Source organism: Haliotis asinina, chromosome 14 (assembly GCF_037392515.1).
Source record: "Haliotis asinina isolate JCU_RB_2024 chromosome 14, JCU_Hal_asi_v2, whole genome shotgun sequence".
Taxonomy (NCBI): domain Eukaryota; kingdom Metazoa; phylum Mollusca; class Gastropoda; order Lepetellida; family Haliotidae; genus Haliotis; species Haliotis asinina.
The window spans coordinates 29,609,171-29,725,057 of NC_090293.1; the positions used below are offsets into that span (position 1 = coordinate 29,609,171).

At 36.9% G+C, this 115,887-nt stretch overlaps 2 protein-coding genes and 1 pseudogene across 8 annotated transcripts; 2 read left to right on the forward strand and 1 right to left on the reverse strand.

Moving 5' to 3' along the window:
- Nucleotides 1-6,660: 6,660 nt before the first annotated feature.
- Nucleotides 6,661-97,115, forward strand: LOC137261452 (cytosolic carboxypeptidase 2-like). Of its 4 annotated transcripts, XM_067799200.1 has the most exons (39): nucleotides 6,661-7,208; nucleotides 7,759-7,995; nucleotides 11,950-12,004; nucleotides 24,473-24,598; nucleotides 41,995-42,062; nucleotides 43,163-43,236; nucleotides 44,238-44,320; nucleotides 44,819-44,901; nucleotides 45,499-45,632; nucleotides 46,195-46,327; nucleotides 47,620-47,741; nucleotides 48,293-48,413; nucleotides 48,708-48,845; nucleotides 49,259-49,369; nucleotides 49,466-49,635; nucleotides 50,307-50,466; nucleotides 50,890-50,991; nucleotides 51,703-51,828; nucleotides 56,194-56,318; nucleotides 58,233-58,299; nucleotides 59,134-59,157; nucleotides 62,143-62,229; nucleotides 63,330-63,383; nucleotides 65,407-65,529; nucleotides 66,404-66,451; nucleotides 70,588-70,654; nucleotides 75,073-75,099; nucleotides 77,382-77,513; nucleotides 79,417-79,521; nucleotides 83,022-83,075; nucleotides 84,056-84,186; nucleotides 84,838-84,907; nucleotides 86,227-86,313; nucleotides 87,318-87,392; nucleotides 88,342-88,549; nucleotides 89,157-89,235; nucleotides 89,813-90,094; nucleotides 90,456-90,501; nucleotides 96,383-96,593. In XM_067799200.1, the coding sequence occupies exons 2-39, from the start codon at nucleotides 7,954-7,956 to the stop codon at nucleotides 96,523-96,525; spliced, it is 3,882 nt and encodes a 1,293-aa protein (XP_067655301.1). In that variant the 5' UTR covers nucleotides 6,661-7,208; nucleotides 7,759-7,953; the 3' UTR covers nucleotides 96,526-96,593. The 4 variants fall into 4 exon arrangements, with proteins under 4 accessions (XP_067655301.1, XP_067655302.1, XP_067655303.1 ...); XM_067799201.1 differs by lacking the exon at nucleotides 83,022-83,075; XM_067799202.1 differs by lacking the exons at nucleotides 79,417-79,521; nucleotides 83,022-83,075.
- On the forward strand, nucleotides 94,488-95,416 carry LOC137261950 (uncharacterized; annotated as a pseudogene).
- Nucleotides 97,116-99,974: 2,859 nt separating the features above from the next.
- LOC137261079 (serine/arginine-rich splicing factor 3-like) lies at nucleotides 99,975-112,883 on the reverse strand. Of its 4 annotated transcripts, XR_010954837.1 has the most exons (7): nucleotides 112,771-112,880; nucleotides 107,080-107,309; nucleotides 106,491-106,622; nucleotides 103,936-104,531; nucleotides 103,469-103,555; nucleotides 102,467-102,511; nucleotides 99,975-101,295 (listed from the first exon to the last, which is right to left on the reverse strand). XR_010954837.1 is itself a non-coding variant. In XM_067798747.1 (6 exons), exons 2-5 carry the CDS (start codon nucleotides 107,292-107,294, stop codon nucleotides 102,508-102,510), a joined length of 438 nt encoding a protein of 145 aa, XP_067654848.1. In that variant the 5' UTR covers nucleotides 107,295-107,309; nucleotides 112,771-112,883; the 3' UTR covers nucleotides 99,975-101,295; nucleotides 102,467-102,507. The 4 variants fall into 4 exon arrangements, 3 of the variants coding, with proteins under 3 accessions (XP_067654848.1, XP_067654849.1, XP_067654850.1); XM_067798747.1 differs by lacking the exon at nucleotides 103,936-104,531 and having other exon boundaries at nucleotides 112,771-112,883; XM_067798748.1 differs by lacking the exon at nucleotides 103,936-104,531 and having other exon boundaries at nucleotides 101,233-101,291; nucleotides 102,463-102,511.
- Between the last annotated feature and the right edge of the window lie 3,004 nt (nucleotides 112,884-115,887).

Genomic DNA, 115,887 nt, shown 5'->3' on the forward strand with positions numbered 1-115,887 from the left:
CAACAACACGACAGCCAGTATCGTTTGTATTGAAGTCTCATTTCACATTGCACTCAGCAGTATTCCAGGTTTATGGCTGTGGTCTACATAATCAAGCCTGGCCTAGGCAATCCAGTGATCAACAGCATGAACATTATTCTATACAATTAGGATGGGATACAATGAAGTGTCAACAAAGTCAGCGAGCCTAACCACCCAGTCCCATTTGTCGCTTCTTACGAACTATTGGTGAGAATAGCTTAAGCAGAAAATTTAACTTTCTTTGAAACTGACTGACAAAAGAAAGAGAGCCCTCAAAAACATTTTTGACAGAAAAATGTTGATCATGTCTAACTCCCCAGGAAATGTTACCGAAAATCTAGTTTGGTTACAAAATATTGAGATTGTAAGAACCTTAGGAATGGATTGAGGATTTGTGAAAGTTTGCTGAAATGCATGCCCCGGAGATAATGACTCAAGGGTGTCAAACATTAATGGAGTGGATGTATTGATCTGACATGATGGATGGGTTCTAGGTTTAGATAAATCATTGATATTACAGTGGTTACTGGTTTGGGTTGTGTATTGGAGGTAATTATGTGATTTACACAATATGGTGCTGAGAAATATTTATTGATCGTGCTCATCTACTCGAACAGATATTTATGACTTATAAAGGGATGTACAGTTGTATTTACACTGAAGCTAGATAGATTAAGGTCAGATTTCACTTTCAGTCCATGAAACTTAAGCGGGAAATGAGGGTTCTTTCACAAATATGTGTAGGTGAAGGATTTTTGTGTGAAAACTATATTCCATAAATTGTGTTGGCTATAGCGTGTTGCATACTGTCTAAGTGAGGTACATGGAAGCTTATATTTGTGGAAGTGCATAAAAATAGACCATCCCATGAATGTTTGTGACCCGCAAAGGGTAATACATGTACTTCAACCATGGATGAACTATATATCTATTTGTAGATATGTGGTTTAACAAGTTTTTGGTTTTGTTTATTAAAGCAAAGGGAAAATACTTCAACTGAATTAGAGATTACTGGAAGCAGAGAGAAAAATTCTTGTTCTGGATTTGAGCATGAACTGAACCTGGCCATGACAAAACTAAACATTTGTAGGGCCTTATATGTTGATATACACAACTGTCAGCTATTGCTATGTAGTATTCCTGTATGAGGCAAGAGAACTGGTACATAAATAGTGGGTTCATGGGGACCTTAGACGTCGTTGGCAAATCTGGACCTGAAATGTTACTAATCTTTGAAAGAGTGACGAAACTACAAGAAACCCCTGATATGACCAGAAAATCTCGAATTTTATCATTTGCTATGACGCATAAGTTATAAAGGACCAATTTTATCACAGAATACCAGTGGTTCCGGGGAACCTGGGTTTTAAAGCATTTACCTTAAAGATTTTCTTCCAGGAAGTAACCTACACATGTCATTTTGTGTTTGTCGTGAAGGAGCAATAAATCCCTTTCCAAAACAGGTTATCTGTTCTGATGGCAACTTACTTGTGAAAAGGACAAATTTCACTTCCTGGCTTACGAATACATGTAGTTGCGACATTGCAATATTCCTGCTAAATGGCGGTGGTCTGAAAATATTCTGGACCAGACAAACCCGTGACCAACAGCAAGGGCATAAGTCTGTGCAATTGGGATATTTTGAAGTGTCAGCGAGCCTGACTACCTGAGCCCATTAGTCTCCTCTAACAACTTGCATGGGTTACTTAGGACCAATTCTCACCCAGATATTAATGAGGTGTAACTGATCTGAACCGCGTAACACACCGCTACCAAATAAACCATCGCCTTTCAGGACAAGGGTCAGTCACTGGGGACATACTTCTTACCAGAATACCAAGAGATTTACTCAATTTTACGGATTAAGGTCAGAGAAACTATTAAATTTATAAGCAGTTAAAATTCTTTATATTCAAATTTGGGATGTTTACTTGGGAAATCTGGAGATACTTTATTTAAATCTTCAGCTGGAAGTGTTTTATCAACACAGGTCCAACACACATTTTAGAGGGTTCAAGCAATGGTGATGGTGTTCGAAATTTGGGGGTCTGCTAATATTGAACCTTTGAAGTTGTGTTCACGAGTTATATTTCACTACAGGTAATTCACATGATGGTTTTCATGTATACTCAAACAGAAGTTTGATTATTTTTTACTGAACATTGCTTTATTGTGATTGATCCTCTTGTTTGTGAGAAACTGATTGTATTTAGCAATCGCATCAATTTGACATCAACTGATTCTCAGCTATATTGTTTATCAATGTAAAAAAGTAAAAAACATGGTCAAATTTTGAAGCAGCTTGAAGATATTCCTCCAACTGTGTTTCTACAAATGATCAATAAAGTGCTTTATTTATTGTATGTATTAGTTTGTCGTTCCTTGTCTAAAGAACCTTGTCCTCCCATAGGTTCATCACCAACAACCAACCAGTGTTTGTTCACATTACTGGTAACATACCAGCAATGACTGGACACTAAGTGTTGAATTTTGGACTCTGCAAAGAGCATTAATATACTGAGCATTTGTTTAAAAGGATTATTTTTTACTGTGTTCACATTAAAAACAAGACAAAATTGTGAACAGAGACATGTATAAGATACACACCTTTTGAGTCTCAATGAAACACATGATTAAGCTTAATAAATTCTGTTGAGCAGATTGTGGACAAGTGAATAGACTTAATCCACTATTTCACCATCAGTGAGAAATTCAACAAAATTTATCCAAGTTCAAATGTCTCTAAACGTGAAAAAACAAAAAACTAAAATGCAAAAACAAAATAAGAGATGCACACCATACGAGTCTCTATAAAAGATATGTAAGCTAAATGCTGTTTTTTCGAAGTGGATAAGTACATGGTTTGGGCATAAAGGGCATTATTTATTAATTGCTTTACCTAATCCATGACCAGTCATTAATTTGGAAATAATTCACCTTAACATGCATCTCATTCAAGATTTTTGTACTTATAGAACAATGTCAATTGCCAATTGTGCCTGTGTGTACTTGTCTTGTCTACTGTTGGTTTTACATTTTCCACCCCACTCAAATACACCGATATTCAACATCCAATAGAAGACAGTATAATGAACATACTCATCTTAGGCAGTTAATGATGAAGATATCCAATGAAAACCATCTTCTAATGTCTTTTGTAATAACATGGATATCCTAAAGATAGGTGTGGTCATTTTTTGCTGTGTCTCATTTGAAAGTAAAGCACCATTTGTTGCTTATCACCAATTGATAAGAGGTCATCATAAAATAACACACTGTATACTAGAAGCATTTTATTCACACAATCCAAAGTTGATGAAACCCGAATCCCTCAATACATGAATATCCATGATGATGCCAAAAGACTCCAGACAAGGGAAACAACTGGACATGTGAACAACTTCCAGCCCTTGACAACAACAGTCAATGTGTCACAAGTGACAGACATTTACATCTTCAGCTTGGTACGTCTCCAATGACGCCTCTTGGCATTGTACCTGAAATAAAGTAAATGCTTTGCTTTATGCTATATCTATACAGAAAAAAGAATATTGATGGACTGTAGCGATTCAATTAGACAGCAATGAATATGAACATTCTATCTTCATTCAGCAGCACATAGTATTTCACTGAAAATTCACTCAAAATATCTAGTTTTTCTTTGCTACAAATAGAAAAATATTTCAGTGGAGGACTGCAAGAAACATTTGGAGACAAGTGCTATGTTTCACAATCAGATTCAATTGATGGTTATGTCTTAATAGATCTTGTAACATCAGCTGTCCACGGCATCAAAACTGACATAAACGAACGCAAACATTATTTCTTACGGAACAAACGGATAGAGCTATATTGGTTATTACCTATTAGCTATAATTTATGAATATTAGTCTACCTGGATGATTTTCTCTTGAATACAAAAATCTTGCACCTCTTAAACTTGATATTTGAAATAAATGCCCAGATTTTAGAAATATTGTGGGTATGAAAAAGTATAGATGCCCACATGACACTGGCAATACGCACTTAGTTTTAAATGTATGGGTATCATACCCACATAGTCAAAAGCTTATCTGAAGCTGTGTTCAGATACTGTAGCCATGTGGGGAATGGAAGTCTGGTCTTTGGTATGACAAGAGAATGCTTCAACCACTAGGCTACACTACCACCCCTACTTTCTCAGAACTAAGAACTAATATCAGCCTGATATCCTAGATACATGAACAGGTTGCAGGTGTCAGTCGATACAAGTAGGACTTCGATTTACCTTATTGTGTTGCCAGTCTTCATTCTGACCCACTGGGGGATTGGTCTATTCTGTTTCATTTTCTTGGCCAGCTTCATCTTAATCCGGAAACTCTTGTGGGCTCCCTGTAAACATAACAAATAACATATGACAACTTTTGTAACCCCAAAACAAGGTAACTTGACAATGTCTTCAGTTCTAGATGCAAAATATACAATTTTAAAAGGCAATTATTTCAATAAATTCAGCATACAAAGAGATGAGATTACAACAAAGGGTTTTTTTCTTTGAAGGTTCAGGTGAAAATGAATTGCTCTGAATACTTAATTCAGTGGGTGCAACAGCATAAGAATGGGAACGCAGCTTACTTTAACTTTATGTAACATATCGTAAGTGCCACAAAACAAGTAGGTCCTTGAGTTGTACAGTTGTTATTAATCTGATATTTTATAAGATTATCAACGCTGTCTCCCTATATATGATCTCTTGACAAGAAATTAAATATGTATAGTGAGAGGGTGCTACTGCCTGCCTACCTGAATGTTTGGATTGCATAAATCATGTGTAAAGGAAGGTTTGCTGCCACAGAAAAAGCTTTGTGAATGATGATATTATAGAACTCATTGGAACAAAGCTTAAAGTTAGGTTTCCTATGTATGTGCATTCGCAGAGCGTGCAAAAATATCTACTGGCTTACTTCCGTTTTGGTCGTATGTTTACCAATAGTGCAAATACACTCCAAACAAAATGATTAAATATAATTACTTACGAGTGACAACTGTTCATAGCTGACTAAATATATCGATTTGCATATGCTTCTCAGTTATTCATGCCCTATGTGCAGTAAGAACGGTGGTGGTGAGATGTGTTGATACAAGTACTTGTTGACATAAATTAAGCTATTTATTTTGGTGCATACAAGTATAGACATAAATCTATGTAGTTGGTTTGATTTTTCGTTTTCTTTAGGGTGTGTTTACACTATTGACAAACGTACGACCAAAGCGGAAGTTAGCCAATAGATATTTTTACACAATCTGCGCATGCCAACAGCAAGTCTTAGATTAATGTGAAACCAACGTACTGTTGGCGTAGCGTCGAATTTCATATGTATGTGTATAAAGGCTATGTGGTGCTTTATGTCAACTCTTTTTTCCTAGTGTGTGCAACGACAATGGGAAAGCCCATTGGGAATATCTACTTCCGGTCTCCATATAGCTGTGTAATGCATATCTGTACACTTTTTGAGCGTCAGCAAACTCACACGAGGCATCTTCTAGGCATGGAAACCACTGCCGACTATTTCAGTATAATGTGTCATAGACTTATTTTACTTCACACACATGGAAACCCAACTGAAGTTTCTTGCCTTACATCATGTTTACAATTACATGACTTCTTTTAAGATACATAAAGAAATTGCACAAACCCGATGAACATCCTGGGCCACATCACAGCCAACTCATAGTCATGTTAAAAACGACAAACCATTCATGTGAATGGCTTATAATAAACTGTTAAATAGTTATATTGTTGGCGAGTCGATAGTTAACGTGCTGGTACAGACAAAAGTTGCAAAATATCAAACTTTGATTAAATGTCGCTAGTTGTTACAAGATCGTATGAGCTCCAGCCCACGAGTTCAGTTATTCGTTACTTATTAGCGCAGAGCTATTAACATCAAATATTCTAGATATATATGTCTACACTGTTCATCTGGATAATGTTTCTATGTAACTAGTTGCCAAACAGAGCCTGAAAGTCACTAATGCAAGTGTTGTTGTGATAGTGATCCAGTTTTCGTGTACACAACACGTTCACTAATAGAGCAATTCTTCATAAATATGAAGCATCAGACATAAATCTCTACGCAATCGCATTCAACTACAATTCACAATGTCAGAAAATGGCGGATTTATATTATTTGTTTCCAAAGACTCCATACATAAAGGAATAATTTCACACACCATTTTGAGCACCTTGCCAATATGGCCGATATGATGTAAAGAGATCGGGTGTAGTTACGCAGTGAATAATGTGATACACCAAATAGTTTCGACTGGAGTCCAAATTCAGATACCTATCGAATTATCAATCCAACATACAATTATTTATTTATTCAAGACGATATTTTGATTATTATTTTGAGTATTTTCTTAACGTGAGTGCGGCATTAGATGGCAACGCGCGTAGGGATTTTAGTTTCTTGGAAATTCACATGTTTTGTAAAAACAGATTATTTTCTGGAATGATCGTATTCAACACAAATAGATACTATTGTCATTGTCATTTCCAACCAGTTTATCAACTGTCTATATATAAATCACCATCATTACCTGCGAACTATTTTGTTATGCGAATGTCGCATGGCGTCGTTTGACGCTGTTCGGTTATGGAGTTGGATAATGGAAACTAGTGGTTGATCTGTCACGAAACTGACACGGGAATACCACGTTCGTGCAAGCATGCAATCAAAACACACAGTATAGCAAGTCTAACCGCTTTTGCCTCGAACACAATCATTGTCATTTCGATCAGTAGTTTTAGCATACGAAAAAATATTTAAACTTTCAGTGAAACCCCATGAAGACAATCTGCAGATCGACACACTACAAATAAGATCGTGTTTTTTTACCGTGCTATCATATGAGGAATAGATTACATTAATGGTGCAAAACTTGTGCGATGAATTACATCTGTGTTCCTTAAACCCAAACGAACTCATTTTTGTTTCTATCGTGTTGTCGGAATGATACATTTATGTTGTACGACCCTTGCAGTGGGCACCTGTTTGTTTTCGAATGTAGGGAATGATGCATTCTTAAATTGATAATCTTTGATCATAAATGCACAATGCTGATGATGTAATATGTGTAGCAAAGGACAACTAGCAATTGAAGTTTCATGCATCAAAGAACTGTCGTGACTAAAGCAATAGTCAGTAAGCAAACTTTCTTTCAGTGTTGTATGTAAGCTCAGATAATAGAATCCATCCATATGTAAGTAAAACATTTTGTGTCCAAGTTAAATCTATACCTACTACCAGTACAAGGAAAAGTCAAATAATCAGAGTATTTGCACATAAATTGTATTCTATGCCAAGAGAATGAATAGTGCCTTCAGCTTTTCGCAGTTATCTTAAAGTGTTCATAAGGGTGCACATCGTGTGTAAGCCTGAGTTCTGAGTAGGATATTGTAAACAATATCCATTTTTACTTTGAGGGAGGAACTATAGAACACATGAAATGTGAACCATAAATAAATTTCACTTTAGTCATCTATTATTCATAGAAGGTATCAAATGTCATGAATTTGTTACATCATGAGCAATACATGATGTCCTCAAAAGTTGAACAGTGTGATGTCTTTTAGGTTCATCTATCTTGTCAGTGCTGAAAACCGGTCAAATACAAGTGTGCTAATATATGTGTAAAAATATTATGAAGCCTTTCAAATGACATGTGACAATATTTCATATGTCACTTTTCTAGATTCCTGATACTGATGTTTGATGAAGATACACCTACAGGGACTATCCATCACAGTATTTTCCAAAACAATTCTTACTCAGCTGAGTCATAAGTATTAGTGCAAACTAGGTTTCACCTAATGGAGTGACATTGTCTCTTGTCTTGGAAGTTGTGAATCTGTATCAAGATTATCAATTACTGACCCCAGAACAGAAGATGTTTCCATCACGACAAGACACAGAATATGAATTTGATTTGGTAAGTATGATTTTTCTATGGATAATGATAATATATGTATATGCCATTTTAGAATTCATGTTTCTTGCCTCCCACAGGTATTATGGGTTATGAGTGGCTACAACAACTGGACCCATAAAGATCCATGTTAGAATTTGTCTTCAGTAACCCATGCTTGTTGACAGAGGCAACTAGGGGGATTGGGTGGTCAGGCTCACTGACTTGGTTGACATACTCCAAATGTGTAGACTGATGACCATGGTCTTTATTACTGGATTGTCTGATCCAGACTGGATTATTTACTGACGAGTGTCATATAGCTGGAATATTAATGAGTGCTGCGTTAAACAACATTAAACGATAATACAAGCAACTCATAAGCAGGTATTGGGAAAGGGAGGGACCATGGGCCATTTTGCACAATAGAATACAAAATGGTCCATTGTCAAAGTTCTCTATCCAAGTCCCTGCATAACAGTTGACTTGGTTGACTTGTATTCTATCTCACTGTATCTTTCTCATCTATAAGTCTCTGTATTGTCTGGTCCAGACTGTATTATTTATTTAAGAATGAAGATTTTTATGGATATCAACTTCTTTATGAGAGAACACAACGTTTCGGAGTTAATGCTTACTCCTTCATCAGGTGATTGAGAAAGGGATACAGAGGTGTATTTATATGTACAGGTAAAACAATAACAAAGTAACAAGTGGAATGAGTTAACGAAAGCTAGTATAAACAAGCACTGATAGGAAGCCGATAGTTAAGATAACAATGATGGAAGCCAATTGGTGGAGACCAGACATTGGCTTCCATCATTGTTATCTTAACTATCGGCTTCCTATCAGTGCTTGTTTATACTAGCTTTCGTTAACTCATTCCACTTGTTACTTTGTTATTGTTTTACCTGTACATATAAATACACCTCTGTATCCCTTTCTCAATCACCTGATGAAGGAGTAAGCATTAACTCCGAAACGTTGTGTTCTCTCATAAAGAAGTTGATATCCATAAAAATCTTCATTCTTATGTATTTTCACTTCTAAATGACATTCAAAGACCTGTATTATTTATTGTTACGATCATTTACTGGGACATTGCTGACTAAAGCATTATGCTGTACAGCGATTTTGATTGAGACAGTACAGCATCCTGTGGGGCTGGCTAAATACGAGGGGATGTCAATAAGTTTTGAGCCTTGAGCATTTTTCATACCCAGGTGTCACAGCCTATGGTACGACATTGTACCTTGGGGTGTAGCTGATGTGATATGTAAGTTTTGGTATCCTACTCTCAGAAGTTAATTTGAACAGCTCACATTGACAGAAAGAGACCCCCCTCACGGCAGTGAAAATGAATATAATTGAGTATAGAGCAGTAATTAAGTTTTTAGTTCTTGAAGGAAACTCGGCGAAGAACATAGCAGAAAGGCTTTCAACAGTTTATGGGGAGTCGTCCCCTTATCTGCTACCATCAAACGATGGGTCATGGTAGAGAGAGTCTTGAAGATGACCCCCGTCCAGGTCGCCCAACAACAAGCACTAGTCAGGAAAACATTGACAGAGTGCATAGACTTGTGCTGGAAAATCGTCGAATTACGCTCCACGAGTTAGAGGAGACCACAGGCATTTCACACAAATCCATCGAGACAATTCTTCATGAACATCTCGTCATGTCTAAGGTGTGCGCAAGATGGGTGCCATGAATGCTTACAGATGAAATGAAGCAAACAAGGGTCACCATAAGCAACTCCATGCTAACCAGATACAACAAGAATCCAGAAGATTTTCACTTTAGGCTAGTAACCTGTGATGAAACCTGGATCCACCACTATGACCTTGAGAGCAAACAAGAATCCATGGAATGGAAATATGTCACTTCTCCCAGGACCAAAAAGTTCAAAGCCTCCAGATCAGTGCAGAAGGTAATGTCAACAGTCTTCTGGGATAGCAAAGGCGTCATCCACATAGATTACTTACCAAAAGGAAGAACAATGAATGGGGAATATTACGCTAACTTGTTGAGGCAAGTGCCACAGTCAATCAAGGAGAAGCGCTGGGGCAAGATCAGACGTGGTATTCTTCTACATCAAGACAATGCTCCAATACACAACTCTCGCGTTGAAGCCGCTGCTGTCCAGGAATGCGGGTACGAAATCTTGCCGCATCCCCCCTACTCTTCAGACCTGGCACCAAGTGATTACCATCTGTTCCCAAATTTCAAGAAACACTTGCATGGTCATAGATTTCAGGATGATAATGAGCTTATTGCTGCTACTGAGGCTTGGTTTGAGGACCAAAATGGCGCCTTCTACAGAGATGGCATCGGCGACTGACAGAAAAGATGGAACAAGTGTCTTGACTTACAAGGGTACTATGTTGAAAAATAAATGTGGTTCATACCAATATTTTGTGTTTTTCTATGCAAGGCTCAAAACTTATTGACATCCCCTCGTAGATCAATACATGTAATCGGAAAAATTGTTAATAGGAAAAATTATGGCAGATTATCAGTGAGAAAATAGTGTCATCGATAGTATCATACCAAACTTTTTGTGATAGAACAAAATTTTTTTATTTACTCAAACGATACCCAAAGTTAAGTTTTTAATCCTGTGCTTCTTGTAAATGCTTCAGGACAATGTTTCGTTAGTATACTATGCATAGACTTTTCCCCATTCACCAGTTGTGTGAAATACATGTATATTCATTTCTTTCACACATTTATTGGCAATATTGCTCAAAATTGTGAAAGAAATCCAACATTTTCGCAACTCAATCAATCAATATCATGTTAAGAAACATCGAACTCTATGATCTGCTTTGACATTCTGCCCAAGCCTCCTTATCATGACAGGTCATGCTATATGTGAAAATTTATCATTGATACAGAAAACACATTTTCAATAAGTCATCACTAAAGGAGAAAAAATGAGCAGGTTACTGAATATATGATGACTGACACATATCAAAATATCTTAATCTGAGTATTGCCCCAAAATAGTGTCTTTCAATTTACCATGGTGTACATGGTTTCATACAATGAAGCGATTTTATCCAACTCTGTGTATTGTCAAAAACTGAAACAAAAGTAGGAAAATGTCATATGCTGAAGGTTTCAGTGTGAGCATAATGAAGTTCTGTTCTGTTCTGACTAGATTTGTAAATAAATACTAATTTCAGAAGGCCCCTAAACATTTGTTTCCATAAGGACTCATCTCACCTTATGCTTCTTCCCTTGATATGTTGGTCAGAGAAAGAAACAATTCCTTTTAAATGGAAAGGGAGATTCTTGAGGAAATGCAGACTTGCTTCATTAAGGGTTTTAGCATTGCAGAGAGTGCAGTGTTCATGTTGGTGTTTCAGAGTAGCAGGACATTGGGTCCTGTTAGTTTCAGATGTCATCTGACCCACTGAAAATTCACAGGACCCACAGAATTAAGTTAAACAAATATGTTAGATTTAACATTTCTTGTAATTGGCATTGAAATGATTAGCATTATATGATAACAAACATGAGATTTCTAAACAGCACACAAGTGTCACATGCCACAAATAACAACTTCATACAAAGACATTGTGAAATATTCAGTCAGACACTGGGACTGGTGGGTTGGTGATTTCTGTCTGACCTCTGGCGAATCTGCCAGATTTGTCAGAGGGTCAGACACTATTCATGAACACTGAGAGGGCTTGTGAGAAAGGAAAATAATGTGGTTCAAAGGCTGTGAAACAGGCTATAGTACTCATCAAATACCAAAATAGAAGGGAAGTTTCATCGTGGCTTCAAGACAGTTACCATTTTAACACAGAGACCTTAAAGAATCTGGCTAATAGACTCATGAAATAGACATCATTGTTCAATTGGTTTAAATATTTGATACCTATTTCCACAAACTAATTACAGATTGCTATAAGCTCGTCTTTGACCAAGGTGAGATGTAATTGACATCAGCTGCTATTGATCTGTTTCAGAACCCTTATGAAAGTTTCATGAAGAGGCACCTCCAGCACTATGGCTACTATACAGGTGAGTGTAATTACGATGTTAATTTCAAGAAATCAATCAAACTGGCATTGTGGGCACACCTGCCACAGAGCTTGAAGCAGAACATGTTGCATGAGGTTGATTTGTTACTTTATCTTGTGTACTTTGATAAATAGATGAGTGGCTGATTTTGCTAAAGCATAATTTAGGCATGAGTGTCATATCAAGTCTGTTTAAGTTGATTTGATTGAAATTAGTTCAACATTATCGTTTCTTATTGTTTCTGTTACGAAAACAACTATTAATATACAAAAGATGGTCGTAAATCTTGGCCTAGGGAATGAAAATGATATCAGCAATATTCTAACTATTTCATGTTGGGTAATGTCTTTGAAATAGATATCCAAAGTTGCTTGTGCTATAGCCAGGTAGCCTGAGGTTAAAGCATTGGTTTGTCACTCCAAAGATCTGGGTTCGATTCCCCTCATGGTTGCAATGTGTGAGGGCCATTTCTGATTTTCCCCGCCATGGTATTGCTAGAATATTACAGTGATGTAAAACCATGCTCACTCTCACCATGTGCTATATTTTATCTCACAAATGACCCTGTCTTTACCTCAATACGAGAATGGTGAGGTTTGATGCCCTTTCAATTTCCACCCTTTCCCTCTGCAAACCATGTCATGAGAGCGAAAAGTCCATGTTAAAGAATAGTTGTAAAATGCTTGTAACAAATTGTTGTATATCCTGTGATTCTGGGATTAGTAACAAGTTGACTGTGATAACATCATCACCTAACTTGACAGTGCAAGCATTCACACCTGCCTGGATCCTCATGCAAATTGATGACTGACGAAACATCTAATTAAACTAAGGCTGTTACGATACACTTGCATATTTGGTGATTCAAACTGTAGCCCTTCATGAATTCGGTTCATTATTCATGGTCATCAGAACCGAATATGAATAAATATTTACATTTTTCTAATGGAGCATGTTTTATTTTAGCCCTTATGTCCTTTTGCAAAGTGAAAATGGAATATGTACTAACCCTGCACTAGTGCATGTCATGTTAGTTTGCAATGGCTGAACATGGTACAGTAGACTATAACTATAAGTCTATTACACACCAAATTTGAGTGTCATGTCACGTCAGTGATTATTACTATGACAAATTAATAGTCAACAGTTACCATATTGTGCATCAATCACTTAAAGGTCATATGAACCAAAAAATCAAACATAATAAATACACAGTTATCACTTATACATGATACAGTGTTCCCAGAAATTATTGAGAAAATCTTTGTTTTTTTTCTAATGATGCTAAGATTGGAAAAAGGGCTTTCACTATGCACTAAGCATACTAAATAAGGGAGACAGCTCTTGAAGGCTTAGAAGGCAGCTCATTACGTCAAGAGTTATCTCCCTTGTCTGAGCAGACGGCTTCCTGTTTTGACATGGCAGAATTTACAGCAAGAGAGAAAAGAAAGCTCATTCTAGATAATTTTGAAAGGGGTGAGGCTGATGCTAAAGTGTTAGCTTGTAGACATGGTATTCCTCTGTCTACAGTATACATAACTTTGAAGAATATTCAAACAGGAACCGGAATAGAGCACAAAGCAGGGGCAGGTCGGCCTAGGAAATTCAGTGTTGTGGATCGCCGAAGAGTAGATTGTGAGTAGGGGCAAATTGAAAAGTGTTGAGAACATCAGAAATGAAATGATTAGCAGAGGAAGTCCTCAGGTATGCAGTGAAACAGTTAGGCAGGAATTACAGAGACTTAATTGGGTGAAAAAACGTGGAATTCCCTCGCCGTTGATGAAAGATGCACAAAAGGAAAAACGTTTAAACTGGTGTCGGGCTCATGAAAATCAAGATTGGGATAATGTTTTCTTTTCGGATGAAAGTTCTGTTTGGCTTTTCCCTAATTGTGTGAAAATTTGGACCAAAGATACTGTCAAACCTATCTACCAGCGACCAAAACATAGCCCGAAGTTTCACATGTGGGGTGGCATATCGGCTCGCGGAGTGACACCATTGTGTGTTTTCACGGGAAACTTGACAAAAGAAAGATACGTTGACATTCTAAATGGTCACCTTCTTCCGACAGCACAAACATTGTATGAAGATGATTGGATTTTCCAGCATGATAATGACCCAAAACACACTGCGCGCTACACAAAACAGTGGTTGTCGGGAGAAAATGTTCAAGTTTTAGACTGGCCCAGTTACAGCCCAGACCTAAACCCAATTGAGAATGTGTGGGGAGTCATGAAGGACAGAATAAACCAAAAGGGACTGAGAAATATTGAAGATATGAAGGCCGAGGTGGTCCAATATTGGGATACCCTGTCACACGATTACCTACAAACTTTGATGGGTAGTGTGCCTAGGCGTATTCAGGCATGCATTGCTGAGCGAGGAGGTCTAACAAAGTACTAAAACAAGACTGAGACTGTAAAAGGATGATGTTTTAACATGTTTATGTAAGTAAAACGCCAGAAGTTAATAAACGTAATGAGTTACATGACGCAACATGATTCTCAGTAATTTCTGGGAATACTATATAAAATGCACTGCTGATTAAGAAAAAACAAACAAAATTTTAAGTGTATAATCGCAAATCAAAAGTGCATTATTTTGTACTTGGGTTTACCTTCCTCAAAATGAGGCAACCACGATACTAAACCCAGTCAGACCTGGTGAGTGTGCACTCAAGTGCAACAGGGCTTTTTCACTGGCCACTGGTTCATTTGCCAACATATTTAGCCTGCTCTTTGTTTGTGGCTTATAAGCCCAATTGGAGTTAATTGCATGTGGTCAGTGATTGAAGTTGTGCGTTGCACATTGTCATTAGCAGACAGACAAGCAGACTTATAATTGTCAATAAATCAGACATTGAGTTTTCTCTGTGACTTGTCACAGTCAACATGTTTTTTCTCTTTTTTTATGTAATGAGTAGATTATTTGCTTGTTGTTGTGTACACAACCAAGATTAGAGTACTGCTCACAACCTCATACTCTGGGCAGGCATACTGTTTCAAACTCCGCAAACCTATTCACTGCTCATGCGTTATGAGGGCAGCACATCATAGCTGTTGAAACCACTTTTTCCCCCCGCACTAGGGGAAAAATAGTGAATCGTTTGAACTGACTGATTTCACAGGCTTTTTTCATCACAGTTTTTTTTTCAACTTTATAGGTTGAATTGGCATATTTCATGATTTGTTTGGGTAAGTGCACACCGAAAGGTATCAGGATCTGCAAACTTGTGTTTTACATTGCGTGTGACCTTTAAATACAATATTGTATTCATGAATAATTATTCATATTCATTACCCAGTGTTCATGATATATATCATATTTGTCACGTAGTGTATTCGTTGCAGCCCTACTGTAAACTATACTGTAAACTGTATAATCTTTTCTACAGAAGACAGATCACTTGCGGCCTGTAATAACACATGAATCAATACACTGAGTCTCGTGGAAAGTTCCATCGTGAAGGTATTAGAAATGGTTGTGGACTGTATACTATAATCTTAAAACAGATGACAAATCACTCATGGCTTGTACTAACTTGAACTACATGCATAAATCATTACTCTCTTGGAAAATTCCTTCAGAAGGAATTAGGAATGGCTGTTGGAATCACAAAGCCATCAGACATCATGCAGACATGAACACTGTTAAGCAATCACTAATCCATGATCAAGTACTAAATTACAGCAGAACAAGAAACAACAGCAAGCATGTTGAATGGAAGTAATGCAATATAAATAGCTTAGAATGTAGAGATAGAATTTAGCCATGATCTAAGCTTAAAACCTAGAACCTGGTTGAAATTAGAGTGAGAGCTGACTAGTGCGACTTGACCTAGGGTCCACAAAAGCTGTAAGGATAATCTTTGAAGTACATGTTAACCTTGATAAAACTACTTCTACAATTTTAAATCAATGCAAAAAAATTCAAAACACCATAAACCTATCGACAAGATCGCTGTATAACAAGAAGCGTGGTGGGGACGGTGGTTAAAGCATGTGCTCATCACACTAAAGACCCGAGTTTGATTCCCTACATGGGTACAGTATGTCAGCTCATTTCTGGTGTTCCCCGGTATGGTATTGGTGGAATATTGCTAAAAGCAGTGTAAGACCATATTCACTCACTCAGTCACTGTTAAGAGGGATGATCTTACCTTTCTAACAGCCAGCCGGTGTCATAATTACATTTTTTGACAAGAAAAAACGTTGAGTAACAGAGTTTATGCCTGATACAATTCCCCAGTTTGAATTGTGCCATAAGTTCCTTTTTGTTCATGTGAATGCTTGACTTGGATGTACTTGTATTTGGGTCATGTGTGACATGTTTGGCATGAAACTTCTTTTGTTAAAACCTTTTATCATCACCATTTTGTAGTTTTTGTTTCATTTGTTGCTTAGCGTCGCACTACGCAATATTCCAGCCATATATAATAGTTATCCACAAATAATCAAATCTTGATCAGACAATATAGACTGTCCCTGGTATCAATATCAGCATCAATCTGTGCATTTGGGATCCAATGACATGAATCAACCAAGTTAGGTAGTCTGATCACCCAGTCCTGTTAGCCACCTCTGACGACAAGCATGGGTTACTGAAGACCAATTCTAACCTGGATCTTCACGGGTTCAATCAAAAATGGGGATAACATTCGAGATTATTACACAAACATACATCACATGAGCACAGAAGTGAGGTAGCCTGGTCATCATGCCAAAGACCTGGGTTCATTTCTCCACATGGGTGTGAAGCCCATTCCTGGTGTCCATGCTGTGATCTTGCTGGAATATTGCTACAAGCTGTGTGTAACTCACTCACTCACTCACTCACTCACTCACTCACTCACTCACTCACTCACTCACTCACTCACTCACTCACTCACTCGAATTAGGAAACATTTATATTAGACATTTTTTAATCACAAGGATATTAATCTTTTCAATGAATAAGTTTATTTTGTTTTACATAGATGTGTATTTATTAATAGAATGACAAGGTTCTGTTTAATAACCAAAATATTAAATGCAATATATGAAAATATGTGTATTTGAGATGTTTAAAAAACCCAATCATAATACCCTTAATAAAAAGTCATGTTATAAACTTGAATAAACTGTTTATTACACTGATAATAATTATGAAAAATGTGAAAATGACTTACCATACTGTCTTGTCCATCCGAGATCGGAGGGACGTGTCATTACGTGGGTGTAATCCCCCTGCACTCGTTAGTAACTAACCACACTAACAATGCAACATGTACACATAAAACGCATGGCTACTTCACATATCAGTTCATCATAATAAAGGCACTCCCAGGGGGATAAGAGGAATTCAGGCAAGGGAATGACGGTATATCAGACTCTTAGTCAATCAAACTCACTGGAAATCATTGATAAGATTAGCAAAGGACTTTTTCAACATTGCATGTGGTCGACACTCGGTTGGAGGAGGGTCGCAGCCAGATTAGAGCTGATTAGGGACTTAGGTAGTACAGACTAAAGCGGCTACGAGTTACTGGAGTGTGAAATGCCACAATGGCTAGACCTTTGCTAAGTATCTTTGTATCACGGTGATTAGAGGTTTCGGGATTACGAGTGAGGAGCTAATGCATTGCTTATTGGCTTCAAGTCACCTGTGGAAATTGGTGGTGTTTGTTTGTGAAACGTTATATTTTTTATAACGTTGGATGTATATTTTCGGTATTCGATCATGGAGGATTACCAGGATGTGGACTTGTCGTTTAGACCAAATGCTACGGATAAATCTCCATGTAAGATTTACATTTTTGTTTTGTATTTCTGTAGGGTACATTTCAGAAGGATCTGCATTGTTGTCATTGATAATTGTTAAATCTGCATTTCTGAGTTGGATTTGTTTATATTTAAATTCCTCATTCAAATACGGTTTTATCTTCAATAATACTTTTTACAGAGACAATTATTGTCATTGTTTTAATACATACAAAACAGCTATATTTATATGTAATTTGACAATTTTACCCAAAGGTTAATGAATGAATCAGCTTATTTGAATTTGTTAATGACTGGAAACAAATATGTATGATCATATTGACAATATAACTTTTAATCTTGTTTAAATATTGTCATTGTACAAATAACAAACCTGGCTAGTTACTGCACTACTGCAGTTTGAAGCCATTCTAAACTAAAATTTAATAAAGGTCCAATACGAGTCACAACTCACACTTTTGTTCCTTGTTAAATAGCATTCCAATTAAATCAAATAATGGAAGATTGGTCACAGTGACCGAACGTCCAAGCAATCGATTGCTTTTTCTCATAATTGAACACATATTATTTTGGAGCTACTGTTTTAGTGTGTGAAACACTGGATGATGAAACATATCTCAGATGCGGAAAACGTGTTTAATTCTTAGAAAACTCATTTTGTCTACTGAAAAGATATTGAGGCCTCCAGAAAGAATATGTTCAATCATGATATATTAGTCATCACTTTTGAAGTAGTGAATTAAGCATCATTTTAAATTGGATGTGAAATTTGTCAGTGCAGTTAGCGCAGTTCCTAAATAAGACTAAAACGAACAGAGAACCATGCTATATTTATCTGCAATAACAACCTGAATAGGAAAATCTGAAACCAAATTTTTTCGATGATTCCCCATTGGTAATGAACCAAACATCGATTGTGAGACTTCAGCCAATTCCCAACACTACTATCAACATGATTCGACTGTTGTACTCTTAATGGAATGAAGATTCCTTTTTAGCTTGGGCTTTGTGATAGCAAATAAGTATAATTGAAGTATATTAGTGTTCGACATGTGAATGATGGTGATCCTATTTTCTAACATATGAAGATGCACAAATGTGTGGTTTGGTTCTGATTACAGCAGTCTTAAAAAAATACTGTATAGTTAGGGCTTCTTTCTCTCCTTTCTGTTCAAGTTATTGCATGTAAAATATCCTGTTTGAAATTAATTGCAAATTATTGCTGTTAGTTAAGTTTGGATATGTTGTGAATTAAAGTCTGTGTCAATTTTTCCATAGAGATAATCACAAAACATATCTTTTCTTACATACCTATGTGCTAGTAATTCTGTGCTGTCCTACATTTCACTATGAGTTGAGAGAACTGAAAAATTGCTTATTAATTGTACACTGGAATTTTTATTGAAAATAATTCAGGGACCATATTCATCGGACCACTAGTGAAATATAAATCTTCACAAAATGGGCTCACAGTTACTTTGGACTTTAAGTGTAAATCATTCTGAAGGTTTTTTCGGGTATGATGCTTAACCCATTGTTTCAAAGCCAGAGTTTTGTAAAGTTGTTTTTGCTCAAGTATGCTGAGAATATTAGCCTCACTGTAATTTTAGGTGACTTTATAGTTCAACAGTCTCCAAGATGTCTTATATCAGATTTCAAAACCATTCATTTCTACACTTTGAAGAAAATGAATATATGTAGAGTATCTATTAATTGAATTGATTCTTATGATTCCATTTAACATACTAAGATAAGAAAACCAATAGATATACAGAGTCAACTTCAAAGACTATCGATAGGGAGAGATAAGTTCTCTCTGTAAATGATCCGTCCCAGGTTGACTGAGGGCATTGTATCCATTCAGATTGCTGCATTATTAGAGGCTGGTATTCAATACCCATGGCCAATATACCCTGATACTCTGATACTGTAGGGAAACTAATTATTGTTTATACCAGTCCCAAGCTTAGTGCCAAGAGAGCTGATTCTGCAAGCTACGGCACTGTCTGGTATAGATGTACCACTTACACCAAGCTAAAGATAATGACATGATATCAGGCAATCTGTCAATTATAAGCTTAGGTCTGCATACAATTGTTGCAGCTTATAACGCTAGCAGTGTAATGACTGTTCGTTTTAGAAGATAGTTTATCTAAGCATTTTCATTATAAATATTGTTAGTTTCAGGTTTATATTACCCATGAAGATCTGGGTTAGAATTGATCTTTAGCAACTCATGCTTGTCGTAAGAGGCAGGTAAAAATGATGGGATCGGATGATCAGACGTGCTGACTTGCTTGACACATGTCACCGTATCCCACTTGTTTAAATCAGTGCTCACTGGACTTTCTGTTCCAGATTTAATTCTTTACTTTATGAGAAACTATGGTCATAAAGAATTGCGACTCTTGTTGGTAGATGACCAGATAGTGGCCACATGAATACATGTAAACACCTAGTTGTGGATACGGCAATGTCCAGTAAACTTGGACAAAGTAGTGTGACTATGTGTCCCAGTCCACTCAGCTGTGAATTCAGTACCTTGTTAGGATAAGAGTACCACAGTGATCTCGGTGCACCTAGTGGCAGTAATAGTTGTATACTTCCCAGTGAGTTGAGATAGCTAGCACAATATGATGTTTAGATTGCCATCCATTGACTGAGGGAAACAAATACCATCGCCTTGAGCAAAAAATGGTTGCATGGATATGTGTGCTATATAAATATCCTGTAATATAATCATATATAAAGTGCAAGGGATAATGCACTATCTGAACATTCATTCTTATCATATCAACATTGATTGACTACAATATATCTCCCAGTCCTTTTAACCATAAATTAAAAATGAAGTTCCCAAGAACCACAGGACTTTCCTTAGCTTCTAAAACTCTTTCAGAGTTTGTGTCCTTGCTATGTCCAGATGTGGAAGTATTGTAATTTCATATGACTTTGTAAAACATATTTTTAAATTGATTGTAAAAAACGTTAAGTAATTTCAAGAACATTTTAGAAAATAATGATAATTAGTCACTTTCTTGTTTTAACCCTTAACTATTTTGACTTACTTCCCAGTGATTGATAGATTTAGGTCACTGGTTATGATGACATTGTCAACACGTCTATTTCAAGTAATATGTTAAGCAAACATTACACACAACATTGCACTTCCATTCACCTCCTTATGGAAATATGTAACATACTAAGATCAATAAGCAGGTGTCAGTTAATAATTACTGTACTGATACCACACCTGTTTCAATAAGCATGAAATATGTGACATTTGAAACAGGAAGATGATTCGTCTCCAACAGGTAACTGACACAATAAATTGCAATGTCTGTCAGGTAATGATTGTTCTTGACACCAAATCAACTCCTTAGCTTATCAGGTGTTGTTAATAACGGCGACGTCATGACTACGCTGTGACAGGCAGTAACTTTTGTGTCATAGGCTTCATTAACTGTGTTAATAACAGGTGGGTGGTGAGTCATGATCATTTTTAATGGCCCTAGTTACCCATGAAGATCCGGGGTAGAACAGGCTTTCAACAACCCATGCTTGACACAAAAACAGCAATGCTTGTCATTAGAGTTGACTAATGGAATCGGGTGGTCAGGCTCGCTGACTCAGTGGAAACATGTCATCGATTCCCAGTTGCGCAGATTGATGCTCATGCTGTTGAGCACTAGATTGTCTGTTCAATACTTGATCATTTACAGACCGCCACCATTTAGTTGGAATATTGCAGAGTGCAGCATAGAACATTTGAACTGTCATAATTCAGTTATATTGGCATATGTGAGCTTACTGTGAGAGGATAAGCAAGTGTCAGATTTTTTCTGAAACCCAAGAGAATAGGTACAGTGTGTGTGGGGGTGGGGGGGTTTGTCCTGTGTGAAGAGTTCAAGTCACTAATCAGTTGAAGCTACGCAATGCTGCGCACGTCGTTGGATGGATGAATGTGTTTGGCAACTTGACTCTTGAGAGTTTCTATGACTTCAGTCTTGCCCTACAACGAAGCACATGTGATACATGTGGTCTCATTCTGGGCAAGTGAGTTTGTTCAATCTTGCCACTGTTCACTCAGCCCCAAATGGGTACCCGGTGGGAGACATAATGTGACTATTAACCATCTAGAACCTCAATGGCAGCTTGGGTTGTCATTGTAAAATCAATTATATTGTGTGTTAGCGCTCTGGGCATGTGCCTTGTTCATGGAAAAGGTTCATTATAAATTCATAATTATCATAGAACAAAGAACAGGGCAAACATGGAGTTACAGCCCTGTAGAGGACCATCACCTGTGTTTGAAATAACTGCTTGCCACGGTCCCAGCACTGGGACTTAGGTAGAATGTGTCTGACCTGTAGTCTGTTTAGGAGTAAAATTCAATGCCACACTCACTTTGACAATTTCAGAATTTAACCATTGATTTGTGGCTTGCTTATCTGAAAGCGAGAGGCACCTTTGTGATTATAAAGCTGTAAATGCTGAATTCAAAGAGTAAAGTAAATCAGAAAACATGATAATGATGTTCTACTGTAGCATGCATTACTGCAACTTTTAAGAGGGGCTAGTTACATGAGTAAGTCACCAACTCACATGGCTTGTTTGAACCTGTGAAGATCTGGGTTAGATTTTTCTTCAGTGACCCATGCTTGTTGCCAGAGGCGACTAACGGTATCGGGTGGTTATGTTCACTGACTTGCTTGACACGTGTCGTATCTCAGTTGCGTATATCGTTACTCATGCTGTTGATCACTGGATTGTCTGGTCCAGACTCGATCGAAGCTATTTTGGTAGTTCAGGAGAGGAAAAGAATGTGAGACAGGTGTATGGAGGTGAGGGTGTTGAGGTGAAAATCTAATAACTGTTTATCCCAAGCAACTTCATTGTTGCGGGGGATATAGAAATGAGTTCTGTCTGCAATACATTGTCCAAACCATATCTCCTAAACTATTCATGATAACTTAACCAAACTTGGTACACATGTCAAGCATGATACTTAGATGTGCCTTTTGGGGGTTAGACCCAAATATGAATTGTATTTTTTGTTGTTTCCATGGAAACATGACGAAGGCTGTGACCATGAGGATGTCACCTTGTCAGGAGCAGATCTCCTGAACTATAAATGCTAGCCTCATCAAACTTGGTACACATATCAAGTCTGATGCCTTTAATGTGGCTTTTTGGATTTTGACCCAGATATGATTTTGTTTTGTGGTTTCCATGGAAACATGACTTAGGCTGTGGCTCTGAGGTTGTCGTCTTGTCCCGAGCAGATCTCCCAAACTTAGTAGCTTTATCAAACATGGTACACATGTTTGTCATGTTCACCATGATCCCTAGATGTGCCTTTTGGGGGTTACACCAGCGTATGAATTTTATTTTTTGTAGTTTCCATGACAACAAAATTGACTGTGACTGAAATTGGTGGTTGTGCTTTTCTTTTCTTTTCTTGAGCAGAACTATACTACTGTTCACTATTTCTTCTCCAAACTTGGCACACAGACAGGTCTGGTGGTGCAGTGGTGCCTTTTGCTAGGTTAGCATATCTGAATATAATAGTTTTTGGGTTTCCATGGCAACAAGTTCAATCTTGACTGAATTTGATGGTAGTGTTCTTTTGTGGAGCAGGGCCCTGTTTCACAAAACTCTCGTAAACCTAAGATCTCATACCTTTTCTCATAGCATTTGCACCTCCTTAGTTACAGTATGCCAGGTACAAGAGCTACGAGAAAAGTGATGAGATCTTAGGCTTGCGAGAGTTTTGTGAAACAGGCCCCTGAACTGTAAAACTTTACAATACTCTCCCTCCACACTGCCATATACACACCTAAACATTAACATACTGTAATCATCAGTAGAAGACATATTCACGAAGGATATTTTGCCATTGCAGGGAATAATGATGACTTTGTCTTCTTGTTCATAATGGCATTAAACCTTCCATATAATTAATCTGCATCCATCAATGTGTCATATTCTTTTGATTGTATAATCAATATGTTTTCTTTAGTGCAAGTTTTTCATTAAGTGCAATAGCTCTGAATCATTATAGTATAGTTGAAATGCAAGCACTTTTAACAAATAATGAACTTATAAGAACTGGCTCTATGTAATAAACATAAATGGTCGTCAATAAAGTCATATGCCTTGTTATATAATATACTCGCCAATTTCTTGCTGGTAGTTTGATTAAACTGACTTTCTTGACTTTCATAATTGTTTTCCTACAATGACATCACATTTACATCAGAAAGTCAGTGTTTACGAATGGTGTTCCAAAGCAACAGGACATTGGGTCCTGTAAGTTTCAAATGTCTGTCAGACCCACTGAAAATTCACAGGACCCACAGAATAAAATTAAACACACATTTCAGATTTTACATTTCTCATAATTGGTATTGAAATTATTAACATTATACAATAACAAACATTATAAACATAAATTTATGAACAGTGAATAAGTGTCACATGCCACAAATAACAACTTCAGACAAAGTCATTGTGATATATTCAGTCAGACTGGGGCCAGCAGGTTGGGGACTTCTGTCTGACCATTGCCAAATCTGCCAGATTTGTCAGAGGGTCAGACACTATTCGTGAACACTGGAAAGTTAAAAAATATAGGTACCCATATTCAAATACAGAAAATACAATTCACAGTGTCTTTCGTTTGACGTATGTCATTTTCTGTTGGCAGGTCGCAACCAGAACTATCGCAATGCCTTCCAGTCATACCAAGAGTGGGACAAAACTTATGATTACGCCATCAGCAGCGACTCTGACGATGACACTGATGACACGGATGATCAGAAAGATGCTCAAGGTAGGATGACGCACCATGAGTAAAATCTACATGGTACACAACTCTTCTTAATTGTGATTCACACATGTTGACACATCATAACAATAGCCGATTTCCATACAATGTACAACATGTTCGGAGGTTGTATCAAATATCAACTGATCGATCTGCAACCTCTCACACTATTTGATGTGAGAGTATTAGTGTCAATCTCATAATATCTTGCTGTAGATATTATTCTTTCATGCTCGCATATTCACTTAAGTTGTCAACACATTTATCAATAGAGCTCACCTATGTCAGTGACTTTTCCAGAGTTGCCAAGCTGATTCTGATTATTTGTGATACATCATTATCTACAGACAGGGTCTGTGTGGCCTGTGTCACAGTCCCAGAACCACATTATTTTCTCTACAGTTCCAGCCATCCCTAAATGACCTTCAAGCATGTTTTGATTTTCCTGGCTAAAGCCCGAATCTCCCATCTCAGTGGGTCTCCTTTTCAGTGTAAATGGGTTTGTTAACTATAAAAAATGTATTCAAGGATTAAGCATTAGTCTATCAAGCAGGATTAGAAAGTAGAATGGATCGCATGTTTATTTTCATAAGGCTTATGAAGGGAGACAACTCTTGAAGTCAAGACAGTCATCCTGCCAAGAATGAGTATGGCAAGGGAACAATCATGATAAGTTCATTTGGTAGTGATGGGGGAAGATTCTGCAGGACAAGACATTAAGGGGTGGAGGCAGGGAAGGGATTTCAGTTGTTTTGGAGAGGGAAAGCCTTTTTTCCCCTGATTTGTTTCCATGTCTCGTAACGAGAATGAAAAATGTGCAAAATATCAATCCTTTCTCAGAATCTATAGTTATTAGTAGATTTTGAACTCTATTGAATTTTAAATTTCTTTATGGCATAGTATTTTCAACTTATTAAGAACCCTGCTGTCAAGGTGCCTGAACAAGGTGCAACAATATGAAATGTGTCATGGAACACTGCCACTGAAGTTATTACACTTTTTCGACTGCTCCTTTTTGGGGCTCACTGGTACTGCTTTAGAGAAAGAAAATATACTTAATTGCAGTATTTAGGGATACTCTCCAGAAAGGTTATCCAATCTGTTATAATTATTTAGTTATTGTCCTTGTGCCTTGTTCTTTTAAAAGATAAATGGTCATATTATTAAGGTTAAAGTATATTAAATTGATGACGTGGTTAAGTGTAGTGGTTCAACCATTTGTTCATATGCCAAAGACCTATGTTTGATTCCCCACATGGGTACAATGCCTGAAGCCCATTTCTGTTGTCCCCCATCATGATATTACTGGAATATTGGTAAAACCAAACACCCTCAGTCACTCAAAGTAATAAACAAGACACCATTATAATGCTAATTAGTATCTTTTTAAGAGACAGTGTCCCTTGTTGTCTAAACAAACACTCATCAGGCAGTCATTCCTTACTCAATAAATACCTTCCCAATATAAAGAGTAGTACCATGTCAGAATTAACACTCATTTAACCATCTCAACTTTTACACAGCTGCAAGTTTTCCAGTCTGTGACTTTGGCCAACAGTTTGATATCAAAGATTAGTAACATTTTGTTTCATCTGGTCAGTTCACCTGATGATAGTAATTACTAAGTCTACTGTCATGACAGATGTGAAGGTCAGACTCATAAATGTTGGCACACACAGAATCTACAATTGTTTTGAACAATCCTGTATGTGTGTTAATACTTGTCAGGATGCCAAATTAAGCATGTCAGTTATTAGTGCATACCTACGTCCAAACACCAAAAGAACTCATTTCAAGGAACGCTTGACTCTTGGACATTGAACTCTTATATTACCCATACAAACCATGCCTATTATAGTATGGCACTTAGCACTGCTGTGAAATGCATCGCTGATCAATGTGTGTTGTATATAAATAGATGCAAAGACCATGCTATTTACTAAGTACAGTGCCATGTCATACAAACATGCCGACAGATTACTCATAGGCTCTTAAGCTCCCTGTCAAAGGACACAGCTACCCCAGCTAGCAGAAAATTCAGATTAATATCTACAAAGATCTCATTACATGAATGTAAGACTAAGACTGGAAAATAACCCATATGTTGGAAATAGTTGTACCATAAGGTTGAGGGATCGTTGAGTTTGACGATATTAGAAAGGCAGGGTGGATATGGACCCATATACCCCAAATATTTCCCAATTTTGTTTGGATCCTGATTATTTTAATTTGTTGGAGTTAAGACTGCAGAATTCAGGTGAGAAGTGAAGATTTGTGTAAAATATTCAGAATGGTTCAGTTTAAATTATATTTGATTTTAATTGTTGTATTGCAATAATTATCTGATCACCCTAAATTCCATGAAAGTTTGCATGAGATCATAGTATATTGTTGGTATGTATAACACAAAGTCAAATGTGTAGATTTTATACCTTTGTTGTGTATTTTTGTAAAAATAGGTGTACAGGTCATTTGGTTTTCACTTTCTGTTACATGATTAGGGAGGTTTAGGGGTTATTAGTGCTATGATGGCAAACACTGAGCGTATTTCACTATCTTGAAAAAGTGACAAACCATTGAGCAGCTATAACTGAGCTACAGGTTTGTACTTCTCAGTAAGAAACAGTTAACACTATGGGTATCGTAAGGTTCTATTTCTGATTTAGTTAAAACATTTTGATCTGAACTTAAGTCTCAAATGCTCAACGGTTCATGATTGTTTTATTTCAATTAACTGTTAACTGAATCCTTTTTCTGAAAGAAAAAAATGCTGATAATATAATCAAGCACCAAAACATGGAATGCCTCACGCAGTGATGATTGCAAGTGGTTGCCATGCATAACAAGTAGATGTATTTCTGTGGTTATTCGGTGGAATGTTTGCTCATTATTTACATTGTAAACCTACCTTACATCAGGCCTCTGTCACTGTCCCAGCTCACAACTCAATCCAGACAAATGAGAGTCACAGTCAGAACCATGGAGAGATTCCATTGATTAGAAGCGTTTAGTGGCTGTCAAAACCTAACACCCACTTACCTGTGACTAGGAGACATGACAATGTCTCCGACTTTGACATTGACATATAAGTAGATGTTGTTCTTTAGGAGACATGATCGTCTCAATAAACACCAATTTTTTATGTTGACTTTTTTCGTTTTCATTTTCAGTTCCTAAATATTTTTTTGTGATATGGACATGTATGTTTGCTAAGCTTGATGTTCTTTCACTCTTTTTGAACATGTGGCTCAAGACAACTCGCATACTGATAAGTATGCAAATGAAAGGTATTTTCAGTAAATCACAACACCATGATTTCATTTTCTCTTCGTGGTGTATGAGGTCAGACCAGAGTGATATGGGGCCTTGTTTAAAGTGATTTCAGTGGGGTTAGGGTAGTCTAGTGGTTAAAGCATTTGCTCATCATGCTGAAGAAATGGGTTTGATTTCCCACATGGGCACAATATGTAAAGCCAATGTCTGGAGTCCCAGTCATCATATTGATGTAATATTGCTAAAAGGAGGGTAAAAACATGCTCACTCAAGTTATTTTATGGCTGTCTGAAGCAGAGCTAATCAGACTTATGAGGTATTAATACCTCGGTGCTGAAATGATCTCCACATACTTGTCCTGACTGATAAATATCTGCTGGTATGTGACACTGTCTCAGAGTACAAATATGACATATGTTGCATCTGCTGGTAGATCAACAGATCATCTGTTAAATCTCTATGAATCTTATCTTTGTTATTCAAATGCAGTGTTTTCCACTGTCTTTCAGGGGGCTGAAGGAATGAAGTATACAATTGCTGTCAATGTTTAGGTATTAAGAATAAATTTAGCACTAGTAATTTGTTTGGTTTACCGTCTTGTATATGAAATGCTGGGACTGATAGTTGTTTGTAACTGGAGGGGATGATGTTGGAATTAATACAGTATCATACCCTTCTTTCACTGCTCTCATACACGCAAGCACGCAACCACGCAAGCACGCACGCACACCACACCAACAGATACAGACAGACACACACACACATAGACACACACACCACAGACAGACATTGACAGACACACTCACTGAGTTAAACAGACATGCGTGCGCGCGCATGCACGCACGCACACACACACACACACTGACACACACACACTGACAGACACACACACACTGACACATACTGACACACACTGTCTCTCTGTCACTCTCTCATGCACAGCAACTTGTCCCTCTTAAATTTCTCCAAATTTGAACTGTGGGTAGATAAAGATATGTCCATTATTTCCCCGTTAGGATCAGAAGAAAAGAATGTATTTATATATACTTTTCCAAATTCTATTTGAAATTGAAAGGATACGTTTTAGTAACCCTAATGTTAACAGTGAAATATTAGGTATGTATAGGGGGGTTCCTTGATTCAAAATCTTTTCAGCAAACTTCAGGGACCAGAGAAACATGGTAATTTCAAACACTGTATGTAAATACTTACATGTAGTATCATTGGAAGATATGATATATTTTGTGTTTCTTCACTGAGAAATTTGATCCGTTAAGGTCCCTGGGTAGAAAAGGCCTTCAGAAACCTGTGCTTGCCATAAAAGGTGAGTATGCTTTCGAAGAGGTGACTAACAGGATTGAGTGGTCAGTCTCGCTGACTTGGTTGACACATGTCATAGGTTCCCAGTTGCACGGATCAATGCTCATGTTGTTGGTCACTGGACTGTCTGGTCCAGACTCGATTATTTACAGACCGCCGCCTTATAGGTGGAATATTGCTGAGTGCGGCGTAAAACTAAACTGACTCACTCACTGAGAAATTTATGTCATACAACCATGTTGAGCATGTCCTGAATCAGTTTGTCGATGCAGTAGACCATTATCTGCAGCATCACGTAGGAAGCGGTGAATCTTTTATGAAGCTTGTGTCAGTGTAGGCCCTCGGATTTTGTGATTGTATCAGTCTTAATTGAAACTCATCTCAGTGTGGTTTCTGTTCATCAGACAAGCGAAATGGTAAAATCTGGTAGATTACATCACGGATATTACCTGGATTACAAGATACAGAACCATATGCTGGTTAATGTCTGTGTGAACCACTGGTGTACCACCTGTTTTGTCAGCTTGAGTGTCATGTTTTATCATGGCTGAGCAGCATGACAGCATTCTGATTGACATGTTTTTATCAAACAAAGGGTTGGTAGGGTCACTTTGTGGTATATAAAACATTTGCTTGTCACGCCTGAAACCTCAGGTTCCATTCACAATGTGTGTACTATGTATGAGGACCATTTTTGGTGTCCCCTGCTGTGATAATGGCTGGAGTATTGCTGAAAGTAGTGCAAAGCAAAGCCATTCACTTTTAGACAAAATATATTGTACACTTACATTTTGTAAATGATGCAAATAACTCACATGGTTAATAACGTGGTCACCTCAAATAAAATTCAGGCTCATTAAAGACTGCAAAATAATGGAATCATACAACAGAAGAGAGTCGTTATCATAATATTTATTGTCAACCCTCAGTTGAATTAAATGGTGTATGCATGTACTATTTGTAGACTTTGTTGAATAGAAGCTGTTTAATCAGGAGACGTAAACACATAGTTTTGCTGACAGAGAAAGAATCAGATTGTAACCTTATTTCGAACCACATTTCTGTTAACAAACAGATAGTTGCATGGCTGAATCACTAATATTTATTAATAAATACTTCATCTTGGAGCTGTGTCTGGCCTTTAGTGCAGTGTGTGACCAAATGAGATTGTTCATCTTGGAGCTGTGTCTTGCCTTAGTGCAGTGTGTGACCTTTAAGAATGTTCATCTTGGAGCTGTGTCTGGCCCTTAATGCAGTGTGTGACCTTGAAGGTATTATCAGGATGCACATTCAGGGATTTGATTTGGATTTCATATGAAGTGTCCTCTGATTTAATTCAAAATAAGGGTTAGATATAGATATAGGATATTTATATAGCGCACATATCCACACACTAGTGCATGCTCAAGGTGCTGGCATTTTTCCCTCGATCACTGGATGGCAGTCTCAACAGCACATCGTTTTTCAATCTCTACTCCCTGGGGAGTATACAACCCGTGCTTCCACTAGGCGCACCGAGTTTATTGTGGCTATCTCATCCTAATGAGGTACCCAAATGACAGCTGGGTGGACTAAGACACATAGTCACAGCACTTTGTCCAAGTTTACTGCACGTTGCTGTACCCACAACTAGGTGTATGCACGTGTTCATGTGGCCACCATCTGGTCATATACCAACAGATTCATGGGTTCTTTTAAGTGCACAGGATTATGTACTGTACACTAGGGGTTGTGACAACACTGAAAGAGTCTGCACACAAAGTTGACTCCAATGTTTTTACACCCGGTCACAGGTGGGCTCTATCCTGAAACCTCAACCTCGCTGGATCACTAGCTTGGCGCCTTAGCCAGCTTGCCCACCATGTCCCCATTACTGAGTATAAGTTCATAAATTCAGGTGTCTTTTAACATTGTATGTTAACAGCGCATTCAGTGTAATAATGTACAGACCTATGATTTAGAAATGATATTCATCGTGGAGTTGTGCTTGTCATAGGAGGCAGCTAACAGGATCGAGTGGCTAGGCTTTCGGACTTGGTTGACACATCTGCAAAGACTGATGCTCATTATATCATTCAGTGTATTGTCTGGGTCAGATTTAATTATATGCAGACCATAATCATATAGTTGGAATATTGGTGCATGCAGCATTTAAAAACACACATATTATTGCAGAACTAAACATTAAACCATCCTCTTCTATAATCCTATTGTCAGTGATGTACAAGTTCCTTTCACAAAGCCACAGCAGTAGATTTAACAATACAGCATATGCAAGAACAAGATACATAATCCTCATTTTGAAAGATGTTACTGACGTGCTGCAGATCTGGAGCTTATTATCAAATCTGAACAAGTTTAGGTAAATCACTAAGATCACCTTGTCTTTTGTCCATGAGAGACCATCTCCTATCCCTAAAACTGGAACAGTGATGTTCTGTCACCATTGTCTAGTAACAGTAAATGACACTGTTTTTTTCCCTGGATGCTGCATAAAGTAACGAGAAGCTAAAACAAAAAATGGTCAGCTAGTCTGAATGGGGTATTCATGTTAAACAACGGCACGGCAAGAGTGTGTTATCACTGTGAAAGAAACACACAACACATACACACATATAGTTTAACTTCATTTTGCCAAGCTGGTTCCCACTGAGACGAGCAAGTATATTACTGAGCTGTCTCACTTCATGCCAGCTGGAGTGAATTAACTTGGTAACTGCTTGAACAATGCTACACAGTATCACCTGAGTGTTACACGGAATCACTGTAGTCCAACATTGGTCCTACCAAGAATATTTTAGGTACTGAAGTATAAAAAACACAAGTCTGAGCTTGCAAGATCACGGTGAGCAGCCACTCTCTGTCACCTGGCAGAAGTGAAGAGAACACACAAGACTGTCACCTATCTCCACTGAGTTTGGTAGTAAACACTACTGGCCCTCCCTATATCATTTCAACCATGTTGTAAGTGTCTTGCAGGAGGGAGTCACTGTTTGCATAGATTAAATTCTCAACGACTTGAAATAAACTTGATGTCCTGGTTGCCCTTCCAGTCATCACATTTTGACTGTCAGAAATTTCAAATTTTGAACTGTTTTCCTTAATGAATCATTAGTGACTTAAATTAACTCTTTTCTACTGAAGGGACTCAAAATTCTGTTTTTGTGATACATTTTAAAATGTTGCAAAATTATGGATATCAGAGACCATATTCAGATACAACTGGTCTCTGCTAGTATGTTGAAAATAAGTATTGATAGTTAACTCTTTTTTCTGGTATTCAATATATTTTTAATTCTCGGGGAGATTCTTTTGAGTATTTTACAACCAATTATGACAAAGATTAAATCATTTGGGATTAAAATCCATTCAGGGTGTAGGGATTTCTTGTGTACATGGTGTGAAGCCGAAGTTTTGGTGTTCTCCATTGTGATATTACTTCTAAACGGCATAAAATTATGCTCACATAGTCATGTGCGTGAGGTACCTGTGTTTTATTTTCATCAACTGAAAGACTTACTAATTTTGCCACTCACTCATGATGAAAGTGTATTGCATTTCAGTAATTTGTGACTATCATTTTCATAAATAAATACTGAAGAAAATATCTTTTGTCATGATGAAAACGGTAAATATTTTTTGCTTACTCAGCAAATGAATCATGTTACAGACATTTGAGTATTTGACATACAGCAATTACTTCTGTTTGTTGCTAGAACATGTCATTACAAACAATCAGTTTGGCTGCACTTCGACTAATGGTTTTGTTCCATAATGAAAGTCAGGTTGGCCCTGTCAGCCAGTTTGACCCCAACATGAATTACTTCCTGGCTGTGTCTGATGTAATGAAGAATGTAGGTACTTTATAACTGGCAAGTGCTTTTACTTAATCGTCAGCACTAGACGAAAAGGAGCCATGTTATGTCTTTTGTTGTAAGATAGATCCAGCCAAACTCAGGTACCTTGACAGGACTTGTTTATTGGCAGGTTGTGACCTGTATTTCAACTATACTATAATACCCGTCTTAATCTTTAACAGTTAATTTGGCTTGTCAAAAGTCCTATTGTCTGTTTGGCCCCTTCAACTGCCTATTTCACCTCATGACCTACCTAGTCTAATCACCTACCATGCCCATACACCTATGTAGTCTAATCGCCTACCATGCCCCAACACCTGCCTAGTCCCATCACCTACCTTGCCCCAACATCTGCCTAGTCCCATCACCTACCTTGCCCCATCACCTGCCTAGTCTCATCACCTACCTTGCCCATCACCTGTCTAGTCTCATCACCTACCTTGCCCCATCACCTGCCTTGTCCCATCACCTACCTTGCGCCATCACCTGCCTTGTCTCATCACCTACCTTGCCCATCACCTGACTTGCCCCATCACCTACCTAGTCCCATCACCCACCATGCCCCTTGACATACATTGCCCATCCCCTGGCTCTTCCTGTCACCTAGTCTAATCACCTACCTTGACCCATCACCTACCTTGCTCCATCAACTACCTAGTCCCATCACCTTGCTCCTCCTGTCTCCTAGTCTAATCAACTACCTAGTCCCATCACCTTGCTCGCCCTGTCACCTAGTCTAATCAACCACCTAGTCCCATCACCTACCTTGCCCTGTCACATAAATAGTCACATCACCTACTAATAGCCCATGACCTACCTATTCCTATGTATATTCACTACAATGCCCTGTGACATAAGTCATATCACCTATCTAGCCTTATCACCTAACTTGTCCCATCACCTATCCAACCCCATCAAGTTCTATTACCAAATTTTACCTTCCTTAACCATTCAATAAACATTGCCTACCTTGCCCCATCATAACAATGGTATCTCACCTGCCATGCCTCATCAGCTGGGACTTTCGCCAACTCATCCCATTTCCTCCATGGCCCAATCACCTACATGGACCTATCACCTACCTAAACCCATCACCTACTTGGACCTATCACCTAACTTGACCTACCACCCCCCCAAACTATCACCTGTCCCACCAACACTTGGTCTGGGTTAGATAAGCCGACAGGAAAGAGAGCAGACTGAATGTCTTAAGATATATCTCTACTTGATATTGATTTTGGGAGTTGGTTACCAGTTCGGAAGGTTTGCACTGGCTGATTACCTGTATTCATAGCTTGATTACAGGTGTGCAGTTGATTACAGGTGTGTTAAGTCCAAACCTTGGATGGGTTGACAAGCAGACTCTCATTGTATCAATGGATTCATACTGCTATTCATGCTGTTTTGAAATCATTTCAAGTCACCTATTTGATACTGTGGAGGTTGTATGATTTCAGTGGATTTGATCACCTGGACATTGAGATGACCACTGGTCAAGATTGTGGAGTATCTTACACAGTAAATATGATATGTTTGCTGCATTGATTTAATGATTTGACAGAAGTACCAGAGCACACTGTGGCTACAGGTGGATGTGTTAGACTTGATTGGAGGTAAAAATTCACAGCTGTGATGACTGGTGGCCAGAGATCAGGATTGACCAGTTTGGGATAAAATGGAAACATTGAAGTGGAACAAGTGGTCTATTGGAATTTGAGATGTTATGTCATTTGAACAAAGAAAGTGATCTGAAGCTTCAAAGGCTGATTGCATTTTGGATAAAATGAACATATTGAGGTGAAATATAGGATGTATGTCATTGAACGGAAAAAGAGATGTAAAGACTATTTGCATCTTCTCAAACACTTATAGTTCTTTTGAAAGTATAATTTGACAGAATTGTTGATAGTGTGTCTTGCAAATGTTGTTAGAGTGGATAAAGATATTGTCGAGATGAACTATTAATGTTGGACAGAGAGAAAAGATAATTTTTTTAGTGGGAAAAGATATGATCATACAGATGCTGGATAATCATAACATGCCAGGGAAAAAGAAGCTGTATGTTTCCTTTCACATGGAATTTCCATGCTGTCATATAAAGAGGATTTGAAATCAGTGGACTTGAAATTCTACTTCTCTTTGTTTCACAGTCAGCACTTATATAGAACTTCTCAGTCAAGAGCTCATCTGATTATGAACATACTTAGACATATTTCATGAAGGAAATTATGGAAATTGTTGATAGTATCAGCAGAACATGGAAAACCAGAGATAGCATCAAGAAGTTGTGCTTTGGTTGATGTTGATTGCATGTAAAATCACGTCAATTACCTTTGTCAGTGTCGGCCGTGAATGAGTTAGATCAACAACAGCACTGATTGTCACTAGATTGAATTAACATTGATTTCTGCATAGGCTCCACTTTATTTACAATAGATATTTTTTAATACAATCCACTTGGGAATAATTCCATGTGTGTTTACCTCACATGCATATAATGATGGACAGATATTGACACAGGTTGTGTTGATATCGACATGGGAAACAGTCATCATTTCTTGTGGATAAGGAAAAGTTAAAAGGTGTTTCCAAGTCTAGGCAGACAAGAGATCTAGCACTAGATTGAGGTATGAATTCAGTAATGTTATGACACTAGAAATCAGTGATCAGACAAGGAGAAATAGTGGTCAGACAAGGAGAAGTGTTCATTGATCAATCATCAGTGTAATGACCGTGGACTGGTGCTTATCCATAGAAGCCACAGTTGACAATGAGGCTAGCCTAGGAATAAGACCATGAATCTGTTTCTTAGATTGCAGATCAAGATATAGCTGAAATGAAAAGGATTATGTCTTGAGGACTTTTGTAGAGCTTTGTAGCTACATGGAAATACATTACCACGACATGGTAGCTACTTCAGTCTCTTGCTGGATAAATCAAGAAAGGGACGTTCATTACATGTGACACAGGATATGTGACATAGATGTTTAGGGAGGACAATTTTTGTGTCTGTCTACTTGGTTTCCTTTTAGAAAAGGGTGTGAATTCAAAATTGCATGTGTCAGAGATCCTACAATTTTCACAGGGCGATGTGATGGATTCAGTTTGTTACATACTGGCATATTGTTCGTTCTAACAATTACATGGATGATGTCAAGTTTCAAAATGAATTCCATGAACTCGTTGTTGGTCTGCACTGACAGTAGTGATGAGAGTGACTCTAGCAATTCAGACCTTGGATTTTATGATGGTCCGTTGCGATGTTGTAGTCAGATGGAGGTCCTCCGGGACGTGGATATGTTCAAGAATGCAGGTAACATTTTAACACTTCAGGTGTGGCAGTACTTGAAGTATTGATGTTTCATGGTTTAAATTATCTTATAAATGTGAAATATTTTGTTTATCTTATAAATGTGAAATATTTTGTCAAGATTAATTTTTTTGCCATGTTATCTCTGCTGAATGATATTTTTATCTATATTTTTGTTGTTTTCTATTTCCAGTTTACAGTGAAACCCTAAACCATAAGACTGTCTACACTTAAACAGTGATGTGAAATCAGGTTCTGGAATTCATGCAAGATTTTACCTGGTTTTATATAATTTAAACCCATACTTATTTTAAATTAGTTTTTCCACTTTGAACTTATAAAAGTTAAATGTCACGATATAGTGAAAAACATGGATTCACCTGATGTGTTAATAAATCACTTTGTTGACACATTGTTGCTAGCAAAGCTTTATATCAGTGAATACTCTACTCTATTAATGATATATAGCATTATTTATTACAGATGTGTTAATATAATTCCTAGTAATTCAGTCATGGATCTGTCCATTGACATGACATCTATTCACATAATAGCAATCAAAGAAACATTTCTGTCATGGTTCTAGTTAATATAGTTTAATATACCCAGGTAATGAAATTCACAAGGTATTGACAACAGAGCACAGGAACTCTCTCACCTTGCTCCCGTGATATATTGATTCATTGAGTGCTATTTACGACCCCTGGCCTGAAATTGACAACAATGTTCTGGGTGGCAGGGTCATATATCATTCTGTTGATGACTGATATGAAATGCTGTATGAGTTAGACACATCAGTTTCTGGTTGATCTTTACAACACATGGTTTCAGACTGGTTTTGATTGGACATAGTCAAACGGTGTGTAATGGATATTTTAACAAAATTTAGCTGGGGCGATGCCGATGGGGTAGCCCAGAGGTTAAAACATTCACTCGTCACCCCGAACATCCAGGTTCAGTTCCTCACATGGATACAATATGTGAAGAATGTTTCTGGTATCTCCCACCTTGATATTGCTGGAATATTACTTAAAGTGGCAGAAAACCATACTGTTTGTTGACACTGGTCATTATATTAATATTTCTTGTAACCATAGAATTTGCAACCTCTGTAGTGATAATGTTGTAGAAGATGAATACCATTTTCTTTTCATATGTCCCGCCTATGAAAACCTTAGAAAGAAATATCTAGTATCTAGAATACAGCAAATCACAGGTGGAAAAAAGCTGCCTTGTTACAACAAACTATCATTGAAAAAGATTCATCAACATTCAGCTTTATTATTCACCATCACTGATTCCTACTAGACTGTTAGAAATCATTGAATTGATCTATTCTCTTCATAGGAGGTGATTAACAGGCACAAATGGTCAGGCTCAGTTCTAGCTTGGTTGACACATGCCATCATATCCAAAGTACATAGACCGATGCACATGATGTTGATCACTGACTTGTCTGGTCCAGATTTGATTATTTATGGACCACCACCATATAGTTTTGGAGTGTTGTTGAGGGTGGCGTTAAACAACAATCAACCAATTTTACTACACTGTAAACAAGAAATCCTTTGTTGTGAATACTTTTAACTTTTGAAAGAATCCTCTCAGTCAGTTTTCACATGTAAACTCAAATACAGCTGTAACTGTACAAAATGTATTCTATAAATCACACACTTTCAATGTTTAGAGAATGTAAACATATCAAACAAAATAATGCTAAGCGACAACTTAATACTATACCAATTCTCATTCGTTTGATGTGGGCTGATGAGATGAAAAATTGATGTAGATAATTTTCCCTGTCTCATTAATCTCGTGTACATCCTAACATGAGCTGCTTCTGACAGAAATAGAAGAATGTCATGAATGATTAATGGTACAAGAAAGGTAGGAAATGTGTATGCCATATTGATACTCTCCGCAGCTGATTTGTGGCAGCTGTGCTCACAATCACAGGTTCCCAACTGCATAACTGATAATGTAATTTCTTCATTGAGCTTCACCTGATTAAATGCTCTTCCCATCAACCTTGACTATATAACAGTCTATATGCTATGCTGAGACCATCACTTGGATGTTATTGAAGGGTACAGTTACAGAATACCTGATACCTTGTATCATGTCACCCTAACCCAAACGCAAACCGTAAATCTTACCCTAACCCTACCCCTACCCCTACCCCTACCCCTAACCCTAACGCAAAATCTAACCCTTACCAAACATAAACTTGCTTGCTTTCAAAGATGGCAAAAGGTGTCTGGTATTCTGTAATATTGCCTATTGAAGCATGCATTGTTAAATAGTTATTAGCTAGGATTGAAATCAGGTGACAGCTGGGAAGTAGAAGGGTATACCACCTTAAAAGAAAAACATCACCAGCATTAAGAGGATTTAAGGAAAACTGGACCCACTTTGTAGTCTCAGCAAGCTTATGTTGTGTTCGTCTTTTTCTGCTTACCAAAGCATACCAATATGTCTAGCAGTTCTTGATGTCAGCCACATTATTCTTGTTGTTAATCCATAATAAGGGAAGTACAAAGAAAAAATGAATTAAAAATCAACAATGATACTAACTAGTAAAAACATTAAGGACTAATAGGTGTCTTTTGTATGAAATATGTGCTGAAATGGTTCACAGTATAATATGTTGTGTCAGAGATTTCAGAACTGGTTAAGTGTAGGTTTGACGTCTTCCTAAAGTGACCCGTGAAGGTCTGGGGTAGAATAGGTCTTCAGCAGCCCATGCTTGCCACAAGAGATGACTATGCTTATCTTAAGAGGCAACGAATGGTTGATTATTTATAGACCACCACCATATAGCTGGAATATTGCTCAGTGTAGTGTAAAATAAAACTCACTCACTCACTTCTTAAAGTCATGTGTCCATGTACCGAGGTCATCGTTGTTCTGATTATATTCATTGTGCAGGTAATGCTTTGAAATCCTTCATAAAAAGGATAGCATTTTCAACCAAGCTATAGACAAAATGTACTTGAGTGCATCTGTGATAAACGTATCGAAGACTTTGTTTGTCTAAAGAAAGTTCATATATATGAGGCAGGCAAATAAGTGGATATAACAGTCTGGATATAATGAACATACAAGAACTCCCAAATTCACAGTGATCTGAATCAGCTTTTTTAACTTGAGTTTAAAAACCCTGTTACAACATAGTGATTCTAACTTGCCAGTTCATCCGTCAGCCGATAGTTGTTGTTTTCAATCTTACCTCTGTATCAATATTTGATCATTGTTCTTACTCAATTTCAAATGCTTTGTATTGACTTGGAACCACTAGAGACTAGATTGCATGTCACTCATGCATGATCAAAAACACCTCATCTGACATGGTGAAGACACTACTCTAACCAGCTTAAACTGGCAGAAATCAGGCTGTGATGGCACTCTGTTTTCCCTTCCTTGCAATAAGTTTGCTTAAGTAAATTGCAAGTCACTTTAAACCTGACATTTTCCGTTGCTATTGTACATAATGATACAATTTATGAAATTATGTTATTTTTCTTTATATTTTGTGATATGAATAATAAAGGAGACAGTGAAGAATTATCAAACGTTTTACTGATTCAGAAGTGGTGATTGGCCTTTGTTGTAATGCACTGGTAATGAAATGATATGAAACTGACAACTACTTTATTATATTATGATGCAGCATTTCAGTACAAATTTATATACTGTTGTCAAGCACTCTTGACTGGACATTTTGCTGTGCCATCAGTCAAATCTTAAGATATCTGTAGACATTTTTTTATTTCAATTTTTAAATCAGTTATCTAAAAAATGAATATATCTGAAGACCTGTTGGAAGAATATCAAGACTATATATACAATGTATATAATTATATTTGTCATTGATAAGGAAGTTCCTGTTTTTACAGCAGAACAATAAAACTGGTTATGTTAGACCAATCTGATCAAAATCATAACTTTTGACTTCACTATCGAAGGAATATTTTTCTTCTGTATGGAATTTCATTTATATATACAGGGATCCATATAATTATTTTGACTCACGGGTTTTTCCCTCCTCAAAATCAAAATGGAGTAATGAGATGCCAAATGGAAATATAAACCGGGGTATTTCACAGATGGCATGATTTCATTTACTATTCCTTGCTAATTGAAACAGTTTGTCTTTCAAAAAACTTGACGAGTTTCTTTTGGTTAATTCTTCTCACAACAGATATTAGGAAATAAATTACACAGCACATTAAACTATATTGTGCATTAAATGTTATATTATTACAGATACTGACCGGAAGCGTTGTGATAGTAACACTGTTTAAGGGCTAACTTTTAAGCAAATTGTGGACTGGAATGATATTTTAACGCATTTAAACAAAATCTGACTCGTATTCTGCAGTTTTTAGGTGCATATCTGAATTATCCATGTATAACTTACACATGTATGCACCTTATCTGGTACCTTGATCTAACAAGTTTTCATATCATGAAAGAACTAAATTGTTTCAGAAAGGAGTCATTTAATTGACTAAAGATTATTGCTGTTGATAGTTGCTCTTGTTATTGACTGCATGCATATAAGGTCTTGATTACGAAGCACAGCTGTTAAAATGCTGAGTCTGTTGTATAGCAATATTTATTGACTGCACACTGATTACGGAATATTTAAGACCCACAGAGTACAACAGGATGCATGTCGATTTAACATTTTGCAGGCTGAGTAACTACCAACAACAGCCAGACCTGCTATTTCCAACCAAATCCCGGCTTTGATGTTGTCAATATCAATCAATCAGTCGTCAATAGCCACGGAGGAAACTCATATAGGAATATCGATGCATAGATAACAAATTAAGGCTATGCTGCAAGAACATTGCTGTTGTTCTTGAAGGACTGTTTCATGATCTGGTGTCATCTTTGATTTTGAAATAAGTGTGTGATTTCTCTTTGGAATGATTTTGTTTGATTTGCTGAACTTTAAAGTCGGTTTCAACCAATTCCAGGTATATAGTATCAGTATACCATTGAAAGTTTTCACAATCCTTTGTTACCAGTTCTGTTTTATAGGTAGGTGTCAATTAAGTTCAGAAATGATTAAAATCGCTGGATTACTTGGTATATTTCAAAAATTTTATTGCCAGATATATTTTTCTTAACGTGATTATAGGTGGAAGATTTCAAAAGTAATAATGCTACTTTGAAAACCTTAGATAGTTTTCATCATTTTATTTCGGGCTTATGCCAGCTTCAGATTTGTCAATGTGGTGTTTATCGTTAAATACATTAGCTAGAGAAAAATCTGATCAAGTCTTGAAAAAGAAACTCATCAAAACCAAATGTCAAATATTAATCTATATCAAATCAAAAATAACTTGAGCTTGATTGATTTCAAGCCTATACATTGAATACAAGGTAATCATGATTTGGTTATTATAAAAAAATAATAATGAATTTTAGAAAGTTTTTAATAGTATATTGATTCATCTGATAAAGGATATTGATCAGTGTGAAGACTATGGATTCTCCATTGTTACCAGAATAAAAAAACCCATGTGTTGCTGATTGAAGAAGGCAGTGGCTGCAGCTGCAAAAGGCTTTTATCCTTACAACTTATTGAGAGAAAATTATCCCAAGATTAATGCCATGGTGATATTTTCCAGACAACAAACTTCAGGAGGAACTGTTGCGAACCACCCAACTGGTGTACAGTTATGAAGCTGGGAGAATGGTAAGTAGTAGACAAGGCAAGGAGGATGCAGGTAGGTAAAGCCCCAAAACATTTTTTATTTTACATTTTAGGTGTAATGCTAGGTTTAACATTAACAAGTCATCTCAGTTTCAGGTGATGAAAATACTATTAACAAACTAAACATATAAATGAGGCAGGGTTTAGGAAAGGCAGAGACCATGGGCCATTTTGCACATTAGAACAAAAAGTACTACATTAAAATTTTGACATTTACTGCTGATACAAGGGCAGTGGCCCATTCTAAATTCATAAAATGGCTAATAATCCTGAAAATGGCCCATTGTCAAAGTTCTCTCTCCCAATCCCTGCTGAGGGAAACAAGTAAGGGAACACTACTTTGTACTTCATGGCAGTGTTCCTTCATTACTTTTTCTCAGATTTCCCCTCACAACACTATTCAAAACCTTTGGTGAAAACTGGAAAATATTAAAGGAACACTTGAATTGTCCTGTTACTTTATTTGTTTCTCTCGGTACTTTCCGAAATAAAACAAACAAACAAACAAACAAAAAAACAACTGTGTATGTGAAGATGACTTCACCTCTTGAATGAGCAAGATGTAGCTCTGAAACATCATGACAAAGACTGATAGCAGTTGTTATCTATAAAAAGGTATTCATGCAACAAATGATTAATGATTAGTGATGAGTTTCCATATAACCAAGTTAACATCTTGTTATTGATAACCTGACAGAAAGTGCACAGTACAAATACAGATTAGCAGTTACTGCTGGCAGTTACAAGAATGAAGAGTCACCATAAAGAGTAATGCAATGTTTGGAATTGTGTTGAAAATCAGAAAACATTTGTCAAAAACTGGGTTCTTAGGATATGAGCATTAAATGTTTTATATACACAGGTGTTCTGGAATGGTTGGTGGCTGGTAATTTCATTGGGAACAGTATCAATGCTATTTAGCCTCTCTCCTCCCTCTTTGGGATTTAGATTTTGGGATAAAATTTATGAAGGAAAGTATTCATACACAGTAAAAATTATCAGGTTCTAGTCCAGTTAAAGAATGTTTTTCAACATAGCAGCAGAATCATTAAATAATATGACAATTTAAACCTTCTGTCCAGGTTCCGAAACTACGAGAACCTCGTAATCTGTACGCTCTGGCTAAAGAATCGGGGCCACAGCAAGCTGCACGATGGTAAGTGTCTAAATGATTGATTTTTCTGATGTTGAAAGGAGAATTGCATGGTCATTGTGTGTGTATTGATGAATGAAATTGGTACCTTGTCAGAGATGCCAAATACTCCAATTGGGCGGAATAACTCAGTCCGATTTATCTTTAAAAAACTCTGATTTTTTAGAAAGTACAAAGATTTTTATGAATTTAGAATGTTTGAAGTAATTTGAGTAAATATCAATTTAAAATATATCTTAATTTTCTTAATATCTTATCTTGAAAGTATGCCCAGAAAATGCAATAAACTGCACGCTTCCATGCTAAATCAAACAAGATATCATGAGGGAGGCCCCCAGAACCCCACCATCTCAAGGGGCCCAAGGCCCTTCTTCCTCACCCTCATGTTGAAATTTCAGGGCTCAGGCCAGGCTTTCAGCCACCCATGACTCTGCTTTCAGTAGACTCTGGGTTGGCATCTCCAGAGCAACTGAGGAGCATAGATGCATCCATTCCTTATGTGCTTGCTGTAATTTGTGGTCAATCTCTCATTGACAATAGTTAAGGATCATAAATGAAAATATATACCAAATAAGAAAAAAACAGATTGTGTTCTGTAACCAACCCCCACTTTCTTTTCCATGGTGAAACCCATGAAGATGCGGGTTACAGTTGGTCTTCTTAGCTTGTCGTAAGAGGTGACTAATGGGTTTGGGTGGTCAGGCTTACTGACTTGGTTGACACATGTCATTGGTTCCCAGTTGTGCAGATAGATGGTCATCCTGTTGATCACTGGATTGTCTGGTTCAGACTTGATTATTTACAGACATATAGTTGGAATATAGTTGAGTGTAATGTAAGACTAAACTCACTCTTTATTGGTCATCTTTCCAGTAAGTCACCTCGACAAATACATTAGCAAAAACATCTCTTTCCCCTTTTTAGCAATACTCCATTAAACAACCACCCAACCTCGTATGCTAAGTTACAAGGTGTCACTATAGCTGACATTGTTTCTGTTTCAGGCCTGCTGACCTTCAAGTCCAGGACAACAAAGTGAAACATATCCGCTATGTGCCAACAGAACCAGAGACATTCTACAAACAGAGTGAGTTGACATGATAGCATTTCAAACCTATTCTATACTCACTTTCTGCGGTTCTCCAGTTTTTCTTTTGTTTTCTGTTTTCTTCAGTTTTTCTTCCGTTGGTGAGAGCAGTGTTCACAAATAGCGTCTGACCCTCTGACAAATCTGGCAGATTCGCCAGTGGTCAGATAGAAATCACCAACCCACCAGCCCCAGTGTCTGACCGAATATTTCACAATGTCTTTGTCTGAAGTTGGTAATTGTGGCATGTGACACTTGTTTGCTGTTTAGAAATCTTATGTTTGTTATCATATAATGTTAATAATTTCAATGCCAGTTACAAGAAATGTGAAATCTGAAATGTTTGTTTAAAATTATTTTGTGGGTCCTGTGAATTTTCAGTGGGTCAGACAGACATCTGAAACTTACAGGACCCAATGTCCTGTTACTCTGAAACACCATCGTGAGCACTGTGAGAGTGTACCCAAATGTTGATATCATTATCATTTACATCCACAGCTGGCCTAGAGAAGACGCCGATGGTGAGAGGTGAAGATGGTGGAGGAAAAGTTGTCTACAATTATGATCCAAAGAATTCTTTCGTAAGTTGAATGAATGACAAACAGTCTAATCCATACCAAAATTATATGCATGGATAACAATTATGCCGTGTGAATAAAATAATTTATGAAAACTAGTCATGTGGTCGTTGATCAACGTGACATTGAAATGATTGACAATGTGTGTCTTTTGTTGCAACCATTTAATTATTGGTTGATGTACTGATACAAATCAACAACTGCTAATTCACACATTTTTCATATTTCTAAAGATGTTTCATGATATCTTTGTTTGCTATGGGTTGACAATATGCTGGTGATGGTAATTCATCACAACATTATTGCTGAAGGAAATACGTAAGAATCTTGACTCTTAGCCTGCCTGGTTTGAATATATTCCACTTTCCATATAATAAATAACAGACAAACTCAAGCATGAAGCACATGAAGTAATCACAAATAATGAATTGAATTCATGAAAGAATTTGGTTTGATGAGCCAAACATGTGAATTATTTATTATAAAGGACCTAATCATCACGTATCCTGTTGTACTCTGTCATGAACTGTAAACAATATTTTGTTTATGACAACATGTGAGCTGGATGTCCAGGCAACAGCATGACCTTGTCTTTTTCAGTTTGTGCGATCCCGTGTTGGGGGGTCAAGGACAGGGTGTGAGCAGGTCGGTTATGTGCCAAAGTCTAAAGAAGACACCACACTTGTGTTCGAGTCTCGGTTTGAAAGTGGCAACCTTGCTAAGGCGGTGCAAGTGTGAGTTATGGCTCTGACTGCGATTCAGTCTTCAATGTTTGGTTAAAGATGCCCAAGAATTGTTCGTACCCTGCCAGAATTCAAATTCAAAAGCTTGATTATGAGTCAGATTTTCAACTGGGAGTTTCTTTATGTATTCATTTGATGGAGAAATACATGCATTTTTTATAATATCCGGGCTCTAATATTCCGGAATGTAGAGCAGAGATATTAACTGCAGGATAGTCTGTACACAGGTTCTGATCTTAATTCTGACAATACAAATTATACAATGTGTTTTTATAGCTCTGGTCAGTAGGCAACCATACAGGTTGAATTTTCATAGCGTTAGTTATAGGTTGGGGATGATCTTATACTGATGGAGTGTGGTATAGTCAAGTGTTTAAAGCATTCGTTCATCATGCCGATTACCTGGGTTCGATTCCTCAAATGGGTACTATAAATGAAGCCCCTTTCTGGTGTTCCCTGCTGTGATATTGCTGTAAGATTACTAAAAGTGTAGTGAAACTAACTCACTCACATCATGCTAACAGAGGCTTGTGTTTGTTTGTTTGTTTGTTAGCGGGGAGTATGACTATGAGCTGTGGTTGCGTTATGACCTGTACACCAACAAACACACCCAGTGGTACTACTTTCGAGTCTCCAACACCCGAGCCAATGTCAAGTACCGGTTCACCATCGTCAACTTCATGAAGGTCAGTCTGTAGTTTACACTTTCTCACATCACAGTAGTCTTACAGCAATGTTGGCTCTTCGGAAATGTTTGTAATTAGCTCAGCTCATCATAAGATAATAGTTAGTTCCATATTTGAAGATTCTCAGAGTGTCTTAAAAATGAGAAACTGATTGTACATGAATGAAATTTTAGTGTTTGAAGCCTTAGTATGTTTGCCAGGTATCTTTGAATATCTTAGGGAGGAGGAATTTTTGTTGTTGCTTGCATGTAAACTATACTGTTGACAGTTTAAAGTTCATACCTGAATCACCTTCACTTCAACTGTTGACTACATACCACTGTTAGTATTCCTATTTGTTGTTTAATTTTATTGATCACATTGGATAAAAACATGCACCTTTATGCTTACCTTCACTGATAGAGCTTATGTTGTGGAGCATTGTCTATATGCCTAGTATTCGGACCGTCATATGTTATGATCATTTTCACCAACTTCTGAAATATGGATAGGACAAAATGCAGATCTGCTGTATTTTCCATTGATGGTTATTATCACCCACACAAAGTTGCAGGGAATATTAAAACAAGTTAAATCTGTCTGTCCATCTGTCATACTTTGTCCAAAGTATATCTCCTAAACTATTTATGATTGCTTAACCAAACTTGGTGCACATGCCAAGCATGATCCCTAGATGTACCTTTTGGAGGTTAGAATCAGATATTAATTTTATTTTTTGCGATTTCCATGGAAATATAACTTAGGCTGTGGCTTTGAGGATGTCATCTTGTCTGGTGCAGGTCTCCCAAACTTTATCTTTATCAAACTTGGTACAAATGTTTGCCATGTTCACCATGATCCCTAGATGTGCCTTTTGGGGGTTACAACAGTGTGTGAATTTTATTTCTTGTAGTTGCCATGACAACAAGTTTGACTTTGACTGAAAGTGGTGTTTGTGCTCTTTTCTGAAGCAGAACTTTAAACCATTCACTATTTCTTCACCAAACATGGCACATGGATTGGTTTCGTGATATACTGGTGCCTTTGGTAGGTTTGGATTTCGGAATCAAATATATTTTGCATTTCCATGGCAACAAGTTCAACCTCAACTGAACTTTGTGGTGGTGTTCTTTTCTGGAGCACAACTGTAAAGCCTTATGATACTCCCCTTCCACTTCCACTTCCACTCCCCTGCCACAAGTCACACAAAAGCATTGGCATACTGTAATCATAATTAGCAGACATATTCATGAAGAATATTTTACCATTGTAGGGGATGTTGATGACTTTGTCTTCTTGTTTTAAATCTGCAGCCTGACAGTTTGTACAACTATGGTATGAAGCCCTTGATGTACAGTGAGAAGGATGCACTCCAAAGGAAGGTGGGATGGGTGCGGTCCGGTATGGACATCAAGTATTACAGGAACAATCTCAGGTAGCTACACCCTTGATGTTCAAAACTCTTAGAACCCATGTCCATTGTGTAAAGGATAGTACCTGCTGGAATGTGAAACTTGGTATTTTGATGAAAAGCCACAATATGTTTGGATGTTGTTTAATGCTGCACTCATCAGTATTCCAGCTACATGGCCATAGACTGTAAATAATCAAGTCTGGATCAGACAGTTCAGTGATCTACATCATGAACATTGATCTCCACAGTTGGGATATGATGACATGTGTCAACCAAGTCAGCAAGGCTGACCACACAGTCCTGTTACTTGCCTCTTACAACAAGCAGGGGTTGCTGAAGATCAGTTCTAACCCAGATCTTCGTGGATCAAAAGTCACGAAGAGATGGTACTTTTTACCCTTCCCAGCAGTTCAGATTTGGAGATTATAACAAGGACTGATTGGTTCAGAGTCAGAATAGTTTGGACTAGTACATGTCAGATACGCATGTTGTATATGAGTTAAGTAATGTGTTTCCATGTCTTCAAAAGAAGTTTTATCAATGGGCACATGCAATACATGTTCTGTGTTTAGATATGAAACCTCAAGAGGGGACCGTCCGTTCTACTCCCAGACATGGGTTGTTCAGATGAATCACAACCATGACACTGTGTACTTTTCTCATTGTTTTCCCTACACCTACACTGACCTACAGGTGAGACACGGTGTAGTTCTTTTATGTTAAGTCCCTATATCTGAGATATTTACTGAAGTTGGTTTCTTGTACGATACATGGAATATTTTCGGGTATTTATGCAAGCAGTATCTTTTATCATGTCTTGAGCTTATGAAATGAATTATTTGTTTGACTTAAACTGCATTTGTTTTATGTGTTAATTTTGGATTCCACGTGTGAATGTGGATGAAATGTAGAAAGTGATGTCTTTTTTATAGTAGCTGTTACATGTATATAAATAACTTACATTGAGCCACTACCATCTTGCCACAGGACTATCTGCTGGAGGTCAGTAACGACCCTATCAAATCTCGAATCTGTAAACAACGGGTCTTGTGTCGGACACTGGCCGGCAACCTTGTGTATGTTCTCACCATTACATCACCCTCACAGAATCCAGAAGACATCAAGGTAGCAGTCTTCACAATCCTTTCTAAAGATATTAAGGAGTTTTATTTCTTATTTCAATGAACGTTTCAAATCTAATTTCTTGTGTAAATAAAATTGTGCTGTGTGATACCATGAATTGAAAGACTCAGCTAAATAAAGAAAACGCGAGAGTATGATGTGATTTATCCCACATCAACCTGTAGAGGCTGAGAAGAAGTGAAATTTGTTTTGTGCTCAGAAAACAAAATGAAGATCAGTACTAAATCCTATAAAGAATTCTCGAACAGATCTGTGATTTACGTTTCAGTCAAAACACCACATGATCAGTTTACATTAAACTTATATCTACCCAACTACTCCAGTTTTGTTGCCTCAGATTTTCAGGACACTTACTATACAAAACCAACATTGAAACGGTTTCATGCCTATTCCAGCACAAAAAAGCAGTCGTTGTGACATCTCGGGTACATCCAGGAGAAAGTAACTCTAGCTGGATGATGAAGGGCTTCCTTGATTACCTCACTGGCAATTCTGCTGATGCTAAGGTAAGGTACAGGTGTATTTCTATGATGCTCATCTAACCAATGTTCTTGTGTTTCCTTTCCTTTCCTTTCTGTAACAAATGCTTTTGTGTATTTCAGCTGTTGCGCGATACATTCATCTTCAAGATAGTGCCAATGTTGAATCCTGATGGCGTGATAGTGGGCAACTATCGCTGTTCCTTGGCAGGGCGGGACCTGAACCGAAACTACAAGACAGTGCTCAAAGACTCCTACCCCTCTGTGTGGCACACCAAGAACATGATCAGAAAGTGGGTATTCAGTCTACAGAGAAAACTATTTATTTTATATAATTGATGACACAGATGATCATGAAGTGTGGATTTTGATGACTGACAGGTGAAGCCGAGTTTAGGAAATTATCTTTTCACCTGTTGTTAGAGATCAGATGGCTATGACTTGGCATTGTAGAGTTCAGATAACACTGACTTGTGAAGCACCAGTAGAATTCAAATAACAGTGACTTGTCAAAGACCAGTAGAGTTCAGATAACAGTGACTTGTCAAGGACCAGTAAAGTTCAGATAACACTGACTTGTCAAGGACCAGTAAAGTTCACATAATAGTGACTTATCAAGTGTCAAGGACCAGTAAAATTCAGATAACAGTGACTTGTCAAGGACAGTGGAATTTAGATAGCAAGGACTTGTCAAGGACCAGTAAAATTCAGATAACAGTGACTTTGTCAAGGACCGGTGGACTTCAGATAACAAGGACTTGTCAAGGACCAGTAGAATTTAGATAACAGTGACTTGTTAAGGATCAGTATGGGCTCAGCTCTGTGGTTCAGTGACTGCTATATGTCGCTGGTCCATTAATAATTTTTGTGATGTTTAGTATCTATAGTTTTCATGAAAATGTTCATCAGTGGTAATACCCATGAGAATGAATGTGTAGATTACAGTTTGCTCATCTGGCTGCAGGTTGCTGCAAGAAAGAGAGATAATCGTGTACTGTGATCTTCATGGACACAGTAGGAAGCAGAATGTCTTCATCTATGGCTGTGAGAACCGACACAACCCCAGTCGCCGACTCAAGGAGAGGATATTCCCCTGCATGCTCAGCAAGAATGCTCCAGACAAAGTTAGTAGAGGAACACTAGAGGAATGTAACAGGAATACAAATGTGGGAAAATGTTCATTTGTGAAAAAATAATGAGTGAGTGCTGCTCTCAGCAATGTTCCTGCTATAAGGCGGTGGTCTGTAAAGTCAGGATCTGCCAACATCTATCATCTGTGATCAACATCTATCTATGCAATCGAGATACAATATTAATGACATGAGTCAACCAAGTCAGCGAGCCTGATCACATGTCACCTCTTACAACAAGCATGCAAGGTTCATATGATATATGAAATGCTCATGTGAACATATCAAAGTGTTATTGCACTCTGTTATAAAGCCCTTATCAGAAATATGTTCCCTAATAATGTTTTACTGGAGAAAGCTGGAAATCTGTCTTACATTAGGGATGCTATGTTGTCAGATTCGCCATTTGTATTTCAGTTCAGCTTCAACTGCTGCAAGTTCAAGGTCCAGAAGAGCAAGGAAGGAACAGGGAGGATTGTCATGTGGAACATGGGCATTATGAATAGCTACACACTAGAGGTGAGGCATGGGATGTGCGTCTTGATTGTTTACACAGGGAAAGTAACCTTTCAAAATTTCTCACTAGAAAACAGGACCATAGAGTGGACAATATTTAGTGGTCCTGTCTGTACTTCACTTGTCCAAAATAACATTTGTATATTTACTCAACTATCAATACAAAATTCACTGGCTACAGGACCTCGGCAAACTTATTTAGTAGTCTGGATAAATTTTTACTAGTCTCTGCTAAGCACTAGCTACCCATAGAGGCTGCCATCATATGCATGGAATACGTTGGAGAACATGCGCTGGTATGAGGAACCAGTGGTGTTAAGGAATCGATCTTCTGAAAAATTTAAATTAAAGTTATTGATTAACATTTTTAAAGGTTTGGATATTTGTACTCACCATTTATTGATCGTCACTGGGGACAGTAGGTATCATGATACCTATCCCTTCCTGAAGTTAGGGGTGTCATTTTTGGGTAGCTCAGTGTTTGAAGTGTTTGCTTGTTCTGGGTTCAATTCACTGTGTGCAATGTGTGATGCCCATTTCTGGTGTCACCCCATTGCAGCATTGCTGGAATATTGCTGAAAGCAATGTAAAATCTTACTCACTCACTCACCCATCCTGAGGTAAATAATGTACATATCCATCATGGCATCCAGTGACTAGTCCACAAACAGAAACTGTCTCGGTTATTTCATTTCATTTTCATTGTTCCATTAGGCAACATTTGCTGGCTCTACATTGGGCAAGAAGAAAGGCTTCCATTTCACACTGGCCGACTATGAGTCCATGGGCTACCATTTCTGTGATACACTGCTGGATTTCTGTGATCCTGACAATACCAAAGTAGGTAACTTTTCACATAATGTCTAGTTGACTCAAGTGGCTTGCAGTGTGAATATGTGTGCTGAACCATCTGAGTAAACTTGGTCTCAGTATTGTTTGTTACACTGCCATATACTGTGTCTGGAAAACCCAAGTAGAAGGTATGTCATCTAACCTTACAGCAACCTTTTACCGTCCAGTCAAACAGGAGACACCGAAACGGATTTAGCGACTGCTTACTCACTATTTTGAAAAATGGCATAATCCATGGACATGATTGTGTGGAAAACAGTATTCAGAATCGAGTACAAACATTTTTTAGGTAAAGGTTCAAACATTTTTTTGTAAATGTTAACTTTCACGATGTGGCAAGCTGTTAGCTGACAGGACCTTCTACTGGGGTTTGTTAGACTCAGTATAGCAGTGTAGTGAATAAAACTGAGTCTAAGTTTACTTAGACTGTATGCTGAATGGTATACCTTGTTGAAAAGGCAGATGTTATTTTTTCATTATATTTGATATTCTTAGGGCTGTATCAAAATGCCAGATTTATATTATTTCTGATGTTTCCTAACTATTCAGATAAATTAACATATATGTGTGTATACGTTTTTTTTATGTGACTGTAGAAACCCTCCATACACCAAACGAATGTGGATCAGAATGAACTTTATTCTTCTTCAGAGATAGAAATAGTTTATTCACAATGTCTAGTATGTGTTAGAAAATTAGATTTCTTGCTTGTTCTTTTGGATCTGTCATTTTTCATGTTGGGAATCTTTAAAATAATAATTATGCTCATGAGTGGGGAAGGTTTCAAATGTGTGACAGTCAGTACTGGCAAACAAGGATAACTTGGAGTGGCGCAGTCTCAGAATGCGTTTACAAGAAGTAGGCTATGTACAGCAATGAGCAAATCTATTTGGTTTATGAAAGGTAGAGCAGATGATGGCTGGTGCACATGCAATGAAACTGATTCTGAGCGTAGCTGCACACACCTTGCTCATAAGACTCTCACGTGGCTGGTGGAGCAAGTTGGTAATATAACCTGTGGCTCACTTGCTCACAGTGGTGAACCAGTGTGTGGCACTAATACATGCTAATATGGGTCAGTTCTCAGATAGGTGTTCAACTTATCCTTGTTTGCCAACAGTATGTCTAACCTTCAAAATGACAGGTTCCAAGAAGAAATTTACGTAAATTGTACACGTATAAACCATGTCTGAAAGCGTCATCACTTGAGCTGTTATGATTCACTTGCATGTTTGGAGAATTGAACTATCAACTTTCATGAATTCAATTTTTTATTCAAGATCACTAGAATATTAGAATATTCATGAATTCTTTACAAGGAGTGGTTTTACTTGAATTTGGGGCGCTATGTATGAACATGAGATATTGAAGCAAGTCAGTTAGCAATCTTATGGACGTGTTTAATTTTACGGTAATGAATAATATTCAGCTGCTGACTTTTATTGTATTCACTACCCAGTATTTTTGATATGTAACTTATTTGCTTCCTTGTAAATTCATTGCAGCCTAAGTTATCACGCTTAGAAGATGAAAGCTGTAGTTTGAGAATTTGAGAATTTCATCATGTTTAGCATTGTGTACATCATACAGTATTGTCACATGTAATATTGTGTTATATCATCATATTCATGACATTCATCTTTATAAGACTACCCCAGTGAACTCCCAACATGGCTGACCAATAGAATGTGATATTGTAACAACCTCATTTTCTGTGGGAGTCATGTAAAAGATGGTCCCATACTACTTGGTTGTGAGAGACGTAAATAGGCTGGTCTCCAATGTTGAGTGTTGGCTGAATGTCTGCTCCAACAAAATTTCAGTTATTTCCTTGATAGCATCTCACAGGAGGCGGTTCAAAAAGATTTTGAGTAACCAGCCAGGGGAGATAACTCGCTCTTATTAGTGAGAGTGGGTGCAAAAGAAGCATCTATTAGCACCCTAAACTATAACACCATCTCCTTATTCTCAAGGGAAATGGTACAGTCTGGATGCAATTTAATTTACGTATAACAGAGAAAAACATGATTCTTCTGTAGCATGTCACTACTGAAAATGAGTACTCCAGTCTGTGTTTGCTTTTTTGGCAAACTTATCTCTGAAGTTTTGTAATTGTGTCTAACAATATCATGGATTTGTTTTCATCTATACCCATGAGTGCGGGGAGTTATATCATGATACTAATGGTAACAGTAACTTCTTCTGTGCAGCCTTCTTTCTTCACATCCCGAATCACCTCACATATCAGTTTTTCCTTCTGAATCCCTTGTTTTAATTATGTCACTTTCATTTCAAATTTTTGTCATGTTTCTACACAATAAAAACACTTAACTGCATGAACTGAAATATGTGAGTTTATGGTCCAGGATGAATAATTTATTATTATGAAATGCAACTCATTTCTAGCACATTAAACAAACTGTAAACTTGAGATACTGATATGATTTAATTAGGTTGTGTCCGGATGATAGTTTGTACAGTTTTGAAAAACAAAACATATCTCTTATTTGTTAAATGTTGTATATCTAATATTGAGGGGTGGTTTGTTAGCTTTGTTGTTAATGCATTCGCTCGTCACACCAATGACCCAGGTTTGACTCCCCTCATGGTTACATTGAGTGAAGCCCATTTCTGGTATCTTGAGCTCCAGTCATGATATTGCTTGAATATTGCTTAGAGCAGCATAAAACAAACTCACTCACTATAATTTGGAAACCTCAAATGCTTATCTAGCAATATTCTGAAGTATCAGTGAATATATTTTAGCATTGCTGTGGTCAAAGACATTGAATATGATGTGTAACAAAATTCACTGCATAATATGTCTAGTATATCAAAGTCTTCAATATCCCCCGAAATGGCAAAATACTCTTCATGAATATGTCTACTAGTTATGATGATGTCAAATTTTTGGCAAAGTGGAAGGAGAGTATTGAAAATATTTTATTGAGAAAAGAAAAGACAAATGTGCACGGATGCAGACGCGCGGATGCTCAGAGTGCATTTAATACCTCCCGCAAAACGTGTTGCGGTGGGAGATAATTATGCATGTACATAAAGCAATGAGTGAACGAGTTTTAAGCCACTTTTAATGATATGTCCGCAACATCACAGTGGTGGACACCAGAGAAATGGGTTTCACACATTGTACTTATGAATAGTGAATCATAAATGACAGCATTATGCTAATCAGAAGTTGAGAGGTATAAACAGCACAGGATACAGAATGCCTGTATTTGTGGGCAGTTGTGTGATGCTGTGGGTTTTTTCCGAGAACATATACCATATATGGTCTCTGTTTTTTTCAAAATATATATATTGTATGAGCAGATGATATGTTGTGATAATAATGAATAAAGCAAATATTGTGAAGAACTGGAGATCAGTGTTACACACAAAGCAGAGACATACTATTGACTTTCAGTAATATTTTGAATGTGAGATACCAGTAACTTCACATGATCGTTAATGTTACCTTGAACATAAAATGTATGTGTTTGTCTAATCTGTGGGATGTTCTTTTCAGTGAAAATTTGGATTACTGATGTCTCATCTTGTATTTCATCTTTGTCACATATAATTTCATTGCATCATTTCAATCTTGTGTTTTCTATGTAAGAATCAGACACATGGTAAATTTCAGGTCTGTGCAAAATTCTAGACCTTTTGCCAAATTGTTGACAGATTATGTTTTTTTTGAGTTTTCGACTCAAATATAAACTATTCAGTAAGAGTTATGTTTCAGCCATAAATTACACCACCTGGTACTGTTGAAGGTCACCAAATGTCTGAGTCTAACTAAAATATTTGCATGTGTGTGTTATTTGTAGACTGAGTGTTGTGGCTGCTTCCATTAGTTAATCTCCTAAATTTGGTGAAAAATTGATTTTGTTTCCTTATTCCTACTTTCACACTTTGTTTCCTGATGCAAAATACACCAGCCTCAAATTAAATGAAATGATGAATGATGTCATTTTCGTTTTCTGATTGGGAGATATTTTCACAGGATCTCCACATCTGAATTTGTCTCAAGCTAAGCATGATAATTTTGTGTTTACTGAAATGCGATAAGGTGATTTTTAAAAAGATTAAAGTCTCTCCTCTTTACCTTCATTCAGTACATGAATTAATAAGAAAAGGAAAAGATGAATTTTAAAAATGACCAAATATATCAATTAGTCTTATTTTACTAGTGAAAACAATCTACTGCCATAAATATACAATGTATATCTATCACAGTAAATTTGTATAAACAGTTTGGAACCGCTAAGAAAATGACAATTGCTGTCATCCATAATTGCTCGCCACATTTCACTTCAATTCAGGACGCCCATACCATGTTGTCTGTTGCAGTGTGACAACATTCTTGCTGACTTGGAGGAAAAACTGAGATTAGAGATACTGACGAAGATGGAGAAGGAGGGTCTATCCCCAGGAGACGTGGACCTGTCAGACTTCTCTTCAGACATGGAATCAAGGTAAATGCTTGTATAAATACTGGAAAAAATATGGCAGTTACTTATTAGTTTGAATATTGATATTTGAAAGCAATCAGTAGTGTTGGACGAGGCTATTCTTGTGGCTTTGTTAGGAATCTTTCTAAAATGAAAATGCATCTGCTATTAATATTTTCATCTTGTATCTGTTGATTGAATACTTGAGCAAAGAATCTTTCTGACTCGATGATACCGGTTCATGGATTCATCCATAATCCCAAATAGACAAATTTGAAAAGTTTAATACGTTTTTGAAAAGTATTTATTCTCTTAGGACATACTGTAAAATTGCACATTGTATGAGTGCAAAACTGATTTAAAGCATTTTTGTTCTCTTTTTTTGGTCATGTTGCAGGTAAGTCTTTCTTTCTTTCTTTCGAGCAATACTTACAGTAAACTGTAAATAGTCATGTCTGGTCCAGACAATTCAATGGTTGATATCATAGGCATATATCTGTGCTTTTGCAATGCAGTGAAATGCATCAACCTAGTCAGCGAGTCTCACCAACCAGTCCCATTAGTTGCCTCTTACTACAAGCATGACATGTTGAAGATCAGTTCTAACCTGGATTTTCATGGGTATTAGTTTGAAAAACATGGCAAGGAAATTTTATATCTATTTTGAAATTGTTAAGCATTGAACAGATGTTATACTTTATGACTATCATGTCCTTGTCACAAGTGTGGAGTGGGAACACAAATGTGTTTGGATGATAGGTAGTGTTTTCTTCTCAGATACATTTACAAGCTGTCCATTAACTCCCCTCATTAATACACTGCTATCAAACACATGTCACATGAAAAGCAGTACATCACAACAAAAATACATAAAACTTGTTATCCAATACACCCTGTACGTGTCAGGTTTGCATCGTCTGATAGCCATGTAACCTTCATGTTTCAAGTTCATTGTCTGTTCACACACCACAATGTTAAGCGCAGACTATAACTTCTATGATTGATGAGGAAACTGAACTGAGACCCACAGCATGCTCATAATACCCGTTCCACTGCCCTCCCATGTCTCAGATCACTCGTAGCAGGGATACTTGATGACAAAACAGCATAGATTACATGCTGTATCTGAAGTGCCAGTGATATGCCAAGCCACTGAATACCATATCTCCTGTAATAGCTAAAATGGATAGAATTATGATTAAGATGCAAGCATGTTATCAGAAAATGTGTAGGCCACTGTAACTTCATAATGTCTCCAAATTTCGCGATGATGGGCCATTATCATGCCCATTGTTAGGAGCTCAGATCTTCATTCACATACAGCTCGTTTGACTTTGGGTTCAATATTGACACCATTTCTGACTCACATTCGTCACATGTACCTGTGCCATTATGCACTTTGTTGCTGGTAGCCAACCGTACCAGTTGTACCATAAATTACAACATGCAGCAATGAAAACATTGACTGGGACTCTAATGTTGTTGAGCATTGAAAAAATGGCAGCTGGAAGTATGGGCAAAGGTAAAAGGTTGAATGGTGTTACTCTTAATAGTTTTGTTCTATGACGTTTCCATATTTGTAAAAAGTGTGTCAGTGACCCATCTGGTTTGTTGTTAGCAGTAAATGCTTTGAAGCTGATACCATTGCTTTTATTTTATTTAAAATTCTATCCACTTTAGCTATAGTAACTGCTATTTTTCAGGGCATTATCATTTCAGAAGCCAATGTTCTTTTCCAACTACCCTCAGTTTAGCTGATAATGAAAGACCTTGTGCATCTGCAAAAATGGACAAAGTACCATGCTCGTTGTTAGAGCCGACTAATGGAAATATGGTCTTTGACCTGGCTGTTTGTGTGAACTTGTTGCTCATGGTTTCAAGAGCTAGCTTTGTTAAACGTTCTGTTGTGTATGGGGTGGACCATGGTGTATGTTTCAGTGATGGTGGATCCGACAGCTCTGTATCTGATGGGCCTCCAGTACATCTCCAGTTTGCTGCAGCCAGAGTAAGTACAGGGAACTAACTGTAGATGAACAACAGAGCTGGCTCCCAAGGATTTAATCTGAAAAACATTACCTTGTCTGAAGTCCAAACCTTGCTACTGTGACAATAAGAATAGGCCGAAAGTCAACCATGTAAATACTCTGTATAGCTGATATTTTTCATACGTGTATTTAGTTATTACCAATGTTACATTAGACATTTACAGTAGGCCTGAAAGTGCTGGGGAGGTTTTGAGTTCCTTTTAAAGCCTAAATGCAACGCGACACACAACTTTGCAGATTCTGATACTTTTCGATATGGACTTACAGTTACAAATTATCAATAATGCAGATAAAGCTTATAAAGTTGAAAAATAATCTTATGACTCCTGTGAATCTGCGTGCCTGTCTGCTGATGACAACTTGCAATATGCAACTCCAGTCATTGACCACATGCAATTTTAACTGAACACCTATCAGGTTTTATGCCTTAAACAAAGAACTCTGAGTGTATCAGTAAGAGAACCAGCCAATGAAAGTCTTCGCTACACTTGAGTGCTCGCCTGCCTGCTCTGACAGGGTTTAATATCTCAGTCATTACAAGAGTAGTAAACCCAAGAACAAATTATTGCACTTTTGATTTGCTATTGCACGCTTATATAATTTTGTCTATTTTACTTTTCATTCAGGTCATGAATAAGTGAAAATTGTGTATTAATTATGTATATCTATTGGGTTGCATCTTAGCTTTGAGCTAATATGTAAAGAGTAATGCAAGCCACAAATTCCTGGAACATTTGAGGTATTAACATCAGAGTTGAACCTTATTTTATGTGTGATGTTTTTTCAATTTTCAGATGAAGAAAGGGCTAGAAGCAGTAGTATGTTTTCTTGTTGTAAACATAAATATAAGGGCTTGGAATTTCTGCAGTCTAATCTTTCTTCAATATTTTGTAGATGTGTGTATAAGCTTCGACAGATCATTAACATAAATGTAACAGGTAGAATGCTTACAAGGTGACTAGAGCTGTAGAAAATCCTGAAAAGGCTTTGAATAGATATAAATGTTCAGCCTAATTGTCTGAGGTGCTACAGAGTTTTGTCCCTTTGCTGGCAGGATCCACTAATCATGGTTTGAATCCTGGATTCACTTCCAGGTTTTAGGAGATATAATGGATTTTTTCATTTCAGGGTAGTTTCTAAATTGTATTTCTAACATGATGCGACCCATTAGTTTCACAAGCCCATTCTTTTTAAGAATGAACAAAACATTCAGAACAATGTGACTGATATCATGACGACGTAACTTTAAGATGGATGCTTTTGGAAGGGGTTCTTTGTTACTGACAGCCTGTTTGACACTATTGACAGAGTCGTGGCAAGTCACATCACTTTCACCTGCCCAAGTGTGGCAACAGTGGGCGCGGCCTCTGCAGTTGTTTCAATCACACCGCGGTGGTAGATACAGTTTGCTGCTGTTGCACATGTTTGCTGTGTCTGTATAACTATAGTGGCTGTTGGATAAAGTAGAAGTTCATGTGATTATCATGATCTGTAGGAGGTATAAAAAGTGGCAGTCTATGGGCTTGGGCTCGTTTAATCTGTTACACTGCTTACCGGTACACTCAGTCTAACTTACCCCAGTAGAAGGCGGCGTCTTGTACTTGTGGATGAGACTGGGTGGTAGAGCTATCACTGTTGAAAAGACATGCTAACAGGAAAGACTTGTGGTAGAACTATTACTGTTGGTGATAGATAATGAAACAGTAGCTGTTAGTGCAGTTGTTGGTGATATTGTATAATTACCCAGAGCTGTAGTTATTAGTAAGACTTGTGAGTGAAACTTTTGGTAGGACTGCAGTTATAGATGAAACATCCAGTAGTACTGTAGTTATTCCTGTTAAGGTCAACAAGTCGACAGAAACAAGTCCATCTGGGCAATAAGATAATCAGTATAAACAAGATAATCAATACAAATTCTGCATTAGCTATCTGCATAATTAAGTTTAAATCTTTCTGAAGTGTTATTGTAAATTGTCAGATTGTAATATAGTACGTTTTCTCCATAGTATGTGTATACATAGTGTCACATTGACAGTGATGACATAAGTGTGTGTGATTGACTGCATCTGTGTTCTGTATACATTGTGTGCTGCACATAGAGCTAACTTCATGTAGAGGAGTTAGGCTAACTGTGATCTAGTAAGATTAATCAGACACCAAACCACAGCAAACACGTTACACAATGGCCATCAACATTATTCAGTGTGAAGTCTTCATTGTATACTAAGGGAGTCAAATAAAGGAACACATGAAAGTAGATCTTTCCCTTTATTTATTCCCAGATTTTCATCCACAGTGAAATACAAAGCTTCAAAGACACCTGCAAATGAAATTTAGGAACAGCTATACTTTCATGGGTTCCCTTATTTGTTTTCCTAGGTCCATTTACAATCCTAGCTTCGCTTTAAGTCTGGTTATGTGACAGAAATGACAGTGTTAAAAGTGACCATCCAGTGAAACCATGATTGAAGCGAGCTGTCATGCTATCAGGACTCCATATTTCAAAACAGTTACAGTGCTATATAACTCTCAAACTTTCACAGTCATTGCACAGAATTAACTTTGTGGAACAATGCCCTCTACTCAAAACAAATGGTTTTGGCATACAGATGCCAAGGAAACATCCTTTCCACTAAAATGATTCTTGGTAGATCAATAAGAGTCTTTTTATTTCATAAACTATATCCAGGGCTAGCTCAAAGAAGACCTTAAATCTAAATCAATCTTCAAACTTGTATTAAGAACAGCAAGTTTGGTTAGTTTTCGTTAGCCTGCCCAAGGGATGAAACGGTATGCTCTTACCACGGCATTTTACTTACTGCATTACAAGGATTTTGGCCCAGTCCATTTCGGTTTGGTGTATGAGAAATTACTTTAGGGAAAATCTAGCAAAGAAATGCATATATTTTAATCAAATGATTTGATTTTTACAAAATGACATTACAAAAACCAAAATCCGTAAATTTTGGATTGCATTACTGGGTACTGTATCAAAGGCACACTGTAGTGGTTGTACTAATACCACTGTACACCATTTCACCCCAACAAGAGCTATAGTTTGCAACAGGCCCAGGGTATTTGTAGTATCAGCAAGAAGACATTTTACACTGGATAAATGATGATGATATTGATAATACCAACCCAAGACCTTCTGTATAACAGGTGACAGTCTTGCATCATGTACACCAGGGTCTGGTTTGTAGGTCTGCTGTTTCTAATCTTCCTAAACAACCCTGGTTCCAACATAGGTATTCTTTGGTGCTTTGCCTGCATGGTTTAGCAATAACTGACAAACAGGGCTGGTTGTATGATTGCTATATATTTGAATTAAGGTAAGCATGTATTGTTGTGTAACATACATGCATCACATGGTTTTAGAGAAGATAGGCTGACTTGATAATGAGCTTGATCAGTCATTTATTTTAAGGTGACAATAAGCCTTTCAGTTGTCAGTGTGCAACCTTGTAAGTAATCAGTATACATCCTTTAAGTGTGCACCATTTGAAGTAATCAGTATCCACCAATTGAAGTAATCAGTACACACCATTTGAAGTAATCAGTATGCACCATTTTAAGTAATCAGTAAACACCATTTGAAGTAATCAGTATGCACCAATGAAGTAATCAGTATGTGCCCTTTTAAGTCATTATGTGACTTATTTCAACATGTGATGCCTCAGTGACTTTCATTATTAAGAGATATGAAGATATTTGTGGGTGTTGCACTAGTTTTGTTGTCATATAGAGGGAAGTGTTACTACTTCATAGGTATGTAATTTGAAATGGATGATTTTATTCTTAAGCCCAAAAAGAAGAAGAAGCTAAAGTCAAGGAAGGAGCGAGACAAACAGCTTGATAAAGAGCCTCCCAAACCTGAGAAGCCGATCAGTGTAAGTATTGCCTTTAAACTCATTGTACATATTTCAAGGTTCAGGAAGCATGGCATTATGTCTTAGATATACACCTGGGTAATTTTTCTGCCTGTCCCCCTACACCCCCTACAAACCAAAATTACAAACTGACATGCATACCTCACCCTAAATACACATTCAATAAACTAGAACAAGTATGAAAACCAACTGATGAACTTATTTCAGTGTTGAAATATTACACCAGGGAAGGACCCCTTTCGAGCAAATTTACTATGTAAAAAGAGGGGGATACGGGTAGAACTCTTTCCCTCACTTGTGTCCAGCAGACATCATGTGTTGTTATGATCAGGGAATGAAATTAATGAATTGAGTTGAATTGAATTGGTTTGTCTTCCCAAGTGTGACTGATGCTCAACCTGCCATACCTTAAGACATCAAAAGATGGTATGGGGCGATGTGGTAGCCTTGTGGTTCGCTCGTCATGCCAAAGAGCAAGGTTCAATTCCCAGCATGGGTACAATGTGTGAAGTCCATTTTGGTGTCCTCTGACTGAAGTAAACGCATGCATGCACACACGCATGCACGCACACACGCATATACAGCCCTGCCATAGTTTTTTGATAAGCTAGCACTATAACACCGCAGTGTAGCTGCCATTTTACGAGAGAGATGCCACTCTTGGCCATGCCAGAATCCCATGGTTGTGAGCAAGAATCCTTACTTGTTAACCATATACTTGGTTTTTGTTTTCAGAGCTATAGCCACTTTACTGGAGAGTTGCATAACTTTGCCCATGAAAGGATTTGATGACTGTGTATTAGAATCTGTTACTTGTCTACATTATGTTACCTGGCTTTTTTTTTTTTTGAGCAATATCCACTTTACTGGAGGGTTGCGTCCCTTGCCCATCCCAGGATTGTGTGGTAGAATCCAATAGTTGTCCCTGTTAAGCTACTTGGTGTTTCAGAGTTGTATCCTTACCCCAACGTCAAGTTTAGAACCAGAAACAGTGTCCCTCATGACACCAACATTAACCTAACACAGAAGTCTGGTAATATAACAATAATATTGTTCAAACCAGTGTGACGTTTGACTCACCTTAAGCATCTGTACTTCAGGAACCTCCAGAGAAGAAGCCTGTTAGCAGCCATCCTCACGGAAAACAGGAGAAGGTGAGCTATTTCATTTGATATTCAAATCTGATATCAGGCAATGTAAATTTGATTTAATTTAAAGTCTAAACTGTCTCTTTCTAGTCAATATCTTCATTGTTAGTTAGATAAAAATTCATCAGTTTCTTTTCTTTGGAGTAAATTTAACTTCAATGATAAGCTTATTTGTTTTTTAGTTCAAAGTTTTGACGTAATTGTTTCTATTCACTTTCCTGCATATCAGTGGTATTCTTGCTAAACAAGCAATGGCTTTAGAGTCCTGGGGCCCGTTTCACAAAACTCTCGTAAGCCTAAGATCTCGAAACTTTCCTCGTAGCATTCCTGCTTTCTATGTTTCAGTATAGGAGGTGCCATTGCTACGAGAAAAGTTACGAGACCTTAGGCTTACGAGAGTTTTGTGAAACGGGCCCCTGTTGTTCATATTTTGGGTGACTTTGGTACTGGAACTGTTTAGTGTTGTGGGTTTGGATCTTTTAGAATGATTCTTGCATTTTGTGGTTTTGGCCTTTCAAAATTTCTTTGCTTGAAATGAATGTCTACTTCCACACTTTATCTTTGTGTGCAGTGTGAAAATATAAAGATAAAACCAACATTTGGAATAAATGGACTTAAACAGTAATCCAAATATTCTGTGTTCTTATTGTGTTTTAAATATAATTGGATTTGTTATTTGTTCTTTGATTTCTGCTTTTTAATGAAGTTAAAATTTCATTTGATGTTGTATTCAGTAGAAAATTATTTGAAGTTAGACTGCTTTAGAGTTAATGTGTCTTTGATTTTATTTTCTGTCATTTCCGCTAGAAGCATAGAGTGTCGAATCTGTCCTCTAACAGAGCTATATCTCCAGTGAGTTGCTCCTGTTGTCATGGTGATAAACAAGCTATGCTAGATCTAGTTGATTTCCCATTTTGCTGTGTGTTCTCACTGCCAATCACTGAACAAGCTGTGTGTTGTGACTTGTCAATTTTATTATCACTCACCTACAGGAACTGAACGGTTGTAAAATAATTAACTCACTGGTTTAATTTTCAGAATTCCCAATTGAAAATGTTATTCAGATGTTGTATTTAAATGACTCCTTCTAAACAAGTTTTGAAATTTGCTTGAAAGTTATTAAAGTTAATGATTTCAATCAAACCAGAGACCACATTTCAATTTTGTACTTTTTTTCACTTTTACAGATTAATAGTAAGATTGTCTAGAATGTACAGATTAAGTTGATAATATAAATGAAGTATTTTTTACATATATTTGAAAGGGAAAATTGTGTGTTTTTCATATAGTAAGCCACGGACAGTTCCTGTGTGTGTTCATCCTTCACCCTGTCACGAGTTACTGTGAACAAACAGGGACATTGTTGACACTGTCAGTACAGATGTAATAAATAGCTCCTATTATTTTCAAATATCCTAACATTAAAATCTGACAGGTGTCCCATTAAATTTTTAGCTGATATTTGTAAAGAAAATGTTTGGATTCTTGTAAATGTTGTAAAGTCTATAGATGTATTTATCCTACCCAATGTTAGAACGCCAATCACTGATTGGTCCAGGTGACCGTGATCGAATTTCCATTTACACTACCCTCCTGGTGGCTAAATTTTTTCAAGGGCAACTCAATGATTTATACTCCACTATTTGAATAAAACCTGCATCTACTTCAGTTGGTGCATGTCATGTGATGTATTCATAGGTTTTATTCAAGTTATTCCTCCAGTCTTTTTTTCATTGACCATTTGTGGCAAATCTGTAATTCTTTGCTTAGTGTATGCAACTCGCCCATCCCCCCAGCCACCAACTAAGAAAAAACTGCTAGGGCAGTCAAATAGATCTTCAAAAATATTCAAAAACTTTCTGTACTGAGAGTGCTATAACAATATCCTCTACTCCTACGTTAGCACTAGACGTGCATTACATCAATTTTGTGTATTTTTTTTTTTCGTGCATTTGTGTGTGTGTGTGTGTGTGTGTGCACTAACTAGCAACAGTTTGCTTGTCTGTTACGGATGGCTTGTTTCCACTAGGGTTCAACCCAGGCACTCCGCTATTCTACGTCATCTAAACGGCCTCGGTCGCAGGACGAACGTACCAATAATGGTATACCAATATTTGTGCAAGAGAGATGCGATGAACGACAACAGAAACGGGTAAAAATGTCTTCCTCAATACTATAGTGCATGCACTGTGAAAGTTAAGTTTTCGAATTTGTGCATTTTCTATTTGTTCTTGATTCTAACTGAAAGATTAACTCATAGATAAAATGAAAGATGATGTCAGTACTGTTCTTAAGGTTAATGAAGGGATGAATAAATATATATTTTGAGAGGTTAGATTTTTTAGTTAGTTTTGAGGGGCTCAGATATGAAAAATGTTTCTCATCATTTTCAAAAATGTTATTTTTGCATCCTGGATTATTATGCAGAGGAAGAATATCAGGGAATCATTCTTGGAGTTTCAATAGAAGTTCAAAATTACTTGTTTTCTCACAGAAGAGTTACTGTTCCTGAATATATACTTCGGGAAACAAATAAGGGAACACATGAAAGTACAAATGTTCCTCAATTTTTACCAGATTTCTTCACACACAGTATGACACAAAGCTCACGAAGAAACCTGGGAAAGAATAGAGGAACACTTGTCCTCTCATATGTTCCTTTACTTATTTCTTTTAGTATATATTTTGATGCCATAGTAAAATCAAATTATGGTTTATAGTTTTGAAAGTATGCTGATGATGAGAAACATTTGATTTTTCATAGTGTTAGTCGAGTGCCACAAATAATGGGTGTAGATGTGTCTTCAGATATGTGTGCACATTTTAATTGATGTTAATATCCTTCTTTTCTTTTGGAAGTATGACATTGTTAGATATGACTACAGTAGTGTTAGAATAGACAATGATACATTGTTAGAACACACTATGATGATAGAACATCTATGGTAGATAGTAATGCAGATGCTTATCTACACAGACTCACAGGTAGTATAAGTCTGTCACCTTTGACTTTTGACCTCTGACAGGCTTTGAGTGCTGCCTCTCATCAAAGAGGCACCCCACCCCAGAATGAGGTGAGATGGGTTAAAACCAAGGGCCTTACACCCCAACTATCTGGGGACAGGTTTGGGGTTTGTCTCAAAAGTTGCATAGTGTATTGTGATGATTTTGTGTCATAAGTAGATCACAGTGTAGCTGTATGTGTAGTAGAGCATCATGAGTCAGATGTATTGCTAGTCTCCAGTTTTCAGTTGTGCATGAATGTCTCAGTGTAGAGGTTGTTGTTTTCAATTTGTGTTTATCTCACATGAATAATTAATTAACCCCTAATAGTATACCCAAATAGATCACCCAACATGTTAGTTGAGCCGAGGTATAAATTTGACACTCTGAAAGTCAGCTCAAAATGTTAACAATTATATTTATTCCTATGTGTAATTACAGACAGGTACTTAATGCTGAATCAAGTAGTTAATATATTAGGTTATTGTGATACTTCGTAATTGTCGCTTTTTTAAAATATTGATGTAGATGTATCAGGTTCTGTATCATGTATCAGGTACTGTGTCAGATACTGTATCATCATGTGTAAATGCATGAAGCTTTGCAGCATCATTAAATTGTGTCAGTCCCTATACTAGCATATTGCATGAATGGTGTATTCCAAATCAGACAGTTTAGAAGAAATTTGTGTTGAATAGGTAGGCTATGTTTTATGTATTTTTAATCAGAATGAATAGCTTTTTCTTAAGCTGTCAAATTTCACTGACACTGACTAAATATGTTAGTGAATTGATACAGATAATAATAAATTACATTAGCATTAATTGAAGTGTTTTTTTAAAATATTTATATTCACAGTTTAGTTAAATTAAATTCAGTTCTGTACATACTTACACTTTATCGTAATCCCAGAAGATGGTGTGTTTTATTGTTTTTGAAGAGCAACTTTTGAGACAGTCCATCTTATTTTTGGCTCTGTCCTACCCAGGGTGCCTGACCTAGCCACACCCTCTCAACACCTTGCTTATAGTCATCTGGGTCAAACAGGGATACAGGGGACATTGCCTTAAAGTGACTTAAGGCAAAGTTGTCTTACACCTCAAGCAAGTTTAATTAAAAGGTTCGAGTCTTTCTTTCTGAAACCTCTGCCTTTTGGTGTAGAAATGCCTTCAAAATTTCAAATAAATATCTTGCCAGATTTGTGGGGATGCTTATCATTGGTATTATTCAACAGACATCAGTCACTGACACTGACAGTCACTCTCACATTGGGATGACAGCAGTGACATCACTGACTTCAAATTTCACATTATATTCATTCATAAATATATCCTTTATAGAGGCAAGTCTAGACAAGCAGACAGTTGTCTGTTGTTTTTTTTTAGAAATTATCATTTAAACTGTTAATTATTACCTTTGTGACTTGTGCAAGCCTAGTCAATATCCCATAGCTTCTAAGTTCTATTCATGAGCAGAGAATTGGGTGTTTTATGTTTTGGCAATGAGTAGCAATTTAGACCAGTAGAGATAAAACTTTGACATTTCAAAATGCTGACATTGTTCCTGCATGAGGCAACCTGTATTCCTGTGTCTGTAGCATGATCTGGCTGTATATTCCTCAATACATCATGCATAACAACTTTCATAGTGTGTCTTGTTGAACATAATCATATATGAATAATGCATGCTAATGCATTAGTGCATCCACATGAGTAGTCATAATAATCTGTACAGATTATGGTGCTATTGACATAATATAACTATTTAATAGAAAATTAACAATCTTCATATATATATTTCATATATAATATATGTGTATCAACTCAAACTTTTTGTGATTTCATCACATCTTAACCTGTCAAATGCTTTATACACTTACCTGTTCAAACAACTTTTATCTGTTTCAGTATCTATGTGTAAATGTTTTTTAACAATTTTTTTATGTTAATGCTGATATTGTCAATACTCAATGGGTTTTATGCAGTACTGTCCTCCATCAGCTGTGATCACGTAGCTTTGAGGTACTGTTGTGAAGCTGTCTGAAGGAAATGAAATGGACTTTCTTTCATCCTCTGAGCTCTATATAATCTCGTGAACATACATGATCACTATGTACTGAACAGCAAAAGAAACGCTACATTCAAAAAAAATTGAAATCCTATGAAAGTAATCATTCATGTTTACGTCTTGTCTTTAAGATGTTGACAAGAAGCCATAGTTGCGTTTCTCTTGCTGTTGAGTATATACAGTGCATCTGAGCTCTGAATTGTCTCAACGCTCAATGGCTTCCCTTCCACTTCAACTGGGCCTTTTTCTTTCAGCAAAGTGCTTGCATGTGTTCATGGGTGATGGAGGAACATTTTGTAGTGTTTGAAAAAATGGAGATTCCTTATCTTATATTCAGTCTAACAAACCTGAAGTCTCAACTTCTAACACTGACATCTGGACATGGAACCCTTGATTATCATGTCGCATATACAAGAACATTTAGTACTGACGATGAATCTCTGCCTTGTTTATTCAGTATATTGTATCTCTGTTCATATGATACACACCCTTGAAGTTACATGACTGTTGTCAGTAACTCTGAAAGAGGCTATGGTCTGGTTTGTCAAGGGTTGTTGTAAGAGAATAGAGCTATATTACCCTGGATAACCAAGGCTAGAATGTCATGTAACATTGATCCAATGTATCTGTGAATCCAATACAGGCCTGGTCTGTGTGTCCACCCAAACTGTATAATTTCACATGGGAGGTAATCATTTAGCCATAGAATATACAACCACTTTCATCCAGAGCTTGTGTCATTGACTCCTCTTTATATGATATTGAGCTATAAGGCCAGTCGGTTTATCTTTACTGAAAGTAGGTAAAGTAAGCAGCACTGTCTAAAAGATGTTGAAATACACCAAATCCTTTACGTGACATTTCAGCTTAACTTCAGTGAGATAAAAACATGGATGTTCTTTAACCTGTTTTGAGAAGTTCCAAGGAATATAAAAAATGTGTTCTTTATGTGTTTTCCTTGGGTAGCATTGATATCTTTCGTAAGATGAAAGATTTTGTGAAGTGTAAAAATCATGATCCCAGTGAAAATTCATTTGGTTGAAGAAGTCAGAGTTTTGAATCTTTCTGAGGCGTGAAGCTCGAAGATCATGATCTATCTATTACTGGGACTACGTACTCTACTAAAGAGAAGTATTCAGTGCCTCTGGCCTTACTCTCCATTTGTTGTTCATTTGCAACTTGTAGTCTAGTCTATGTCATGTTTTTATATAATATAAACTGATCAAACTTTTCATTCCTCCCTATTGTCGATAGTTGATTACTCTGATACTAGTTTCCCTTCAAAACAGGAGAGTTGTTCCCACTGTTTTAGTGACCCCAGCTCCTGTTGTCAGCATGTTTATGTTGTCCTTTGTTGCTCTATATGTGGTTATGTATTGTCAACATGCCTGTTATATCATTTATGATAAACTGGTGTTCCTTTATGATAGGTTTGGCTAAACAGCTGGAGTCTGTTTTGAAGCAAGAACTTTTGAAAATATGTTTAAAACAAATGTGCAACTTTTTCAGACAAAACATGTTCTTGCAACAGTAATCATGTCCCGACCATCTTAACAAAATCAACAACGTATTTAAATCAGCATCAACAAAATAGAGAAGTGTCTTTGGTGTTTTCTAAGGACACTTGAAGATGGTTATTGGAAAGTACTATATGTGATTGCAATCTTATCTGCAAGAGTTTCCATTTGAAATAAAGTAACATTTAGTTAACCCATGACTGTTCAAGAATTGGTCTTAATGGATCAGGCTGTGACTTGGTTGATATTGTGTCAATATACCCCTTTAGTTTGGATCTTTGCTCATAATATCAATCACTGGTCTCTCTGGTTCAGACTGGATTGATTACCAGCCATCATTCTATAGCTGGAATATTGCTCATCACAATGTTAATAACCAAATTTAACTCACTCAGTAGATCTGAATGTAATGGAAGTCAATAGTTAGAAAAATGACGTAAACAAAAGGTAAAGCAAAAAGTAAAGCAGAGATATATGTGTAATAACTTGCATGAATAGAAATGGAAAAGCTGCATTGTTTCAGAGTAATCTGTACAGTACATCAATACACACTCAACAAATCAGTGTTTTGTTGTTTTGCAACATATATTTGTATTGACTTTGACAACTGTGACTTGTTTTAGTCGGACTACCTGGAAGCTTTGACGGCAGCATACCTGAGAAATGGGATCCCCCTCCTAAATGAACCAGGTGAGATTATAACCAGCAATACAGCTGATATGTTTGATGCAGTAGGTTTGTGCATCGTGAATCAATATCGGCATAAAGGCGCCAGTGTCTGTCTTCTTATGTCCTATGGCATTTGTCCTTATAGTATATCCTTGTATGTTCCAGCAGTTTGAGTTTGTTTACAAAGGTTTAATAGGATAAATACCTATGTTTATATATGTGAGATGCAGATATCCCTTAGGGCTCCCGAATATGATAATAATGCAGTAGGTTTGTGCATCATGAATCAATATCGGCATAAAGGCGCCAGTGTCTGTCTTCTTATGTCCTATGGCATTTGTCCTTATAGTATATCCTTGTATGTTCCAGCAGTTTGAGTTTGTTTACAAAGGTTTAATAGGATAAATACCTATGTTTATATATGTGAGATGCAGATATCCCTTAGGGCTCCCGAATATGGTAATATATCAAATCATAGCAAAGGGATTGTACATTTTTTCAAGAACTAGATATGCCGACAAACCTTAGATTTGTCTAGCTTATTGAAGATTACTTACTATTCAAAATCACTTACTTGTTTGTTCCTTAAAGTGAAATTGTTAGTGTATTTAGTCATGACAAAATAGGCACAATTTATGCATGGCAGTTTCTTTCTGTGGTATGTAAAAGAAATTGTGATCTTTAAAATGTGTCTTGTCAGTCAACTGTCAAACAATGTATTATGCTATAATTGAAATCTACAATGTTTTTCATAAGATTGAAAGCTAGAATCTAAAATGCCCCAAACATTATGCATTTTCCAAATTGTGTTGTATTAAATATCATATGCACTGCCTGCTTATCATATCTAAGTTATATTACTGACTGACCTTCTATGTTCTGATTATATCTTTTATCAGTTTCAGCACTTTCAACCATTTCGATTGTACCAGATGGTAGAACTGTAATATCATTTGCTTAATGCCTTTAGTTGAAAAGCACACTCTGCTCATTCAGTTTTATTGTTCCTTTTTTTTAGATTTTTTAGACAAATAATTCAGGATGCTTTTTTTTTTGTTATCTTTATTGCATTTTAATTGATCAAAAAGAGTATGGTCAGGAATTATATAAACATCATTTGAATTACATAAAAAATTATGTATTCATTCAGGTACTTTAATAAGAGGATCAGAGATGAGATAATATATTTTATTTTTGTTTTGTTTTCCTTTTGTATTTTCTGATTTGAATTAGAATTTTTTCCTTCAATATATTAAATTGTAGGTTTTTGATATGAAGTCCAGAAACTTGCTAATAAGATCTTTTGTGATTCAATGGGCTGCTAGATATCAATGTATCACATGATTTCCATGGCAGTTTTAGTGAAAATGGATGCCAAAACAGGTACATTAGCATCAGTAGATGATATTCTCTCCTCCATAATATATCCGTAGCTGTTATCACTGCTCTGTCCTAGGAATAATGGAATGCCATAACATTAGTTGTTATCCCTGTTGTCATGGGAAGCATTGGATTAGATGAGATGTTATCTCAGTTGCCATGGGAACAGTGGGATTAGATGAGATGATATCCCTATGGTCATGGATTACGTAACATTGGTTGTTATCCTTGACGTGTCATGGAAATAATAATAATAATAATAATATTAGTTGTCTCTGCTATCTTAAGGACACAAGGATAGCATAGCATTGGTTGCTGTGATTCCCATATCATATAAAATAGATGATGTAACATTAGTTGTTATCTTTTCTTTCATGGGAACAGTAAGTTGACATAGCATTAGTTTTATACCTGTTGTCATGGTAATGAAAGGAAGGCATAGTACTTATTGTCCCTGTAATCATGGGAACATTAGTCGTCATCAATGCCATTTATCATAAGGAACCCTCTATTACCTCAGTACTTGATGTTGTTACCACTCATTTAAGACGATCGCGCCAATCGGAATTGATCTGGAAACTGAAGTAACTCTCTATTATTGCGGCATTGCTATTACTATGACACGTGGTACAGGCAAATGACACTGTCAAACTTTTACTAAGACAGATATCAAATCTTATTAGTTTTAATATCAAAATGTATTTAGGAATATCATTCACATTAGTAATATTGTCATGTTTTTAACCAAAACATTTGAAACGTCTATCTATTTGGATACAAGGTAGCAATAATGTAACAAAATAAAATTTTGCTGCCTTGAAATGTACCATACAATTTGCTGCCGAGTGCAGGGTGAAGTTGCATAATACATCACTTCCAGTTTTAGTTTTCAGATGGAAACTATGCAAACGACCTTACATTTGTCACAGGATTATGCTTGATTAAGGAAGTTTTTGATTCATGCAAGATGTAATGGCAGTCGGGGGTCATAGTAGTTTCAAAACATTCCAGAACTTACTGAAAAGATGGATTCTTTAGAATTTGTATGATTACACATGACATTCCTATGAAGAAAGTGACTATTTCAAGAGCGACGATTCTTTTTACGTAACTTGCATTTGTAAACAGCCCATGTGGGGCATGGTGTTTCTGCTTTCCTAGTATTTTCACATGCTGCAGTAACAGAGAGTCGCCCTTATAATGAGAATAGTAGAATGATAGAACACTAGTTGTTATCAGTACCATTTAATGACAACAGAAGAATGACATAACATTACTTGTTTTCCTTTCTTTAGTGAGAACAATAGGATAATATAACTCTAGTTGTTACCAATATCATTTAATGACAACAGAAGAATGAGATAATGTTAGTTTTCCTGTTATAAGAACAATAGGATAATATAACTAGTTGTTATCAACACCATTTAATGACAGCAGAAGAATGACATAACGTTACTTGTTTTCCTTTCTTTAGTGAGAACAATAGGATAATATAACTCTAGTTGTTATCAATATCATTTAATGACAACAGAAGATAATGTTAGTTTTCCTTTCTGTTATAAGAACAATAGGATAATATAATTAGTTGTTATCAACACCATTTAATGACAGCAGAAGAATGACATAACGTTAATTGTTTTCCTCTCTGTTGTGACAACAGTAGGATGATATAACATAAGTTGTCATCACTGCTTCATCGTGTAAACTGTAAGATGTCATTTAACATTTATTCTGATCATCTCCAGTGTCATTTTCTGAAACTACTTGACTATTTCATCATAGTTCTAGAAAAGAAAGAGACATGCACCTATGTAACTAACTTGTTAATACTAAATTTCGTTGCATAATTATTACATTCTTACATTCTGCTTCCCTAACCGTGTTAACAAATTCCACACAGACAAGTAGTAGTGACTTTGTGGCTTTCTTTTTCCTGTCTGTCTGTCATGAGAACCATTGTTATGAGTAGAAATAAAACATATGAATAATTTTTAAAAACAGTGTATAACTGTAAAGAATGGATTTCATGAGATCATCATATGCTGTTTGGTCCGTTGCATTCTTGTTTTAAACTTACATGTCTCTACTTGGTCACACCTGTGGGGGCGGTGGGGTAGCCTAGTGGTTAAAGCGTTCGCTCGTCACGCCGAAGACCCGGGTTCGATTCCCCACATGGGTACAATGTGTGAGAATATTGATATTGCTGGAATATTGCTAAAAGCGGCGTAAAACCAAACTCACTCACTCACTCACTCACTCACACCTGTAAATTGGGCTCAAGTCATGTTTGATAGACCTGTGAAGATCTGGGTTAGAACTGATCTTCAGTAAGAGGCAACTAGTGGAATCAGGTAGTCAGGCTTGTTGACTTGGTTGACACAAGGCATCATATCCAAACTGAGTTACATTAGATGAATACTCCAGGCCACTGGATTGTCTGGTCTAGACTCGATTATTTACAGACCACCTCCATATAGCTGGAATATTGCTGATTGCGGCGTAAAGCTAAACTCAGTCAATCATGATTGATAGGTGTTGAAATATTGATGAATACCAGCACAAAATAACATTAACACTGACCTCCCCTTAGAATGGACAGTTAAAGTGTTGGTATATCACACTAAATCCCTGTCCAGTAAGAACATAGCAAGCCCATCCACATGTTCATGGGTTACATCTAAGTGATAAACTTGTGAGACTGATATCACTTCAGATAGCCTGTTTATGACCTGCTAGGGGGTGGTTGGGTAAGCCTAGTGGTTCACTCGTCATGCCCAAGACCTGAGTTCATTTCTCCACATGAGCACAATTTGTGAAGCCCATGTCTGGTGTCTGCCACCACAGTATTGCTGGAGCATTGCTGAAATCAGCATAAAGCTAATTTACTCGCTCCCTAATGATCTTTTATGATATACTTGGAAAACTGTTCAAAGCAGCATAAATCCTAATTCAGTCGCTTGGTCACTCCACCATCAGTAACATTTCCAGTAAAATATGACAGTTCCTCACCTCCTTGAATATGCACTGAAAATAATTGTACTTTACATTTTCACTCACAGTTTTTGTCAAACTGGATCCAAAGAGAGGTATTTTTTTGACCTGGTCATTTTGCTCTTGACCAGCATCATAGCATCTTAATCTTAACCGTAGCATTGTGTACTATTTCTTTATGTCTCAATCATTTCCTGCATAGATATCATTATCAAAAATACATCATGGTTTTTCAAAGACTATGTACCTGCCATCACCCATGAATGCACAAGGTTTGCACTGTTATAGTGACAAATTAAGGATGCTGTAAGTATTTTAATTTAAGTAAAATAAACCCTTTTCTGTGCATGAACTTACATGATGGTACCATTGCCTCATTCAAACTCTGTGTATGCTGTTGAAAACAATGTATGAAGATCTGGGCTAGAATTGGTCTTCAGCAACCCGTGACTGTCATTAGAGATAACCAGTGGGATCAGGTGGTCCAGGTCACTGGGTTGGTTGGTCATTTATCATATTCCAGTTGCATATATTGATGCTCGTGATGATGATCACTGGATTGTGTGGTCCAAACTTGATTATTTATAGACAGCTGCCATGTAGCTAGGATATTGCTGAGTGCAGCATTAAACAACACACCTATGCTTACGGAACAAGAAATATTGTCATTTGTGTTATGTGACATGAGCACTCATTGGTTTGGTCTTTCAGTCGGGTGAAAGAGGCTGTTTGAGTTGTTAATAATATCTTCTTTACTGATAAAAGAGAATGTATTCATAGGTGATGGAAGAACACAGTATGCCAATGATGTATTAATGATGAGATATCATATGAATCTGTATGTTAGCTAAAATGTCCCAGACATCATCTTTGTAGGATGTTTTGAAACATTGAATGAAACGTTCATTAACCTTAGTCACATATTATTTAGTGATTTATCTTTTGTCAGGGATTGGGAAACTTCAGCCTCTATTCTAAATACGTAAAACATTGTTTAGCCAGTGTATAGGTCATTGTGAACAAAGTGCAATAAAAGAAAAAAATATGTTTTGATAAATATCTCCTAACTTTAACCAGTTCCCTTGTTCATGGCGCTAATTAAATCTGAACATTCAGTCAGTTAAGTGCAGATTTTTCATCCAAGTGTAAAAAAACATATTTCCCTTTACTGAATATTGAGAGGTGTTGGATTTTTCTTTTTATCTGACAATCATCTTACCAACATTTCCCTCATGTAAATCTTCTCTTCTTTTGGTGATGGAATTCTTCATGTCCTGATCGGTTTTGAAATTTTAGTTTTCTTCTTTCTCTTTCCGTTTGCATAGTCAATAGTGCAGAAGCCCTTGATGCATGATGGCTTTTTTAAAAATACCATTTAATGGTATTGTATCCATGACAACCCAGCATCCTGTCCAAGGGCAAAAGATGGTTTAATTTCATGAGAGCCTGATTTATGACTCTCACTTGATTTTTTCTCTACAGTATATTGTAAAATAACAGGGGGTCAATCGAATGTCAAGTAATGTGAACTGCGAGTTAAGAGATGTGAGTGGTATTGTAGTGCATGGTGAAGTGGGCATGTGTATGGTTTCATTTTGTGGTGTGAACCACAGCCATTGTTACACTTGGATTGAAATTGCCCACTGTTATGTCTTAGTAAACTGAAATATCATATACTTGCTCCGAACAACTTTGACTTAGTCTTCCTGTTGATTAAAAATGTCACTGACATCCCAGGGAGGGTTTGACTGGGAAAAGAAAAGCTCAGGATCGAGCCAAATAAGTTTCAGTCTATGGACTGTCATTCTAGTGATTTGTTAATTCCATTTTTAAATCGAAATCACAATGTAAATTCAAACTTTGATGATTACATTTCGTTGTGATGAGAAAGAAGAGAAAATGAGGTTAACTTACTGTGTTGGTAATTACATGTTAGTTTGGTGGAATGTACTTACAAGGACGGACCAGTTGATATTTTAGGTTGGTCGGCTTGAATTTGTTTTGATTTTTTTTGTTGATTTATATTTTGGTTCCAAAATGTTTGGTCAAAAGTATAAGCTCATATACAAACTGGTGAATATATCGTACATATTATAAGTTCTGCCACAATTTGTGTTGGTATGAAGTAAACAAGAAAATACAATATCTTGATGGATACTTGTTCAGTTGACATGTTGTGGGACAATTATTTGAATCTGAATAAAACCTAGTTGGAAATTATGCCCAAATACTTTTTACAAAATCATTTCAATTTTTACATATTCTTAATGAGAAACAACTCTAAACTGTGATCGAAGGTAATAATAGAGTTATCTTCCCCTGCTCTGTCTGACCTTGCCCTTCATTGCTCTGAGTGTGCAAGTCTGTTCTTTGACAGTTCCTCATTTCCGCTATTCTGGCAACAAACACATCCCTGGCAACCTCCCCTTCAATCTGGAGGGGCTGTGTCCGCACCATGAGCAAACATTTGCAGCCCAGTACGTTGCACATCAGTTGCAAGTGACAGGAGGTAAACCATTTTGTCCCTCACCAGTTAACCACAGTTTGTTTGAGAAAGTGGGCTGTTGTTTTGTGTGAACTTCACATGTTTTTGTTGCACCTTTGGTTATGGTTGTTCAGTGTCGTGCAGGGTTATTTATGTATGTAATTAATGTTTGTCAGTGATACTGTGTTATTATGTTTTAGCTTTTATGTTGTTTTACCTTTTGAGAACTTTTCATTTTAAGTTAAAGGATGTAGTATGTTATGGGCCTTTTTTGCACCTTGGATCTAAATAATTTAAGGATTATGTAAAAGGTTTACTAAAAAAAGAGATATTTTTCAGAAAATCTTTGTCCTTGATTTTGGAAGGAAATGGAGGACAGTGCAAACATAGTCATCTAGGGTTTATGTATTTGTTTAATGTTATCCTTCTAATGTTTGAAAGATCATTCCTATTTTGATCGTTTGATCCCTATTTATGTACTCGCAATTAAATATTGTGTGGAAATTTTGCCATTAGTAAACTAATTATTTCCAGGACCATTGCAATAAATGAAACTGGCAACAATTTCCTAAAGTTAAAGATTTGATATCTCCAGTGGTATGAAAGGGGCCCTCATTATCATGCCTTGACCTTTTCCATATCATGACATAAAAATAATAATTCATGTAACCTTATTAAACTGTAAAATTTTGTTTGTTTTGGTTGAAATCACTGAACTATTATAAATATTGTTTTCATAATCACTTAAAGCATTTTTTACATACATATGAGTTCTGAACCCTGTTAAAGTAATTATGTGATGTTCAAACAAGCACTGAGCACTTGCACAGCACAGCACTTATGTTTATATCTAAGGCTTATGGTTTTGGAATGGTGTAGGGAGCTTCGGTGTCATGTTAGGCTTGCATGCTTTGCCTGCTTGATTTTTTTCATGGTTTTTGTAGTTTGAGTGGTAGTATATCTAACATTGGTTGTTTGTTATTCTTAGATGTATACTTAGTACAGTCTTTAGATGAAACACTGTACTTTTGTACGTATTATTTTTACTTGTTTCAATTGCTTTGCAGGCCATGTATTGTTGTATTGGGTTTGTTTTGCTTCTTTTTGGGCTCTATCTGAGTCCTACAGTTGTTCATTTTGTTGTATTATTATCTTATGGTTTGTATTAGATCTTGGAGGAGAGTTGTTTTAACATTTGTTTTAGATGAATGCATTTGTAAGTGAATTTTGAATTTTGTTTTATTTTTATTCCACAATAATACAATGTCTCAAATATGCTTATAATCATATAAAAAACTAACATTTTGTTTTCTAGGATTTTCTGAGTATTAATAGTTCTGATTTATTAAAAATAACCCCCACATTTTGCTACATGTGATGTTTGCATTGAGCAAAGAGGAAAAAAATAAGTTTTGAAACTAAAGTGAAAGAATGTTGATCTAAAAATACCTTGGCCCTGTAATTTCCTATTCATCCTTTGCAGAAAATACTTTTCAAAAAACCAAAAACAAATGCTATTGATCTCACTGCCCCATCAGTAATTCAATCCAATATTTTAGATTACAGGAAATTCAGAATTTGGAAACTTGCAATAATTTTGCTCACAATGGCAGTAATAATTAAAAGGCTGTGAGATTTTATGAAACCAAAATTGAAAGATGTCTAATGTCCAGTGACAATATTGCAATATGGACAGTCATGTGACACCCATTAGAGTCACGGGCTAATGCTATTTACTGAACAGAATGTCATAACAAGAAACGAATGAAGTTACAATTCTGGAGAAAAATGTCAGCTTGCAAATGGAATCTCTACACAATTATAATACATGTATTAGATCAGCTTTCTTTCACCTACAGTGAGTTATGTTTTTTTGTTGGTTTTTTTTTTCCACTGTAAAATATTCACAATTTCACCTGTCATATAGCTCACGACGGGGTGAAAAAAGACCTTCGAGGTGGTAAACTTAGGAAAATCAGGGATAAGCAACAGCAAGATAAGGATCTGGCACCTTCATCTGACCCTCCTTCAGGTAGCCTTGACATTTTGACCTTGACCCTCCTCCTTGACCTGTCAGTGTGGCTATAGGGTTTCACCATTGTGAAACTCCTTTACTGCAGCCTTTAACCTCAACATTTTGTAGTAAGAGTGACTAGACATTGTTTTGTTATTGATTTCTTACAACCTTTTTGATTAGTAATGTGAATCTGTCTCTTGTGTTAACCTGTCAGTGTTTTTTCACTCTTTTGGGTGAGCTGTTTCTTAAACATTTCATTATAGAGACACTCAATTGCTTAAGACAACCTTTATGCCTATTACTTGGATCATAGGTTTATTTTCCTGACTTTTTATGACAAAAAAAATATTTCAATATTTTTTTAGGTTTAGCAATGAGCAGAAGTTCTATGAGGAATTTTCTTCCATTGTTTATAGTTGCCTAGTCTGTTCTATGAATGAGTATATAAAGCCAGTCATACAACAAATTGCATTGAAAATCCTCTTTGGTGTATATATTCATGTATAGTTCAGTGGGACTGAGTAGTGTTTATCTATGATCTAAGTAATGGAACTTCTAATACTGGATAGATACCCACTTTGGCAATGACATCGCAAACATTTTTTTCTTTATGCTTGTCTCTTTTCTTAGTGGCGGACCTATGAATACTTAATTAATTCCCTTGATGTTGTCAGTATAGGTGGGATATCTAGTCAGTAGGTAACAGCTGTTAGGACCAATAACATTACATCTTCTTACCTAACGGAACCAGTGCTTCAGTCATGCACACATGAAACCTTATTAATGCAGACAGTTAACTCCTACAACAGAGTGTCAGTGAACTTGATTCTGTCAGCCCGTTATAGTTGTGGGATTATGGTGTTCTTGTAAAGTATTCATTATTTTATGACATGAGGAAGTTAGGAATCGATGGACAATATATATATATAACAACATACTTTACAACATTGTAAATGTGTCTGCTGTGGCAAATTTGTAGTAGAAGATTTTCAGGGATATAAATAGAGTATTTGTTTTCATTTCCACAGTAATATTCTTAGCGTGATTTTCACATCTGGAGTATTTGAATTATCAAAATGCAACTGAAAAAAACATTTGGCGATGAAAAAATATACTTCCCATGAAAGGTTTAGACTCACTAGTGTGAATATACTAGTAGCCACTTACTTCAGGTAGCTGTTCTAAACTAAATTTTGCTAAATATTTCATACTGTTTATGTATGAACTGACATATGGTAAAACAAATTTCTACCACTGAAAAGATCATTGTTATGGTTTCAAGAAATAATATAATTTAGTCAATTTGGTGAATTCTTAACAAAGCTTTTCACCAAAATGCAAGTGTTCACATGCATGATATTTGCACATGCTTTTCAGCAATTTGATGCATGATCCTTGTGCAACTGATCTGCATTAGGTTTGCAGTTGGTTCCCCCAAGATAGTGAAGAAATCAGTCTTTGAGTAAATATATATACATAATATATAATGAGTGTTTCCAGTGAGTCTAACTATTTGATGGGAAATACATATTATTGCAAACTTTCTCCAAAGACTTCAAAGAAACAAAACTCCAAGTACATGTATCTACAATCGCGGCTTTCTGTTCTTTGTTGTTTCATCAGTTCCACATGTGACATGACAAAGCAATTTCTTCTTGATTAGTAATGATTATTTTTTGTTCTCCTTACCTTTACTCTCCGAGCAAGTATTAATTGGTTGAAACTGATGTGATTTAAGAGTCTGGATTAATAAGGTTTGTTCTATGTGGTATTTGGGATGTAGCTTGTTTGTGAAATATTCTGAACTTAAATCAAACTGTTTTCTTGGCTATTTTTGCCATAATGTTAGCCTTATCTCATAAAATCACTCAGTATAAGTTAATACAGACATATCTTGTAGAAGAGTCAGAATTGTTCACAGCCTAACTCAGCCACTTCTGACAGTATCACAAGAAAGTTATCAATGCTGTTTTTTATTCTTGAAAAAAGGTAACCAATAATCTCAGTCTCTAACTACATGTATTTCACATTTACTCATATACTGTGTAGCCTCAGAGTAGATGTGTTTGGTATAATAATCACTCTAGCAAAACACCTTGAATTGCTGTAAACATAGGAAAAATGGCTTGGAACATGATCTAATATCATTAGTGTATTCTTCTAATATAAATAGTCTGAAAAGTTTAACACTTTAGAAGAAAGTATTTCAGTGTAATAAATACAACTAGATAATACCGCTTTTGTTGAAAATGTCAGTCGAAGATTGACTTGGTAAGTCTATAGTCCATACTGAGCATGTGAATCATTTTCAATAGAATTATATTCAGTTTATCAAAAAATAAAATGTTTAGGAGTTCATTAACCAACTTCATACATACTTCATAGATAAATGATACAATTTTGTCAAGACATAAGTCTTTTGAAACACATGGTCGGGTTGCCAAGAAGTTATATTGGTACTAAGTCGGTATATTCCGACTTCAGTTGTTGATATTGGTGATTTATTTTTATGAACCATCAAGCTAAAAGCATTAAGGTGAGGGAAAATTGGATTTGATGCCATGATCAAGATTAATGTACTTACCAGCATGCAGAAATGTGCAGGTAAATAAAATTACTCATCAATGCAAAGCTTTGACTTTGCATTGTCAAAATTATGTTTCTCTGGGCATGCACTTGGTCGAATACATAATTGATTTTATGTGTTCATGTTTCCTTTATTTAGTTTGGTATTATCTGTTATCTTTTCTGGTTTCCAAAATTTCAAAGTTGTGTCAATTCTTTTATGGAAATTTTGTGAACATGTCTAATCTGTTGCTTCAATGTGATATGGTTTCAACAATGGCAATTTCCTGTCTGCTATATCAAAACAAATGCATCTTTGACGACTGGAAAAATATAAAAAACTGGATTAATATTCCTGTTGCCTGCACTGAATTAATGCTGGTTTTATGTAATGGTTACAAGGGCTTTGATATCTGTTATTTAGAAATTATTTGTAACACTTTTATTTGAATTTACATTGTTTTATGAATAATGTCCTAATTCTTGTAATTCATTATTTTACTTTGAAATGATACAGTGTCATTTTGATTCAAGGTGGCAGGATTGATTGCCTAGGAATACACTGTTTTTATAGATGTTTCTCTCATTTATTAGATGTTCAAGGTGATGCATAAGAAATGATGTGTATTAAAATTGTTAACAATATTTACACTATTTGTGTTTAACATTCACATGGGATTTTCTGCCTTGCTTCAGTCATTTCATGATGAACTTTTCAATCCTTTGAAATTGAGTGAAATATTAAGTAGCTCAAATATCTTAATGTTTTCATCTGTGTAAGCATGGAACAAGAATTCACTTTGGAATTCATTTTCAAGTATGAAGTTATCTCTTCCCAAAAATTATATTTAAACTTAAAATTGGAGCATGTTCATAGTGCAGAAGATCTCAGCGTTTTGTTTGTCACACATTTTGTTGTTGCAGCCATATTTTGTTTTACACTGTTCTAGGCAATTCCTACTTTAAGATATGGAAGTTATTCTCCCGGCGGAGTGCAGATGAGCGTAAGACTTACACCAAATTCCTGGCCCATCTCCCACACTAACAAAAATACTATTCTCCTACTAACTCATGTCAGCTTATTGAAACTACTCTATAATGGTCCAATTATAATGGATTATTCATTTTCAGATTTAATGCTATTTCTTTAGTTTGAATGGTAGAATATTTTATTTTGTTTTGGGATCATTATTTTCAATTAAGTATCTTTACCAATTAAAAGCCTAGGATTTTAGTCAACATCTTTTCTACTGTTTCTTCTAAATGTGTTTTATTTATTAATCGACTTCAGTAATAAATGTTGTAACTTTTATTGATGTGATTACTAACTTTCAAACTAGTTGATCATGGTTGTGTATTTTGGAGAAGTGGTGAGGAAGATATATTTCCTTCTTTGTAATGAAATAAGGTACATGCAGTCGCAGGTATTTATGGGGTTATGATTAAGTATTTTCTACAAAGATAATACTTATCTGGGGTTCCTTTCACAAAGCACTATGCTGATCATAAGTCACTAAGTTCACCTTAGTGCAATATTAAAGAATGGGAGTTAAGGTTAACCTTATTAAAAGTTGCTTCGTACAAGGAACCCTTGGAGTTCTGGAGATGTTTTTGATGATGAAATAATGAGTGCTTATAAGGCCAGGGGTGCTTAGGTTTCAGATCAAATTAGTCATCACAATTGTTCAACATAATGTGTACACATTCGTATATGGTTTGTGCCAAAAACAACCAGCTCAAGTTTGTCAGTTTACATTCATCAATAAATCTGGAGAAATGATATATTTACTAGCTTGTTATAAGACGTTTTCCTTGATCTGGAATTCAGATAACAGATTACAATTATAACAGATGCAGAGTGTAGGTAATGTTACATGTGCGTAAATTGAGAATGCGGGTGGCGTTTTCACGGCATCGTAACATAATGTAGAACTGTATATGAAGCAGCAGTCAAGTGAAGATGCTAATGTTGTACGTGTTACAGCTGAGGTGACTGTGGAGGATTACCTCAAGTCCCGCCAGAATAACGTACCTCCACTTGACAGGCGGCAGATGCCACGCCACCTGGTGGAAGTTTCAGCAGCACAGCAACGACAACAGGATATGCTACAGAAGGTGGGTGTCAGTCTTATCCGAGGTCCATGCATCCTCAATTTTCCAACATAGTTAGTATCTTTTCTATAATGATGTGAGAGGGATTTATTTAGACTGCATGTTATGGCTTTATGAGGTAACTCATGAATCACTATTAACATGCCTAGTAAAGAGGACCTGGTTTAGAACTAGTCTTCAGTATCCCATGCTTGCTGTAAGAGACACCAGGTGGGTTGGATGGTCAGACTTGCTGACTTGGTGGACACATGTCATCGTATTCCATTTGCGTAGACTGATGCTTGGGTTGTTGATCACTGGATTGTCTGGTTCAGAACATGTTTGCAGAACATACAGTTGGAATACTGCAGAATGCAGCATAAATCTAAACTCACTCACTCACACCAGTAAAAAAGGGAAAGGTTTAATACTTACTTTTACATTTTCACACATAATGCTATGCTGCAACTTCTCAGAGATTCAGAAAATGTGGGTCTTAACAAAAATGATGGTATGCGCCCAATTTGCATATGAAAAATGCTTTGGTTTGTTTGTTTATCATTTAATGCCACACTTTGCAGTTATCCAGCCATAAGATGGCAACAAACTTAATATGGATTTCTGGGTAGATCCTGGTTTGCAGATGCCCCATTTTTTTCTCTCATATTGTTTTAGGTAGATAAGAGTAATCTCATCAAACAGCATCCAAACCCTTTTGATGAGAAGCACATTGATGCCAGAAAAGGTGAGAGGCTTTTGCAACTTTGAGACAGATGTTTATTTTTGCATGTGATGCATGTGACTCAGATATTCATTGAGAATAGTTACTATATTTTGCTTCCTAGGCTGGGACGGCTAACCCAGATACCCGGGACAGGTGGGTAATTAGTTGCACCCAGATACCCATCTTAATACCCTTACTTGTTATAAACATGGGACTAATCAATTTAGCACTGTAATATGGTATTCTTTTGTGATGAAAAGGTTGTATTGTCTTTGAAAATTTTTGCATAATTTACACTTTACTTTTTTAAATATAATGCATGGTTAATATATTGAAAAACGCACAATTTTAACCTCCAGGCTGAAGAATATATTGACATTTCTAGCAAATTTAATGTCAGGAATTAACATAACAGGTATCTGGGTAGGGCTAGAAGTAGAAAATTTGGACCCGTCCCAGTCTTTTTCTCTTCCCTTCGACACAATTTCAGAAAGCTAAGAAAAAATAATGCAACTAAAAAGCATGCAACAAATCTTCTGATCACATTGATCAGGCCAGTGTGAGGGTCTATGGATCTGACCAGTTTATCCTATATACAGATATATAGTGTTCACAAGAGAATACAATGAACAGGTGCACAAATGACAGTGTATATGGCATTACAAGGTTTTACATGAGGATACAGCTCATGTTGTGATAGTACAGATAGGATTACTGTACAAGTTCTCATGACAATATCTATGTTCACATGACAATACAGGTGTTCACATGACAATATAGCTTTTGCCATTATAGATGTGAACATGAGAGAATATGTGTCCACATGACAATAAAAATGTGTCACATGTCAGTCTTGGTGTTAACATGCCTATACAGATGTCTGCATGCCACTATAGGTGTTAATATATCATCACAGCTGTTCACATGCCAATACAATTGTTTACATGCCAGTATAAATGTTCACATACCACCACAGGTGTATAGGTGTTCACATGCCACTACAGTTGTTAACATGTTAGTATAGGTGTTAACAAGACAAGACATGTTCACATGACAGCACAGGTGTTAACATTCTAGTACGAGTGTTCATGTGCCAGTACATATCTACACATCTTAGTATTGGTGTTAACATTCCAGTACCAGTATAGGTGTTAACATTCCAGTACAGGTGTTAACATTCCGGTACAGGTGTTAACATTCTGGTACCAGTATAGGTGTTAACATTCCAGCACAGGTGTTAAGATTCCAGTACAGGTGTTAAGATTCCAGTACCAGTATAGGTGTTAACATGCAAGTATAGGCCTTCACAGTGATGATAGGTGTATGCGGTTGCTTCCTAGGTGATCGACCCCGAGCTCGCATCCCATCAGCAACGTTTGTCAACTATGATACATACCCAGAAGACAGAGAGGATGTAGATACAGAAGGTATACATTATCTTTGTAGCTGTATTAATCTGGAAGATATCTGTTACATTAAACCTATGTCAGTTTGAAAATTGTCTGTCAACAGACAAGTGACAATTATGAGCATAATTTGCATGTTGACTGCAGTGGTGAACTCACATGTGCTAATTATACATAGAACAAACATTTGAACCAACAAATTAGTTAATGAACTAATGAAAGAAAGAGTGAATGGGTATGGTTTTACACTCATGAGGTTATTCCAGCAATATCACCATGGGAGACAACAGAAATGGGCTTCACACATTGTACTCATGTAGGGAATCGAACCCGTTTATTCTATGAGTGAACGCTTTAACCACTCGACTACCCCAATGCACCAGAGTAGGAAAGAAAGGTTGGGATTTGGGCTAAGAATTGGCCATCAGCTACCTCAACTTGTGTGAATCTCTGACTCAGTGATTTGGCTGCTTGCATGTCATCATACACTGAATGCATCTGTTGTTTATATCAATCACTGGATTTTATTGTCCAGTATATTTAAAACTATCATGCGGCGGAAATAATAACAATAATAATAATAATAATAATGCATTCCTATTGCATCTAAAATCCATCAGCATGGTGCTATGTGGTGATGTACAAAGGTAAAAACTATTTGTGAAAACAGGAACACAAGAAGATACTAGTAGTCCATTTGGGTCTGCTTGAAGAAATGGATGTGTCTTTAGGGCTGAAATGAAATTTGTTGTAGCCATTGGTCATCTGACGGGGGGGAGGGGCTGTTTCAGAGGTGGGGAGTTGCAAAACAGAAAGCTCTGTCACCCATGCTTGTGTTCCTGAGAGATAATGTTAGGGATAAACAACAATCTAACCTCCTGCTGTTGCTTTCATTTAACTCATTCATATACTTGTAAGATATTTGGTTAAATGGTCCATGTTTACTAAAATCCTTTTCTTGAATCTTGTGAATGTTTTAGGTTAAAGTGATGCTCATCTTCTATAATAAATAATACTGATTTCAGGATCATTTGATCGCAGCAGGAGAAGTGGATCCCGTCGAGGTCAGCGGGACAAAAATGGTCGCAAGAGCAGGATGGGTAAGAACAAATGGTTCTTTATTTTGCTTTGATAACCGTAATTAATCATCTGTTTGTTCTCATGTGTTCATTTGTAAAGGTGATGTCCCGGCTAGCTTAAGTATTTAAAACATGAGAAACAGCTTGGGGGATTAGTGCCCTTTTTGTATGTATTAGGGTCTGTATAATTCAAGAATTCAACAAAACCTATAGAATTTTTTTATGAAGGTTATCTGATGTGTGTATATGAGTGAGATATTAACTTTGGACTTTTCAGCATGCAGGATACATACTGTACTTTATGCAATTTTATTGTCGTACCAACATTTCCAAATTTTCAACATCTTCATAATGAGATTTTGGATCCTGTCAGTTAAGAAATGATTACTGTTATTTTTGTCAACATGTTATTGGTATGGATTAGATGCACCGAGTTGCTTCTAATGGATAATGTTACCAGGTGATTTCTAAATTGAAACACAAATGTGTGCACAGAACAAACTTGATAAATGAGTCAAGGCTTAAATCACTTGCAATACATAACAGAACCTTTAACATCAATGTGCTCTCACGAATATCCAGAATTTTTCACAGTCAAATATCTTAAGCCTTTCTTTGCTCTTGAATCAGAAAAAGTGTTGTAAGCTTGACAAAAAACCTTTAAGAAACCGTGCCATTATGTCTTAAAAGTTCTTGAATGATCAAGCTTGTCAACAACCAGTTCAGCAACTCAACATTCTGCTTCTGTTCAGTCATTTGCTGTCTCTGACAATGAATTAATAGAAATAAATCTACAACAATATGCCTAACTCAAAGTAACTATGTTAAATGGTGGATAATTTGGAAAGGGTATATTGAAAATTTAGTGTTTCTCTGCCTTGTGCTAATTTTCTCTCATTGAAACTGGAAGCTAATGATTGGTTGCCATTTATTAGCATGGAATAAACGCATTTTCCAATGTGTAAATAAGGCATGCATGATGAAGAGGACTCCCAAGTTCCACGAGCTCTCAGTACTAACGATGTACTCGACCTCACAACAACCTATGTGCGTCAGCAGCCCCGTGTACAGTCCGCTCATGCCAACGAAGAGATGAACAATGCCATGAACAGCATCCGTGAACTGAAACAGTCCCTTGCAACTACAGCAGGACAGAGCAGTCTCAGCCCCACTACAGGGTGAGTGAGTGTGTGAGTGATGCTGGGATAGGATCAGTGTGTGACATGACTCTTAAGATCATGATTTCAGATTGAAGTTTGTGCTGATGATGGTGAGTAATTGATAAATTTCTCTTGTCTATGATAAGATACATGAAACAAACAGCTATGAAATGGCCCAGTTTGACTAAAGTGCTAAACATGATAGTAATAGTCTGTTGGTCATGTGCATTTCACCATGCACAATGCATGCTTGAGCACCGAAAAATCTAAGTATTCCTATTACACTTAATAACCCAAGCTGCCTAATAACCCACGGCGCTAGATGTTATCACATCGGGTATCCATTTTCTGCTGGATGGACAGAGGCAGTTTTGAACAAACTCTCTTGCCTAATTAAGGAGAGACCACATATATCACATGTGCTTCAATGAGGTTGGGGAGAAAGTACAAAAAACTCTCAGGAGTCAAGCAGCCCAACATGCACAAAGATATGAATCCCCATTCCAGATTTTTGTTTGGATAGCTCAATAATTACTTTAGTATATGGGCAGATAATTTGTTCTTTCAAATTTGTTGGAGGCCAGGGGATTTGTCATCTTCTGATGTCTTTTGTTTCCTCTTGAAGAACCTACATTCGCAAACTGCTGAAGGAGACAAGTGAGGAGTTTGACAGCCTGACATCAGAGCTACAGGGTGACATAGAGGTGAGTCAATGACCTCAGAGCTACAGGGAGATATAGAAGTGATTCACTAACATTTGACCAGTCAATGACCTCAGAGCTGCAAGGAGATGTAGAGGTGATTTAATGACCTCAAAGCTACAAGAAGATATAGACTTGAGTCACCTCAGACCAGTAAGGAAATATAGAGGTAGGTCACTAACCATCAGAGCTACAGGGAGATATAGAGGTGAGTCACTGGCCTCAGATCTACAGGGAGATATAGAGGTGAGGCACTGGCCTCAGAGGTACAGGGAGATATAGAGATAAGTCACTGGCCTGAGTGCTACACAGACACAGGGGTGAGGAGCTGACTTCAGTACTTCACAGAGAAACAGAACTGTAATACTGATCTTGCATCCAAAGGTGTTCATGGTAAGTAAGTCACTGCCACCTGAGGTACGGGCAGAAATAGAAGCAACTTACTGATTTTTGAGGTAAACTGACACACCTCAAGTAAGTTACTGACACCTGAGCTACAGGGTGAGATAGAAATGAGTCTCACCTTGGAGTTACAGGGGAAGATGGTGACGTGATGGTGATGGAATCTACCTTTTTTCAGAAAGAAAGAAAGCTAGTCAAAGAAATACAGCATGACAGAATAGACGGGAAAAGAAGGAACCGAGATGACCATCGACACCCGGAAGCTGAACAGGGGGAAGTAACTCTAATACCAAAGTCCAATACTTCTCGTAGGAACAAGAAATCTGACGTAGAAGTTAAACAGCAGAAGCTCTACCAGCTGGAGTATGACAACCATGTCACAGTGACCTCTGCACCACAACTGACCCGGGACGACAGCGGAGCCAGTGCCAGTAGTCGGGAGGAGAGACCATCCTCTGAGGTGGGGCATGTTACTTTGGTAACAGTCAGGGGCAGATCCTAGATTTTGGAAATGGGGGTGGACATGAATCATGAAATCCAAAGGTTAGGGGGAAATGCTCTTCAGGGACCATTTTTGGAGGAGAGAGAAAGGAGCACACCCACACTGCCCACATCTGGATCTGCACCTGACACTTTGCCAGAACTTATATATGAAACTTTACAAGTAGGCAACGGCAAAACAAAAAGCGTTTATGCTTTAATACTTACTTAACACAATGTAATTGAGTTTTTAGTGATGCTATATAGGATGCCATTTTTTAAGTAACCTTGCAGTGTTTGAATTCATAGTTTTCTTTCATTTTGTGCCTCCGTTCTCACAGGCTGCTTCTCGGGGAAGGTCAGCCCGATCTAATCGGCAGGTTATTGGTAAGCCCCACATATCATGTACCCTGCACTGCTTGTGTGTATCATTCACCTGTGTGTTGTATTGGGGATATAATACACTCTCGACAGTACATAGTGTATCCAGCCAGTTGTACTCCTTGATAACTTTGACTATAACTCTCAGCACTTTTATAATCTCAATGGATGTGGGGTCTGATGTCCATCATTTATCAGGTGACACAGCAACTGCCTCTAGATCAGAGTAAGGAATCCCAGGCTCTTTAACAAAATGTAGATATATATGGTGGAACCCTTGGAGCCTTTTCTTTGGCCTCACTTTTCTGTCAAGAATACGCATAATGTTGTGCTAAGAGTTCATGTGATCCAATTAAAACCAGTCCATGAAGGTAAAGAGCAACAAGACCTGTTCTGATAATCCCAGCACAGAATGTCTCCCAAATCATCAAAATTCCTGTGCATTACATCAAACTTCATCTAATAACGAAACAGGCTAACTTCAAAGAAAGAGTTTGGCATTTTCTTAACTAACTTTTAAGGTGTTCGCTGTTGTTTGGGAGATTGTACACATTATTGCTGTTAGGATGTAATCACATTTAGTGATTCAAAACATATCCAATTTATCATGACAATGAATGACAGACTATATTACTGTCAAATTAAATATGTAACAGTCTTGACTATTATCCTACATGGCTTGAATATTCCATTTTGCAAATCTCATTTCAATCATAAACCCAAATTCACATGAAAACACTTCATTGAGAACATGTTTGGGAATATTTGATTTTAGTGATCACAAATATTGGATTGAATTTAGGAAGAGGTATTGTTTATTGTTTCTCCGAATCTAGTAATTATGCATCAAGCTTGTACTTGTTACCAATATCAGTGTATGAAACTCCTAAATAAACGAAAAAGCCCACAGGGCTGATAACTGAAAAATCTTGCTGGCCCTGTTAACACATAACGATCCCTGTTATTTAAAATAGAAAACAGAGATAAGGTGTTATTGCTATTAAAATAATGTAATTAATGAATAACTTGTAGAAATGTAAACTTAAACATGTGCAAAAGGAGAAAGAAGGCAACATAATTTGGTAGTCTCTTTGGATTCATTCACTGTCACAGCCATCTGAAGCAGAAAAGAACAACATTGTTCACTGGTTCTCTAGACCAATCACATTTAGTGTTAGATAAATGTGTAGGTTGATATGTGGAAGTTGTGGTTTGAGTGACCATGAACTGTACAGACATCTCTATCATAGTTGTAAATCGTTTCTGAAATATTTCCCTTAGTCAATGATGTGATCAAATATATACCTTTGGAAAAAGTATTGGCCCACTGGGCTGGCTGTAAACTAAAGTTGTAAGCCTGACATTTAACTAACAAGCAGCAGGCTGCTCTGCAGATGCTATTTCATACACTGCCAATATTTATATTTGCTACCCAGTATTCACACTTGTTATGATATGTATTGTACACACCTCGTAGTGGATTCATGCAGCCCTAGGACACATCTTAGTGTAATATGGGTAGACGTATCCTTGTGGTTAAAGCGTTTGCTTGTCACAAGACCCAGGTTTTATTCCCCACGTGGGCACAATGTGTGAAGCCCATTTCTGGTGTCCCCTGTCGTGATATTGCTGGAACATTGCTAAAAGCAGCATAAAGCTATACTCATAAACTCACTAAGTTGAATACCAAGAACAAAATGTGGCTACATTGACTTGGTTGACTGTGTAGTCTTCCCCTGGTGGAGAGGATTGTTGTTCATGCTGTGGACCACTTGTCTGTCTGGTGAAGACAGTTTTCAGGCTGCTATTCAAATATTATTGCTGTGTGTGTGTTCTCCTAGGTGTCAGAACCTTGTTGGTAGATCATGCGCTGTGTATGATGTGGCATGGAGTGACAAAAGCATTGATTTAACATCAGCTTGATTGTATACCTGCATCAAGGCTAAGCACCACCCCTTCATATGATATTTTCTAGCAACACAAACTTTGGAATTGTAGAAAGATATTCTTACATTAACGTATTATGAAAGTAATTCATTGAAAATATGTTCTATGAAGTATTGACTTTGGAAAGCTATAAATGTTTCTAAATTAAATTATTTAATTTGAAAATGCAGTCCTAATTTCACCTCAGGAATTTGGTTAAATGTGTCCTTCATACTGTACTGAGTGATGGCAAATAATTCATTACATGAAATGAAAGCATAGAAATCTAACTTGTTTTTTATTAGCAAGTAGATCTTTTAAGATCATAGGTTTACTTTGATATACAGTCAATATAAGTTATTACATCGTGTCGAGGGAAATACAGGGTTTTATCAGTCCTGAGTAATACAACCTTATGAGGGACTGATAACATATCTATCTATCCGAATGTTTTCACTAAATCAAAAGAAAACAATTCAGAGATAAACATCATGTTTTGGCCAATTTCCGGGTGTTATTGAGTATTTGAAGCACGGGAATGCATTTGGAAACGACAGCGTCAGCCGGAGGTTTCAAATGAAATATTCCTGTGCTTCAGATACTCAATAACACCCGGAAATTGGCCAACACATTATGTTTAGAGGACATTGTAAACACAAAAGTGAACCAAAGGGCTATACTGTCTGCACTCGTTTACATGGAGTACGGGTACAGCAGTGAAGTGTCATTAGCTGGCCGTTTCAGCTGGTTCCCATGGTAGCATCTGGAGTTGCTCATTTGTGACGTCATTCCAACTTTACGTCACAATATGATTTGAATGACGTCCCCACTGTTGATGACACAACAAAACGATTGTTTGCAGTGTTTCTAATTGTCAATACGCAGTGAATAGTCTTGCAGTTTCCGGGAATCTAATACCATTTGATCATGTTTTTCAACCAATCAGATTACAGGACACAGTGACTTTGTGTTTACAAAATGCATTGAATCATCCTCAGTTGTTGTGGCAAAAGGTTTCCTTGCTGCCATGTTGACACCAGCTGATCGATTGACCTCAATTCAGCTCACATTACTAAAGAGTTTGCGATGCAAGCTTTCTTCATTTTGCGTGGTCACCAAGGGGTGGCATGATGATGCAACTTTTGTATTGTACATGGTATTTTATCAGAGTCACATGAAGCAGTCAAAACACAACATTCTTATATGAGGCTGGATAATCATATTTACAAATTGGCAACAGAATGTAAATCTCCTTGCTCATGCTGTCAAGTACAGTGAAAATATGTTTCCTATTTCTGGACAAACATTTGATGTTCCAAATGTTAAAATATTACATGAATTTTGTTGATATGTGCATTTTGCATTGATCTGATTTAAAGATTTCAATAAGAACACTGTGAGTTCCTCCAAATGCCTGTAAGTACAGGTTTTAATCATTTGTTGGAACTCGGAATGATCGTGAGTTTAGTTTTGTGTCACTTTTAGTCAACTTCCAGCAGTATCTTGGTAGAGGATATCAGAAATGGGCTTCTCACATAGTACCAAGTGGGGACTCAAACCCACATTTTGGGTGTGACGGGCAAACACTTTGACCCCATTGCCCTGGAACAAAGGAGAGGAAGCAAGCAAGTTGTCAAATGTTTATTGTTAGGGAATAGTCACAAGGCTTATTTTTAGGTGCTCTGTTTTAGATTTGTTTATTTAAATACAGGTATACCTTTTTGTGCACAAAATCAATTTTTTTGTAGGAAAATAAGATAAGATAGCTATTGTGCTTTTTTCTAAATTAATATTTTTTTAGAATGATAAAAAATCAGTGGTTCTTAACCTTTTTCCAGGTGAATTTGTGTGCAGATGACACCCCATAAGATGTGAATGTTATGAATAAAACATTCTTTTTTATAAAATATTTGGATTAATTTGGTTTAGCTTATTTTTTTTCTGGTGTAAAATATTCCTGAAAGTAGTGTATGTTTGCTTTTGGAAGACTTTTCTGTATGGTGTTTGGATTGCAGTGAATGTAACCTCAGTGAAACTAATTCAGTACTTTGATGTGAATCATCTGAAATAACACCTTGGCTTTGGTGCTTCTAAGTCAGATAATAGGTTTAGACGCTGTGTGCTTGGGTACTGTGAATCAACACAACTTACAATGGTTTATGGAGTCCCTCTTGTTGTATTTCACTGTCAGGTTTAATGATCCCATTATGTTGTGCCTTGTCACTGTAAGGTGTAATGATCCCTTGTGTTATGTCATCATGATCAAGTCGATGGAAGCCTTGTGTTGTGCGTCATCACTGTCAAATATATTCATCCCTTCGCGTACCTTTAGCGTACAGCCATAAACTTTAAAAACATGTCATATATTCTTTTTCATAATTGTAGGTGATAAGGGTTAGGGTTGGGTTAGGGTAGGTTAAGAAGTGGTGGTGCTGTATTCTAGAGGTGCTCCCATCCCTCATGCTGTGGGTCATCACGGACAGGTTTAAAGATCCTCTTATGTTGTATGTCATCACTGTCAGGTTTAATGATCCCCTTATGTTGTGTGTTATCACTGACAGGTATAGTGATCCATTTATGTTGTGTCATCACTGACCAGTATATTCATCCCTGTATGTTTAGTGTCATCACTGTCAGGTATTATGACCCCCTTGCGTTGTGTGTCATCACAATCAAGTTGAAGGAACCTGCTATGTTGTGTGTCATCATTGCCAGGTTTAATGATCCCCATGTATTGTGTGTCATCAATTATAGGTTTAATGATCCCCTTATGTTGTGTGTTATCACTGACAGGTTTAATCATCCTGTTACATTGTGTGTCATCACTGACAGGTTTAATCATCCTTTAATGTTGTGTGTCATAACTGTCAGGCATAATGATCCCCTTACGTTGTGTGTCATAACTGTCAGGTTTAATGACCTCTTTATGTTGTGTGTCATCCATAACTGGATCCCTTATGTTGTGTCATCACTGACAAGTTTATTATCCCCCTAATGTTGTATGTCATCACTGTCAGGTTCAGTGGTCCCCTTATGTTGTCTATCATCACAGACAGGTTTAAAGATCCCTTTATGTTGTGTGCTATCACTGACTGGTTTAATGATCCCCTTATGTTGTGTGTCCATCCACTACATTTAAATTATTAAAAGATATGATATTAGAAGAATGTTCTTATCAATTCTGCCATGCACATAAGAGCCCATAATGAAGAATGTGTTCATATATCAATAACATTGTTGTAATGCGCTTGATACTGCGTTTGTGTAAAAGTGTGGACCTCAGCTCATGCTCATCGATTACATTTGATCTCCAGTAACCTATATTTGTCATAAGTGGCGACTAACAGGATCAGGTAGGCAAGCTTGCCAGCTTGGTTGACACATCATCATATCCCAGTTAGGTAGATTGATGCTCATGCTGTTGATCATTGGATTGTTGGGTTCAGATTCAATTATTTACAGGCTGTCATCATATAGCTGGAATGTTGCTGAGTGCAGTGTAAACTCACAAACCTGATTTGATATGGGCTTTCTAAAATATTGCTGACAGTTCTGTAAATAAAAATGCCCATCAGCTATAGTTTAATATAAGGCAAACTGACTGAACTTTACTACAGATCAGAGTTCAGTTTACCAAAGTTGAGAATGTTAACATTAACAAAATGAATAATTGACTCTCAAAATACCTTCACACATACATTTTGTATCTGCCTAAATTGTGTATTATTTATCCCACTATCTTGTGCCCAATTACCAGGATGTCTTGGATAAGGATGTTGTATGAGATGAAAATGTGTGGTATTGATGGTATGTTGTGTGCAAACTTCTTTAACTGTTGTGTGGTTTATAAAATCACTTTTTATACATCATTTGTATTGTTACAGCCCTTATAACTGACCTTGAGAACAGTCCAACATTGTTTACCTTGATATTTCAGCATGGAGTCCTTTTGTTTTTGCAGAGGCGGTGCCAACGAAAATCTCCTTGATGATCAGTTCTGATCATCAGGACATTGACCAGCTGACCGGTGGCCGGCAATGGCTGCCAATGTACAAGACAGTACGTCCACCCTATCTTCGACCTTGCAATGGCAAGAGGAAATAGCCACTGCTCAACATTAAGAGTAATATAACTGTGATACCATTCCTTGAAGCGCAATTCATTATTCAAATTGTCATGTCCTTTCTGATGGAAAATATGTCAGCATCATAATAAGATTAAATAAGTGTTTTTATTCATTTATTGAATTTATGAAACAGATTATATTTGTATTTAGGTCTACATTTTCAATATTTATTTTGATTTGTTAGATAGTGAATATTACTGTTTTCAGATGAAAACCTGTTACAATGGGTTGCTTGATGCAATGTTTGTGACTGATAAAGACAAATTTACATATTCAGATTTTCAATGACGTGTAAGTAAACGTTTTGTTCATAGAGGTGTAAGTCATATCCTTGAAGTTAATTTTAACTTGGAAGAAGTGTCTTTGCAAACTTTACTGAATAATCTCATAAAAACACAATTTCTGGCAGAGACACTTTTCACAATGCAAACTTTAATATGTTGAATGTCCTAAAATACTCTAGGCACTTCAGATAATTTTATTTTCAAATAGTTTAAAAGTGAACTTACACGGCTTACTGATCCCAAATTCTAATTGTTTGAAATTAAAAGTGATACAAATATTCAAATGTGACATTACTTTGTTTTGTTGACAATCAGTATTTATATATATTCCTAGAATGCCTATGACAATAATCATGATGTTATCCCATAAGTTTATGCTCAAGCTGTGTCTCAGAAGGCAATGTTGTCTCATGTCATATATATTTCATAAATACTGCATAAGTAATGAAAACGTGGAGGTTCTCAACTTGCTTCTCTGAATATAATGCTCAGTTTATCAAAGACATTATCAATTATTCATGAGGCAGTTGAATTAATGATTACATTTTCATCCAAATTTATCAACACTGAGGAAGAATCATTAAAGAATTTCACCTTTATATATTATTAGTTGTTCACTGGGTACGAGGGGGTACATTAACCCATGGGCCCCTGAGGGGCCAGTGAACAACATATTTATCTTACCAAACACCTCAATGTTAATTTTGTATTGTTTGACGCATGGGTATCAAATCGTACTTCATTCAAACAATTTGAATCTTGTATCTTGCTGTTTTTCCCGCAAGCATTTTCTTAGTAAAGTCACCATGGTGTAATTCCCCTTCTTAACATTCACAAGGACTACATTTGAATGTTTTGTCAAACTTTGTTCATTGGAATGCAAGGTAAATCTTTATGTAGCCATTGCTAGATTTAGACACAAGAACAGATTTAGAGATAATTAAGTCCCTTCCATCACTTTGCATTCACAAAATATCAGTAATTTCCGTGCATCATACCTCGCTTGTAAGGTAGGTTGAAAATATTGGAAAAACCCTCAGCCAATCAGAAAACGACGTTTATGTGTGAGGTAACCAATGTATATGATTCAGATAGAGCATGTTTATATTTCAAATTGATTTTCTTTGTTTCTGTGTAGTATGGGGGTGGATGTGATCAGGCCATTAATGCATCGTGGCCTACGTGTGACATTTTCAATCAAGTGTATCATTTCTGTATCTGTATCTGTGACATGAGTTGAGTAATGTTGTCATATGCCGCCCAGCCTACGCAATGTCACATGCTCAGCGTTTCTAAGGACAGTCATATGACATTATCATTGACAACTAACAAGAACTGGACTCACTTTACAAAGTGGTGGCCAGTCAGTAATGAGGCCAAGGCAGCAGCCGATTAACAATACATCTACCATCTCTTAGCCACCTTCCTCCACCCTAAAAGGAGATTTCAGAAGTAAACATGTCAGTCTTTTATTTCAACTTTAAAAGTGACATTGTTTTGTTCTCCAGTGGTCCTTTATCTCCCAAACTTCAAAGGGTGTATATTTATAAAAGAATATGATAGGCACAAGTCAGTGATAATAGTCATGCATGAACTTGTGTCAAATACAAATATAAGCATGCATTCTGTTGCCTCACAGACTGATCCAACATTAAGGTCGAATGTGTGAAACTCCTCAGAATACGCATGTATATTAAAGAACACCAGTAATCTGTAGCAGATACCAGGATGGATCATTAAAATATACAAAGTTTGGAAATGCCTGTAAAAGAAGTAATTCATTTGATCTGTACTGTACCTTAAATGTTAAATTATTTGTGTGTATAATGTAGTAACTATGCACATTGTACCATATGTTCAATACTGCTGATACCTGTACATACATGTTATAATAAATACTCCTGTAATTGACCATGAATTATGCATTATCAAGGACCAACGTCTTCATACCAAAACAACCCATGTGTATCCTGATCAGAATGTCTTCAGCAACCCATGCTTGTTGTAAGAGGCAACTACCAGGATCTGGTAGTCAGGTTCGCTGACTTGGTTGACACATGATCGTATCCAAACTGCTTAGATCGATGCCCATTATGTTGATCACCCAAAACCAAATGCCTCCATACAGCTGTACACAACAGTCTTATCCTCCCAAGACAAGTATTATCACTTGCTCTTATCAGTCTTCTTTAATAATCTTGTAATTTCTCTGCATTGTCTAGTCTCAATGATGTTGATCACCTGTTCATGATGCCATTCAAAATATTAATAGGAATCCAAGTCAATAGCCTTCATTACAACCAACAAAATATCATGCACTCTGTCCATCTGCAATCATATCTTTTTGAAAGAACTAAAACATTCCAGACTTTTCGAGTATAATCAGCAGATAGATCAAACATTTTGCATTTTACAGACTTGTGTTAAAAGAACTATGGTTAAAGTTAGCTTGTGTGTGAGGATATATATACATGTAACATAATGTTTCTTAAGAAATTATTGCTATGTATTTGGTGGAACAATGATCACAGCCTCAGTGAGTGAGTGAGTTTGGTTTTACTCTGCTTTTGGCAGCGATATCACGGCGGGGGACACCAGAAAATGGGCTTCACACATTGTACCCATGTGGGGAATCAAACCCAGGTCTTCGGCGTGACGAGCGAACGCTTTAACCACTAGGCTACTCCACCGCCCCTCCACAGCCTCAGAAGCAAATTCATGAATTCTCACAAGAGCCACATTTTCGTATGACAACGTTCAATCATGTTTCTGCCACATAAGGATTCTTATCAAATAACCAGAGATGGCAAATTATTGGTATCACAGCATAATGACAGTTTGATCTCAAAACATTCTAGAAATGTTTATACAATTAAGTACTTGAAATCACATTATTATCCCGTTTAAAACTGCTCTTAAGCAATATATGCTTGTCGTATAGGTGACCTAAGAGATTGTGTGGTCAGGCTGGTTGATTACATCGTCGATATCTCCAGGGTATACTTTCCAAAAAATCTCTACTCGGTTGATGCATGTCATCTTATGCCAGTTGTGTAGATCATGATGTTAATCACTGGATGGGCTGGTCCTGTTGGAATATTGCGCGGGCTTTTTAAACAAAAAGCATAAATTTCAACAAAATCTACATTCAATAAAATTTTATTTCATTAGTACATGAGCAGCATGAATTTTGTAGAGAAATACAAAACTTCCAAAATCTACTATTTGGCAATCTAACAATGAAAATACTCTCTCGAGTAATTTCATCACTTGCAGCACTAGCATTCTGATAATTTTGTTCAACTTTTTCTTCTTCAGGCAAGACTTACATACTTACTGAACAATGACAATTCATCAAACAAAATGAAGCATAAAAATCTAGCCTCAGAAAAAAAAATACATACCTTGGTTTTGATTAATTAGCAAAGCCAAGTTGAAAATTTTGATCTTGGGCAATATTCTTAATGCTCAGACGTATACTGTGATATACAGCCAAACCACTTTGTAAACTGCCTACAAAATGTATTGTGCCCTGCACATGTTGAATAATATTTTCTTATTTATTTATCCATTACTCTTTCTACATGAAAATCTGTCCTATTGACTGAAATTTTGAGACATTGTTAGCAATATGAAATTTAACATTATTCACTATTAAAATACTTGTATTCAGACCAGAAAGAAACAATTATTTCAGATAAAGACAATGAAAGGCGTTTCCAAAACACATGATTAAACAAGGCGATATTCTTCCCAAGGATTGCTATACAAGACAAGAAAACAAAGTAGATGTTTAAATATAAAACAATGCCAAACTAAAGGGTCTCCAATAAAAATTTATGTTCACACTAAAACAGCAACCAGTAAAACCCAGTATAGCCTCAAATGTAGCACATGAAGACAGATTGTACTTTGTGAAATTTCACTTAAAACATCAAATGAATGATTCCTGTGAAAAGTCAAAACATTCAAGAGCAGGAAGGACAGTGTATATCACACTATTCTGCATCTTTGAGATTCATCCATCTGTCAATGGTAAGTATGAACTACCAACTTATAAAAAGTGAGACAAGTGGGACTGGACTGCTATATACAAACCTCAAGGTTCCACTTCACAAAGCCATTGTAACACTACAACCATCCTAACTCTTATACTTAAACATTAACTTGGATTAGTTAGAGACAGTGTTATGACAGCTTTATGAAAATGGGCCTTGAAAATGCCAGCACTGTGTAATGAATACACACAAGACAATAAAATGCATGACTCCAGTAACAAAATTAAAAAAGGCCTTGGCCTCGGGTTTACTAATAAAAGTACTGGTAGGATCGTCACTGTCCATGAATGCAGTGTGAACACATAAAAGTGATAAGTACATATCACTGCTTACAACAACCTACGGAGATAACTGATGTGACAATTGGCTGCATCTCCGCTGGTATCAACATTTAGGCCCTGACTTCCTGCAAAGAAATAAATGAAATCCATAAGACATTGAAATCGGCTTACAATATTCAGCTCTATTACAATGCATTATGATAAATTAAAGTTTGAAACAGTGTGCATCAGTAGTTTTGAGTACATCATAGCATTTTTCAAAGTGAGTGAGTGAGTTTAGTTTAAGCCATACTCAGCGATATTCCAACTATAATGCAGTGGTCTGTGAATAATCAAGTCTGGACCACACAATGCAGTGATCAACAATGTGAGCATCAATCTGCGCAACTGAGAACCAATGACATGTGTCAACCAAGTCAGTTCAAATGGGAGTTCAAATGGTTCACTAATTTTCCTCAATCAGTGGGGGGAAAAAGTGGTCTCAATTTTTCAGCTATGCTGTGCTGTGCTGTGCTCATGATGCATCATGCACAGTGAATAGGGTAGCAGAGCTTGAAACAGTATGCCTGCTTGGTTGGAGTATGAGGTTGTGAGCAATAGTCTAATTATGGTTGTGTACACAAACAAGTAAATAATCAACTCCTTTCATAAGAAAAACATGTTGTGATAAACAGACTCTGTAACAGAGAAAACTCAATGTCTGGTTTATTGACAACTATAAGTCTGCCTGCCTGTCTGCTAATGACAGTATGCAATGCACAACTTCAATCAGTGACCACACCTATCGGACTTAGAAGCCATAAACAAAGAGCCAGTTGAGCATATTGACCAATAAACCAGTGGCCAATGAAAAGGCTTCGTTACACTTGAGTGCATACCCACTGACTGTAATTGCGTTCAGTATTGCAGCTGCTTTGTTTTCAGGGAGGTAAACTCAAGAACAAGCACTTTTGATTTGCGATTATTCACTTATAATTTTGTTTATTTGTTTTCTTCTTAATCAGCAATGCATTTCATGTATCATGAATAAGTGATAACTGTGCTTTAATTGTTTGATTTTTTGGTTGCATGTGACCTTTAAAAACCACACTGGCCTAATGTGATACAATAAAGAATGTGATCGTGAGTATCTGTATGAGGGTAAACAGTTTTATTGAATTTATTTCCTTTCTGAACATCTTTTGAGTGCTCAAACCACTATTGAAAACACAAAAAGCTGAGAAATGATTATTGATTCCAAGCAAAAGAGGAAATAATATTGTCAGTAAACATATTACTATTAAAACATGCACTTACTTTGTAAATCAGGTCAATCTACAGTATCAACAGTCAACAGTTTATCTGTAAGAGATGAAGGAATAATAAATGACAAATTGGATCTTGTAAGAACAAATGTACTAAATGACTCCCAATTCATTCACAGGACAATATTAAATCAATTTACAATATAACTGGCATCAGATTGAATCATAATGAAACCATTTTTTCCTACTGTTAGATACCGATAAAAGATAATGTAAATGAACAGTACTACATGACATTTACATGTTAGATTTACTTTTAAGAAAAATAATGGCTGAAAAAGAAATATTATCGCAGTCCAGTTTGCTGTTGTTACATTGGAAAACCACAATTATGACAATACCAGTACAATCCACTCCCAAACACAGATGCACACACACACAGCCTACGAATACACAGCTGCCACTGGTCTGTGAGAACCTTAATATTAACAGATGCTGATACAAAAATTACCCTCTCTTCTATATAAGCAAAACTGATGTCCCAAGTTGTCATTCTATTTGTTAAATATGAGAGCATAACTGAATGTTTACTACTGGAAATGAAAGATGACAGATAGACACAGACATTAAGGATGGTTGCTTTAAAAAGAAATAAAGCCAAAAGAGAACCTGAGCAAAAACAAAAGCCAACTATTTTTTCCATCAAACGAAATCTTGCATTTAGTGTATATATCATACACAATTCAAAAGTAGTGAAAGAACAGCTGAGGTTTTTCATATGACTTGAGTTTACTGGGTGGGTTTTGCTACGCACTGCCTTCCCATCTGGATTTCTTTCTCTTCTTTTGAGACATTTACATTTACTCCTCATGGCACACAGAGCATCTGGTTAATACACAAACAACACCAAAACACGCTTCCAATCTGCTGAAACTGGAAAGATCCTAACATGAACATGAGTTCTGTGGCATTCCCATTTGATGCAGGAACTACAACCCATAATAAGCACACAACTGCATGAACTACCAAATATGTAGATTAGACACCATCTTACCTGCTGCGGCTGCGGCGACGAGGTGAATTTGAATCACTACGACTTCGCCTACGTGGAGAGTGGGATCTGCGACGAGGAGAGAAAGATCTGCAAGTTGACAATTAAATCCATAATAATGATGACAGGTGATGATGCACAAGAGCTGACTCAATGGCCGGCAGCAGCTAGGACTCTTTCAACATGCAACTGCTGACAAATCAAGAACCAAGTTGTCAAGACCTGATCGGCAGGACAGCAAGCACTCTCCAACCAGGCAACTTTCACAATTTTTTTAAACGTTGTACTGAACATTATTTTAAATGTAAAATGAGTAATCTGACCTACACATGGCACTACATCTAATATTCAGATCCTATTACATTTTCAATTCTATCATGCCAAAATGAATGAAATGTCATAACTGATGGCAAGACAGTACAGTTTTAACATCCAAATGAGTCCTCTTGATAGTGCTACTATACCCATACCCTGCATGAAGAGGTTGGGACGAATCTGCGAAGGTTAGAAGTAGTAGTAGAAGTAGTAGTAGTAGTCCCTAACGCTGCTTTGTATGCATGTTGCAGAGGAAAAGTTGTAAGGCGTTGACAACTTCATTCTGTACATAAAGTTGACGGTTGCTTTGTTGGTTATAGACGATGTGTCGCTTTAGGGGGTTCATTGTAGATGGGAGAGGCCAAGCCCAGTCAGGGCTGAAACCCTAGTCTGGGATTCAGTACAGACGATGGGGGGCTGAAGTGTTGACGCTGACTGAAGAGGAGATTAGACGGCCTTGGACGATGTGACTGCCCACTCACACTTGTTAGCCCGCTGACTTACGAAACCCGCGACGATGACAAGGGTGAGGGTTATGGGTGAAGGGATGGATGGTAAACGTAGAGCGGGTGAGCGGGCAGGCCAGCGGGCGTGAGTGCAGGCAGGTGTCAGGGCGGGCTGGCTGGCGAGCAGCTGGTGGTAGGAGTAGTTAGGGGGCTGATAATGCTACATGAGAACAGTCCGATGAATTTGGAGCAAGCAGCTCATGTGGCTGATGGCTGGTAGTAGTGGTAGTAGTGGAGACCGGAGCCTGGAATTGGGTCAGTCAAAAAATCATCATGTGAATTGGTAATGGCCATACACCTGATTATTAACACTTTCTGCTAAAGCAATTACTACCACTCCTCTCACGTCAAACAACATATCTTCTTTAAAAAAAACTCCATCAATTAGTCATATGAAGATAAGCCCAACATATTCAGAAATTTTCTCTTTGACCTTCAATAATTTCAACTAACACACAAATGACAAATGAACATAATATAAATCTGAGCACAAGGATTTTCTATTCTGTCTAGAAATTACAATTACAAATGGTTGTCATGCACTAGTCTATTTCTTTCAATAGTTAACTTGATAGAAGCTAAGAACAACATACATGCATGAAGACTATGATGGGTCTGTCACCGCCTTGAACAGTATTCCATATATATATATATATATATATGTTTATATCAGTGTGAGAGCATAACACTGGAGGAAAGCCAAATGTGATACACATATCTCATGTTTTTGATTTTGAGCGAAGGTGTGGTGCTCACAAGCCCGGATTCAAACCCATAGTATTCATAAAAGATTTCTGGCATGCCCAGAGAGGCAATTCTGCTAAGTGAATTACAGTGCCTATGATGCCTGGGACATTCACATGCATGTTGAAGTCTTAAGGGCTAATACTGACAAACAGCAATCCATTTAAGCATCCCCACAAACCCAAATCCTATACAGATTTCTAAAAGGGTGAGAAAATAAGCCTTGAAGCTAGGGAGATAAATTTAAGTCTGTAAAAAGGAAACAAAGGATTAATACTGTATTCAGTGACAGTATATGGAAGGGGGAAAGGTTGAATCATTACCAGGTGACCAAAATAAGAAATGATTTTGAGAATGAATTTCACACAGAAAATACAAAACTAAACTGATCACCAATGAAAGAATTTCAAAAAAATTTGCTAATTACAAGAAAGTGCAAGACCAGATTTGAAAATCATGACAAAACAACAGACTTATTATGTTTCATCAGAAAAGCAATGCCCTCAGCTTAAACAGCTCCTATGTACATTATTTGGCATGTTCTGTGATCGTAAACTTGCACTTTCATGTAACATAGGATGAAAATTTGAAAAACTGCATTCTTAATTTTGATATATACTCACAAATACTGATCAATTACACACAAGTTACATGTACACAAGACTTCTAGACATGGTGATCTGTGATATATCAAAATATCAAAACATTATCAGTATGTTTTACAGAAATATATGAAACGACGGGAAAGATAAGCATGCAATTCCTAAATTCATTTTTAAACCGACAGCTGGGCCAGAGTGTTCTTAACCAGTTCAATATGCACCATTAACAGAATACAATGATACATAATGTGTAAAAACTTAAATTTCAAAAGAAAATGCAACCTGTGCAGTTAGAACACAACACTGAGGATAGGTTTCTTTCAACACAAAAGAGTATTGCTATCATGTGCTGATAATTATAGAAATGGAGTGTCAAATAAGAATTGCATGAATATGATAAGACTTGCAGGAAAAAGCATCTTGGCTTGGGTACCAATAATCATGATAAGCATGACATGAAAGGCCTACAAGATATCAATTTTGTGGTTCCAGTTACAACTGATTTACAGGTTAACTACCTAAGCAATAACCAGTATTTAAATTGAAGCAAAAGGAGATAAAAGAACCTGCAATGAATTTTATACAAATTTCAAAAGTACAGCATTGGTTAGAGAGAGTAAGTGGATCCACAGTACTTATGACAAAATACACTATTTCATCTATTCCACTGGAATCTAATAATGTTTCACATACAAAACATGCTTAAAACATTTCATTACCACACTGCTTCTTGAATGAAAGCATTTGACAATGCCAGTCATAAAATAATCTTAGAACAAATGCACAAGATTTTTCATTGGCCTAAATGATGCAGTAAGAATACTTCCCTTCCCCCTCTAGCAAAAGAGGAAATCTCACCGTGATCTGCCTCTCCTGGGTCTGTAGTCATCATAAGAAGAAGAACCCTGACGCCTAACTGGCGGTCCTCGACTTCCCCATCGAGATTTTCCTGATGACATTTCAACACGCACACGACGACCATTCATTCTCCTGCGGATATCAACTTACAGTCTTAGCAACAGATATATATAGAACACAAGATAAAAGAACTTTCATTATGTATATACTTCATGTATAACATGATTAATGACTTGAGTTGGTTCAAACATCAAAAGTAAAGAATTAGCTAAATCTGAAAGAAAACTTTTTCATATTGTTGCATTCACATATCACTCTTTTTCAAATGTGAAGCATCAAATTATGCTGCAGGCATAGGCATCCTATATGATACACATAGATAAGGAGTTCCTGTTGAGCCCAAGGGATACAAATCTGAACAGTGTCTTAGGCCAATGAACTGTCTTAACCCATCGGTGTTTAAGCTTCCTCAAGACTGCCAGGCGCCGACACCCTATGTAGAAATAACTTTAAAGTAAATGAGAACTTCACATTTTCACCAACACCAAACCACTAGTGACATTAGGGCATTCACTGAACTACAACTTACGCTCCATCAAGAGCTCTTGTGGCATCTTCAGCATCACGGGGGTCTTCAAATTCAACAAATGCAAAACCTGGAGGCTTCCTGGCTACCCACACATTACGCAAAGGTCCGTATTTACTGAACTTCTCTTCAAGTTCTTGTTTGGCTGCACCATATCCAAGATCTCCAACATACACTTTGCAGTCTAGTCTCCAATCTTTTGTTGCATTCCGTGCCATTGCGAATATATATTGCTGAAAACAAAACAGATATTTACACCGGCCTGATTTATACATACTTCTAGATAACAACAGAAATTATGATTGGGTGGGTGGGGGTTTAAGGTGGGTTGTGAATTACTGCTTCACACTTTGTTCCTTCCAAAAAATAACACATGATATTACTAGATATGTAATAGGAGTTGTAACGATCACACAGTACTTTTTAAAAGTTGGTCAGACTTACTGACTTAGTTGATGCATGGTTTTTTTGGTGTTCTGTTTGTGCAGACTGATGCTCATAGTATCAATTGCTAGAATGTTGGGGCCTCACATAAAATTGTGGTCATAGCTGTGACAAAAACCATAATCAGCCACCATATTTCTGTTGAAAAAGGGTGTCCATGGATAAAAAGTCACAGGAAAAAGTAGTGGGTTGTAAAATGCCTCAACTGTTTTAACAGCTTCTGTTTCTGACATGAAAACAATTAATGAGGCAATTGGGGCATGAAACCAAGAGTGGGAATCACTTTGTTAATTTGCTTCTACAACTGACAGACAACCATTTCTCTTCAGCCATTTTCTCATTCTCTGAGCCAGGGATACTCTACAACAGAGATTGGTGACTTGTTTGCTTTACTATTGGTACTAATTAATGTGTGCCTTGTCATGTTCCAACGCACACAGTGACTTGGTTCATTCCCAGCACAACTTAAGCTGTTTAACAGTCCTTCAGCCAGTTTATTGTATCAGGCAGAAGTTTACAATGAACGAAATAATCAATAAATGAATTACAGCAAGAATTATATGTGAATGGATGAAAATAAAATAAGATAAAGTACAAAAGAAAGAAATACATGTGTGAATGAGTGAAACAATAAATGATACACTACAGCCATTCCTCCCCAAAGATGTTGAAAGAATCAATTGTTAGAAGACTTGGAGACATTTTCTTACATTAGTAATTAATTCAGATGATTAATTGTGGGGAATGGGGGGAATGGAATGGACACTGGCAGAATGTTAACTGACACAGTCACACCCCCCTCAAAAACTGGTAGTTTTAAACTGTCACAAAGCTTTGCAAACATCTTTCCAGTTTTTTTGGTCAAATAATAAGATCAACAAGAAATAAATTTTAGTTCTATAACTCTCAAGTATCACAAGCACCGATGGCTGATCAGATCAGATTGGAAATATGTCATATTTTCCACACAACTCAAATACACCCAAACAATGTTGTAAAAATTGTGGAATAATCACTATTACTTGCAAACACCTTTCTCCTGATGGTATATTCCCTCATTAGAATTGAAGGTGTATGTGAAAGAAATCTTCAAGTAATAAGTAGGAAGACTCAAACAACGCACTGTAGTATTTCAATGACGGATCAGATCAGATTGGCGATATGTCATACTTTTCACAAACCTCAAATACACAATAGCAATATTTTTACTGTTATAAAACCATCACTATTACTTGCAAACACATTTCAACTAAAAGCATATTCCACGTTACGTAACTCCGTCGCCAGAGCACTGCAGTAACGCCATGTGATGATGGATTTTCTGATAGTTCAGTTGTAACCTGTGTATAAAATGTGTAACAAGCTTGTCAATTTGCTGATTTCCTAACGTCAACAAAGACATGCAAATCATTGTGTTGCCCTCAATGGCTGCCAGGTGTCAGGTGATGGTGTCACCATGTACAGATTTCCACCGGAGCCCTCAGTTCTTGCTAAATATGTTGTTTGTGAGTGGGAAGCGAGCGATGTGGAAGCCTGTACCTATTAAACCAGGTGGTTTGACACCTACGTCAATCACTTCCAAGACAGAAGATGCTATTTAAATGTGTTTTCATCTAATTAAAACACATACAGCAAGTCATGACAAGGGGCATCTCAAAATCTATTCCGGGAGACCTGCTGGTCCCTCGTCCGACGTAGTGTCATAGTCACAACTTAAAGGGATGACAATTGGTGCCATAGTTACTTGTTGTTAGCCATCCTGACCAGTAATCTTGTTCAATAATGTTAGCTTCCTTGTTGAGACAGTTTTGCCAAATTTCAGTCGTGATTTCCTCTACACAAAACCTTTGTGTCATGTAATCTAAAAGTTGTGTTTGATTTGGCAACATCTCCTTTGACAATAACACATATCATTTCAATGGAGTTAAGGTCACACTGATAGGGTGGAAGTCGCAGAATATCGTGACCCTTACTTTTTATGTAACTGTCAACTTTGTTGAAAAGTTCACCTTTGTGGGTTTTTATGATCTCATATAGCTGAGGCTTTGTTGCCTTTGAAGGCTGTGCGATCTGAAATTTGTTCAACCATGATATCACATCACCTTTTCTACTGTTCAATGTCGGGCCTTTACTGTCTTGGTCCTGCATGCTGTGGTACGGGGCATTGTCCATTACGATAAAAGACTTCTCTGGTAGAGCTGGTACAAAGTTGTTTTTAACCCAAATGAAGAAAACCACACCATTCGGAATGGTAGTCTGTTATCTATGAACTTTGCCCTGAATACCAAGTCACAGCCTGGGAGAAAGCCTTTGCTGAAGCAACCAGCATGGAGAATGATTAGTCTCTCTCCTTTCCCTAGAGGGAGCTTTTTACTTGGCCCCTTATTACCCCTATCGGGTACCAACTGACTGCTGGCAGTGTGCGATGCATTGACCCAGGTCTCATCCAAGTACACAGGCTCGACCCCTTCCTTGCACTTCTTCATTAATCTGAGAAAATTGTTTCTCAAGCAAATGATATCAGGGCGTTCAAAGAGTACTGACCTATTCTCCCCCCAAATTTTCTTATAAGAAAACCCGAAAGAGTGTAACAGTCACCAGAGTGTGTAATTTGATACTCTGAGGTTATGTTCTTGATTCAAATGCTTTTTCAAATTTTCAGTGTATTTGTTTTCAGAATAGACTGCCTTACATGGTTCTTTTGAAATTTTTCCAAATGTTTTAATTTGTGTGATTTTGACACTACCCCTACCTGCTTCGAATCACCCTCACAATGTTTGTGTTCCAGAACATTCATCAGTACCCTTGCTGTTACTCCATTTGATGCAAGCTTACGTAATTTATTAATAGCATAAAATGGTTTGCCCCTTTCAGCTTCAGCACGGAAAAAATCGTACACTTTAATCTACAACTGTTTCAAGACAGCATTTAACTTCATTTTTCATCAGGCATGTGTATCATGTGCATGACGAGATAGTGGCTGTTCCTTTCTGCAGTTTCACCCTGTTGCAACAGATAACTTTTGCGTTTTCAATGATGATAGTTTTTTATAAAACTTTTTTTGGCAGAGTCAGGAAAGTTTTGAAATATCAGAAAGCTGTTGGGTATTTGTAAATGATAAACATGTGTACTATTTATATTTCTGTGGCAATTTTGTACAATGATAGAATTTGCAATTCATCAGTCCGTTTCCGACTTAAACTTACTGTAACTAAATGTCGAGAGTATAAACTAAGCTGTCGCCATATTGGATACACTAGTCACATAATGACCTGGACATATGCTAACAAGCTTTTCGAGGAGTGACTACTACCCCTATATGACTCTCCCTGTCAAAGCCAACAACCCCAATGGAATTCTGGCCTTTTCAACTACAGATTGCCCCAAGAGTCTTGCTCAAGCAGATACCATTTACATGGATGTCACCTTCAAAACAACATAAAGGATCTTCTCCCAAGTTTTTCGGATGAGAGTGGCATTCAAGGGCATTTCAGTCACTACAGTCTATGCTTTACTACCAAAGAATATCCGTGCTGCATATGAAGAGTTCTTCCAAGCAGTAGAAGATAAATGTGAAGAAATTAGACAGGATGTATTTGTTGAAACTGCTGTCACAGACTTTGAAGACAGCATACTGCGTTGAGTAGTGTCATGTTACATAGACAATAAACAGTTATTGTGACTTTTGATCGATTCTGTGATTTATGGTCATAATTAAATGTTACACAGACCATAAACAGTTATTGTGAATTTTCTCCCCAAGGCAAAACTGTGACTTTCTATCCGTGACATTTTTGGTTAAGAGTTCCTCCCATTCCTCCAAACCTAAATATTATTTGGTAAGAGTTCCTCCCGTTCACCCATCGCAAATAATATTTATAAACTGATACATACTAGAATTGTTTGTTTTTGTTTTAAACATATTTTATCCGTGAGAAAAGGATTGGGTACAAGTTATACAACTTAGAACACCTTCTCCGTAGTATTTACATAATATTATTTACATTCATTATACAAAAGGGACAAACAAGAACAGAAAGATGAGAAAAATTGGGGCAATTGCACTAATTAAGAAAATCTTTTTGATTGACAAATATATGTTTGAACAATTTTAAATATGTTTTGATTGGCACGATCAGTCAGATCTCCATTGCCACGTAGCAGTAACTCAGAGTTTATACTATTGTAACTTTGATAACAATACGTAAATTAGCCATCATGGTAGATCTCTGCTGAGTGTATAGTTGACAGTCAAAAAGGTAATGATAAGAATTTTCACAAACATATCCACAAGAACATTTTGGATTATCTATTATACCAGCACAGAATAGATCGTAATTCACTTGACTACACATGTAACGTAGTTTTGAATGGCTGACATTAGTGATTCTCGAATTGCTAACAAAACGTAACACAACAACTAGTAGAGGTCTCACAAAAATAACTAAAAGCCCCCAAATTAAGTGAGTGAGTGGGTGACTTTGGTTTTACACCACTTTTAGCAATATTCCAGCGATATCACAGCGGGGGGAACCAGACAATGGGCCTCACACAATGTACTCATGTGGGGAATCGAACCCGGGTCTTCTGCATGACGAGATAACGCTTTAACAACTAGGCTACCCCATCCCCCAAAATTAAGTACAATTATAGGGTTGAACCACATAGTGTTACCTCGGAAAGAGCTCCTTTCATTGCCCCATATTCTTCCTTCCTGGTATAAACATATTAAGTGGTTCAACCCTCTATATTGTACTTAATTTGGGGGGGGGGGAGTTATTTTTGTGAGTACACTTGAAAATTATTGTGCTAGGCTTTGTTAATAATTCTAGTATCAATACATAAATGAATTTGGGATGGGGGAACGGAAAGAACTCTTACCGATAACAGTAATGCACGCTGAATGGCAAATATTGTCATGAAGCCACGGAAGGCGTCAAAATGTCACGTTGACCGGTATGACAGATATGGATGTCTAACCTCGTTATTTCTTGAACAAACCAATAGGTAAGCAGTCGCAGCAACTATCAACTATCAACTATCATTCTATCAACTGTATTCTTAGTCGTAAGTACTCCTTACACAAACGGCAATTAAAATAATGGTTGTAATCCTGAGACGAGGGTATCCAACATGGCCGATAAACTATGCGTTCGTCTTACCACATCTATTAATATCCAGGCACTTCAGCATTTCCAGGCGATGAGCCTGTTTGCAACATTTCTGCAAATCATATCCAGCTGTACTTACCTTATTGCCAAATAAAATGTACTCTAACAAACAAAATACTGCTGTTCAAACATGCAGTAGATCTGACTCCGTCGTTTGCCTTCTGCCTAATGAATGGATTACTATTAAGCACAAAAGCGTTCATTCAATTTTGATTGGTCGATTTTCGCGTGTAGCTCTTTACAGCTTCTATGAGCAAACAAACCCTGTTCTGAGTATCGACAGAAACTGTATATTGTTATGCTTTATGGTCTTCATACAACAGCTATCGATATTGCAATGTGACAGATGAGGGGTTAGATGGTGCAAACTAAAACAGTAAATGTTGGGGTGAAACGGCACCAAGATGGAAAATTATTCCTATTGTATACAATGTATATATTTTCACTGGTAAAACTGACTATTTCTGTACCCCATTTCCACATAGTACTAACATCGATGTCAGTTTAATGGTCTCTATGAGAACCGAGCAAATACAACAGTATCGGTGCTTCGGGTCCCAACTCAACACCACTACCAAATTTCAAAGACGTCCTTTCCACCCACACCCAAAGTATCTTTTATTCTCGTGAAAAAAATATATATTTATTTCAGAGAAAGCAACAGAAAGATGCCCCAATAGTTTATATATGTACTCTGTGTGAAATTCAATCTCTAAAAGATTTCTTATTTGGTCACTTGGTAATAATTCAACCTTCCCATCCCCTTCCATATAGGGTCATTTAATACAGCATTAATCCTGTGTTTTTACATATTCAGTATTATCAGTTACAGTTCAGTTACACTCGACAGTTGTAACGACATATTACCGAAGTACAAAATAGTAGAAAGGTCCAATATATATTAACATAAAACACCCCAAGCCGTTTTCAACTCCTGTTCGTCAGGGTGCTGACTCGTAAGGTTTGGGCTGGAATCCCGGTTGAAACATCTGTACTTTACCGGGAAAGTATAATCCATATGTTACATTTGTCAGCTTCCTAAATGTTTTTTTTTATGTATCAACGCTGTTCGCCAGACACTATATGAACGTCTACTGTGGATTTTCGTCTAAATTGTTTTGTTGGTATAAGAAATGAGCTTGCTGATATATTTACCTCGATGTTTATTGATTGAATCCACCTGCACAAATTTAGATCCACATAGGCTGTGTTGCTAAAATCCATTCTACAAAACCCAATACACCTGTACCGAACTTTACCATTACTATGGACGCGTGCTGTCACTGACGTTTGTCACCACAAGCAACACAAAGCTGGTTATACGAACTGGCCAGATCGAAGAACTTATTTGACTTAGCACACAACGTTAGACTCTAATCATTCAGTGAACGTGTTGTTAAAGTACACATAAAGATACTATTGGGAATTTGGTCAGCTGTGGAGACAGATGACATCTGGTGTTGGAACTTATTAGTAGGGTCTGTGTAGCACGGGTCAGACATAGCGATGTCTACAGTGCACCGAATGGCTTGAACAATATATTTGATGCCAGTTGTTTGATGCATGTTGAAATTATTGCATTTTTTTCTCGTTCTTGAAAAGGCTGATGAATCAATAAGATATTTAACTGCAGGTTTATGAACACGTATAGTCATATATTCTATCAGAATTTCCAATTTTATTTATATTTGTACCTCGCAGCTGTTGACGCTGATACAGATGACTCTCCCATCCATGAATTGGATGAGACAAAATTTGTTCATGTAGATATTTATTAATCTCGTGACGTCTTCGGGCACAATAAAGTGTTGCATAGATATTTTACTAGTCTGGTTATGTCATTGAGTGAGTGAGTGAGTGAGAAGGGTTTTACGCAGCTTTTGACAATATTCCAGCAATATAACAGCTTAGGAGACCAGAATGGGTTGGGAATCGAACCAGTGTCTTCGGCGTGACGACCGAACGCTTTAACCACTGGGCTATGCCACCTCCCCAATCATCAAAGTTGGATCCTAGATAACAAACTGTTTATAGCTGTTCATACTGCAATCCCTTGAAGAATTCTTTACGTTGCAGGAGCCAAGGGGGGTTCAGAGGGTTCGACCCCACCCCCACCCCCACCCCCCTCCCCTACTTGCATCCCTAGACCGAGTCAGGATCTCTTGATTGTGTATAATATCCCCTTACTTGTGTTAGAATCCCTTGTGTTAGAGGGCCAGCCATTTCGTTGTCATTTTCTGTAATGGTAATCAAGACACTTCAATCATTTCATCAATATGTGAAGCACAGGGGTGTGTGAGGTGTGACTGCTCTGGACACAGCAAATGTCAAACAAATAGGTTTAAATTCTTCAACGCTGAGCTGAAGTGCAACAATCGCTGCCACAAACGTTTTGATTGTTAGTGACAATAAGTGATGTTGAAACTGTGATCTACTTTTGTAGATTAAGCTATTAAGTAAAATTTCACCCTGTGTTTTGTTGTAAGTTCTGAAATTCCAAGAACCCTTGAACTCACGCATTAGCTTGACATAAAAGTACTGAGAAATAGCGATAATACTGTTCACACAGGTGTGAAAAATGTGACTCACTTTAAGTGCCCGTACTGCCAAATCCCATAAGAAGCCCGGAGACTGTCTGAGGCCACCCTCAGGGAAAACAGCAGCCGTAGATTCACATTAATAGATATTCATGGTTATTGTATGGCGACAGGTCAAACAGAATGAGAATTACAACAGTATCGTCAACTTATCAATTGCCTCATTGACGTCAGTATTTCGAAGACCACTAGGGTTATCGATTGCTTTGAAACAACCGTTCAATACACAGGTGGATATTACACGTGCATCGGACACATGCTTGTGTGAGATATATTCATGTGTTCCATGCTTTGAACTGAATATCAGTACAAACGAAACACAAAGAATAAAACTTATCAAGTGTCACCTTTCACTATGCAGAAATTGAATTTGGAACCTGTAGGTTATTTTTAGAAAACCCATAGGCTCGAACGTTCTTTTCCAACGGAGCTCACTCAAGTCGTATCTTCCTACGTGGGGAGGTATGACTGAATAACGTCTCTGAGAAGAGAATGGAGGGTGAATGAGCCAAATAAACATAGTATACACTTATATAAACACCAAAGGGATTTATAATTTAGGGCTTTATTCTAAACCATTACAAAGGGATGAGTATGTC

Excerpts from the sequence above, each read along its gene's own strand:
- LOC137261452 (XM_067799200.1), top strand. The coding sequence starts at position 7,954 with ATGTTTCCATCACGACAAGACACAGAATATGAATTTGATTTG. Across the intron at positions 63,384-65,406 it reads CTCACGGAAAACAGGAGAAG|GGTTCAACCCAGGCACTCCG; the intron begins GTGAGCTATTTC and ends TGTTTCCACTAG. Across the intron at positions 65,530-66,403 it reads ATGAACGACAACAGAAACGG|GCTTTGAGTGCTGCCTCTCA; the intron begins GTAAAAATGTCT and ends GACCTCTGACAG.
- LOC137261079 (XM_067798747.1), bottom strand. The coding sequence starts at position 107,294 with ATGGCACGGAATGCAACAAAAGATTGGAGACTAGACTGCAAAGTGTAT. Across the intron at positions 106,623-107,079 it reads ACAAGAGCTCTTGATGGAGC|GAGAATGAATGGTCGTCGTG; the intron begins GTAAGTTGTAGT and ends TGATATCCGCAG. Across the intron at positions 103,556-106,490 it reads CCCAGGAGAGGCAGATCACG|ATCTTTCTCTCCTCGTCGCA; the intron begins GTGAGATTTCCT and ends GTCAACTTGCAG.